The 144,179-nt window shown below is 39.5% G+C and overlaps 2 protein-coding genes across 4 annotated transcripts; both read right to left on the bottom strand.

Annotated features, from left to right (window-relative positions):
- Nucleotides 1–27,212: 27,212 nt before the first annotated feature.
- On the bottom strand, nucleotides 27,213–28,613 carry GPR88 (G protein-coupled receptor 88). The gene has a single exon (XM_067538237.1). It carries the CDS (start codon nucleotides 28,611–28,613, stop codon nucleotides 27,507–27,509), a length of 1,107 nt encoding a protein of 368 aa, XP_067394338.1. The 3' UTR covers nucleotides 27,213–27,506.
- An 11,646-nt stretch (nucleotides 28,614–40,259) lies between these two features.
- CDC14A (cell division cycle 14A) lies at nucleotides 40,260–142,359 on the bottom strand. 3 transcript variants are annotated; one of them, XM_067538368.1, is made up of 16 exons: nucleotides 141,826–142,354; nucleotides 141,230–141,320; nucleotides 127,479–127,554; nucleotides 115,105–115,197; nucleotides 101,709–101,788; nucleotides 84,870–84,936; nucleotides 82,731–82,793; nucleotides 80,178–80,265; nucleotides 72,701–72,931; nucleotides 69,748–69,886; nucleotides 61,397–61,556; nucleotides 58,236–58,351; nucleotides 55,934–55,981; nucleotides 54,521–54,649; nucleotides 53,518–53,845; nucleotides 40,260–42,009 (listed from the first exon to the last, which is right to left on the bottom strand). In XM_067538368.1, exons 1-16 carry the CDS (start codon nucleotides 141,929–141,931, stop codon nucleotides 41,980–41,982), a joined length of 1,845 nt encoding a protein of 614 aa, XP_067394469.1. In that variant the 5' UTR covers nucleotides 141,932–142,354; the 3' UTR covers nucleotides 40,260–41,979. The 3 variants fall into 3 exon arrangements, with proteins under 3 accessions (XP_067394469.1, XP_067394468.1, XP_067394470.1); XM_067538367.1 differs by lacking the exon at nucleotides 40,260–42,009 and having other exon boundaries at nucleotides 53,315–53,845; nucleotides 141,826–142,356; XM_067538369.1 differs by lacking the exons at nucleotides 40,260–42,009; nucleotides 53,518–53,845; nucleotides 54,521–54,649 and adding an exon at nucleotides 54,854–55,216 and having other exon boundaries at nucleotides 141,826–142,359.
- Nucleotides 142,360–144,179: the final 1,820 nt, after the last annotated feature.

Below are 144,179 nucleotides of genomic sequence, written 5' to 3'. Positions count from 1 at the left end.
TTACAGCCTTCCTGGAGAGAGTGCCCCTGCAGGACATCTGCAAAACTGCCACCTGGTCATCAGTGCATACCTTCACATCCCACTACGCCATCGTTCAGCAGGCAAAAGAGGATGCGGGATTCAGCAGAGCGATGCTGAGGGCAACTCACCGGTAACTCCTACCCACCTCCAAGGTATTGCTTGTTAGTCACCTATAGTGGAATGGACATAAGCAAGCACTCGAAGAAGAAAACAAGGTTACTTACCAGTAACTGATGTTCTTCGAGTTGTGTTGCTCATGTCCATTCCACAACCCACCCCGCGTCCCCGATGCCAGAGTTGGCAGAAAGAAGGGACTGAGGGGGCATAGGGCGCCTCATATACCGCGGCATGTGTGCGGGGCTCCAGGGGGCACCGGAGCTGGTCCTACAAGATGTGCTAAAGGGAAAAAAGTTCTGGGAACTGTGCACGGAGGTGTGCACACACCTATAGTGGAATGGACATGAGCAACACATCTCGAAGAACATCAGTTGGTCGTCATTAGGTCTTAAGTACCGGACTCCACCTCCCCCATTGTTCTCAATGCACCTGGATACCTATAAGATACCTCTGTGTTACCTATTTTCTGTATTATTGCATCTGAAGAAGAGAGTTAAGTCTCTCAAAAGCTTATGTCTACAAATATTAAATTTGTTAGTCTTTAAAGTGCCACAGAACTCTCGTTGCAGTTACTGGTAAGTAATTGTTTTTCCCAAATGGAAATAGCAGCACCAAGGCAAGAAGAAGTGCTGCTCCCTTTTCTGTGCCTGTCTCTCTGTGGGGGAACATGAAAAGATCAAAGGAGGAGGTGGACACAGCAGATTTAGATTTTCTTTGTGTAAATCCTGCAAATCCCACTCTTTGTCAGGAATTGCTACAGAGACTTTTTTTCTGAAGTAACCATTGAATTTGGATTCCTTTTGGTCAAGGATCATACAGATGAATTAAAAGAGGATGGAGCCTTGCCTTCCTGTGTAGACGGAAATCAAAATCTCAAATGACTGCCAACAGAAATAGCCTTTGTCAGAAGAATTAGTGGTAAAACAATGTATTAGTCACTGGAATTTTCCCTGCAAAAAATTTCATACAGGGACTTTTCTATGTTTGTGCCTTCTACTTGAATAGTGAAAAAAATCAATTAAGGCACTTCTCTGTTGCTGGCTTAAGTGAAACATCTAACGTCAAAAGCATATTTTATAAATTGGTAAATCAATGCTATGCAGCACTGGGCTGGTAAATTGCTGGCATCCTGACACACAAACCATATTACTTTGGGCAACAATAGTGAGCAGGTGGCTCAATAATGCCAATTCTAATGACAATCCCTTTCAAAGACAATTGGCAATTTGCACAAGTTGAGAAATGCTTCTGATTGTGGGAACTTTCAAGAAGGCTGCACAGAGAAAAATGGCAGCTGCTCTCTTTCAAATAATCTTTTAGCTTGACCGTGGAGGCCTTTGTCAACAAGTTCAATGTAACCAGAAAATAAAAGCCCACATTTGTTGTTTCAAGAAGCCACTTTTTCAGATACAATTTTACCATTTCAAAACAGATCAGAATGGGCTGAAGACATACATCAGTCTCAGTCTAGAGGGTTTTACCTACTAACATGTGTGAAGAATGTAACGTTTTCATAAATCCATTGGCTGTCATCAACTATATACACTTCAGTCTGAACAAGTTCTGAAAAAGGGTTGATGTAGCAACCTCCAAATAATAGTCCTAAAATAATGTAGAAATGTCAGATCATGAAAGGCAAATGAACATTAATCTAAGACAGCATTCCCCATTTCTGTGGTCCATGGACCTCAGTGATGGTTCACAGAGACATGCCATGTCCCAAGATGGCAGCAGCTCCTTTAGATGTTCTTCTGTGTTGATATTTTGACTTGACAATGTCAGTGTTGCGACGTGCAACAGTGCAACTCTACTGATTTCAATTCACAATGTTCAGCCAACTCAATCTAGATGGCTTGGGGCTGGCTCAGATTTTGGCCAGAATTGTTTAGGAATAATCTAGAATTCAGTGCAGTGTGCTAGATGCTCAACCACATGTGCAAGCCAGTGGAATCTCTCACCAGCCAGGGAAGGATCAGTGCCATGCCAGCAGCTGGTTCAGGCCCTTTTATCAGGGCACAATTTACTGGTTAACCACAAACTTAGGTAAAATATCAAAATAAAGTTGTTCCTCTGCCCAGCAGGGCTACAGCTCCCAGAGGCTTTCCCCTCACTTTTCCTGGCTCCTCTGTGTCATTGCCCTAACCCAAGAACTCCTGCTGGAGCTTTCCTGCTCCCTGCAGTTCTCACTCACTAGGCCAGCTAATACCTGGGTTCATCCTGTGCTCCTACCCCAGCGCTTACCTGTTCTTTGCAGTTCAGCCCGTCAACTGAGTTCTTGGTAGCCCTTCAGGCTACTCCGTGACCCCTAGTCCCATAGCCTCAGATTAGTCACAGGCAAAGTGCAGCCCATCTCCCCATAAAGGTGACATGTCACCCTGTGACAACACATAAAAAAAACAGAATGAAAAAAAGAAAGAGGAAAGCACTGTTTTCTTGGCATTACTAGTTATCATGAAAGGAAATAGCTCTCCATTAAACAAAAAATAATACAAAAGCTGAAGGGGCAATCAAGTCATCCTCCTAATGATAATTGGAGGACAAACACATTGCACTCTGTTCTAGAACTACTGTCTTTTTGGCTTCAATACTACTTTTAAGATTAAAGGTTATTTTCCTGATTTCCTATCTTAAATTAATCTTCCCCTGTACTGATTGTTGACGGAGTCTACTTTGTAAAGGGAACATGATGGATTTTATCCATGTGTTATATCCGCATTGTTTTCAAATGCTCTACCAAACCTAATGTCTGGGTTTCAATTTATTTAGTGTGAAATGGTCCATTTGGGAGAAGGCACTAGGCAATGACTTGCTGACATCAGGAGAAGCGTGAAAGTATTGAAAAAATGAAAAAGAGAAAAAAATCCAAAAATGACTGTTGAAATTTACACCATCAATGTGGGTTTTTCAAAAGAGTCTAAGGGAGTTAAGTCAATGGGAGTTAGGAGCCTAACTCCCTGAGGCAGCTTAGAAAATCCCACCCTTAAACAATATCCTGATTTTTAAAGTTTTGCAACACATTTTGGAGATAAAATTTGCATGAAATGCAGGCCATCTTATTGGAACCCTTGTGCCACTCCGTAACCCCTGGCCATGCTCTTGCAATGAATTCTGTGCAGGCATATAATTGCATTCAAGCACAGTAAGGCTAGGTGGGTCATTCCTGCAGAGCTCAGTTCAGTATCAGGAAATTAGATTGTAAAGTGCCAGAGATTTATATAGTGGTGTTATATTTCCTGTCTTATTAGCTATCCTTTTCCTAATAGTTCCTAACGTTCTTTTAGCCTTTTTACCACTGCTGCGTACTGAACTGAACTTTTCAGCGTGCTATGCACAATGAGTCCAAGATCTCTTTCTTGAGCTGTAACAGCTAATTTAGTACCCATCATTATATCTGTGTACTTGGGATTATTTTTTCCATTGGGCATTACTTTGCACTTACCAATGTTGAATTTTATCTGCCATTTTGTTGCCCAGTCACCCACTGCAATGAAAATAAGTAATGGAAGTTTTTGTTTGTTTATTTTGGGTTTTTGGTGGGGTGGAGGATTTGGTTTTTTAATATTTGTTCAAACTGATAAAATCACGTCTTTTCCCTGTAAACCTTTTGCTGAGCTCCAAAATGCTGATATTACAAATAACAGTTTTAATAGAAATAAAACTCAGGCTTTTATTTTCTTTTAATTTCATCCTGATTCTTGATAATCATTTTGCATTTAGTCCTTCTGATCTCTCTTATTTTCTAATCTTTTGTGAATCTAATTCGATGAAGTTACAGTACAAAATATGTTTTCCCACCGTCTCATTCAAAGGTCACATTCCATTATAATGCAGGTCTCTTCCTAGTATTGAGATTACAGGGTCATAACAAAATATGTGTCAAAGTCCTGCTTTGGGGCTTGAGCCTAGACATCTTTGAAAAATGTTCCCTGTTTACAAAGTCACAATTGACAAAATTACTGACTCTCTTGACTGATCTGAGGTCATTGGTTTTGAATCGATCAGTCAATGACTATCCTCATACTTTCTCAAGGTTGTTTTTTAATCACCTTAGAAACATTGCCAGGTTGGCTGAGAACATTGCTTAACAGGAAGCCTCCAAGTACTGGTCAATCTCTGACATCTTGGCCTTGTCACTATATTTTATTATTTTCTAGTAATTCAGATTACAGCATGAAGCAGCATGAATTCTCATGAGGTCTAACCTTTTTTAGAATGCCCTTCTGATTCTCAGACCTCAACACAATTTTCCAAAGAAAAAGAAAAGTGTCAGTTTTAAGATTAATATGGACCTGAGAAACTTTGAACAACATGGGAGAGATTCCCAGTCTCCACCTTCTCCAGGATATTCTTTTATAGTAGATGAGGAAATGTAGGTTTTTGGAAATAACCGTACTTCCAAATTAAACCCGTTAGTTCTTAGAATTTATGACCCAATTTTCACAGCATCTGCAGCTCTCATTAACTTCAGTGGGATTTCCGCAGTTCTGAAAAATCTTAGTTACAGCAATACGCTTTATATTTGTGGGATCACTGCCCAAGAGAGATTCACAAATTCAGGTTTGATATTTTATAGTAAAGTTTATATCTGTAACGCACTTTGGCATGATATAAATGAGATTAGATGTACATGGATATGAATATCTCTGTGTGTATATTTGCATTCATACACATACATATAGAAGAAAACACTATTTTGTGTTCTTCCCCTAATATATCTTATATCTGATTTATGTACAATATATACAAGGATTTTATACTGCCTTCTGTCACCATAATGTCTGAGTGACTTCCATGTAAAATATATTCACAATAGGAAAGCCCCCAGTGCACTTCATGATGTATCTGACTCTTAGATAAAAAGTTCTTTTGACATGGCTTTTTTGTATATAATACATACACCCATATTAATACCAACAATTACCAAAGTCGCCTGACACTTCCCATTATAAATCCCTGATTTCTTGCTTACAGCTTTGCGAAACTTTTAACATGATAGCAGTCTTCAAATACTTGAAAGGCTGCCATAAAAAAGATGGAGACAAATTGTTTTCTCTTGCCACAGAAGGCAGGACAAGAGTCAATGGCTTCAAACTACAGTGTAGCAGATTTAGATTAAATCTCAGGAAAAACTTTCTAACTGTAAGAACAGTAGGACAATGGAACAGACTGCCTTGGGAGGTTGTAGAAGCTCCTTCACTGGAGGTTTTCAAAAGGAGGCTGAATAGCCATCTGTCTTGGATGGTTTAGACACATCAAATCCTGCATCTTTGCACGGGGTTAGACTAGATGACCCTTGCAGTCCCTTCTAACCCTATGATTCTACATTCATTTTGGCTGAAATTTTTTATGTTGGGTATCTACCAACTGGAGACCCAAGGGTCTGATTTACAGAAGTGCTGAGCATTTATAGCTGCAGTTGGAGTGTTGCTGGAATATAGAAAGTGCTATATAATGCTAAATACTCTGAAAAAATCAAGTCCTAGGCATCTCAAACTGGGCACTCAAAATTAGTGGATACTTTTGACCTTAATCTCTCTTGGGCTTCAACTTCCTATCTGTAAAATGGGGAGAATACCTCCTAACCTCACAGTGGTGTTGTGAAGATTAATTAATGTTTGTGAAGCATTCAGATACTAAAGGGATGAGCAACACAGAAAAGCCCAGGAGGAAATTAATAAATCTATCTGCAGTGCAGGGTTTGAATAGTGTGCAATAAATAAGGCATGGGGCCACATATTGAACAATAAGGAGACAACAAAATACTGAATAGCTGCTCTCAAACTTTCCATAGATGTGCTAAGGGGTTCATGCCCATGGGGCTGCCCCAGAGATTTGTAGCACTGAACCAGCTCTGGGAACTTTCCTACATGATGCCTGGTGCAACACCATCAACTGTAGACACTTTAGCTGGTGCAACAGTACTTGGTAGACTATATGTGTTTGTTGATGTTTCATCCCCAGAGTAGGGCACTTTACTTCTTTAGGGCCTTTTGAAAACCACACCCGTAAGAAATAAATTGCCCGCAAACATATTGATCATATAAGAGCGTTTCAAAGATAGTTAAAACCTTTGTATTGACCAGACCCTAAAGGTTACAGTAAGAAAGCTTGGATTTAGATTATTTCACATAATTAATAATAACCTTCACTAACATTATTTATAACCTATATATCCCTTTCAATCTCTAGGTCTCAAAAGCTTCACAAAGTCATCATCATCAAAAGATACATATTTTCAACAGTGAGAGTAATTAACCATTGGAACAATTTACCAAGTGTTGTGGTGAATTCGCCATCACTGGCAATTTTAAAATCAAGACCGGATGTTTTTCTAAAAGAAATGCTCTGTGAATTATGGTGGGAATGTTCTCTTGTCTGTGTTATAAAGGAAGTCAGATTAGATGATCACCATGATCATCTTGGTCTTGGAATCTATGAATCCCTATATTCAGATGGTGAAAATGGGGCACAGAGAAGTTATTTGTCCAGCGTCACATAGCGAGGCGAGATGTAGAACCCAGACCTGATTCCCAGCTTGATGTCCCGTTCACCCCATCCCATCTTACATTCTATAAAAAATAATTATTTTCCTTTTAACACATTCTCGCACATTTTACTAGCTGCTTTCACTAGGCCTTTCTGCCTGGGGACATTACTACTATGTGGAAGTTGGACAAGAAGTCGAACACTGCCTCTTTTAACGTGTCAGTCTTGTAATTGTCTTGTGTTTGAGGATTGCTTTTTGAATCCCTCGTCTCCTAATACCAAAAGCAAGCCTGGGATATTTTTATTGCTAAAGTATTAAATAATTGCCTCAGCCTTGGGTTTTGGGGGGTGTGTGTGTGTGTGTTTTCTTTTGGTATCTTTTTTTAATAACTGAAATGCTACAGCCTCAATCAAAATAATTAGAATAACCCATAATATCAAGCTTTCACATGACTTGTCAGTAGACTGATTTATGTTAATACAGGTCCTTTCCTACAGAAATCTTAACCACCAGCACTAGAAGGTTCCAAACTCTAATGATTTCTTTGCAGTCACATGTGTTTTTTAACAGGCTTTCTTGCTTAGTCACAGAAAGCAATAGTTTGCCTTTGCCAGGTTTTTGCTAGAAAACAAAGTTTTTGCCCACAGGGTTAGAAGCTGATTTCCTCTTTTCACTTTTGGTCAGCAAGTAGGCAGTTACAGCTGGTGAAAAGTGCTTTGAGGTTTGCCAGTGATTCAATGCAGTGTGAGAGCTGGCAATCAGCAACAAGTATAAACATCTAAAGAAGGTAACTGTCTTATGAAAAGGTAGCTGCAAGGTAGATTTATAGGCAGTTGGAAAGAAAGGTCACCTCCCCGCAAATCTGGCATATACTTTGGTAATGATACACATGGTAAAAGCCCCAGAGCTGCGTCTGGGAGTTCCAAATTGGGCAAGGTTCATCATGCAAGTCTGGAACATTTAAAACAGTACCATACTTTCCCATTTTCCTTGTCATGAGTTCAGTACCAAGTCTGACTGCATGAGAGCTCGGATGGAAATTGAGGTCAGCATATTCATATACTTAAAGACTTGGAAGCAGATTACATAAGACTTGAAAAAAAGTCATTTGGCATTCGCATTGACAGTCAATGGCCTGGTCTATACTGCCGGCAAAATTTGGTGGTAATTGACGGAAGTTACACCAGCTACGCAGAGTAGCTTGCATAACCCCGTCAACTTCGTAACTTCTCTTTAGTGTGCCATCTCCACTGTGCTGTGCCGACGGGAAATGCGTACCCGTTGATGCAGTGCTACACTTTTTGGGGAGGTGGTTTTATTAAATCGACTTCCGGACCGATTGAGCGGGTCTTCACTTTCGCTCAATCAATCTGGATAAATCGATCTGACGGTGGCGAATTTGCCACCAACAGTGTAGACATACCCAATTTAAAAAAAAGCCCAACAAAAAACTGCATGACTCGTGTGTGATGCAGCCTGTGCATCTCCAAGTCAGACTTGAGAATGAGAGGTGAGCTGAACTGCTTTTATATGTACCAACGTCTGAGTTCAGGGACTGAACTGAATTCACAGGACTTTCTTCTGAAAGCTTAGATGGCACAAAATAAAACAGGTCAAAGAACTGCTATACTAGGGACACCAAAGAGCAAACTGACCCAACTGTATATGCCTCACAAGCTCTCCATATGAACTCCCATTAGCTCAGGCCCATTCAGTCAGAAATTTTATCATTTGGATCCTACTAAGAGCATTTTTTCACATGTTGTACTCAATACTAATCCAGGGGAGTCTGCAGTAGGTTTCTTCATATGGGCACCCTTCAAAGGCAGCATTTTGCCTCCAACTTCTGTTTGCCTTCTCTTTTGCATTATGAGAGCAATCGCTTCATATGGTTCACAGTTTACTTTTCCCCTTATATGTCCATAATTTGGATCACTATAGCAGCCTCAACAGACAAATCATCCTACATGTGTGTGGGGCTAAAAACTATATATTTTTTGCAGGAGGAAGGTGTTGTTAAATTCTAAAAATAAACTGTTAGCTTTCCCAGATTTCTTTAGCATGGCTCAGCATTTCACTCATGGAATTTTCTTCTCCATTCACCAGGCAGATAACAGATCCTGAACCCATGTGTTCAGTCTGCTAATAAAAAGTACCTGGAAGTTTAACTTCTCACAGTTCTCCAGATCTGCAAAACTATTCACAGAAATCAAAGAAACTCAAATTATTTTCCTGTTTAATATCATAATGCTAAACACTTTTCTCAAAACAAGCACCAATAGCCTAAAATACGCTGGAAATCTGTTGACAAGAAGTCTGTTCCAACAATATGATCTCATTCAGATCTATTAGAACTAAACCTCTACCATCCAGTTCCTTAGAATGATTCTTAAAACTGGCAAGCATCAGCATTCACATCAGTTACATTGAACTTTTCCAGTCTCACTTAGCTATCAAATCTCTTTACTGACCATTTCAAGATTTCCAGCAATCTATCCACATTAATTGGGTAACAAAATCACACTCGCTATCAACCCAATCTCGCTTTCTAGTACCTTCAGATGGAATCCATGCTAATCTGTTTTTTTGTGTAACATTCCTTCTTGGTTCCTACAGAAGTGTCTGCCCAACTCTCCACTCTAATTTCCCTTTCATCCATCAATCAGACAAAGATTCTTGTAACCTTTTCCTCCTACTAATTAATTCCTCATCTCACCTTCCTATTCTTTCAATTCATAGACCCATAGATTCTAAGGTCAGAAAGGACCATCGTGATCATCTAGTCTGACCTCCTGCAAATTGAAGGCCACAGGACTTTGCCCACCCACTCCAGTAATAAACCCATAACTGCTGCTGAGTTTGAAGTCCTCAGACTTCAAGTTACAGAGAATCTGCCATTATACTCCTGCAAGTGACCTGTGTCCCATTCTGCAAAGGAAGATGAAAAATGCCCAGGGTCTCTGCCAATCGGACCTGAGGGAAAATTCCTTCCCAACCCCAAATATGGTGATCAGTTAGACCTTGAGCATGTGGGCAAGACCTGCCAGCCAAACACCAAGGAATGAATTTTATGTAGTAACTCAGAGCCCTCCCCATCTAGTGTCCCGACACCAGCCATTGGAGATATGCTGCTAGCAGTCTCAGACTGTCTACATGCCATCATAGGCAGTCTCATCATACCATCCCCTCCATAAACTTATCAAGCTTAGTCTTGAAGCCAGTTAGATTTTTTCCCCCATTGCTCCCCTTGAAAGGCTATTCCAGAACTTCACTCTTCTGATGGTTAGAAACTTTCATCTAATTTCAAGCCTAAACTTGTTAAAGCCAGTTTATTTCCATTTGTTCTTGTGCCTACATTGTTGCTTATCTTAAATAACTCCTCTCCCTCACTGGTATTTATTTCCCTGATGTATTTATAGAGAGCAATCATATCTCCCCTCAGCCTTCTTTTGGTTAGGCTAAACAAACCAATCTCTTTGGGTCTCATCTCATAAGGTAGGTTTTCCATTTATTGGATCATCTTAGCAGCCCTTCTCTGCACCTGTTCCAGTTTGAATTCATCTTTCTTAAACATGGGAGACTAGCTAGATCACCGCTCCCCTTTATTACCAAATCTTTACCTACAGCATTTACATATTTCATTCTCCCTTTCCAATTCTGCATACATCAGCTTCAAAGACTCTTTATTCTTCCCTCACAAAATTTCATTCTGTTGCAATAACCGGTCACATTCTCTTCCACCACAGCACTCTACCCTAGTTCCTTTCCCTCCACCACCCCAGGTTTATAGGCTGAGCTCTCTTTTTCCCTTTTCAATACATCTATTAGAAAATCCCAGTTTCTGTTCTTAGAATTGCAACTAAACCTTTATTTGCCTTTTTCAATGCATCTCTCTCTCCTTCTTTTGCACACATTCCCTTATTTCTACCTGTAAGGAGGCAACAAGACTGTGCAACTGACTGCATACCTCAAATGGACCATCCAGTCCTGAAAACAGCCTGCAATTTTCTCTGATAGTTTAAACCAAGAAAACAACTGTTAGCTGCCACAGATCCCAAACATGCACCAGATGCTTTGCCTTGTTACATTTCTGATACCTTTCCAAACTAGCATAATTCTGCGTTATCAAATCCCCCAGTTCCAAGTTCTCCTTATGTCTAGCTCAGCATCACTTGGAAGGTTCTTATGAAACCATGCTATTGTTCTTTGAATAACAAATTAATCCTAATCCTTTAAGTCAGTTGTTTCAATTAGTACAGCAAGAGTAGAATTAAAAATGAGTTAGCACCCTCTCTTGCACCGTGATGTTACAGTAGAGATGTTGCATGCCCTTGAGCCCTCTTCTTGCTACTTTTTCTTTTGTACCACGTTGGTAGAAGTGCCCCCCAATAACTACAGAAAATGCGGAAAAATGTTTTAAAATGACCAAAACTGCAAATCTCAAAAGAAAAGAAGAGAAAAAAGAAGAAAGTAAGACGAGAAGAGAAAAGAAGACACAAAAAGTAATTGCTAAAAAATAAAAATGCCCATCGCACCTGAAATAAAACAAGAAATAAAATCTTCTCAGATCACTAATTTTTTTCGGAATCCTTTTTAACAGTTCAACATATTCAAGGTTCCCAAAATGAGAAAACAATTCTTAAAGCAGATCGCAGTTCCTTCAAAATATTGCCACACTTCGAAATATTTTCTCTTTTGAGCATTCCCAGACTGTTGAGCTTCCTAGGAAGAGGCCTGGTAGCTAGCAGAGCCCCTGCCCTTGTGGGAAAGTAACATACAACCCCTGGACTAAAAGGGGGAAAAGAGACTGTATCCTATAACTTGTGCTGGAGACCCAGTGAATCTGGGAGTGGACTGTGGCCCAAAGAGAGGCCAAATATCTTGGCTAGAGCTGCCAACAAGTTTTATTTTTTCCTTTTCTGTTTTGTTTAATCTCTTTTGCTCAGCTTGGATTGTTTGTTTCACTTGGAACTCTGAAAATGGGAGAAAGTCAGAAGGCCTTGGCTGGAGGGCTGAGAACATGCCATTACGAGACAGACATTGAGTGCGTCTGCTGACGGGAGTGGACTTGTGTGAGAGCACTTTCTGTGTAATGTCCAAAGGGGGTGCTCTGATGGAGACAGATCCTTGGCATGCATGTATAATGTTAAGCATGAGTAGTTCCAATTACTTATGTACCTATAGTTATGCAGCTGCTTATGTGCTTTGCTGAAAGAGGCCTTAATATTGTGATGATGAGGTGATGTTTTTAAGGTGCTAGCAGAATCTTCCCTATGCCGTTACAACATTAAAAAATTCATTACAGTTTTGTGTAAAAGAAACCTGGTCCACTTTTAACATAGCAGTCACAACATAATAACTCATCTGACCACTTGCAAAAAAACCATACAGAACATGTGTGGGCCTCTGAAGATGTGGAAATTGCCTAGCAAAAGGAGGAAGTAGGCAAAATAACCACAATTGTAACACAATGGAAGTTAAAATTCTGGGTATTCAGAAGTGAAATAAGTACGCATATAGGGAAAGTTTCTCTTATCAATTTTATATTTAATAAAGCCCTTCAGAGGCGACAATGTCATTTTAAAAGTTTCCTGCTGGTACCAAGGTTTTTTCCTGTGGAAAAGGATGAGACAATCCACTCTTGGATTTTGGCTTGGTATTGATTTTTGTTGGGATCATTTCTGTTGTTTAACGAGAAAGGGCATAGTGTCTCAGTGGTGCCTGCCTCACTTCCATGATGCAGACAGACCAGTCACAAATAGGTTTGCTTTCATACGTGGGTTCCAGCTTGCTTCTTGGGGATGCCCTCTGGCTGGCATGCTCTGGGCTTCTCCCACTAGTCCTCTTCCATGCTGGGGCACAAGCTGCTCATGCTGTCTTTAGCCTGCCATGCCAGCGAGGGGGATATCATGTAGTTAAATTTAATTCCAAGGCTGCCCACGCTTAGACTGAAGCAGAAGACAAAAATGAAAATAGAAGAGAGAGAAAAGAGTGGATACAAAGTGACACACAAGGAAGGATAAAGCAGGGATCTTAAACCTCACACCCTAGATGTGCCTTTTAATCTTCCCGCTGATCCTGACAAGGCTACATGGTGCTGTGTCTGAGGAACATACATTGTGTCACTCAGGCTGCCATGGACGCCACAGGAGCAAAGAGAAGCAGTGCATAGGCAGGCCTGTGTACGTGAGCTGCTCCCACAGCCAAAATATTAAGAGCTTCAACAGGTGCAGAAAGGAAAGATGGGTCACTCTCAATGTGCTGTCTTTCCACAATGCAGCAGGAGGTTTATAGTGTGTGAGTTGGAACAGGGAGATGGAACTAGAGTCTTGCTTCATACACTCTGATCCTCCTCTCATTTGTCCTGTTTCCTACCTAATATAGATTGGGAAACACTGCATTATCTGAGCCGCTCCACCTACGTTCTGGTATCTCCGAGACCAGTGGCAGTTAAGCTCTGTCAGGTGATTTGGGATCCATGCCACCCACAAACAAACTACTTTTATGTTTTTGGTTGCTCTGCTGTTTTGTCCTTGAAAGAAACACTCAGAGACAACACCACGGCACTACAGGACCAGATTTTTAATGGACGGCATAATGGGTGCACCTGCAATATTTGTATCTCCCATGATGGCTGTGTGGCTGCAATGGGTTCATGTATATTTTGTGGATGGACCCTTCTGGCCCTAAATGTACAGGATGAATTTAAACAAAGGAACTGGGCAGGCTGCAGAAGAAACACTGCTGACCTTCCAGGGCTTTTTATCAATTCCCATGGTCGTGGTTGTTATTTCTAGGAAAAGAAAGGAGAAAGATCCAGTGTTATGGGCTTAATTCAGACAAGGGCAACAAGATACCCTTGCACTGATAGAGCCGATCAGTGTCTGCACTATGATTACAGAGTCTTCTTAAGACTTCCAAGCATGATGGAACTTAGTTAGGGTCCATGTCCACTTCAAGTCTAACTTGGCTACCCAGCACATTGGGGGTGTCTGTTTTCTATCACTGTTTGTCTTTGTAGTGTGGGTGGGACAACACTTTGGATGACAAAAAAGCCCACAAAATGAGCAAACTCTACCAGAGCCCCAGTGTGATTTTTGGATTCACTAGTTGATGCTAATTGGAAAGAGCAGAAATAGGTAAATGCTGCATACATTATATAGAGCTAGGTGAACACTGCAAGAAATTGCTGTGAATATTCACTTACGTTTTAAACATATTCACTTAGCAGGTGTGGAGAGCATGCGCCTTTACTCACTTTCCACGAACATTCAAGTGAGCGAATTTACTGGCAAAACCTAACCAAAACAGTGACTATTAAGTGACTACTGCAGCATAGTTGAGTATAATAATGAGTATTCACACCAGAAACTTGACTGTGAGAGTTGTTCTCATCCAGTCAATGAAGAGAAGCAGACCCTGTGGCTTAGGTCTATTCACGGCAGCATACATCACAAATTTCTAATATCCAGCACTAGCAAAAGATGGCACACAAACCAGTTTCAGAACAATAATTTTAGAAAGAAGTTATTCTTCATTAATTCAGCATAACGAACACATTCAAGAAAAATCACAGTATGTTTGTGGACACTTTGTCCCAGACTCACAACAGTACTTAGGCACATTGCTCCCATAGATTCCAAACGGGGGTGAGGTGCTTAAGTATCTTTATGAATTTGGGTCTTTGGGTCTGAGCCAACTCCCCTGAGTATTTCCAATGAGTTCAGCAGGCTTTGTTCAGACTCTTTGTGAAAATCCATGAGCCTAAAATGTAACACACATTACACATGACTACCAATTTTGTATTGAACAAATATGCTGCAAAATGCACTTAAAATTACTTGTGTTGGTGAACAGTCTTCATGATAAATCCACTAACTAGAATGTTCATGGAAAATGAACACAAGAGAACCTCTAACACATGGTAAGTGAATATGTTTTAACAAACTTAATACATTTTAACAAATTGAGATGAATATTCACAGGGCTTTTTTTTCAGAATTCATCCAGATCTAAAGTGCACTGAATTTATCAGGTTCTGCTCTCGTCAGGAAATATCACCTACAACAGTAAATCCCCCAAAAAATTACACTGGGATTCTTGCTGAGTTTGCTCATTTTGGGGGGTTGCTGTGATCCAAACTAGTAGTATTTTATTTGGCATCAGCACTTCCTAGAAAAACAGAGTGTTATTTTTGAAAAAAACATCTAAATCATGTACTTTAAGGATACCAGTAGTTGAGGCAGATATGAAGGGAACATGCTGTCCAATTATCATTACAGGAAACAGAGATCAGATATAACAAGAAAACCCTCACATCCCTAACAATTGAGAAATTGGCACCAGCCATTGTTTGTGTAAGTCATAGTATCTCCTGCCACTATACATCTACCTTGCTCCATATACAACATGACCTTAGATTTCTGATGTCCATAAGCAGTAGTTCTGGCTTTCGTTCAGTTGAGCCACTAATAGCCAGGCTCTGGAAGCAGTTCAGCCAACATTCAAGCTATTTAAGAATGACTTGCTACCTAGTCTGAAACAGGAAAATTTGAGCTTCCTCAATTTTTTTTTTTAAAAAGTGCTTGTCTAACAAATCTAAGAATATAAAGAAGTCTGTTCTAAATCCTTTAAGCGCTCTCTTTATTGTAAGTGTATCTTCTTTCTACTGAGATTGCACTAAATGCAGAAGTTATATAACTGTAACTCCAATATCACTGCTATTCCATTGGTAGCATGACTGAGCCTAAAGCAAAGGGTGAATCCTGTAGTCATTACCCAGGAATCAGTGGGAATTTTGTCGGAGTAAAGACTGCAGAGTTGGGCCCCAGAGGAAGAAATAGGTTGACAAGTTTCCCTATAGTCTTATGTTGTTAAAATTTGTTAAAATCAGTGGTTACTAAAGTGTCAACAGTCCATGAGTTAATTAAGGACGAGACTCCAGATCCGGCATGTATTATCTGATTGGGTGATACTACTAGTTGGATTACAATCCGTACCAGGTGGATGTTTGATATACATGAGCTTAGGGTAGATAAGCAAGGAGGTTGTGTTTCCAGAAGGCCTTGAAGGAAGCTACAGTTCTTGAAACAGGCCATTCTATTGAGGGTATAGGAGGATTTTGTAATAGTCTTTTATAATTTACTCAGCAGGAAAGTTTCTTCTTAATCTTCATTTTAGTGGCTTGCTCATGTCCAGAAGCGTGAAGGTTCATAGCCCTTAGAAAGCATGAATTACCCTTTATATCTGAAATACATACTCTGAACATATCGATACCAAGCGCAATATTAGGCCTTTGATTTCATTGTGTTGATCATTCACCCAGCTTTGTTAGGTCCCTCTGAATTTCCTCATACTCTTCTCCAGGGGTCACTAACTTCAATAATTTTTATTACCTGCAAAGTTTGCCAATTCACTGCTCACCCTCTTTTCCAGAACACTCAATACATTAATTCCTCTTGTGTGGACAATTGCTCATTTGCTAGCGGCTGCTTGGTTATTGCTATCCTCTCATTGGAAAAAAAACAGCCTAACCATTGAGGAATGGTTCACAAAATATGAGAGGTTGTATATGGAAAAATTAACACACCAGTTATGTCCCCAGCAAAATAGTCAGAGGACAGATAGTTACTTAGATATTGGGTTACCTTTTATTCACCAGTCAAAGTAAATTCATCGGCAAACAAAACAAAAACCCAGCATACCTGTCTAATTGTATTTGAATATTAACATTTGATAGACATACCTGGTCCGTTATATGTGTATAGAGAGATTTCACTCAATTTAATAAAAGTCAATAGAAACAACACAGGTGTTGTAATGATGCTCAATCCATAATATGGTAACACTTTGTTAAATAGAAAGATCTGATTACTATATTCCTGGATAATTGCTCTTTAAAACAAAAACTAACTTTTGTAATGATTGTTTTGTTTCTGATATTTTCATGGCAAAGATTTGTAAACATGTTAAAACTTCTTAAATACAGGGTTTTTTAAAAAAAGAAAAGAAAAAAATGGAATAAATACATTAAGCACTGGTTCTAGTGGAACTTTTTTGCCATGATGAAAAACTAATCACTTAGTCCTACTTTTTGGTTTCTGTCTCTTAGCCAATTTCTTGAATAATTTAGCTTTACTTTACAGATTTTAAAACAAAAGAAGCTAATGTGTAGTTACAGCTAAACACCTATACTTTCCAATTCACGGTTGATCATTCTGTTCAGATTTTTGCTGAAATCTATTAAAGGCCACAGGCTTCTGAGTCCAGATAACACTGTTAGCACTGCTTGAGACTTACCTGAAGTATGTGATCTCCCTGTAGCACAGCGCCATCTAGCTTTTCTCTTTATGGCTGTGCAGCAAAATTGTACAGTTGCATGTCTTAAGAAATATTTCCCTGTGGCCAGTCTTAAATGTATTGTGGTCACACAGGTCTGACAGATTTGCCCACATATGAAGAGCTAGATGCTTCTTTCACATCAAGAATAAACTACAGAAGGGGGCCTAAGGACAATGAAACTCCACAGTGATCCCATCATGGAGTTCTTCCTTTGACATTCCCTTCAGGGCGGAGATATGGAGAAAAAGGTTTATTCCCCTCAGGAACAGGCCACAGGAGCTGTCCTCCACAACGTGAAAAACTGGCGATCCACATGGATCCCCTAGCACATCCTCAGAGAGATGCTGTGCCTCTGCTATAGCTCTGGCCCCCCAGTATTGCCCAACCCTCGCTTATCTGCAACATGGCTCCACTGAGGCAGTACCTACCAGGTAGTTCTTGCCCCAGAAGCTCCCCTTTAAAAAGTGCTTCCTGTCACAAAGGGGAATCACTGAAGAGATTATGAAAATCTTCCTACAGAGCAAGAAAGAGAGTGAGGACCAGCATGAGCTAACAGGACATTACAAGACCTCTCACTGTAGTGCCCTACTGGGTTTTTGTGGAATCTGTCTCTACCCCTGGTCACCCAAATACCCGTAAGATGGGTGCTGAACAAATTGTCACCAAGTGAACCTACAATATCTCCCTGGAATAAGCCTGCCAAGATGGGAACCCTTTGTGTGTAATGACTTTCTACGTTCAGCAAGAGTCTAAAATACATTCAAAAACTGTGCTGCTGGGGAACAGAAACTGTCTTTGCCTCTCTTTAGTCTTTGGAACATGTCCGGAGCCTACCTATTCTCACCCGCACAGCAACAAATCCAGCCCTTTTGATGAAGCCCGCTCCCGATTTCAAAGAATGATAGTACAACAGTAAATAAATTCTAGATAAGTCTGGGCCTAACTTACCGCTCCTCACCCAAGGTGCTCCCTTGGGCCAAGAATAAACATCATCTATTTTACTGTCGTTATTCAATGGGGTGCTCTTTCTGACGTGGAGGAAAGATTCCTGCTGTGTCTCATCACAGAACAGAATCCATTTCCTACACAGTGGCACCACCATGTGAATATAATTAGCCTCTCTCTGCTACTGTCCAGCCAGGCCTCAGCTGATGACACACTTAATTTGGAACTGCCAGATTTCCCTTGGATTTCTACCAGTTACTTAGTATCTTAATGGAGACTGCAAAGCTTTAGTGGGGGCAGGGAAGTGTTCAAAATCCTATATCAACCAAGAAACTATGAGCCAGATTCCACCACCCTTATTCATGTTGAGAAGATCTTACTCTTCGCTTAATCTCCTTGAAATCAGTGATGGAACTACTAGAGGAGTAAGGTACCACTCAATGAAAATAAGGATAGCAGAATGCAGAATGTGCAGCTTTTAAAATAACAGGCCAGATTATGGCATTTGGCCATTGGCCTGCAGGTGGATGGTTCAGTCTGCTTTCGTTTCTGTGCCTGGCTAGAAGGTCAGAGTGAGGATGTGGGCGGCAGCCAGCCTCCTCCCTGTCCCTACAAAGCTGGCAAAGAGAACGATCCCTATGCAGGGAATGGGACACTGCTGAAAACTGTTTGCACTGTTCACATTGTTATGCACTTATCCTACTGCTAAGGACAACCTGGCCCTATGATTAAATGAAAATTTTGTAATAGAAAAATATGTGCTGATGGCTCATCCAAGGCCTGTGTGAAATGAAGACTCAGTGCTGATCCTAGTGGACTGGTGTCTTTGTCACAAAACCATGATCACAACTGGGAATAACTGGGTTAGGGTTATGCTTTCTATGCTTATGTTTGAAACCAAATGTTGATGGTCAAAATATTATTAGCAACCCTATTAGAATGATAACTAGCCAACTTTTTGACCTTCTGCAGGGTAAAAAGTGTTTGCAAAAAATCTATTAGTACAGAGTAGTGTTCAAATCTGTGATGTATTCCACAGGTGATAAGAGCAAGAAGCAGAACTATTATCCCAGCATGGCTGCTACTGTCACATTGTAACACAAAAATCTGAATGTGCTATTCTACTTTTATGGTACTAATCTGAAATGTATTGAAGTTAAAGATCTCATAGTAAAATTAATTTCCTCGCATTGCACATAGGCTACTAATGCAATAGCTGACTGTATACACTAAAAAGTAATCTAAAATATTATATGTGCACTAAGTGGGAAAATTGTTATTCTGAAAACCATAACTTTTACTTTCACTAGCTTTCTGTATTTAAATGCTGCCCTCAGTGTTGCATTCACATAAGTTTTTGCATTTAATTTCCTTATAGTTTCTTGGTTTGCTGGTTGGCTGGTTTATAATTGCTCTGTCAGGAGTCCATAGTCTAATACAAGCATGACTCACGGAACTATTGGCTGAACTTTATTTCCTGGCACCAGTCAACTGCTCTGGATCACGGGAACAAAGGCCGCTATCCTCTGCCACAACAGGAATTTCAGTATCTACTGATTTCAGGGGTTATTGTTACATCTGTGCATTTGTGCACAAAAGGGCAGGGCTTCATCCAGTTAACCTACACTTTAGCGCATGCTGTTGAGCATGCTCAGAAGTTGCTTTTTTCAATCTCTTTCTTTTTTATTCTTCAATTCCAAAATGCAGCAGAGGGCTGGGAGTCCTCAGAAGAGACTATTCATGTGTACAGTGTGGCGGGTTGGTGTTCATTTCAGTTGTTCAGAGACGGAAAGCAGTCTCAAAAGGCTGACATTTCTAGTTTTCCTTGAACCTCCAATAACCCAGAAACAGCTGAGAGAATTTTTTCCTCAAACTTTTCCATAATTATTCACCTCTGGATTGAGATGAAGCATGGAACGTTTTGTGCATTTTCTAGCATATGAGCACATGACAACAGAAGATTATAATGGGAGTTCTGATATTACCGTAACTGTGGTGGTTGCTACCAGGTGGCAGGTATAACAGGAGAAAATTAGAGTGGACAGTAGCATATATGATGACGACACAAGAAATGGAAGAAAATCATTTGTGCCTGTCTGGTTCAGCTCACACGAATCCTGCAGTGTCGTGTTTTAGTGTTACTTGCCTGTTTCTATTAATAACACATGAAAGTTGTGACGTACAGCAAAGAGCCAAAAAAAGATCTTCTGCTGCAGAATCCTTCAGGGAAAACTTACATTTCCTCTTCACTTGATACTGTATTTCTTTTACTGTTCAGACCATGTTACTATTATGTCAGCTCTGTTACCCTCAGTGTGTCACAGAAATTACTACACTATCTGGCCTTAAATCTGTGCAAAACATCTGGGTGTTGCAGCTCGCTGTCGACAGTCCTTTAATCTTCTGCAAGAGTCAACACAAAGAAATAAGGCCCCATTACGCAGTGCTGAGCCTGTACCATTACATGTCAGTATTACTGCCTACCCACTGTCAGATTTTACCAACCTCCACTGTGTGGGGGGAAGCGCAATAACACAGACTGGAAAATACCAATTCAGGGGAAGAGAAGGTGGCTGAGCGGAGGAAAAATAGGGCTGTTTTGTTCACGGGTGGAGTCAGAAGATGTACATTGCTCTGCCTGGTATCATACATAGCACAGTCCAGTCCATAAACAGAAGCTGCTTACTGGCTATGTCAAGGTATAATAATTATCTCCAGCTACAATTGATTGACTATGAGAATCCCTTCCACAGTATAAGAGGAGAAGCTTGTTCAAAAAGCAGAGTTACCTGAGACATGCCTGGTAAAGAATGAAAATATACAAACCTTGAGAGAGTTCCAGTGGGACCTGACCAGTATTTCAATTCCTGCAAGACCTTCCCCTTCCCCTTTTATTTTATTTAATAAATAAAAGTATTTATTATTATTTATGTAGCACAAAACTGAAGTAGGCATTTTGCAGAAGCCAAGGCACTGGCTCGGAAAGGCTTCTAATCTGACCAGACAAAGAGATCTGAGATGCAACAGAAATCAAAGTAGTTGAATGGGGATGTCAACTCTTCTTTGAATGGAGAGTAAGGTTTATAGGATCGTGGAAGAGGTGTTTCAAGGAAAGACATGAAGGAGAGGAAAGAGACATGCTGGGCAAGGAGAGGAAGGGGAGTTCCAGTAATAGGGAGCAGCAGAGAAGACGGCACAGATTCAAGAGTGGGAGAAGAAAGCAGAAGGGACTATTAGTTGTGTGACCAAGGTGGAGCACAAGCGGCGCATGGTGTAAACTATCAGTCTGCCACTTAATGAATTCTGGCTGCCGCATGCCCTCAGCAACATTATTTCTCATTAATACATTATTAAATTCACAATTCTGCTACTCTAAGCATGGCATTATAGCTCCACCTCATACTTGCCTTCAGAAAAGATCAGGATTATTATGGTTCTTGCCTTGGCCATGTTTGTATTTACCCCTCTGTAATACTGTTGACCTGCTCTCTAATGAGTGGGTCCCATGGCAGGGAGCGCTCCTAGGTTTTTCACAAGTCAAGTGAGCGCAGGCACATTTCCCAAGCTTCACAAACACAGTTCTGGAGTTTAGCTTCACTGACAATAAAATAATAAAGATCAGATCTTTCTTCCAGCTCTGGCTGCTCCTAGAGCTCTTCCTCCAGAGAACCACTCCCACCTCCTCTATATTCAGATGGGGTACTAAGTCACCTCCCTCACTGAATCACCAGAACCCACTTAACCATTTCCTAGGATAATCAACACCTTCTAACAATGTGAAGTGTTTCAAGCAAACATTGCCAGCCTGCTACACTGACTGTTCATAAAACAGAGGTCTCAGTACCTCCATTTGAGAAGATTCGAAGGTTGTACTTTCCTACTATATCTATTCATCCCTGTAATCCAGGGAGTGTCCCCTTTTACAGGGTTGCTCCTTGGTACCATTAGCATGCCTGTTTTGGTAACTCCTGTCTAAACCTTTCACAGTGACAGTAACTCCATTCCATCAGGCAGTTAAAATAAGCCCAATAAAATAATTTTGTTCTATCAGGTTCTCTTGCTTTGCCTGAGCTCCCCTGGAATAGATCATCCCCTCCTCTCAGCTAGGCCCCTCTCCCTCGGGAACACAGTTGTCAAAGGCAAATCATCATATTTTTAGTGTTTTTTTCATGGAGCTGCAGGTTGTAATCATAGTATGTTGTACTCTGGAGGGGCTTTCACTGTGCTGAACCTAAAGGGCAAAGCCAGGGATTATTACAGGGTCATCCCTGAGGCCCCCTTTTTTAAAAACCCCCCCAACATTTTATTAAAAAGTGTTTCTCCATTTCCATACCTCCTCACCCCATGCCTGGCCTGAATACCTGGCCAGGCTGGGCATCTCCATCAGTAGTGCAATGTCTGGATGAGAATGCTCCCCTGAGGCATGGAGCTGCCCCACAGCCAAAATAGCAGCCCCAATACTGCAGTAGTCTCATGGCCCTACTGCATCCTTTTGTCAGGAGCAGAGGAGAATCCATGTATTATCACATCCTCTCACCCCACCCCTATACTGCTCCACACCTTTGTCTACCACACATTGTGCATGGATGTGCATGGAAACCCAATGAGATGAACTGTGGGCTATACAAGGGGTACATAAACCCTGTTCCTCCCAAATTCTTGCCTACCCTTGCATAGCAGAACTATACTTCTTCCATTGCTAGGGGCAGTCCACGCCCACAATGCAGGACTTTTAAAATAGATTTTAAGGCTAGAAGGAAGCATTAGATCATCTAATCTAACCTCTTGTATAACACAGGCCGTAGAATATCACCAAGTTGCCCCCGTACTGAGCCCGAGCGACTTGTGTTCAACTACAGCATATCTTCCAGAAATGCCTCTAGTCCTGACCTGAACACATCAACAGATCATGAATCCACCATTGCCCTTGGTGGTCTGTTCCAATGGTTAATCACACTGTTAAAAATGGTGCCTTATTTTTAATTTGAATTTGTCTGGTTTCAGCTTCCAGCCATTGATGCTTCCATTGGTTTAAGGAGTCCTTTAGTACCCTGTATTTTTTCCCTGTGAAGGCACTTATACACAGTAATCAAGTTATCTCTCAGTTTTCTTTTTGGTGAGCTAAACAGATTGCGCTGTTTAAGTTTCTCATTGTAAGGAATTTTCTTCAGCTCTTGAATAATTTGTGTGGCTCTTTTCTGCACCTGTCAATATCCTTTTTAAAATGTGGGCACCAGAAGGGGATGCAGTATTTAAGTACTGATCTCACAAGTGCTGCATACAGAGGTAAAATCACCTTCCAAATCCCCTGTTTATACATCTAGGATTTAGGATTTGTCCTTTAGTTTCTTATTTATCATATGCATGTCGCTCTTCCAACATTCAGTCAGTACAAACAGCCTCATCTAAGTCCCCTGAGCATACACTAACAAATGCTTTTTCTAAGTGTAGAAACTTGCAGTAAAGACTTTAATGATCTGGAAAAGAAATAAAGAGGTGGCGTGGGAGAGGATGGTAGAATAACCATAAAACATAATGCATGGGAAAGAATGGAGTCAAAGAGCAAAAATAGAACAGGTTTTTATAAATTAGACTAGCGTGACGAGAAAAGCCATTTGTTTCTGTCACTTGGAGATAGGACTTTTGACTTTAACTGAAGCTGCAATAATCTACTTGCACAGTTTAGGATGAAAGGGAAAGGGAAAGGGAAATTATATGTTGTCATTTTTATTTGCAATTTTTCCTTAACAAGATGCTGCACTTAAACGGCTTCATTTGAAATTAATCTGTACGGGAATGTTTTAAAAATAGCAACAGTTTGGCAGCTTGAGAGCAACGCTCAAGTTGTGCTGGCAGCGACCTGAGTCAAGGGGTGAATTGGGCCCTCTCACTAGCTCCTTATGAAAGTAGAGTTGTGGCACTTAGTCTCCATGGAGTTGGGGATGGCTGTTCACATGAACATCCCCTTCCAGGTGATGCACAGAGCAGCCAGGGCTCTAGCCTCTGGCATCACACTGTCCCGTCACAATTATAGCCATCTCCAAGGAGCAGGGCCCCTAGGAGAAAGGGTATACTCCTGAATGGCCAAACAAAAATGGTGCTTCTGAATCAGTGGCAGGATTCTTTCGGCCAAGTTCTAAACCCACTTTTGGGTCATGATATGTCACAATGCAGGAGAACTTTGCCTGGTTACCTGCAGGGATTCCCCACCACATTAAATGACACATCTTGGAGGACTGGATGGCTCAGACATTTGGAATAGTAATCAGCTCTGAAAGCCTTTCACCTGTGAGTAGTTTGAATGTGACACAGGCAGGTCACTAGTGAACAAAAGTCATCACCACCTAACAGCTGATTGGTGGAGTCCATGAAGTTGTATACAGCTATAAACAGAGATGCCAAGGAGTGAATGGGAGTTTGATATACTTTCTCATCCCAGAGGTGGTGACTCGAGTGCTAGAGTACACTGGTATGCTAGCAGGACTGGCCTTAGGTGTTTCACCATTTTCTGCTGCCCAGAACAGAAAACATTTTCAATACTTCGCCCATCGCTGACCAGCTAAGCAAAAAACCTAACGCAGCCAGGGGGCAGAACAACAATGTGGTTTCCCCAGAAGTTGGCAACCAAAGCAACCGACCTGCTCACCTGACCATAATACTGGCCCTGTGTTGGGAAGCTCACACTGTCCCTGACCATGGGTTATTTATTCTGTAGAAAGACAAAGAGCTCAGCTCTAGGTCAAGGAATATATGATCTTCCTGAGCAGTAATTTCACAGGAGGAAGACAGATATGAAATTAAGACAATTGTTCTATGGTAAGTTTTTTGTACAGAACAAAATTGTCATCTATTGTTTTTTTCTGGTCACCTGAGTGTCTAAAGACTCACCCTTGAAGATTAGCAATCAAATGTAATTGCCTCAGAAGTTTTCAAAGGCTTTCCAACTGTGCTGTATAATTTAATATATAGCACATATACCTGGAAAAATCCTAAAACGAGCACTTAGGAGATACGAGTTCTGTGCATGATAACATTCATTTAAAACGTAAATTAAATAAACTTGGGTTTCAAATATGAAAATAAACAAGCATTTTAGATTTAATCTGCAGCATTGTTCCAGAAGAGAGAAAAGCCAGCTGCTTCCAATTTTTTCTTGTGCTTGGATGTTTGAGCCCAAATATGGTGCTGCTTTAAATGTAAGGGAGCTATCTCTTCCTCTGTTAATACAGTATTTGGATTCGGTTGGTGGATCTGTTTATTAGTTTAAGATTTGCTTTTCTACTTATGGGCCCAGTACTACAAGGTGCTGAGTGCCTTCAGGTCCCATGGATTCAGTGGGAATTGAAGCTACTCAGCTCTTGTGAGTTTGGGCTCTAGGTTTGTTTTACAGTGGGAATGAATCTAGACAGAGTACTCAGTCCTGGGTGGCAGAGAACATGGCAATGCTCAAGAGTAACCTTTGGGATGGGCACAGAATGGATATTGACCAGCTCTAAAGAAAGATTCCTCCCAGCCCTCCCTAGCAAGAAGGATGGTGACCGATTTGGCACAGAGGGTGCAGCAGAGGCACAGTGGATCTCCTGCTTCCCCAGAGATAGCGCTGAAAAGATGGGATAGTGATGGTGAAATGCAGACATTCTACACTCATGTTACCTTGCTGTCCTCCTATTCCCACTGAGTCTGTCAGAGGAGTACTCTGGCCTTGCCCAAAATCGCCCTTTCTAGCAATGTTAATAGTCACATACAGATCAGTTGTCAGCTAAAACAAAGTCTCCTTTGATCTCCCATTTCACACAGTTCTCACTCTTCCTTTCCCCATAGAAACCAAGTGACACAGTTTGAGTGGGAGGAACAGCCTCAAGATCTCCTTCCCTGCTCCCTCCCTGAAAGGCTCAGGACTGGCCCCATATCTGTCTGTTTCGCCTTTCAGCTGAGGACAGGATACACCCCATGGGACTTGCTGTAGCAGAGGGCACCATTCAAGGGTGATGCAAAGCAAACCTTCTGAGGTGAGGGGAGCAAAGTGCGCGGAGCTTTGTAAATGGCCAATTTTTAGGGTTGCTGTAGCCACCGCCACTGGAAAGGAGGATGTCTCCGTCCCTTCCCCAATGTCTTACCCTTTTGCTGCTGTCTTCCTCAGCGTAGCCGCACGACTCACGAGTTCTTTACATTTTGTAAAAACTTTTGCAAAGCTGATCCCCCCGAGAGGTCTTTGGATGGGTGTTTTATTTCAGTGGAAAGCGTTGGGTTTTTTTCTTTTGTTTTTTAAGAAAAGAATAATAAGCCCAAGCCTATTTATCAATTATCCCAATTTGGCCAGGGCTGTTCTGTTTCTAAACCCAGTCCTGCAGGCTCTGACTTCTGGCCATTGTACCAGACAGGCAATTTAAAAAAAATGGTAGCAGTGTTCCTGCCACTAGATAGTGCTGTGCAGAGAAGGCAGGCTGCAGCCTGTGGCTGAGGGCTTGTCTGCCTCTGTGCACTGACGGCACCAGCAGGAGAGGCTGAGGCAGGGGTGAGAAGCTCCAGGCTATGCAGCAGGTGTGAAGAACACCAAATCCCCATTTCTTTCCTCCAATACCCTGGCTGTGCTGGCCAGGGACTCTCAGTCTCCGCACTGTTGCAGTAAAAAAAGAGGGGGCAGGAAAGGAGCAAAACGGGGGAGAAAGGGCAAATTGGAGGCACAAAAAGGAATTAAAATGAGGGGTCAGAGAAGGAGTGAAAGAAAACATTTAATTCACAAAAGAAAGGGGATTAAAAAAGAGGAGAGAAGCAGGATTTCAATAGCAAGGGAGAGAGAAGCTCTCAAAGGGATGGGTGCGGAGAGAAAGATGGAGAAGCCTCACAGACCTTCAGGGATGGTCACAGGGAAACGGGAGAAACTGGAGGAGAGGTAGCAGGCCTCGCATCCTCTCCTTCAGATACAAGTGGAGGAGTGACTCTGATTCCCTTCTCCAAACAGATTTCAGGGGGTGTCTGCCCAAGCAGCCGTGCCCAGGTGAGAAAGCCTGTTGTGTGGGAGATGGTTTGTGGGGATGGTCATGGGGGCCATCCCAAATTTGCATCAGTATCCCAAGTTCTGGGTGTCTGTCTAGAACCCCGAGGCCCTCATTTAAATACACCCACGATGCACCAGCATTCAAGCACCATGCTCTGGTGAGGGGGTTTGAGCAGCCCCATACCTTGTAGAAGAGACTCCCCGGCAACGTTTTTACAAGACTGTGTTTGTAACCCCAACATGGAAGCATCCTGCTAAAGTAAAAGACCCAGAGAATGAAGCGAAATCGACTGTAAACAAGTTTAGTGGCACTGTCCAAGCTCAGAGAAATGCAAAAGAGAAACAACAGCATGAGACAGGGGCTTTAGAGGTATAAAATGCTTCCATTTTGTGTAATCCCAGATTATGTCAATTACACAGGGAAGGAAATTGGTTTGATGTACATTTTAACCTGGCTGTGTCTGAAAGGCAGCATTCAATGTCTTTCCCATGGGGAGTGGAGAATTCTGCTCTGCAGTTTAGTGAGTCATCGACTCCCATACTCATCCCAAATGTGTCAGATGCTACCACTGGAAGCGTATGCGTTCCCTCAGCAGATCACTGCAGCACTAGGCTACCCAGGCTCTCAACATTGGTACCCAGCTGTGGCTGCTCCTGGCAAGGCAGTGACACCGTGGGGAGGGCGGCAGCGGCTGCTGCTGCAACCACAGTTACAGCTGGGGTCTCTCCTCTGGGCAGCACTGAGCGCACCGAGCGCCTGAATTCCTCATTCTTCCAGGTGTAGAGCAATGGGTTGAATGCAGACAGTGAGCAGAAGAGCAGCCAGCTGGTCACCTGCAGTGCCCGGGGCACGGGCTGCAGGAAAAATCCCAGCAAGCTCACCCACACCAGGGGCTGGGTGTCCAGGAGGAAGACGCAGCACAGCAGCAGCACAGAGATGCTGTTGAGGCGCCGATGAACCCGGCGGACAGGCTGCGGGGCAGCAGGGAAGGGCAGCTGGTGCAGGAGGTGAAAGTTGAGGACGCTGACCCGCTTGACGCTGACCCGCACCCGTCTCACGATGCCCAGGTAGCAATGGAGCAGCAACGCTGTCTGGCTGAGGATGGCCAGTGCTACCAGCAGGGCAACGTAGTGTGACACGCTGCTGACACTGCTGATCTTCTGCTGGGACGACTGCTGGGAGAGCCACCGTGTCCAGAGTCCAGGCAGCAGTAGCGACAAGAGCAGGGCAAGTCCCCAGGAAAGTCCGATCATCCAGCCAGTGCGCCTCTGCTGGTAGAGTGCCTGGTAGGTGCTGGGTGCCTTGGTAATCAGCACATACCGGTTGAGGGCCACCAGCAGGTGGGAGAGCAGGGACACAGTGAGGCCAAGGCCCAGGAGCCCATCCCGTAGCAGCCGGTACCCTGCTGAATGAGCAGAAGAGGATCCCGGGGGCAAGAGTCCCAGCACCACTTCCTGCGGCATCCAGAGGGCACAGACACTCAGGTCAGCCACGCAGCCGTTCACGATGAAGGCGTTGCTGGTGGTCTGCAGCTTCTTGAAGGAGAAGACCACGAAGATGACCATCACGTTGGATAAGCTCCCCAGGATGGCCAACAGCGAGTAGATGAGAGACAAAGTGATTTTGGTCCCCGAGGATTCTTCACACAGCAGCAGCAGAGAAGAGCCCGCACTCCAGAGAGAAGAGGATGAAAAGTTGGGCATCTTGTTGAATGCAACTCAGTTTTGACTCCTCTGGGCAAATCCCATCCTTACCTGGTCGGGAGACCGTGAAGCAGAGACACAGACCATGCAGCAGAGAGAAGCCAGAGCATTCAGCTAGGAGGATCCACAGCAGGTAGTAGGCATGTTTCAGAGCCGGCAGCTAGCAGCGTCCAAAGCAGGCAGCCCACAAGGGGTGGTCCAGAGTAGGCAATCAGCAAGTCCGGGCAGCAGCTAGCAGGGATGGCTCAGAGCATGCACTGAGCAGGGATGGTTCAGGGCAGGCAGCAGCAGCAAGGGTGCTCCAGCTGTGAAAATACCAAGAAAAGCAGCACTCTGCAATCAATAGCGACAAGAGCGGCAGCAGCTGATATGAAGCCTTGCAGGTTTTTTCTGCACTACAGTACGTACACTGTACATCACTCCGGGAAAATTCAGCCCTTCCACTCTTCATGAATTATTCAGCAGATTTCCTACTTGCAAAAGCAAGAGGGAAAAAAAACCCGTCTTGCTCCGAAAATACTGCAGTTACACAGACTGATTTTTCTCCCCACCTCACCATCTCCATAGCTCTAATACCACTTTGTATTTACACAGCACCTTTCATCCTCAATAAGCTTTACAGGCTTTGATAGACTTCATTCACCTGCCTCTGAAATGCAGTCCATCTGGGGTAGAAACTCCCATGCTAACTATTCACTTTAACTGATTTCTTCTGATTCACATGATTAAGAAGCATTCTGTGCATCTTTTAAAAGTAAATGTTTGTAAAGTATAATTTTAGAGCCGGTTTCTAGTAGCAACATGCTCTTGGAATTAAAACCCTCCCATTTATTATGTATGGTGCCTTGTCAAAAGAGTACTTTTCCTTTGAGGGAGCTAACCTCCAAATGCACATAATTTTAGTTGTGAGGTGGGGGGAAGGAAATGAGAACTGTAGAGTACATGGAAATCTATTACACATCCTCTGCTCTGGATCTATCACGCCTCTTCACTGTGAACAATTTAATCTCAAAAACACAGCTCCTGACCTTGCAGCCCTAACTCCCATAATAATTCTACTGAAGGCACATGATGAGGTTTTCAGGAGCAGGAACTGGATATGAACAGGTGCGAGTTCCACACTCAACGTCACAAACTGGTTTTAGTTCCACACAAACCCTTTCCATGGTCCATCTGAGGGTTATCAGGAGTGGCATGGGCATGAAAAGGGGATAACTAGAGATTGAGTCTTTTACCCATAGTGGCACAAAGGGAATAAAGATTGGCTGCATCTCCAGAGCTGGGGGTATTGCAGGCATGGGGAATCCACAGAGCATGTAGAGACCATACAACTGATTTGTAATATGTCTTAAAGGGTGGAATGAGTTGGGGCGGGGGGCGGGGGAGGAGAACACCTTACAGTTTTGAGGTACCCAGCAACATCAGCATGCCTGCATCTCTGGAGTGCAGTACCTATCTCATCAGCAAGTACTGGTCATCCTAAAAGTCTCAACCAAAGATGTGTGAATCTGACCCATACTGTTACTTTCTTGTGAAAGTGAATCAAAAGTGACCAGTATCACTCGTGACCAAAATAGCCAATGTCTTAGTCAGGAAAGGAACCTTCCCTTTATCCATCAAACACTCAATAGTCTGAGCCAACAGAGAAGAACCCCACACTGGATAGATAGGTTCTAGCCAGCAACCACCCAGTATCAAAACCCTGTTCCCAAGCAATCTCCTAGAGAAACTAGCCAAAGGCTACTATAAGCCTGTCTAACTGCCTCAAATAATCTAGATGGGGCACAGTCTGGCTTCATGCCAAGATATGGGTCTTAAACCTCTTTAGTGACACTGATGAATGATTTCCTACTATCAATGGATGAAGAGCAGACATTCATTATCATACTCCTGGACCAATCTGCAACATTCATCACCATCAACCATGTGATACGGCTGTCCCACCTGAGAGAGGTGGCATGGGTCTAGGAGAATGTGTTTAAATGGTTTGAATCCTCCCTGGAGAGATGCACCCAATGAATAATGATCAGAAACAGCACTTCCATTGCTAATCAAATACAAAATACTCTTTTACTTGTGAAGCCACATAAGGATCAACTCTTTTGCCGATCCTATTCAATATCTACAAGCAGCCACTGGTCAGATGACATGGACTCAAGTGCCAGCTATATGCAAATGGCACTCACTTCTACTTATCCATTTGGGATGATGGTGGATAACCAGCTGCACTCGAGCTTCCATTGTGACGCTATGGCCAAAAGAGCTAATGCGATCCTGGGATGCATAAATAGGGCAATCATTAAGTAGGAATAGAGAGGTTTTTTAGTTCTATCTTTGGCACTGGTGCGACCGCTACTGTAATACTGTGTCCAGTTAAGGTGTCCAGAATGCAGGAAGTATGTTGATAAATTGAAGAGGGTTCAGAGAAGAGCCAGGAAAATAATTAAAGGATTAGAAAATATGCCTTATAGCATAGACTCAAGGAGCTCAATCCGTTTAACTTGAGTACAGTCTATAAGCATCTAAAAGAAGAACAAATATTTAATAAAGGGGTCTTCAATCTAGCAGAAAAGGGTGTAACAGGATCCAGGTGAAGCTACACAAATTTAGACTGGAAATAAGGTGTAAATTTTTAACAGAGATAGTAACTATTGGAACATTCTACAAAGCGTCGCAGTGCATCAATAGCAATTTTTAAGTCAAGACTGCATGTTTTTCTAAAAGATCTGCTCTAGGAATTATCTTGGGGAAGTTCTATGTCCTGTATTATACAGGAGGTCAGACTAGATGATCACAATGGTTCCTTCTGGCCTTGGAGTCTATGAATCCTTGTCCACATATAACCATGCCACCAAGATGGCCATATGCTTGAATGAGATCAGCTCATGGATGAAGAACAGCTGGTTGAAGCTGAACCAGACCAAGTGGGCAGTAGAAAGCATTTTGATGAGTTTGCGGCCACAGTACAATCTCCTTTGGTTGAAGGCACACACCTACAACTGGTCAATTCAATCCATAGTTTAGGACTGCTCCTCGATTCCTCACAGATGCTAAGCTCTCACATAGTAACATCCAAGGTTAATGTTTTTTACCATCTCCAGATGGCTAGGAGACGATTTGATTTCTGTTATTCACACCTTTGCCACTTCCTCTCTGAACTACAGCATTGAGACATACCTGGGCATGAAGCCTTCTGCATTTAGAAACTCCAACTGGTACGAAACACTGCAGCACATTTCCTCATCAACACGGGACACTGTGAGCACATCAGATATTTTGTCCTCTTCTCCCTGCACTGGCTTCCCATAGAATATCGAGTCAAGTTCAAGGCCTCAGTTCTTATTTTCAAAGTGCTCAATGGCCTGGCCCAGGGTATTTAAAAGATTGCCTAAAGCTCCAGGGCAACGGCTGTAGACAACATTTCATCATTGCAGGAGACAGACCTTTCTTGGAGGCTGGCCCAAGACTGTGGAACAAACTCCCATAGGAGCCAAAGACCATCTCAAACCTCATCACTTTCCAGCCCAAGAGCAAGGAGCGTTCTTCAAAAGTGCCTTCTCCAATATAAACACATAACAGCCCTTACTTACACAACCCCCCGCCTCTTCACACAAAACCCTATGAAAATAAAGCATTTCACTGCACACAGTTCTGCCCCTGGTGAGAGGATAAGAGACCAAAGCAGATGTGGCAGATATTAGACATATTGCTTAATACATTACTTGATGGTGTTCAGCTACTATGATGGTTAGTGCATTATAAGAACCTATGTAGACTGTAGAGAAGGAGCCCTCCTAAAGAGCACCCTGGCAGCACCCTTCCCTATAGCAAGGGTTTTCCAGCTCTAGCGCCTCCACTAATCACAGCGATGGTATTATGGAAAAAGGTGGCCCTGGACTGAATAACCATTGAGGACTTCAAAAGGACTTCAGAACCACCATTTTGGATTTCACCACAAAGCCTGTAGATAGCCAGTGCAGCTTGCAGAATCAGCAGTGGTATGTATCCCAAGCAAAAATTCCACTGACTTGAGCCTCCACATCCTTGAGGTGTAGCTCCAGACAGGTCACGTTAGCATAATCTAGCCTCAAGGTGACAAAAAATGCATGGAGTAAAGCTGGACACACTTTTCACCACCGCTGCAATCTGAATCATAATGGCCACTCACCACCTAATGATGAAGGGGCTGATACAACCTCCAGCGAGTTCTGGTTGCTTTCCCCAGTTTACTGTCAAAATTTTATTTTATGTCAATGTAAAATTAAAGAACATGTATTTTAAACACTCACAGTGCATAATTTAACTTCTCTATAGTGTTAATGATGGAGTAACACAATAGAAGGTGCATTTCCTTTCTGTCATAGTGTATAGCCAAATACTGTGTCACATTGCTTAGTGTTATGTGATTGTCTCTTATGTTAGTAAGACCCAACTATCATACATGTGCTGGGATGACTTTTCAGTACTTCTCTTCCAGCAGACTGCTGGTCTTTTGCACACATTTTATATGTTTCAAAGCAGAAAGAGCTCAGTTACACCGCAGTCTCATTTTCACTCTGGCAACTGATCTGTAGAGACTAGATAAACTTTGCCTGGAAAAGCTGGGCTCTCTGGACACAAGCCTTAGAGATGAACAAGGATATTAAACAAGTTTCTAATTTGAGACTACAGAAAATGTGATGCCAAAATTTTAATTGCTGGAAAACTGCTCATTGCAGCCTACGTGCTAATGACTCTACAATTCAAGATTTCTGATTTCACGGGTAAAAGTATTACATTAAGCAGGACTAGTGTAACAGCTATCACCACAAATTATAGCAAATTACAGTTAGGTTGATACATTCCTGAAAAGTATGCTAGTCTCTCTGATCAGAAACTAGTTACTACTAGGTGCAAAATATATTTAGTTTTGTCACAGTAGCTGCCACACAGATTTTGTTTAAAAAGAGCAAACAACATTTTTAGTCTATTTAGCATATTTCAATTTACAAATAAGCAGTTGAGTAGAAATACATTAATATTTCATTTTAGCTCAAACACACTTCAGCAAAGTAATTTTCTTTGTAGCCCCTCTGCTTGTCGGCAATTGTGATTTAAGCTCACAAAAGTCTGGACATTAATGTGTGGGTGTGTATACATGTACACATTGGTTTATTGCACTGAGGAAGAATAGATCTTCTCTGACAGAAACACTCTCCTTTGTGACAGATGATTTGACAATTAAGCATGTTTCAGGTCTGAACTCCATTTCGAGTGTGAACCACTGTTATATTTAGGCCCTGATCCAGCAAAGTAATTAAGCATATGATTAATTTTAATCACGTGGGCAGTCCCAGTAACTTCAGTGGGACTACTCATGTTCTTAAATTTAAGGACAGATTTAAGCAATTTACTGGATCAGCGCCTTAATTACTGCTTCTCTCTTAGCTTTCCTTCCCATTGCACCTATGATACAATCAAGGTGAAACCTCATTTAAGCGTTCTATAAATTTAGAGGTTGTAAGTGATCATAATTAAATTCTGCATCTGAAATTCATCCCTGGTCACCACAGACAGGAGAAAATCTTCGTTCCAGTCCTCTGTAACTGAAGGGTATTTTCTAAATGTAACAGGAAATATGTCCCCAGTGTGTATACTTTAATACCCACATTTTAGAAAGTCAGAAGATATTTAGTTTCATAGCAAGCTATCAATTAATGTGTTACTTCCATTTTAACAACCAACATTTACTTGTAACTCTAACAGGATATTGATGGAGTAATTGGCTGAGCTTGAGAGACCATACATTCAATTGGATGGCATTTCTCCATCTATCTGTAATACAATAACTTTTGAACTCTGCACCTGATCAATTCCAAAACTTCAGGGAATGCTCTAGACATCAATGGCCAGAATCCTGCTGAGTTTGAGGAAAAGCAGAAAACCAAAAGGGGCAAAATGAGGGACACATTCATAGATACCAAGGCCAGAAGAGCCCTTCATGATCATCTAGTTTGACCTCCTGTATAGCACAAGCCACAGAACTTCCCACAAAAAAGTTCCTAGACCATATTTTTTAGAAAAACTCCATCCTTTAAAAATTCCCAGCAATGGAGAATCCACCACAACCCTTGATAAATCGTTTCAGTGGTTAATTAGCCTAATTTCCAGTCTGGGTTAATGAGGGTTAATGTTAAAAAAAACAATCTGAATTTGTCTAGCTCCAATATTGGATCATGTAATACCTTTCTCTGCTAGACTGAAGACCTCATTATCTAATATTTTTCCCTTCATACTCCTACTTGAGAGTCCCCTATTTATGCACCATAGGATCCCATTAGCCCTTTTGGGCACAATGTCACACTGGCAGCTCGTCTTCATCTGATTAACCACCGCAGCCCCCAAATCTTTTTCCGAGTCACTGCTTCCCATGATAGAGGCCTCCATCCTGTAAGCATAGCCTATAGTCTGTTCCCAGATATATACATTTAACCTGTGTTAAAATACATATTTTGCTTGCACCCAGTTTATCAAGGTCACTCTACATCTGTGACTTGTCCCATTCATTATTTACCACTCCACCAATTGGTATACCCTCTGCAAACTTTATCAGTGAGATTGTGTGTTTTCTTCCAGATCATTGGTAAAAATGTTAAAAAGCATAGGGCCAAGAACCAAGCCCGGTGGTACCCCATTAGAAACACACCATCTGGATAATGAGCCTCTCTCTACATTGATTCCTATCAGTTAGCCAGTTTTAAATCCATTTAACATATACCATATTCATTTTACATTGTTCTACTTTCTTAATCAAAATGTCATGTAGTGTCAAGTCAAATGCCTTACAGAAATCCAAAAGGTTGATGTAATATACTTATCAACCAAACTTATAATCTAATAAAAAAACCCAATATCAAGTTAGTTTGACAGGATCTATTTAGCATAAACCCATGTTGATTGACATTAATTATATTACTCTCCTTTACTAATAAATTCCCCTATCAGCCGATCCATTATTTTGCCCAGGATCGACGTCAGGATCGATTGTCATGTCATCCTATTCACCCTCTTAAAATATTGGCACATTAGTTTTCAGCCTGTCTGCATTTCCCCAGACTTCCATTCCAAGACTTACTTAAAATCAACATTAATGGCTCAGTGAGCACCTTAGCCAGCTCTTTCAAAACTCAGATGCAAGTTACCCAGACTTGCTGATTTAAATATAATGCTAGAGGAATAGAAAGTGTCATCATATGATGTGATTACATCATGTTTTTTCCCAGATAGAGAACATGGAGCCTCTACCATCTGATTGAAGCTGTCGCTCTGCCAAGCACCTCTGCAATTGTCTGTATATCAAACAACTGACTAATGGCACCCATTAACACCTTCCAGCATAACAATACCCCAGGTCATCTCTGCTCATCCTCCCAATAGTGTTTAACATGCTGACACCCTGAACGATTCCCAGACAAATAAAGTAGGAGCGCGTGGGGAGGGGGAGGAAGAGCTGGAAGGAAATGGTGACACACACAGCCCCAGCATGGGAGGGTACAATGGGGGACCTTGGTACAGAGGGAAGAGAGAATGTGTGTGTGTGGGGGGGGTGTCTCACAGAACCCCTGGTAGAGGGGAAATTGGGAGATCCTTGTATGGGGGGAGGGGATTTCACAGAGCTCCTGTCATGGGGTGGGACAGGGAATGAGGGCACATAGAACCCTTCCCAGGTGGGATTGGAGGATAAGAATAGGAACATAGAGAGCCCCTGCTACGGGGGACGAAAGGGAGATTCACTGGGGACACAGAATCCCTGGTAGGGGAGTTTGGGATCACACAGAGTGCCCGGCCTGAGGAGGAAAGGGGGAATGGAGGATCATAGAGCTGTTGGTATGGGGTGGGGGAATGAGGGACCCTGGTATCACAATATCAGAGTAACTGCACCAGCATTCCCCCTCCTCAGCCCTTCTCAAATGTACCCACCTTAGTTTCCAACTCCTGGCTGTCATCTTTCTTGGGTGGAGACTGTCTCTCTCCCACTTCTGACCAAGAGTTTGAAGGCTGCCAGCTGCCTGCCTGTACTGCAACATCCCCAGCAAACCACTCTGCCTAACAGGCCAGCAGCGCCTGTGCTTGCTCTCTCCCTCTGAGGAGAATATTGCCAGCAGCTGCTGGCAATACACAGGTTACTACCCAGCTCTCTCTAAGCAAGCACCTTTATTCTTAAAGAAGAACCATGACAGAGAAAACATTAAAAAAAAAAATCCTATCTACATGCTAAAAACTTTCAAGAGGTCACCCATCAGTCGTAAAGGGCCCTGGCAGGCCAAAATCTTCTCAATCCTTTTGCAATGACAGAGGCCCCCTTGCATAGAAGGACCTGTGTGTTTGCTGGATTAGGAAGAAGGCCTGGATCATTTTCAACCCAGCCTTTTTTTTTTTTTTTTAAAATATCTAAAGGCCCTTTTGTCTGTGTGTCTCCGGGAAATCCACTTGGAACCAGTATACGCGAGCCTCACCAGGGGGTGGTGCCCCTCTGGAAATGTTTACAAGCTGAGGGATGCACCTTAAACACTCCCACCCTCAGTTCTTCGCTGCTGCCAGAGGTGCCGCAACCCTCCTCCCCTGGAGTTACATCCTGAAACCAACCACACACTTGGTCCCCAAAGATATGCAGTGGGAATACCTGTCACACCCTGTATGGGAGGAGGGGGCACACAGACTACTTAGCATAGGAGATGGGGCAATGGAAAGATGGCAGCACACAGTGTCCTGGGCATGAGGAAGGGGGTGGAGAGAGTTGCAGGGTGTTTCTGCCATAGAGGGGTATGGAAGGGTGGCACACAGGGAGCATGTGAAAGGAGGAAAGCAAGGGGCCACTGGTGTGCGCAATGAGCTTGGTGACAAACTACACAGCACATCTAACCTTCTAATTATTAGGCAACCAGAAAAGGTGAGGACTGTGTATAGTCAGGGGGAAGGGAGCAGTCCACCAGCTCGAGGACAAAACAGTCAGCCTTGCTCAACTCTGTTTTAGCTTTTTTACACAGGCTCCTGGTACTCGTCTGCCACACAGCCACCAAAAAATATGGAAAGGTAAGAGTCCCGTCTTGGAATGAAACTGCAGGATCCTCCCCCCCCTCGTAGCTCAAGGTGCTCTCTTAGCCTAAGGAGCCCTGCCCTGTTTCAGCCTTCTGCTGCTACTCAGGAAACTGTTTCTCTCTCCTGGCCCCCCTCCTCTGACAGAGCTGGGTGAGGGCACCCACTTATATCTGCCAGCTGGGAATCAAAGCCACTCATTAGCTGCTGCTTAGCTGGATCCACTGATTCTCAACACCTGCCTGCGGGGTTGCAGGCTACCTGGTTCTGCAGATGCTTAAGGGCAGACTACCCAGCTACACCATGAACCACAGAACTGATCTTGTTTTATATAATAGTGACAGGGCAGCCCAATCTGGGGCAGCAGCCTGCAGCACAAGAAGTCTGTCTACTTGTTTCCCCCTTTCTTCCACCCAGGAAAGGAACAGTCTCTCAGTGTCCAATACAAAGCCCCATCTCAGGACATAATTTATTTATATACGTCAGTGCAGCCATTCTCCAAAAACCTTGCAGTAAAGCCATTCTCCAGTTTCCACCTCAACATATATATGAGTTTTTCCATTCCACGCTGCAGAGACACCACTGCCACCTCACCACCTGAGAATTAACAGCAGCACTTTGATCCCAATTCCTTTTGCCCCAGTCCCCACTCTCAAGCTCTCCCTCGAGTGGAATCAGTCTTCCTGCAGCCCTGTACCCAGAGGCCTCTCTCTCTTGCCATGTTGCCCTCCTCGCCTGCATGTCCTGTCTGCACGGAGGGATCCACACTCCTCCAGCAACCCTTTTGCTCCCAAGCTCAACTTCTGCTAACCAGGCTGGCTCCTTATCTTTTTCCTTGGGCTACTGCCCCAGTATTCTGTGCACCAGTGGTCCCCAGCTTTGGTCAGTTCTTTCCTCCAGGCTCCTCATTGGCAGCTGAGTTACTGTCCTCACTTCAGCTCTCCTGCAGCTCTTTCCCTTGGACGACTCTTAATTCTTCCTCTCTCTCTGGCTCGGACTCCCCTACAGGGGCTAGTTGCCTAATGAGGGGTGGGGGCAGGTCATCTGAAGAGTCACATGTGTACTAGTCTTTTCCCTCTTAAAAGGTCAGCATCACCCTCCGACAAGACTTCAGAACATGTTCTGACAGGTTCTAGAGAATAGCAGCCTTACTGTGCTTTATACCAACTGGCTCCGGAGGACATCAGTCATGGCACCCATATCAAATGCAGCCTGTGTCTTCATCATCATCTGTTTTTGAATAAGACAGGGACTGCACCACTCAAACACTGTATAGAGTTTATTGCCTTCCATGTCATAGTGAATCAATCAACACATCAAAATGGCAGTGAATGACTGGCCCAAAGACAAGGCTGCAACTTCAGATCTTAGATCAGCATTTAACGTTTTTCAGTAATTGGCTTGAGCCTGTAGTAATTTGGTAGATGTCCAAAAAGAGGCATCCGTTATTTGGTTCAATTCAGGGAAATAGACCTCAAACCTCTTCATGGCACTCAGCTACCACAGTACTGAAAACAATATAAATATCTAGATGGTACTGGAGTCTTCTGAATTCCAGTTGTTGTTCCTGGCCCTGCCATTGCTTTGAAGTGTGGCTTCAGGCACCTAACATCCCCTCTGCAGCACTTCCCCATTTCTAAAATGGGGTAATAATACACCAAACACTATCTGTCACAGGAGCATTGTGCGGCTTAGTTCTATTTTTGTAGGGCTTTAAAAAACACAAGTGCTAAGCATCATTATCAAAGCATAACCGTATTTAGATCTGTCTGTGATCAGAAATCAGCTTTCATCAAAGGACATGTTTTTCCTTTTTGTAATTGAGGATCTAGTAAAAGCAATATTTTTGAGGCTCTGGTGGACATAGAGCCTGCAATTGGGAAGAATACTTACACGAGCTAAGTCCACTAGACTGTATGCATGAAGGAACTGGAGTAGTACTTTTAATAATTGTCCATGTATAGAGGCCATTTATTTAACCATGTGACAAATTTCATTATGTATTGTTCTTTTTATAATCACTGTATTATTACATTATTGACTGAACACAATGCAGCCTAAGCCACTCAAAATGAAGACATCTCTGGCTGTCACTTTTTCTAAAGAGAATGGCTTTCTGTACCTAGTTCTTTTTGTGAAATTCAAATTCTCTCTTAAAAATGCATTATATTCAACAGTAGAATTACAGTCTTTTGAAAAAAGCAATTTAATAATATGTAGTTAAGACTCAACTATATTCTTGTTCAATAATTGACAAAAGCCAGAGTAAAATCTGAGTAAGAAAGATGAAAGAACAAATGAGGCAGTTGACTTACATAAGCATTGCATTTTTTTTTATTGTTGATTAGCCATGTGTCTACACTTCCAAAATAGAACAAAATATGTATTTATGAGGGCAAACTAGTCATATCAAAATACAAACAACTTTTTATAGGAGGTAGAATTACCTTACAATTAACCTATCAATCATTCATATACAGTATATTGTGAGTGTGTATATATATGCACGCACAAACATATGCTACTTGGTGTGTGTATATGTCACATATACACAATGTTATTGCATATAAATTTTATTCAGTGATTTAAATAGCTGCATTCAACATGGTTTATGTAACTATTTGGATTTTCAGCATGACTATTTCCTTTCAAAATGTGATTTAAACTTATGATTTTTTTTCATAAAACACTAAATCATCATACCTTCATTTGCTACCCCCTCCTTTCTCCACACAGTGCCTCCCTGTACTCTTATTCAGGTTATTCTACTCAAGAGACTAACTATGAGGACTGAACATTTAGCCAAATATTTCCTCAGCTTTCTATAAATAGTGGAAAAACTTGTAGCTGACAATTTTACATATTTTATTTCTGCATTCCAATTTATGCTGACCATTCATTTCAGAATCAAATTAGTTCATTTTTCCCCCTGATCATTTTCTTTTTTGCAGATGTATATACATGATATCACCAAGACACTTTCTCCTTATATTTATAAGGAGAAATAATTGTTTTAGTAAAGTACTACAAACGTCACCTGATAATACAGTTTGAAATGCTTTCAGTAAATTTTATTCCTAATTAATTGAGTAGATATACAAGTCCAAGGTACTTTACCACTGGTGAAGTTAGTTTGTGGTGTAACAATAATTAATAGCCTGACTGGATGTTTGGTTAACTAACAATAGAGTACAATTGAGAGAAAATGTCTATAAAAGATATCAATTCACCATCCAAGTTGAACATTGTTAGAAGTGGGTGTGCAACTCCACCCAATTCAGTGGAATTGCACTGCTTACGTCACCTCTGAATGTGGGCTTTCTTTTCATGCAGTTTAAAAGCACAGCAGAAGTTTATTTCTGATTTATGTTTGATTTTAAAACTGCTACCACACAAATGTAACTATAAAGTAGACCAAGTGGTCTACACATTTAGCAGTGCTGAAAGTAAAAAGCTAAGAGTCAAACATCCCTTTAAAATAAATTCTCAGAGGAAAAAATGTTAGTAATATAGCAGAATTATTAGCTATATTACTTTTTCTTTCAGAGGGAGGACATACAACTAGGAATGTTCGGTTTCCCTTAATCCACAAGTAGCTATTTTAAGTTCCTTTTAGGATGACGATATGGGACGTTAGCAGCTGACAGCTTAAAGGGAAAAGTTGATGCTATACCAAGCTCTATCAGATGATACAACTAACTAGCTTCCCATTACTCAGACTCCAATAAGTGACTTAAAAATTAGTTGCCAAAAATAATTAAACTGAGCTTGAAGCAGTAACAGTGGACCCATAAAATAAAACCAAAAATGGTTTTGTTCATAAAATGTTTTCATATACTGTAGATAAACCCTAAAGCATATTTAAAAATACATTTTTGGTAGCAAAGTGAAGAAATCTAAATCAAAATATATTCTTATATATTTATAGTTTACCAAAATATTCTTTTTCTTAATACATACATATTGTAACACTGTATACACAAATGTGATTATAAATGTATTAATTGAAATCCATTAGAAATATCCTCAAGTCAGTTTCAACATAAAATCTTCCATCTGTATACAAAATTGTTGCATTTTTCATAAATTTAACTTCAGTGCATTTGCAGTAGTCATTAACCAGAAATCTCTGGTTGTTCAAAGTCTCTCCTTGATGTCTTAGTTTAATGTTTTAATTTATCTAGGAATGAAGAGTTCTCCTCTCAGTGATCATTTGTTTCCCTCAACATTACTCCTCCATGAAGAAAAGGGATTTTAAGAGTTGAACAGCTTTCATCGAAGCAGCAAGGCTTTAGTACTGAACATATTCAGACTGAAGGGACTGCGCAGAGGAGAAACAGAAACTGGTATTAAAATTCAGTTTAAGAGAAGTCACTTTAAACAACACACACAACCTATACCTTCAAATCAAGACATTTTATGTTTATGAGAAAAAGTAGATTAAGCCAGAGAGGAAAACAGGAAAATTCCACGGTCTGCTGTACATAGGAAAAAAATTGGATGTATTTTGGACTATAATATTGCATTTGCCCATTTTTGATGCATTTGCTATATAAAATAGATGCATCTTTTCTATATGTAGATTTATATTTGCTAGCTTTCCTTGTTCAGTTTATGCTGAACTGTTACGTAACAGAATTACTTTTAAATGTTTTTAGGTATCAAGTATTTTTTTAGAGTAACTAAGATACAAAATTCTTTAAAGAACAAGAACAGTTCCAATTACTTTATATAATTCATTACATTGTAATTCAATTACTTCTAATCCAAAGAATTTTAGAAGCTTTTTCCTTTTTAACAAAAACCTTATGAAATCCAAATCCAAAATACACACAGACAATACCATACCCTAAAACATAATCTCAACATAAAAAATGTGATTGCAGTTATTGTAATTAATTGCTTTCATCCACTCTCAAAACAATAAGAATGAAAATGCTATTAAAATACACAATGCGCTCTACAGATTTTGATTCAGATAACACAGGAAACATGTAAGATATGGGTAATTAATGTGAAAGGAAGCAAGAAAGCAGCACATATAGTTAGCAAAAGGAAGAAAAAGAAATGAATGTGAATAATTATTGCAAGCAGTTAACTTGGATCAGCAGACAGAAAATTAGTAAAGCTAAGAGGAAGGCATGATGACTTAACTGGTTTGCTTATGTGCGCATCTGGTTCTCCATAATATTTAACAACTATTCAATCTTATATTAACTGCATCAGTTAAAAACTAATCTGACTTTTTAATATTAAAAGGATTGTAAAATTCAGATTGACAATGTCTAACTGTATTTCTCTCTGTATTTCTTCCAACACAGATGTGATCTGTATCATAGTTCTGTTAGAGCAGCAGCTTTGTAATTAAGAAAGATCTGTAAATGTTTACCAATTCTAATTAAATTGTTTTGATGAATTATTTTACTTTGAAGATCCAGCAGAGTTGTCTTACATATATTTTAAAAATAATTAAACAAACTAGAATCAAAATATATTTAAAAAGTAGCAGTGCAATAGAATTACAGAGAATCGTTGGGAAAAGACCCCAGCTTTCCCCAGTGAGAACTCCAAGGAAGCTAGGAACCTCAGAGACTTATCCAAAGGCTGACTCAAGATGGCTTTTTAAAAAAGGCTAAACAGCATTAATTCATCCATAGGCTAGATTACCATCCACAACAGAGCTTTTATTATGGCGTTCGATATTCACAGATGTAACTCCAAGATATTTGGCACATCTTGGATGTTTCTGACAACATCTGACTGCTTTCTTTCCTATGTAAAAACACATTTTCTATATAATTTTTTTAACAACTTTCACTGGAGTGGCAAGGCTTTAATACTAAACATACTCATATTCAAAGGACTGTGTCTTTATATCTGAGAGTAAATATATAAAAACAGATCATTGTAAAAGAAAGAAGAGACAGAAAGAGATCTTTAAAATTGCAAATTACGTTACTACAGGCTTTAGGACCTCAATGGAATGGAAAACCTGTTTTTCCTGATCTACCCCACTGCCAATAGTGTCAGATTATTAGCACTGTTAAGAAAGCGTGCGAGGCTGTCCATGAGTGTATGTAATTGATGTTGAAGGGTGTATATTTCTTTTTATAAGTGAACACTTAAGATTTCTATTTGTCATATCCCAATCAAAGCTATTTTAAGACCATTTTATTAAAAAAGAACTTTATTGACTGAAAGGTAGTCCCTGTGGAATGGTAAAGTTTTGCAGTGATCTCTTAAAACTAAACGCAAAATAGAACTGACTAACGAGTTCCATCACAATAAACTTGAAAGCTTAACAATTAATTCTATATAGTCAGAAGTTTCCTAATAATGAATGATTCTTTAGTTTTTGATAGGTGCACGATGACCAGAAAGCACTACACACCAATGGCTTCACTTTCAGGTTCTTCAGACTAGGAATGGGTCATTCGTTGACTCCAAAACTAAGAATAGCACCTCATTCCTTAATAGTAAGATGTAACTCACGATTCTGGAATCACAATTTAAGTAATGTTTCAATTCTGGGATTCAAGCTGCAGTTCTTGATATTAGAAGCTCTGCGCTTTATCTCAGCATGGAACATCAGGATGTGAAAGATAAAAATCCATAGCAACATAGCAAAAAGAACAAAATACGTACATAGCACATGTACGGAGAGATTCAAACACCGATCACATGTTTGGTTTGTCTTTTAAATGTTTGTTACAGATGGGTAGGAGTTTCTGTTTTGTGATGTACACTGCTGTTTTCTGCGTGTCTATCTCCTCATCATCTTTACTTAAAAGTAATAAAGGATCCTCCTCCCACTGTTCTAAATCATTTTCTAAGTACAGTGAAGAACTAAACTGTATTTAAAAAATGGTAATTTCCTCTTGCATATGGTATCATTTGGCCATGATATTTCACAAGCTTTTTTAGTTCTTTGCAGATTAAAGGTTGTTGCCATTATCCCCAGTAAATTTCCAATTAATAACTTAGTTAAGTTACAATGGTAGCTAAAAATTACAACAATTGCTGTAAGACTCAATGGCCTGGTTTAGATTTATTTACTTAATATTTTATTTCTTTGTATTTATACAAAAATAAAGCTTTTTTTCCATCTGCAATTACAGCTGCAGCAAATGGTGTTTTTAAATCTTCTTTTCCTGCTGCCTTGAAAAATAATCTACCTAATGTTTTGGATCCCATAGTCTAATCCTTGTTTTACCACCTGTGGATTGTTTCTCTTTCCAGTATTTAAATTTACATTTGTACAAATGTACATGTGCACTATAAGTATGACCTGCCATATTGAACATACATTGGTGTATACTATTTATTTATTTTTTAAAGTCCGTAAATCACACACTTTGAGTTATCTGGCTTTGATAAAACTCAAAAGTCTATTTTGAAGACCTGTAGAATTTAAATTTAGAATATAAAGAATCAGTAATAGAACTGTTTTCCTAATGAGGCAGTAAAAGTAAATTGAATAAATAATAAGTAAACTGAGTAAAAAGGGAACATTTAAAAAAAGGATATCCAAAACATCTCACGGGAGCCTCTTATGGCATCCTGGTGTGGTCTGATGCAATATCCAACTTGATGTTTTATGCCTAAACAATATACTAAGGCTTGTCTACATATTGTCTACAGTGGCCTTCATGCACATCAGCAGAGGTGTACATTCCAATGCACACCAGTGTGTTGTACATTAACTGGCCCATGTGGACTCTGCTCATGAGCCCTAAAAGTTCCCTAGTATGCATTAAGTAGTTCTGTTTCAAATGGCACTACATTAGTGCACACTAGGGAACTTTTAGTGTGCACCAGCAGGGTCCACATGGGCCAACTAGGGCCTGACATGCTGGTGCACATTATAATTTACACCCCGCTGGTGTGTACTACGGCACTGTGTGGACAAGCTGCTAGTTCCTCACAAAAGGCCTGACCCAACAAGGCACCTAAGAAAGAACAACATTAAAGATGCAAACAGTCCAACTGACTTCAGTGGAATTACTATTGTGCTTCAAGTCAAGCACGTGCTTACGAGCCTTGCTGGATCAGTGCCATGCACAGCAGGAAAAATAAGACATGGAACTAATCCTGGAAGAAAGGACAAATCACAGATTAGTGTAGGTGCAGATAGTCCTCCTCCATGGATCGGACTACAGGATCAGGATTCTCGTAAGTAACTTTTAAGAGCCACATCCATTACTTAGTGTCCTTGTATTAGGGCGCAAACCTGCTCCTATTGAAGGCAATGGCTAAACTCCCACAGTAGTTTAGAATCAAGTCCTGATTTTTCAGGTTTGGAGTTATCCTAATTTTAGGTCAATTGCTGAGACCAACTCATGCCAAAGACGACCATGGAAGTTCCAAGACATACCGGGAACAGTGCTGGAATAGGGAGACATGGATAACTGGCAATACGTGTAAGTCACTAAAACCAAGAAAAATATGTTCTTCTAATATCAGAAAAACCTGCATCAAAATACCTGAGCGCTAACAAAATATTGTAACCGCAATTTTATTTTAGAGGTATTTATTATGTAAAAATTAATAATGGAGAAATTCTCAAAAAAAAAAAAAACAACCCTCAGATTAACAGCTACTACTCATATATTCAATTAAAAAAAAACAACACCCCAGTTTTTCAATGAAATTATTCTTTGATTCTAGCCAATTTTACCTATATATTTGCATCCATCATTTGCATATACATTTGCATCCATCATCTGGAAGCAACTATAAAATCACTGCTGATAAAATTTGCAGACGACACTAAAATTGCTGGAATGGCTGTGGATGATTAAAATAGGGTAGTGACACCAAGTAAGATGGATTGCTTGGTAAACTGTGTCCATTAAAAAAAAAAAAGTGTTTTAATACAGCCAAATGCAGAACTATACACATAGGAACAAAGAAGTGGGCAATGGATCATGGAAAGCAGTGACTCCGACAAGGATTTAGGGATCATAATGGACAAGCAACTGAACATTAGCTTCCAGTACAGTAGCTTCCATTAGCTTCCAGCAAAAAAGAGTTAATGCAATCCTTGGCTGTATAAAGAGGGGAGTACTGAGTAGAAGTAAGGAGATAATTTTACCTCTATATGACATTGGTGAGACTGATACTGGAATAATGCATACAGTTCTAGTAACCACATTTTATAAAGGATGTTAAAAAATTGGAGAAGGTCTAGAAAAGAACCATAAAAGGGATCTTAATGCTGGAGAAAATTCCTTACATTACAGAGAGAGCCTTAGCCAGCTCAATCTGTTTACAGCACATAAGAACTTGTTTCACAGGGCAAAAATACTGTGTATTAAAGGATACTTTAATTTAGTGGAGTAATAAAGCATAACAAAAAGCAGTGGCTGGAGGCTGAAGGCAGATAAATTCAAATTAGAAGTATGGACAAATTTTTAATAGTGGGGGTGATTAACCAATGGCACAAACTATCAAAGGAATTGGTGGATTCTCCATCTTTTGATATCTTTGAATCAAGACTTGATACCTTTGGAAGATATGCTTTTGTCAAACATAAGTTATTGGGCTCGATACAGGGGTTACAGGGATATACAGGTCAGATCAATTGATCTAATGGTCTCTTCTGGCCTCTTTCTGCAACTGGAACTCAGATAATTCATCTGATGATGTGTAAGCAAGAAGAGAATTCAGCACTCACCTTTGTGTTTGTGACTGCTGTGCAGGGCTAACAGGAATATGAGTAGTAAAAACACATTTTAGTCAGAAAAATGAGTCTATGTGACTTTGAATACAGGCAGCAAGCATATCTGTTGTGTAGGAAGGTGACATTTTCAAAATTGCTTTTTTGACTATAACTATATTTAAAGCTATTAGGCCATTGCACTGAAATCACACAAATTATTGCTATTTCACAGGCTAAAAATAATCATAAGCAATCAATGTTTTGTTACAATGCAAAAGCTATATATATGTTTCTACCTATATTAATTTAAATATTTCCCTTCATTGCTTCCTATTTACAGGAACTATGAAAAAACTCTATTCACAGCCAACTAGACATTATTTAGAAAATTACAGTTTTTGCATTTAAAAAGTAAACACCGTATTTGGCTGTGTACAACCTCTAGTCCTAAACATTGAATGACAAAACATGAATTATTGGAAGATTACATCATTCTAGGTGAGAGAACATTACCGAGGCATTTAGGTCTCTGATGGGGAGACAAAAAATTAAGAGTGTTTTAAAAATAGGACAATTATATATCTTAGACTACATCATCCCTTTTTCTGAAAGGCTTTGTGTCTCACTCAACTTCCTAGACTACCTAAATAAATTTAAACCAGTAATTAGTCATCTGGTTTTCATGATCACATGCAAATTAAAGTAACCAATTCTCCACTCTCTCCTCTGATCTCTCATTACCAGTATGTGGAAAAACAGCATGTCCTCCTTTATCTAAGCCAAGGCAACTCTGATCTCATTATGGCAGCTCACCCTTTTCTTTTGGGTTCTCGCACTCTCAGAATATTCAAAAAACCAGCTGACTGGCTGAGAGCACCTGCTACCATTCTTGAGTCAGTTATTCAATTCTCTGTCCTTTCTCAGCTATTTTATTCACCTGTGCCTAGATTTTTCTTCTGAGGTAAAAGTCTTCCGCTATTAAAACCATTTTTGAACCCCAGCATTAAGGACTAAAAGCTAGAAACTAACAGAAGTAAGACAATCAATCAAAATAGGCTAGGAAATTAAGTTATAGCTGATGCTGCTTTCTTATTTGTATCTAGGTAATGCACAAGATTCCAGAATAATACTAAGTATGATGTTACTTAGCTATATGTCAGATAAGATGTGCTGCAAAACAGTAGGATTAAAGATGGAACAATAGTTTAGCTTTTAATTTTCATTTTAATTTAAAACCGCTAATGCAGGTTTTTATTGTGTGTATTAAAATGTTTCCTGATGGAACAAAACCATCATTGCATTTTTGTGGAAGATGAATTGCTGTGTCATGTTTTTCACTGACTTTCTAAGCTTTTGGAGTTTTGAGGATTCCTGGTCGGACTTCTTCACACTGCATGTATTATTCCTCTACTGATTTATAGCACCACTTGGTTTTTAGGATTTTTGATGTTTTACCCCATCATGTTCTGAACAAACCCATGTGTGTTTGCTTATAGCACACACACAGGAATTATAAAGAAAAATACACAATAAAGTGGCCAAATAAGACCACAATTCACCTGTCATACAAAAATACCACCTTCGTATGATATATAAATGGAAAGGAAACAAAACTACACAGATTCTCACTTGGTGGCATACAACAGAAGTGCAGAAACATCCAACCAGGGGAGAGCATTTCAGGAATAGTGGACCCATGATAGGGAAGGCCCTGCATCTTTTCTTCTTCAACCACTCCAATACCAAGCAGACTAGTACTATAAATGCTAAGACCCTGATGATTACCATTCATTGGGTAACAGATTACAAAACAGGGCATCACCAACCTTCATGGTCAAGTTCTTGAACAGTCATGCTGCCATGCTCTACAGAAGCTGCAACCTACTCCACAATCTTGAGCAACAGCCAACAGAAAAGAGCTAGAACTGCAGAGATCTGCAGTGACAGTAATACTGTACAGATCAATGATACCACGATGCCTGGTCAATTCTCTAAATAGCTACATACATATGCTTGAACAACAATGGAGACAAAACCGACCAGTGGGACTTCATATAGAAAAGACCCTTGTAGATGTTGAGTAACTACCCCTATGACCGACTGAAACCTAGCAGAATTACTACTTTCAAATTTTTTTAAGTGGAAAAAGTGGAAACACCTCAGTTGCTTGTAAATTTTGTTTACAACAATAAGAATTGATGAATAAAAAAATAAATGGACTGTAGCCCGTAATTAAGCGGTTAAAAACAACAAAAAAGGTCCTGTCCACATGTACCTCAGAGAAAAACCAGAGTTACATTATTTTACACTGTAACTTGTGCTGTCAGATTGAAAAGGAAGAGTATGGCAAGCTCTCCACTGAAAATGCCATTGTTCCAACTCCAAGACTTCCAGAACTAGCAGATGTTGATTCGAGTGTGTGAGCTGATCTCAACAATTACAGCTGTGCATAGTTAGAGATCTGTTAGGACCCAAACGGCACAAAGCTAAGATCAATATCAATACCTTGAAATACAGCTGGAAACAAATCGGAAGCCTTTGGGGTCTTTGGCAGAGTAGTGAAATTGTTCAAAGCCCAATTTGACTAAAATAAATCACTGCATTCTGCATCAGCCATAGCTTTCAAATGCCCTTCAAGGTTAAACCCATGTACAGCATAATGCATTTCTAAGGTCATAAAAGGTGTGTGATTCAGGCAAGGCACACAAAAGAAAACCTGCCACAAACATATTAAGGGGCATTTCTAACCATCAAGATTGTAAAAGAAGAAAAAAAACATTTACAGCATCCAAATGATGAGACTACTTAACGTGAGAAATTTACAGGAAATAAAGTCTAACACTGTTAATTGTTCCATTGAATGAATATTGCTATTTTAAATATTTTTTAAAAATTTGTTTCCAATATACCAACCTGGAACGCTCAAATGCAGTCAGTCAGTGGAGCTTTCTGTCATATGAGTCTTGATTCTCTCTACCTACACTCCTATCTTCTTCCCTGAACTTTCCTTTCTGTGAATTCAGTTGTAGAACATACAGATATCTGGAAACAAGGATTCCCCCCCTCCAAAGAACCAACAGCATTCATGGCTGTCCTTCAATTGCAAGTTTCTTATCTTGCTGTGTGGTTTATTCTATGGTTTTAAATTTCAGTACCTGCAAGGATGAATCCAAGCAAGTGGTATGGTGATAATAGAATATCCTGTCCTAAAAGCTGTACTCTAGACCAGTGATCTTCACTATTTTTCAAGCAGGGGCCACTTTGGAAAAAACCTTCAATGAGAGCCACATCAACTACTAAATTAGTATGTTGGTTGCTATGGTAATATTATGGTTATTATACAACGGATATACTTAGATGTACTTATTGGCGCACTTCGTACCATGTGGTCAATGTGACATGTAAAGAAGGTGTACTTTGATAGGCTCGGTACATATTCTAATGTTAAAAATAAAATAAATTGGAATATAAACAATTAGTCAGGGGGCTAGCACTTAGGGTCGATGGGAGCCGCCACTGGCTCCCGGGCCCTGTAATGAAGAGCACTGCCCTAGACAATTATCATCGCTCATCATTAGACACCCTACATTTAGATTTAATCTAAAAACAAGATCTAGGTACAGCTTCCTTTAGGAGGATTTTATGTAAAAAGGTTAAACTCATGAATGCCATGGTACCCAAAATGTTTCTAGCAAATAATTGTTGTAACTGATGTAGTGGTTTAACTTGTAGGCCCCAAAATCATGGAGGATTGAGATATATTTCTAGGTATACTGTGGTGGATAGTAAGCCGGCTGAGTTTTCAAACAAGAACTTTCCTGCGAGCAAATGTCAAGTCTAATTCTGGGATGGAAACAGGGAGCATTCCAGGTCAAATGGAACCAACATGACAGCGTCGGTCATTTTCCACCATAACCCCTCCTTTAAGTCTGTTGAAACAAAGAGTATCCTACATGGGGTCACACTGGCCAAAATGCGTCCATTCCATCTCTTCAGCTAGGCTGCTGTCACACACACACAGACACTGTTAGAAATCAAGTCCATCAATAAGTCATTGAACTTGGTAGTTGTACTTCATCAACTTCATCATCAGTGATAATACCACTTGGGCTTCTAAGAGTTATGGTATAAGAGATGCCATACACTGTTCCTGAGGTGTCACATTTATTTTAAAACAATGATATATGTAACAAAGCAATGCCTTTTTTAGTTAGAGTCCCACTGGGAAGGAGTAGAAGCACTGTCTGTTTATAAGATAACTGCTTGCTCCCCAGAAAATGCTGCTATATGTGGTTTTACACACTAAACAATTTGAAAACAAAATAATTTATTTTAAAGTGGCTAGGGGGGAATGGCATAACTGATATTTTCAAATTAATTTATTTGAAAACTATTTTATTACAACTACAAGAAAAAACAAAAAAAACTTCACTATTCCTAAACAGACAAACAAAAAGAAAACTATACAGGCTGTTATTTGACTAAATCATCCCCAGACTATACATTTTATTTAAGATCACAACAATGATCTTATGAATTGTAAGAAATCAATTCCTGGGAACCCTAATACTACTTTGAAAAAAAGTGTCACGTAGCTATAACTTTAGAAAAAATAAAATTGATATTCTTTCGCATTTGATGTTATTCTAGATTACTTTTAACGCATTCTACTTAGAAATAGCAACTATTTTTTTTAAGGAGAAAGGAGCTCACAATATGATGGTCAAGACACAGCAAGGATGATTACAAAATTGCTAAAACAGAATAATACTGGGAAACGTTTTTGATATAAAAAGATGCGAATACACAGTTTTGTAGAGACCCATGCCGTGATTCAGGAAACCATCCCTGTACATACATGGAAGCACTTATGTGTTTGAGGCACAGGCATAAGATATTAAAACTGTACCTCTAATATTTATATGACTTCACATACTGAAAAGATTTATTCTGGAAGTTTTCCTAGATCTATTTTAAAGGGACACTTGTCAACTTAAAAATCATAGTTTTGATTTCTCTTTTTTTTTGTTATCTACTATTTTTGAAAATAGCATAAAAGATTATAACTGAAAGATGACAAATAATTTCTCTGTATTTTCTGGTTTCTTTACTCTGTATAGTTAACAGCATCTAGGGAGTTTCACCATTACAGTAGTATAGCAATGTATCTCTGTGTAGGTTTTTCACAAAGCAGCAAGGGAGAAAAAGCATTTACCTCTCCTCCGACATCTATCCCCTCCTCCCCCCCCAAAAGAAAACAGGATTATAAAATCATGAAAATTAGAATGTGGACTTCATGGGGCAGGCATACTACTTTGAAATATCTTTAACTCAGTGTTTGAAAATGAGATTTCAACAGTGCTCATTTACGAATTGAGTTGATTCATTTTAAGCATACTTAGGCCTGGTCTACGCTTACTGCGAAATTCAGCAGCAGTAGATGGGAGATACGCAAGCTACATAGAGTAGCTTGCGTATCTCCTGTTGACTTTCCAACTTCTACTTACCATGGCATCTTCGCTTTGCTGTGCCGACGGGAAATGCGCTCCTGTCGACGCAACGTTATTCTTTTTCCAGGAATGGATTTATTAAATTGACTCCCGGATCGATTGGGCGGGTCTCCACTTACGCTCAGTCGATCCTGAAGAATCGATCTGATGGCAGCGAATTTGCTGCCATCAGTGAAGACATACCCTTATTTTCAATTTAGTACACAACACAGTCCCTCTAAAATATTACTGTACAAAGACACCTATGATATCTAATAATCCAGGAAGATTCTATACTACCTATAACTTTTAGTTTGAGAATTTCAGTATATAAAGAATGATTTGAAATGGAAAACCTAAAGGAAAGAACTCCAAATCAGAAGCTATAATCATGAAGTTATTAGAATTAGTTATTTTTATAAGCTGTTTACTTTCATGACACCTTTCTCTGAGCCAGATTCTGGAGAGACAAAAAGGAAGCAGCTGAAATAATGTTTACTAAAAACATTAGAAACAGACAAAAGGTGCTATATGCATCCAGAAAATTGTAAAGATCAGAAGGAATCAAAAAGTTGCTCTGGGATTGTTAAGAGTTTTTTTGGGATAGTTTTGGCTGAAGAAGCCAGGTAGATAAGCTTCTGTCAGGTCCCTGAGAGGGCTGTTGAGGCTGGGAACTTACAGGAATTGAACGACTCAGGTATCGTGCTGGAGAAGCAGTAAACCCTGTAAAGGAGGGTTGGTAGATGCTGTAGTCATCTGTCCCGGTGCTGCGAGAACTGGCATGGCTGTTGAGGTTGGTGCCATTATTGCTGCTTCTGTTGTATAGGTTGTTGTTCAGCTCATGGTGATTTCTGGTAGGCAGCTGCAAGCTGCCATTCAAATGACTGGAGATATGGTTTACAGAAAAACCTGTCCTAGAGGACGATGATGTCACTTTGCTCTCTGTATCATCTGAAGCAGCATACAGGTTCCCTAGAGAACTGGCTAGCCTGGAGTTTACAGAAACGCTGAGTGGAAAACATGTGGGAAAAAATACATGCAATGTATATATATGTGAAGATTTCACACACAAGACATTTAAAGACATTAGGGGAAAACGACAAGGACCATTCTGACATATGTAAACAGTGGTATAAGCACACAACTTCATTTTCTCTCTGAAATAATGAAAAACCAAGTTCTATACAACTTGCACCTCAAAAGTAGTAATATAAGACAAGATAAAGTAGCTAAAGAGCCATTTAATAAATAAATAGGATGCCTTTAGTTCGCTAAAGCACTTACTTGGGCTAACATAACATCTCATTTTATCTTAATGACTGAATACTCATTATATCCAGAAGTTATGTCAAAATACATCAACTACTGTGATTCATTTAACATTCTACATTATTCAGTGTAGTAGAAATATCAATGTTGTTATTTAATGGCCACAAATGAAAAGTTCATAATAAAGGGCATATGGTCTCCCACTCAGTATATTCTTGAGAAGAACACAATTTTATAGGGTATTAAAATTTTGGGAGTGTTCTCACTAATTTAAATACAATCTCACAGATAAGGGACAAATGTATGAAGCAAGCACAACGGCCTATTTCATAAATTGTCATGCAACTTTACAGAAAGTGACATAACCTTTCATTACTCCATCCAAAAAGCCACATAAAGACAAGAACATGTACCTTTTTAAATTAGATCCTAAGGATGTAGGGCTTTTGCTTATTCTCTTTGCAGATGGTGAAACAGCTACTGCCACTTTGGAGGACTTCAAAGGAGACATGGACCCTTGTGTACTACTTGAAGCATTCAATCTAAAAAAGGGCCAAAGCTTTAATGCAGAGCAAGTTTATATCACTCAAATGTGAACTTCAGAAATAATAAATTGTTTTAAAAAGAAGCGGCTGCAAAAACTGAGGATTCTTAATCCATATTTAGGCACTTTAAACAGATTTCAAAGGTGCTAAGCATTCACCAGCTCCCATTTACAACAGTTATGAAAAATCCCAATTAAAAAAAAAAAAAAAAAAAAATCTTGGCTCTGATTTACTCCTATTTATGCACTTTTGCTATTAACTTTAGCTGGGTATATTTAAAGAACCGGAATCAAGATAATATTAGATATTAAATAAGTAATATATGATTTAGTAAGAAATAACGAGAATTTAGGAGATTAAAAATATAGTGCAGTAGCTTTCTCAGAAATATTTTTGGGCAGTCCTCAAGTCTAGCGGCAATGATATCCTCTCATTCCCATAGCTGTCAGGTCAGCATGCTCAGCTGTTGGAGAAAGAAAGTGTCTTGTGTTCTTAAAAGGTTCCAGCTGAAATAGCATGGTAATAACAATCTTGGTTCCTTTAAGTCCATACACCAAGGAATCTCTGAGATAGACAAAAGTAAAGAAGGGGAAATGGAGATCCTAGAGATCAGTTCCCTCAAAAATCATGCCTCTTAAAATCACAGTGGTAATAATTGTGGCCAATGTTAACTAAATACTTGTCCCTAGATAGTACTATCTATCTATCTTACCACAGTGACAGGCACAATGGAAATAATCAAGTGTTGGTGATAATTATTTAAATTTATCTTTTTTTTTTTTTTTTTAAATTTAGTACCATTTCTAAAATGGTTCTTAATATTAATATCACTTTTCATGCTAAATTGAATTATCTTTAAGGGATAATGTGGCACAAGGTTTGCAGAAATGGTTTTACTTTGATCCAAATCACAAGTGAAGTAGCCTCCTAGTGGCTAAAGGACAGTTATCAGTTTCATAAAGTTACTATACATTTTACCACAACAGGCAGTCTTTGTTTAGGAAAGGTCCAGTTCTAAGACTAAAAGTTTTATTTCACTATTACTAGAAGGTAATTACTCTGCTAATTAACCAATTTTTGTCTGTCCCTTGAATCGATGCTTCAAACGGGTTTCAAGATCATTAACAGAAGTCTGACAAATTGCTATTCATCAAACTGATGATGATGATGATAACAACACAAAGCACTAAAAATGTTAAAGACTAGAACAGCAGCCTTTCAAAAAATGTAATTTAAATGAACTAAAAATTTTCTCACAAGTTTAACTAAGTAAATAAATACCTGAAAGGTTGCGATATTGATCTGGTATGCAATTTCATATCTTCCAGCCTAAAGTAATTAAAGCAGTTTGTCACACAAATAAAATTATGAAAGCACAGTTTCAATCTTTTAGTAAATATATGGACAAAGACTATGACACAGACAATGTTATTAGGTAGAAAATGCTTCATATAAATGATGAGACACATCAAAAAATATACAATTTTTAAAATTATACTCCTGAAACATTTTTCAACTACAACCATCAAACATACAATCGACTGCCATCTCCTGTCATACAGTACCAGCTTCACACGTGCATAAGAAAATTCTGTTATAAAAAGCAGACTATCTAGATTCTTATGTGGTCCTTCTCCCTATAGCATATGAACTAAAGGAGAGAAGTAAAACCTCTATTCCTTCATCACCTGGAAGGGTAGCTTGAAAATAGGTTAGAACATTTTGTGTGTGTAAGTCTATGGTGAGCTTACTGTGGAAAAGTTATGTGAAAGATGAGGTTTGCATTTATCTCTGAATATTGGGAGTGCTAGTCATAAGGTCTTCAGTTTAAGTGCTTTCTAAGTTAAACTGCACAATACGTTAAAATAAAGACTTCAGCATCAAACTTCTTGCATAGGCAATGTTTTACAATTATATCTAAAAATAAGAATTTTTTTTTGAGTAGAAGGTGGAAAACATAAAAGGAAATTGAAAGTATGAGAAGGACCCAAATATTAAACATTCTTTTTATGTGCAGTTACTAAGCAATAGCAAAGCATTCTGGCTTGAGTTGTTTTTAATTAACATTACTTTTGAAATGGTATTTTGTTTAGTTGTTTCCTTAAAAGCTTTCACTTAGTTATTGCTTTACAAGATGGAACTCAAAATTCATTAGGAGAAATAGAGGTAAATAATTTAAAATTGGAACCAAATGTATTCTGAATTATTTTCATAGGAATGTAAACTTTTAAATGGTGGATATATGGACATTTATAATATGACAACAATTAATACTTTAGGTTCTGAGGTGTATTTTTCAAATTTTCATTTGGTGCCTGATAGTACAGGATTATTTTGGTAAACAGCAGCAATGAAAAGAATACAGGCATGGAAAGAAATAGAACAAAATATAAAATTGTCCATATTATAGTCAGGTCTGTCTTAGACTATTTCTAGCATAACTAATAAAGATTCATGTACAGTAAAAATCTCTTTACTGCTGCAGTGGCAGAGAATAATTCTCTCCTTTGGCATGCAAATTTTAAATTAAATATCCTTGTTTAATACTACTACCCTCTCTAGAGTTTCTCTAGTCCTGCATCTCTCTGAGCCTTTAGGACTCCCACCATCTTTATCTGCTTTAACTGTCCACATGTCAGGAAGCAACCCTGCCCACATGCTGAGGAACAATACATGCACTTAGGTTGGTACTTGCTACAACTCCTGAGGGGTCACTGTTGAGAAATGCAAAACATTACTTTTCCAGATTGAAAGGGTAGTACTACCAGTTCATGATAGGAGACAGGGAATTGAAATCCATTTTCTCCTATATGTCTGTGCAGAGAACTTCCACTAGATTACTCCCCTTTACCTAAAGTGAGTTCTGGGCACTAGCCTTTTACTTGGCTTAATTACAATCCTGTATTAACTGGTTAAATTGCATCAGTAAGTTTTTAGTTACGAGAGCTTTTACACCACATAGCAGAATCTGGGTACCACAAATGCAGTCCAGACAATCAACAACTAACATTAACCAATCTTGAAGCATGGTTTTGTTTGATATTAGTACATGTTGCCTCTTCAGATCTTGAAGGGCAGTGTAAACAAACTTGACAAATACCTAAATCTGAAAAACCTTTGAAAAAGAAAGCTTATGATTGTGCAAACTATTTCTGGTAGAAAGCAGTAAACTTTAAGGCTAATTAAAAAACAGTATAAATTTAACATTTATAGCAGGTAGAAAGTAACGTAGTGGTGGACTAAGCACAGGAGTAGGAGCTAGGAACTTGAGTTCTAATTATCAATATTTATTGTTTGTATTACCATAGCACCTAAGGATCCCTAACCCTAGCTCGAAGACTAACCACTTCTGTAGTCTTAGACAAATCATTTACCCTCTCAGTTTCATATTCCCCATTTGAGTGCCTACCTAACTCACTGGAAAGTTAGCAGTATCAATGTTTGTAAACTGATCTGAAAATGAAAAGGTCCACATATCATAACTTGTATCAGAATTATAAAACAAAGATACAGAAGAGCATGAGCTTGTCAAAGAATTAGTACACATTGAATTTAATAATACAAAAAGCTGGAAAAAGATTACCTAAGAGCTCCCGTTGTAGCAGATCGTGGCTGTCTCTGACTTTTTAATGCACGAAGTTTGTCTCCCTGTGTCATGCCGTTCTTAGATTCCAACTCTGCATTATCTTCAAAGTCATTCTAAAAACAAAGGAAGAGTGCAAAATCCTTAGAACAATAATCTAATTTCAGTGTTTCAAAGATTACTTTTGCTTTGCAGATTACAATTTAAGGGTCAGATCCTGCAATTCACTGAAGATAGGCACACAGCTGTGTCCGTGCAGTGCCCCACTGAAGTAAATGGAGCACTACGTACCTATACATCCACAAGGATGCATTTATAGGATCTAGTCTTAATTATGTACTGAGTCGGAGACCAGTGATTTAAAATAGTGGAAATAAAATAGCAAATATTTTGTAACAGATATTTCAATTGTTATAGAAACCACGAATCCAAATTCAGACCTCTACTATCAGGATAATAACAGCTTCTCCTTATTCTTACTATGTATCTTATCCTAAGATCGAGGCTAGAGCTTTTAGATTAACACCAAGTAAAATAAATGGATAAATTCTTGTGCTGTGGATTATGAGGCAAGTGACTAAAAAGATTAATTCCTCTTGTAAAGAAGAGGTGAGAGATAAGGAAAGAAACATACAAAATCTTTAGAGCAATGTCGTTTTGAAAAAATTCAGCTCTGCTTTTAAAAACAGTATCAGATGAAACAAGAATAAAAAGGGAATATAGTATTCTAAGTTAGGAATGCATCCCACTGTTTATAAGCAGTATTAAAAAAGCATTTTGAACTCCAAAGCCCTTTAAAACATTCACTGCCTCAGAAAAATTCAACTAAGACAAGTGTTTTAAGAGCCTGCTCCAGATCATAAGACAAAACAAACATTCAAGTGTATGCCAAGACGTGTTACGCTTCAAAATAGAGCACATTTTTGTATTGGGTCATTTACCAATAAAAAGTGTTAAGAAAATACTTAACAGCTGTGTACAATAGTAAACGTCATAGCATATATAGGGCTTGATCCTGCTCCAATGAATCAAAGGAGTTTTGCAATTGACTTCAATGGGAGCAGGATCAGATTCATACTGAGGAACCTAAGAAGCTACCGATTTACCTTCCATTGAAATTTGAATTTAAATAAAAAAGTAGTACAAGTTAGGGCATTTCAGACTCACGATCCTCTGTGTGGCTCAGGTTATGTATTTCCCATGAAATAAAAAGTATAATACCAAAAAAAGCCTTTGTTAAATAGCACAATAGGAAGACCAAAAGAAGTAAAGATTCAACTGCCATAAGCTTCTATTTTAATAGGAGAAAAATATGAAAATTGCACACAATAGTAATAAGGTGACATTACACTAAACAAGAGAAGAAAATGTGTGGATGGTCCCAAGATCCCGGAGAGTTTGCTCTTTTCTAAAGTTGTGGCAGATACAATTTATTATGACTTTCAAAAGAACTTGGTAACAGCAGCCATCCAAACAGCACGTTCAGCTTCCCCACAATCTAACATCTTCTCACTGTTCTCTTATACAAGCTCTGAATACAGCTGTCATGAATACCAGACCTACCATGGGATCTTCGAGTTAAACTGGACTGACTACATTAGGCTGAATGGCTACTCTGCACGTAACCACACTCCAGTGTGTGTGTCACTGCTTCTAGGTCTGCATCCATTAAGCTGAGCTAGTAAAGAAATTGGCAAAGACTTTTTCTGAAAACTTGTAAGCAATGTGTGTTAAAACTGAATGTCTATAACATCTGCAAATAAAATTTGAGACAATTTAAGTCCTTTCTTTTTCTAGGTCTGTTTTCTTTAACCAGTTGAAGTCACAATGGTCAGAAACAGACAAAAAGAAGACAAGTGCCAGAAGACAAAAAGATGTTCAGGAGAGCTGGCAGTCTCTGAAAGAGACAATATTAAAAGGGGCAAAAGAAAACTATCCCAATACAAAGGAAAGACAGAAAGGCTAGAAGTGATCAGGAGCTCTTTAATGACCTGAAAAAAATCAAAAAGGAAAACTGGACAAGGACAAATTGCTAAGGAAGAGTACAAAAGAATAGCACAAGAACATAGGGACAAAAATCAGAAAGGATAAGGCACAAAATGATTTACACCTAGTAAGGGACATAAAAGGCAAGCAGAAGAGATTCTATAAATACATTAGGAAAAAGAGAAATACAAGGGTAAGTGTAGGTCCTCTATTTAGCTGGGAAGGGGAGTGAATAACTGATGACATCAAGAAGGCTGAGGTGTTTAATGCCTATTTTGCTACACTAAAGGCAGCTGACCAATGAGGAAAGAACGTCACCATACCCTTCGTGTACTTTTTGAGATTCTCATCACAGAGCAGATTCACTTACACTCCTCGCTAAATACTTGAAAAATCAGCCAGTGGAAATGAGAACTGCAGCTACCCAAGTGACTGGAGGAGGCAATGAAATTCTACCTTACAGCAAAAACCACTACTGGGACAGCCTAGGTGATAGGATAATCCAGAATTGTACTGAATGCAGGACAAAAATCTAGGTTTCAATAGAACTGGTTGGAAAACCAGGATGACTGAATCAATGGAGTTGCTAACTTACACAAGGCACGTCATCTCCATTTTAGTGGGCAGTGGCAAGGTTTTGGTTTTTTTTGTTTAAATGCTTTCCTTTCTTCAAAATACTAAATATCACCACCACAGGTAGCTACCACATTCCTTCAGCCAACATACTTATCAATTTAGGTATTCTCATCCTGCCCTATCAAGATGCTAATCTTGAATTTGCTTCTTGAAATGGATGACAAATAAGCATTATGTTTCTTTTGTATTATTTATCATAAATATTCATACTGATCACACATTTTTTCCTTAGAATCTACATTCATTTTAAATTCTACTTTTTCCATCACGGATGGCTGGTTTATCATTTTAGCTGTTTTGTCCCCTTCCTTTCATCATCATTAATATACATACAAGACATTTTTTGTTCCTTTTAATTTTTATCATCTTCATTTAACATGTATAATTTTAAAGAATCTATTTTCTTGCATTCATATGTGATTTTTATAACAGGCACTATATTACGGAAAAAAGCTCTAAAATCTGGATATAGTCTGTTATTAAACTTATGAGTTCTCCCCTGTTGAGAATTCACTTTGATTCTTCCAGTGAATGCTTACCTCCCCAAATTGATCCAAGTTTTGTACTTTACTAAAAGTCCCACTGATTGAAAGGTCATCCAAGCCAGAAAGAATTTTATTCACAGTTCCATCATCAGCTGATTGTTGTTTCTGTTTGGATCGGAAGAAATCTCCTTGGATCCACAATGCTGCTTGCTTCCTGTTTAATATTAAACCAAAACCAGTTAGTAACAACAACAAATTTACATGTAGACAAAAACTGGTGAGAGAAACATGTTAAACCCCCATCTGAGAATATTTTGTATTTTATATAGCCTCAAACGCATTGTATAATAAATGGATACATCTCTTCTCTGGTGGTAAATAAAATAGACATAGATCAAATAGGAATCTCTGTATGATTATGTGCATAGAACACATAGCTCCTAGCTGTTCCTTGATCTAAAATACTTTAGGATTTTGTTTAAAAGAAGCTTATCTGAATCAGAAAAATGAACAAACAATCTACTACAGTCATTTTGGAACAGTATGTTAAAGTCACACACAAATATCTGACAACATGGCGTTGTATGTGGTATGACTGGCATGAGTTTGGGAGGGGTGGATTAATCATAAGTAGCAAAACCATGGTTGAGTTATGCAGGATATGGAAGAAGTATAGTAGTAAGGTAAAGAGGACCAAAACAAGGGTATCAGCTGTAGGAATGGAGAAAACGGGTAGATGATTTTTAGATGTGTGGGAGAAAAAAAACCAGTAGCATTTATCCACTGTGTCAGCATTTATAGGATGGGTGAGCTTGCAAACTGAGATAGAGTAAACTGTAAATTCTTTAGGACAGAAACTGCCAACCACATATCTAGCACAGTCTGCAGCCTACAGACACTTCTGCGTTTCACATTAGTAGTAGTAATGGGGAGTAGAGAGGAACAAGAGAATTTTCAGTTTCTGTTAGGAACTTCTCACCTCATTCATAACAAATGGGTAATGCCTCTCCCCTGTGGAATCTGTAGGTGGTCCAACATTGGCTACCTGAAGAGTTTTGTCAGAGCTACAGAAATGCTCCAGGATCTGACTATTAGCAGTAAGACAACAACTTGAAATTATATTAATGGGTAATTACATTTTTTAAGTCTTCCTTGAGGGAAAATATTCACTTTGTTACAAATTGTGTTTTAGTCATCTACCAGACTTCCAAGGCGGTTGAATGAAGATGGAAGCTGCTATCAAAGAAAACGATCAGGTAAGAAATTTCTCATACTGCCTGTATAGGTTCAATAAATGGGAAGTTGCTACAGCATGAAAATGAATAAAAATTACAGTTATGAAACAGAACTGAACTGTTAACTTGTTCTGCTGCCAAAGACAGAATTTTGGTAGCCTGAGTTGAAGGGCAGGGCTTAGTCCCAGAACATCCAGTAACAATACTGCATTGCTTCTAAATTGAAGGTGAGAGGGATTACCCATGAGTGATGAATGAGGCGACAAGCTGTGCAGCAGACATCTACTTTACATTTTTATTTACAAAATCTGGAAGTCAATTATAAAGCATACTTGTAAGCGGAAGGACTGATCTGCTAGCCAGGGAAGAAAATCATGCTTCAAACAGCTCAGACTCTGTTCTCTTCCCAGGTCTTTATTAATAAAATGCAAAACAAAAACAAAAAAGCAACCAGTCTCTAGCCCTTGTCTCTAGAGCTTCAAAGTCCTTATAGTCCTTCTTCACAGCCTTACTCAGCCAGCTCCTGCTCATTGCAGGTGTCCCCTGTCTCAAGCCTGCAGGTCTCGCAGATGTGGAGAGCCACCTTTCCAATCACCAGATCTCTCCTGTCTGCTTCCCTATCTAAGACGCAGGAAGCCTTGTATGCAAGCATCTGATCTAAAACTCCAGATCCCATTTTTGAAGGGCCCAGGGACTGTAACAAACACTTAGGGATGTGCCCTGTTACAATGATATTTACTCTTTTCATTCAAAGTATGCTCTAGGTAAAGCAGAGGTTGGAACACACTATTCCTTTTATATAAGCTTAAAAGAGGAATATAGTGAAACAATAAAGTCAGTGATAAAGGTAGGCCTATATCAATACAATTTAAAATAACTTCAAACAATATGCTTTTACATGATTGTGGCAGAACAGAAAGTTTGGTTGACTGGTTTAACTATGAGGAATTTGTACCTTCCTGACAGAAGCACTGAATACCTGCTTTATTGCCACACATACCAAATATTGGCATGTTTGCCAGCATGTGTGAACTAATTACCTGAGTTGATCTCTCTCTTTTAGTTCCAAATAAATAATCATAAAATTGGGAGCCTAACACAAATCTCACTATGAATAAACCTTCTTGTTTAATAAACCTCCGATCTAGTTTAATTTTTTTTAAAGGGAACCAAACAGTCTATTTCTTGAATTTTCTCCATTAGCTTGTGTTACAGGAAAATAAAAGTGACAACATCAGCAATAAACCAAAAGAGATTGGATTATCTGCATGCATTGCCTCAAAGAAAAAGCTCCCGCTGGGAGGTCAGCTAATTGGTAAATAGAGCAAGATTAGGTAGTTGAAAAAGTGTTCCTATACAGAGTGAAGGAAGTCAATGTCCAATATACTTAAAGAATGATCTGAGATTACACTGCGGTGGATGTCAGCTAAATTAACTCTGGGAAAAACACGGTGGGAATTCTTAAAACAAAAACAGCCAATATTGGAGATTGCGCTGTAGCGCAAACACTATTTTGGTCAAAGAGGAATCCTGCCATTCCGCCAATAACAAATAGAACAAAAAACTGAAATCATATTGCTCATGAAGTTTATCATTTAGAAGCAGATTCTCAGTTATTCTTCAAGATTTGCCATAGAATCCATTTAATATCAATATTATATAAATAAATAAAATTGTGTTTCTAGCTCTCACGTTAGGGAAGATAACTTTCCAGATGAGACCCACATGCAAATCAACACAGAATTGTTTTCTTCCTCTGCTTACAGCCTGAAGCAGTAACTCTAAGACAATTGAGAACTGCTCCATTTATTCCTATACTTGTTCACTCTGAATACTAATTATATTTAAAATATCAACATTGTTACCTATTTCACTGCTTCACATTTTAATAAAAGCACAAACGATCTTTCATGTTTTCCCAGGTTCAAAAACCCTTAACTGTACCCAGGTAGTAAAACCTTCAGCTCTGACCTAATAATTTCTGCAATTAGGTTTTGTGTTACCAATACAAAAAAAAAAAAATCTATAGCACAAAAACCTGAAAATATAAAGAAAGATTAAAACAATATAATAAATACAGTGAATGCTATATTCTTTGTGTTACTCACTTTTACAACTGCATTTTAAAACTTCCCTGTATTTTACCATAAAATTTGAAGTTTAGCTCACTGGAGTGCTGCAGAACCAGAGTCCTGTCACGGCATTTAGATCCAGTTGAGTGAATACTAACACTCTGAGCAACAGGCTAATTTGTATTTACAGTTGTTAAAATAAGCGTTAGTTTAGCACAACCTGGGGCACATATGCCAAGTCCTATTTCCAGGGAGATGGCCCATCCCCAGAGGGAGCTGATGAATACAGGCTAGGTTGTTGCTCCCTTTGGGGTGGAGGGAATGAGGGGAGCACCTTCAGCCCCTAACTAAATCAGGGCACGAGTGAGATGTACAGAGTGGAGGAGGGCAGAGAAAGTGGCTGGTGTGGGGAGCCCAGCACGTAGTGAATCCAACGCTTTCACTGATCTCCCCAGACAACCCTCTTTGTCCTATTGCCAGAAGAAAGCTGACAATCAGGGGGCATTAGCCTAGATAGTCAATGAGTCCTGTGGAGGTGCCAATCTGTGTTATATTATTTATATAACACATTTTACATAAAAAGATATTATAAATCAGACACTAAATATATGGTTTTGTGACCCAAATCCAGGCGTTGGTACCAAACTGAAGGCAAAGATAACACAGTAACATATTTCTTTTTCTCAAATCAAAATCTCAGTCTGCCACAGCTCTAGACTTTATTTGAACCTGAATATGTCAAAGATGCTTTGAGCATTGCTAAGCAATACCACACACAAGTGTTTCTTTTAAATAAAAAAAGAAGAATGACACTTTGGCCATCACTGTTCTATTATCCTTTAGAAGTTTCTGAAGCAAGACTCATAAGAACTTTAAGTTTTCATATTTACATTTTATAATCATTCTTGATTAAGTTAATTATTTCTCAAACTGTATTAAAGCTGTTTCATTTATAAACCCTTTCAGTATCATTTTCTTCATTTTCACAGTTCATTAGACAAAAGAGTGGCAAAATCAACAGTATTGGTCAGTGTCCTTTTCATTATGTACTAGAAAACTTAAGAGAAGGATGGACGTGAGTTAGGATAGCCATGAAGATTTTCCTACCCTTTCCCAAGTTGATAGTTGCAGCTGACTGATTTTATTTTACTGATACCTGTATTAAAAATAAATCTCTGTATATCAGACATTTTACCCTAATACTGGTGGCTGTTTTTCAAAAAGCTGCAATCTTGCTAGGTCACAGGGTTCATTCTATGAATACATAAAAAAATTTACTGTGCTGAGAACATCACCATAACACCACATTTTAAAATCTATGGTATTTGGTAAATACTTGACTAAAGTGTGCTTTGGTTTGTGTGTGGCCTCTAAAAACACTGGGCCTGATTCTTTACTCTGTTACAACAATTTTATGCAATTAACTTCATGGACTTCAGCATAGAAGAAGAAAATTAGGCCTATTATTTTCTAGCTACATGGCTAGCATCTTTCTGTGGTGATTATCGTAATTAAATTCAAATGCCAATGGTTGTATGTTGTGTGGCTGGTTTGTGTCTTAATTGACATCCAGAGCTTCAATAAATCATTAGTTCTCAAACTGTGCTCCATAATGACAAGAGCGGAGCAGTACCGTTGGAGCCGTCTTGTCTGCTAATGTCCTGGGACCAACGTGGGTGATGCTGCCTCACCCAACATGTCTCTCCAGTAGTGGAGCAGGCATCCGTCAGTCTGCAGGCAGTAATGGTTCCTGCTACAGTAACTATAGTCCAGTTCAGGACTAACTTAGGTGCTTCAGAGAGTTTTTTTTAAACATTAAAATGAGCAAGTATCTCATTCACAACTTGCAAGGTGCTTTAAGTCTCTCTTTATTAAGTGTTTCCTTGCTGTAAATTCAATCACAATCAAGGGTGGAAAAGCCACCCACACTGGAGAGGTAGCAAAACCAGAAAATGGCAAAAACAAACGGATCAGAACAGAATTGGTTACAGACAAAGGGATACTAGTAGTAATGGCAGTCTTTTGTTAAAAATATTATAGAAATGAATTTAATTCTTGTGAAAGGTGGTTGATAATTTTAGAGAGTGAATTCCTTTATGCAAGAATAGGTATGCTACAGTATGAACTAAGGCAATGCAAAGTTTCTCCTGGGCTCTACCAGTAAGTCTCAATGAACCCTAAAATGGAGGTACTACCTTTAGAGAAGGCAGTCCTTCCCCCACAATCTTTAACTTCTCTTAAGAGAACTAGTGTAAAAAAAAAAAAAAAAAAAAAAAAAAAAAAAAATCAATTGACCTAATATTAATGGTTTATATATAGTTTTTACATTTTCATGCTGACATCACCATTTCCTATAAAACCTGTTAAAATCTTGGCTACTGTCTGTTAATACTCGGAAGTTAGTGAAAAGAATGAACTAAACCATGTAAATCCAAGTGTTGGAACATCTGCTTTGTTAGAACAGCTATTACTTGGCACTGGCATTTAAACTTGTGACCTTTTACTAAAGAGGTCAAACAGCCTGGGCCTAGCCTAGTCAGCAGATTTGCCAATCTGCTCATGTTATCATCCCAAGAAATTACAAAAGCACACTTTGTTTTACTAAAAATCAATATAATCTAGGCTCTCTCAACTGTTCACATTTTATTTATCAGTTATTACACAAAGTGAACCTTAAACTACTAAGAAAACAGGAATATATAATATACGCCTCCTCACACCATCTACTATTGCCCAATTTTTCAGTTTTTTAAATTTTATTTTGTGGTAAATGCAGTTACTGTTTCTCACTTATTGACTACGTTGTTATAATAGCCAGCCCACTGAGCGATCAAATGGTCAATCCAACTCAGAAGACAAAAACATTATGAGCCAGGTCAAAGTGAATTGCAATGTCAGACTGTTTATGATCCAATTAGGTTCACAGGTCTTTTAGGATATAAGCAGCTGGCTCTGAAGTTATTACAAAGACCAGACTAATATATGCTCTTTAAGTCTCCCAAGGAAATATTCAGGATGTAATAATACAGTCATTGTTACCTAGAAAACTCATCTCAAACCATCAGTATCTGAAAGTAGCTATTCTTATAATCACTAGCAAAACGGCAACTCATTCTGCTATAATCATGGCAACCTATGCAAGTAGAACACAGAACAGAGGCTCCTAGTACATTTGGATCCATGCACGTGCCACAGATGAATACCTATCCCTCCACATGAAGCTTATTAAAAAGTAAAGGATACCCACCTAGCTTGGTTACACTGGAGGATAAAGCAATGGCTGCAGCAACAGATATTAAAAGGTATGAATTCCCAATTCAGTTTTGGCTCAGGCTTCTCTTGTGTGACCTTGGAGTAGTCATTTTTTAATCTCCATGCCTCAGTTTCCCATTTGGGAAATGGAATCGTACTAGCTTCCTTCCTCCCAACCTAAGTCTATTGTCTGTAAGCACTATAGCTTGGGACTGTCTCTTACTTCATATTTATACAATTCCTAGCAAGACAGTAAATGTATTTCTTAAGAACACTATATCCTCTGGTAGATTTCCCCTCCCCCCATAATGATGCATATTTACAGTTGTCATCTTAAAATTTGGGTTGGATAAGAAGTTCCCTGTAATTTGTAGAATAATTTTATGCAAGGCCAGTAGGCACCACCTATTAAGGTTGCCTGACACTTTCTATTGTAAGACCCTTCAACTGCTTATAACTTTGCCAAATTTTAACCATTTGGGCTGAAATTTTCCATGCCAGGTGTCTGCCTCAGGCTAATACATTTTTTTTGAAGGGCTCAGAGAGCAGATTGGGACAAGGAGCCTAGGAGACAGAGACTGGGACTGGCTGGACAAGAAGACTAGGATCAGGAACCAGTGAGGTAGGGAGAGAGGGGAAGGGAGCAAGATCTGACAAGGAGGTGGAGAAAACTGGGACTGGCTGGACAAAGACAGGCAACAAGTTCAGGTAAGCAAAGCTACTGAGATTGGATAAGAAGCCTGGGAATAGGAGCCAGCAGGGACAGCAAATGTGAGTGGTGGGGAAGAAAAAGAGATTGGGGGAGGGAAATGAGATTGGCTGGGCAGAGACCCTGGGAAGGGGGAGGAGGTTGAAGTTGACACAGGGAACCTGGAGGGGTAAGACTAGGATTCACTGGGCAAGGAGACTGGGATCAGAAGCCTGTGGAGAGGAAACTGGGACAGATTAGGTAAGGAACATATAGAGGCAAGGAGCCAGTTGTGGAGTAGAGACAGGACTGGAACAGAGACAAGTTAGAAGGATGGGGCAGAAGAAATTAAGCATGGGGGGTAATGGGCAGACAAGTCTGTGCTCATTAGACATCACTCCCCTTCAGAGTCTGGAAAGGAACTGAAGATACCTGAGTTGTACCACTCCACAAGTATTTGCTGACAGCAGAGAAATCCAATGGCAAGTGTCCCATTCCCACCTCCAGTGCTAGCTTACAGAGCGGATGACAACCTATTACTGCTATCAGTTACTTCATTAGTTCAAGTAGCAGAGGGCTGTGATGTGGAGCTAAAGATTCCAACCCTTCTCATGTGTCTCAATATAATGTCACATTACGAATTTCTGGGTTTTTTTTTTTTTTTTTTTTTTTAAAGCCTAGGATATTATATACAAAATCATTAAAAGACATTCAGGGTGCAAAGTCAAGCACTCAAAAATCAGGGAATGACAGAATTAAGGATGCTTGTGTATATGCACTAAGATACCATCTTTAATTACATTATCACATACTATTTTTTCCACATTCATCCTCCTTAGATAATCACAGACTCAGCACCCAACAGTGACATCTCTTTCTATCCCTAGACACCCCCCCCCCCCCCCCCCAAAAAAAAATTCAAACCCAAAACCCAAAACAGAATTTTGACTCCAATATGGGAAAGTGCCAAGATTCCACAGAGATGCCACAATTGCTATTGATTTGATGTGGAAGATACTCAAATACTAAAGTGATGGGTGGTAACACAAAATCCTACCTGATTAGATAGGTAAGATTTGGAAGATTATACAAATTGGTAAAAATAGAGATAGTTACAAGCCGTGGACTCCCTACAATAACAAAAGGTGTTATACTTACTCTTCCAAAAAGTGCTGCTGGGGTCCTATAATAGAGCCCGGTCGACATATTCTAATCCAAGCAATGACTTCAGCATGTGTGAACCTATAGTGTTTCATTATGTAACAGCCTATCAATGTTCCTGTTCTTCCCAGACCAGCTACAAGAGACAAAATATCAAAATAAATATTCATATACAAACACACACACTTAAGTATTTTGAAACCAAAGTGTCCCCTCCCAATATCACATCTCTATTCACTGCAATTTCATCCATGCCTCTGACATTTGATTTGTGATTTTTAATTTCTTATTGAATTTGCTGTGTTGTAGTACTAAAGCTAGCAAGACACCTAAACAAGTTTCAAATTGTTATAAGTTTGTTTTTTTAGAAGTGTTTAAGAAAACATGAAAGGTGAAATTGTGCATTTCATTGTAATTTGCATCTTTTCACCACTGAAATGCTTTAGATTGTAACTTTATTTTTTTCTGCAATTTATTTCAATGAAGAATTTTTTAAAAGGATGTCTTTAATTTTTATAACTGATTATAAAATATGAAAATTTATCTAACATCGTACAATAAATGTTAAAAAAGCAAAATGTGTTTCTTGATACAAGCAGAATGAAAGTTTTAAGATTTGCATGATCGCTTACAAGCTATGGCCCAAATCCTGCAAACAGGCATGTGCGCAAAGTTATCCATATTTACATGTTTCAGGATTGGGACCCAAATTAACATGATATAGTGATTCCAGAAAGTTATTAAATGAACACTCATTCAATTAATTTTTTTAAAAGTTATTTTTACAGGTTGACCAAACTGTTTAAAAAAAAATAAATAAATACTAGTTAGTATTTCTATAACTGTTTTCATCTGAACAGATTAAAGCAGTGTATAAGGTGTGCAAGTATAAACTTATCCTCATTCTACACAAGAGGAAATGAAGAAACAGAAGCTAAGGGACTTGTCCAAGTTAGCAGCAAGTTAGCAACAGAACAGGGATTTGCTCAACTCCAGTCCTGTGCTCTGTACACTGCCCAATAAAATATTTACAGTTTACAGTATGGTTACCTGCACATTGACCATAATTACCTGCACATTGACCATTAGTTCCTTTACCATTGTTTCTGCATTAACAGTAACTGTTGAGATGCAAAGGTTTTTACGTTTCTATTTAAGAACTTTTCATTTAATATAGAAGAATGACTCTACATTTAATCAAGGAATAGTAATCTTGCTGTCTGACTTCTTGGAAAACTAAAATAATCCAAGCCATCGGATGAATGGAGTCATAAGAACAAAAAACGAGCAGATTCTATTTACTACAGCACCAGCTCTGTAGAATGATTTAAAGTGGAAGACAATAGTGTTACACTAGAGACAACACGCAGTTTGTGTTGGGAAGGCAATCTGTAAATAGACTACTGAAACTGTAACGACGCAGACATATTTGTCCCAAAAAAAAAAAACAAACCTCTGATCTATTAAAAAGTATTTTTTTATTAAATCATACGTGTTAATGAAAGTTTCAGCAGCAAATCTATATGAAAAAATTAAGGGTACGTAAACACCTGCAATAGCAAACTTTCAGATTTAAATTATTTCATTAACAGCTCCTATGACAAGTGATTTGTAATATGGAAGCTGCAGAAACATCCCTGGCAAAGCAAGACAGCAACATAGCTGCTATGCAGTATATTAAGTTTGAATTAACATTGAATTTCTGTCATGTATTTAGTAGAGTCCAAGGAATGTACAAAGGCCAAGTAGTTGATCTCCAGACAGTAAGGTACTAAACTACAAATACTTTAGCTCAACAATATAAATGTACAACCTTGAATTCAGAGCATTTAAAGACACATTTCTTGTAACACAATTGTTAAGTGTATCAGGTCCCTCTAGTAATTAATCCACATAAAGGATAACAATCTACTATTGTTATAAAAATTTAAGTTACTACTTTAGTTCAAGCTGTACAGGCTTTTGTTATTGACACCAAAAGTCTGCTGACAATTTCTGGTAGGAGAATGATACACACCTGAACTTAGGTTTTTCTAAACTTTTTGTAGGAAAATGTAGTGCTCATAGAAGTTACAAATGAATAGCATTGTTTTGAGTCAGGCATAGTGCAAACTAATATTTTGCTAACCTCTCTATATAGAACTTTGTTAATGCACTTCAATCTTGAGCTTCATTGCCTCCGATATTCCTTTCTGGATAATCTTGAAAAAGCTACCACAAACTGTGCTTGATGCATCAATATATACAGCTTTGTGACACCAGTATCACAAATGGGAGTTAATTTGCAACCACTTATTGTCATATGTGATGAGAGGTGAAGTTCTAGTGAACCAATCTATTGTGCAACCTCTCTCTCTTCTGTCTGAAATTTTAATTGGACACAATCCATATTTGATTACTAAAAAAGATACATTATGTCCATCAGTGCTACAGCAAACAAAAGCATCATGCCAGGTAGAGTATAAAGATTTTATTACATGCTGCCCAATATTAAGTTATGGAGCAACATACTTGATGTTTTAATTTTCCTCAGGTTACAATAGCAACTGCAAAATTGTTTTTTACAATTAAAAAAAAAAGTTCTTTAGACAAAATTCACAGCAACAGTTCAGAAGTATGAAGAGGACAAAGTGCCTCAACGTCTAGTAGTCCATTTTCCATAAATACTGAAGAGATCTTCACACACACACAGACACAAACACAAAAAATAGCATTATTACATGGAATAAAAAAGAAATCCTGCATAGTACTGAGTGGCAAATAACGTAATGTGTAGTTCTTATGCTGGAGTAGAAGAATTTAATGCAAACTCTTTAAAAAACAAAGATAACCTGCACAGGATCAGAAACTCTTGAGCAAAATTATTTTCAGAACTGGCAAATGCTTCCTCATTATTAGTCAGGATGATTCTCAATTTTACACCAGTATACTGTGTAATGTTTTTACATACCTTTACAGTGTACAGCTACAGCACCTTCAGCATTTTCGCAGATATTCAAGAACCGTCGCACTATACTGTCACTTGGTGTGCTTCCGTCTATGAAGAACAGGTCATAATGCTCAAAGCCAGCATCTGTAAAACGTTTTGCCTCATAGATCTTTTTGTTTAGTCTTATGATCGATGTGACATTATGCTTTCTGAAATAGGGAAAGTAGGCTTCAGGTGCATGTAGAGGATAACCTAAAAGAAGCAAAGAAAGAATACTTACACATTAGTAAGTCACTGTAAACAACACTACCACCACCACCACCACCACATACCCCACCCCTCCAAGCCTCCATAAAAAAAACAAAACAAATTAACACAATTTTGAATGAAAAAATTTTACTAATGCTGTAAACAATCACATTTGACATTTTACTAAAGGTAAATATTTCTATATGCAAAAATATGCTAAGATGCATCAAAAATTAATAAAAGGTTTTAACCTGAGGTTAAAGCTATTACTCTTACAAACAAACGTATCAGAAAACACTAAAGCATAATGTCTCTTAGGTACTGTACCCAGTCCTGCATGTTATAAGTTAAGCATAAATTAATACAGTGGACCTCCCACGTCTAAAGCTAGTCTTATAATGAAGGATTTTATGGGTTAAAGGGAGGTATGAATGTAGGATTCCGTAATGGTGTAGATGTTTATCGGTTGTGGAGCCATAGGCCAAGAGCCTTAGAAAAAGTGGATACCTTCTGCAACTAAAGCCACATTCTTAACTGTATTTATTTAAGTGAATATCTCAGTTTTATATCAACACAATTAAGAACTATGTCGTTTTAGTATGCAGAGGTTATAGTTTTGATTTAAGTTCATTCAGCTTTATGAGCCAAACATCCAGTGAATATTATGCTAACAGAAACTCATCCCTAAGAAGCTACAATACAACATGTACAGAATATGCTGCCAATGCTACTATTATGCTAGCGCATTAGGTTTATTATAAGAAGTGTTAAAATACTTCTTAATTTTTCACCTTTATTTCTGTGGGAAGTAGATCTGGTCAAACTGAACTTACCCTCTCTTAACCAATAAACAATGGGAACTCATATGAAGAAAATAGCAGCTTTTGTTAAGAAAAGGCCAGATCTTTTTTTCTTGACTTGGGTTATTTACCTGAATTTCATCCAAGCAATATGTTTGGCTGTGCCAAGTGGAGACAGTTCTGACTAATCCTATAAAAAGTTTTATTCATGATTAGATGGGCATATAGAGGGTGAGGCCTGGAGAAAATAAACTTATAAAAACATTTAAAACTAAATACTCCTAAAAACAACCAAGTGAAATCCTGGTCCCATTGAAGTCAAAGCTCAAACTTCACTGACTTCAAACGGGACCAATATTTCACCTTTTTGTAATAAGTCACCACTGCCTAACTGCTAATTTTATAGCAGTAATTACCTTAAAATTAATGTTAGGATTGTTAGGAAAAGCAGTTAAGTTTAAATATTGCAAATTTATGTTACAAGAAGCTTTTCTTTGAACACAAGAGTGTTCAATGAATGTCTCCATTCTGAAGTGACAGAGAAGTTGATGATGGACCGATCCAGAATCGAAAGTTGACCTCCAGACCTCTATACCTCAGAAAAAAATGGAGCAGAAACCAGGATTAGATGGGGCCATGATTATTGCTCCAAGAGAAAGCTGGGGGGGGAGGGACGCGGGGGAAATGTATCAATATACATTTTATTAATACACAAACCAGAAACTTGTCTTTTCATGGGGTCTTCAGGGAGGCTCTTACAAGCCTCAGACGGCCCTTTTTGAAAATCTTTATAAATCCTCATAAATCAGAAGTGGTATTGGCCCAGCTTGAGAAGAAATTTTTCAGCTTTCCTCCAGAGGAAGATGGGCCTGAGCCATCAAAGCTTCATTGTCTTAAGACAATGTTCTCTGGCATTGGAAAAAAGTTCACTAGGTCCAAGTAATTCAATTGACAAAAAGATTGGTGGTTTTCAGAGGACTGGAAGTCATGGTTTCAGCAAAGTGTCCTGATGCTCCCTCAAGAAGCTCACAGAGATAGATAGGGGGACATTTTATTGAGGTCTGAGGAGTCCTAAAGGGCTTTTTATAGGAACTAAAGAGTTTTGCCATATCAAAGAGTGACTGAACCACCAAAGAGTGACTGAACCAGGATGCCTCTAGAAGGGATACCTGTATCTAATGCCCAGAGGCGTATACTACTTTGACCTAATTGTTGCAGAGAAGAGATCCAAGAGAGAAACTGGCGATGTCACAAGAGGTGTCATTGAGGTGTCATTGACATCTTGACAAAAATCCAGCTTTTTTAGTCTCCTTTATTTCTATGGGACCTCTTTTTCTTGAGTGAAATAGGCAGTGGATGATGGACAAAGCCATTCATGCAGATACTTTTCATATTGCTATAGCATGCACAGTAACAGAAGATGATTAAAATTACCTTTATGGAAATTTTTGATTTTCCACAGCCCATATAATCCTTTGGAGAATCCACCTCATCAAATGGGCTTAAAATCTATTTTAATCAAATCAGGTCCTATTAAGATTAAGAAAGGATGAACCAATCTTTGGAACAGAAAAGAATCTGGTGTTCTTATCCAATTAGACACGGTATGTCAGAGAGATCTTATTAATGGACCACCTGGAATCAACAATCGTCTCAAGACATTATAGAATGAGGAAAACTGATCTGCTTTTCCTAAATCTCATTTTGAGAGGGTCCTGGAGAGGTTGGGTTATTAACTGGCTATCTTGAAAGGCAAATGGCTCAAATCAAGCATTCCTCCACGTATTCATTAGAGAATAAGCAACTTGGATCATCTGCATTAAAATGTTCAGAATGGGAGGAAATTTTCCCTTTCATCAGCTAAGGCCTGAGAAAAATATTATGCCTAGGAGTAGCCTTAAAAGAAGAGACAGGTTTGCTGTTTTATGTTTGCTTATTTTGGAAAAAAGTGTTAATTGCCCTAGAATTGAGAACCCAGAAAATTAGAAGAAAAAGAGACGTGCTCAGTGCTCAAGTGTTGCTTTGGCAGTGGGGTGGAAGATGAGCTGATCCTCCTCAAATTCAAACAAGCAATGTAAAGTGGTTGACTATCTGAAGCTTGAGAGTTGGAGGGGCACTGAATCAGTGAGGAGGGAATCTTTAGATGACAGAGGTTGAACAGTGTGGGGACCAATGCAGACAAAGGTCATTGATGGAAGGCATTCCATGGAACATAGTGGGCAACAAAAGCTAATGACTGTGGCATTTTGGAGGGACCTCACACAGTCCACATTTATTCCCCTACTGCCATTTATGCCACCTAGTGGAGCTAAACCAGTTGTAGCACTGGTGGTAAATTTTTGGCAAAAAAAACCAAGTCTAGTGTACCACTGCAAGTTCAATTATGCAAATTACTTTTTAAAAAGTCAGTGGTGTCTGAGTATAGTTGGTAACTGGCAAATCTGGAGTCTCAGATAATGTTCATCTGGAGAAGATTCAGTCTCCAGTTCTGGTTCTAATTGCGAATATTCCATTTGAGCTGCAGGCTCTTTGTCTTTCTCCAATAAATAAAATGTCAGCAACTATAGTGGAAGAATGCTCCTTAAAGGTAGGCAAAGTCACCAGATCCCGAAGTGTAATTTTTTTTCCAGACCAGTAGGTGGAGAGGGGGTTCTTACAATGGTAAGGCTGTGGAACATCTCCACAGTGCATAGGCGATGGGCCAAAGGGGCTACCAAGCACAGGGTGGGACCTGTTACTCATGCCAGTAACCAAATTGTGGCAACATATTGTATTTTGCAGGATGAAATAATCTGTGTGGATGCATATCTGTAATCTTGATGTGATCAGATTCCCCTTTAGAATTTCCACATTGGACTTTGGATCCAACCTCGGATCCAACAAAGATGCTACTGGTGAATCTACAGGACTTGGCATATGAAGAATGGAAAAAGGCAAAACAAGTTTATTAGGGGAGCCTGAAGATGTCAGAGAGAGGAAGAAATATGTCCAGGGAAAAACAGAAATCTTCTGCAAAGTAAGATGTAGATTTCTATCTAGATCAGTGGTTCTCAGCCCATGGGCCGTTTATGGCCAAATCAACACACAGCTGCAGCCCATGTGACATCCTTGGGGCCATATAAGTAGTATATCTATTATGCGGATGCAGCCCACAACACAGAGAGCTACATATGCAGTCCACAATGGCGAATAGGTTGAGAACCACTGATCTAGATACTGAACTTGCATGGCTCACATCTCCGTTGTAACAGAGTGCTTAGAGATTCCACAATATCCCTTTGCCAAGTGAGACATACAGTGGGTAAAAAAAAGGAGCCATATGCCCCATCCATCATTGAATAGCTAAAGGGACGAGAATGGAAAATAAGGAAGAATTCTAAGGATGATAGTCAAGGTCATAAATATCTGCAATCTCCTTCCAGTCTAAGTAATATGACAAAGAGCACCGATATTGAGTATAATTTAAAAATCCTCTCCTCCCTTTTTCCCCCAAGTTTCAATCCCCTGCCTCCATCATTCTATTCTTATTCACACCCACCTCAGTGGTTCTCTCTCTTCATCCCATTTCTTGTCTTCTTACTCACATACTCCTAAAATTGAGTATACAGCAGACAATATCTACTGGCCTGTTATTGTTTTTAATCTGGAGGAGTTCAGGGACAAATTCCACTATTTTAACAAAACACCCACTTTCCTAAAAGTAAATTATTAAAATAGTAAAAAAATGAATTTAATACATACTTCAGGAGGATATTTTTGCTAGACAGATTAACTATAGCTTAGCTTCTTATTCATTTCAGGATACAGTTATGAATTGCTCTTCTTGTTTCTAAAATCTTTGGTGAACTTGCTTCAACTCCCAGTTCTAATATGGCTGTACTCCACTGCATCTCCACTAGCACTGTTTCGGTCTCCTACACCAGTCTCACCTTTATTCGTGTGACAGCAGTCTTAGCAACCTTCCTCTATCTCTGCCTCACCAACTATTTCCAAATCGCAAATGAAGTCATTTTCTGCCTGGCCTACGCTGAATTACAATGCTCCTCCTATTTTCACTTTCTATTTTAATTTGGTATATGTTTAACACTGTAAACTTCTGGAATACAATTTATGTGAAAAAAGGTATCCAAAATAAAGTTCTAAATTGATTTTAATTTAAAAGTAAAATCTTTGACCATTGTTTTTTCTGGCATATCCTTCTACAGTGAAATGTCATTTAATATTCTCATGTCCATTCCAACGTTGGTGTGCGTTCACCTTATGCACAGCTCTTGGGGGACTTTTTCCCTCAACGGTACCCATGGGGGCAGCTCGAGCGCTCTCTGTCATCACACATCACTGTGTGCAAGTATAGGAGGACGGAGCTACTATCGCCTAACCCTCCTCAGTTTCTTCTTACTGGACAGACTCTGATAGAGAAGGGAAGGAGGGAGGGAGGGTCATGGAATGGACATGTGCCACACAGCTCGAAAAACAACAGTTACAGAATGGTAGGTAACAGTTTTTTCTTTGAGTGATTTCACGTGTCCTTCCTACTGTAGGTGACTCAAGGTGACACTGAGCCTGCCTCTGTGTTAATCTGAACAGTATTGTAGACCCACCCCCCGCATACAAAATTGGGACCATTCCTGGACTGATGGGAAATGGTATAAATGAGCAGAAAAAGTGTGAACTGATGACAATTGCCGCTTTGCAAATGCGCCAGGAAAGCTTGTGCTCCAGTTGAATGGGCACAACACTCTAGAAGGTGGCGTGACATTAGCTAACTCGTAACACAAACAAATGCAAGAAGAAATCCAGGAGGAAATTCTTTGAGTGGAAACTGATTGGCCTTTCACCTGGTCCACAGCCACAACAAATAACTGCATCGAGGATCGAGAAGACCTGGTACATTTGAAGTAGAAAGTCAAAGCTCTTCTCCAGAGAATGAAGTTTCTCATCTCTATGCACCTGAAGCTTCAGGAAGAAAGTTGGCAAATAAATGCCTGATTAATTGGGAAATTGGAAACCACTTTTGTCAGGAATTTTGGGTGAGGGCAGAATTACACTTTTTCTTTATAGTAAACTGTATAAGGCGGCTCAGAGACCAAGGCTCTCAACTCACCCACTCTCCTTACAGAGGTTATTGCAAACAGAAATTCTGCTTTCATCAAGAGATGGAGCAGGAAGCAAAAAGCGAGAGGTTCAAAGAGCAGGCTAATTAATTTTGCTAGCACCATGCTGAGATCCCATAGGGGAACAGGTTCTTGCACTCGTGAGTATAACCTGTCTAAATCCTTTTAGAAATCTGATAGTTATGAGGTTGGAAAAAAGCGATCTATTACCACCAAGCTGAAAATAAAATAAAGAAAGCTGAAATAGCTGCTAAATGTACTTTTAACAGAACTACCTGCCCTAGTTTGATACTTTAGGTAACAGTCCAAAACATGGTAGATGGAAGCTTGCACTGGAGAGGCATTTCTGTTGAGACCAGGTAGAAAAGTGTTTCCAGCTGGTCAGGTAAATGCCTAGCTGAAGGCTTTCTGCTATTCAGAAGTACTTTTTGAGCAAGCTCTTTCCAATGGTGTTAGCCATTAAGCATCCACGCTTGCCAAATGCAGGGCTTGTATGCCACAGAGCAAACAGCTGTGATCCTGACAAATGATGTCTGGATCCAACGGGAGAGGTAGAGGAGGTCTCATTAACAATGCTAGTAGGGTCAAGAACCAATGTTGCCAAGGCCATGCTGATGCCACTGGTATGAGATAAGCATGGTCCTGTTTGGTCACAAACAGCATCAGAGGAAAGGTAACAGGAAAGCTCTATCAATGAACCTGGGCTGTGGAATCCCTGGGAGCAGTACTGAGGGCATTTTCTGTTGTATTTTGTTGCAAATATGTCCATTTTAAAGGAACAACTTAAAAGTCGCATCTGATAAAGTGTTTTGTCTACTTCAGGTAATGATTGTAACTGAAAAGTTGGGGAAAAAATGTGTGTGTGTGTGTGTGTGTGTGTGTGTGTGTGTGTGAGAGAGAGAGAGAGAGAAAAAACAAGGAAGAAACCATTAAAAACTTAGAAAGCGTGACTATAAAAACCACAAAGATTGGCAGGGAAACCGAGGAATAGGTGTAGCACCTAAAACTACCTGTGGCCAATTTAAAAAAAAACTAATTGGATTTCCTAGTTGACTCTTACCCTTTCAGTAGTATGAATAAAAATCGCTTTCCCTTTCAATCAGCTTTCACTTCCTTGCTCTCGCTAATATTATAAAACCTATTAGTTTCCCCATCATCTATAGAATCTTCAACAGGCAACACCTGAATAAAAAGCAAGCATTTTAGAACTCTTCAGGCCTTCTTTATACAAGATAAAGAAACTGGACTTGCACCCTTTTTTCTTCATAAGGTATAGTAGGGTCATTTAAAAAGTAAATAAACTGTTTTGACATACCATTGACAAGAAAAACATACCATTTTCAATTTTGGTTTTTGGATGTGGTCCACTAAATGCTAAAAATTTTCTTGGAACAATCCAGTTGAAGTCACCATTTTCTACCCGCTAATGAGCATTTTAGGAGAGAAGGAAAAACATTTTAAAATTCACACACAAATGGTTAAAAATCCATTTCTGAATAGTACTTTTTTGTTTTAAACTGTATTCTCTCGATAGCAATCGTATGAGCAAAGCATTTCAGATGTAATTATCTGGCTCAGAAATATGGGAAAAACTAGACATGTCTGAAGCTACTTGCCAGAAATGTATATAATAGTTAAGGTAATCTTAGAAAAGCCTGCTTTGGAGAGATCTTCAAATAGATGAACCTTTCTGCATCTGACCTAAGACATTTCTGCTTAAAGGCTCAGGCTTTCCAATGCATCTCTACTTATGAAATGGTGTTTGCCAGCACCTGTTGTAATTTTATTTTATGCATTATCAAAGGCTATGGAAATCTGCCACATCATTAACATTGGCAAAAAAGGAATTACTAGGAAATAAATTAAACAAATTAGCTCTCAAAATAATAATTTACTTTTTTCCTTGTGAAAGTAGTAATCCACATACTGGCAGAACTCTGATGGGTCAGTAAACACAAAAGTATAAATCAGTAAGAAGCTTCACACCTAGTCTGTAAATCTGGAGTTCTTCTTTCTCTCATTCAGCCTGCCAAATCTGAAAGCATCTCTGAGATACATAACCCAAGCTCAAAATGTCCAAGGTCTCTTTAAAAAAATTACAAGTGGGTTCATTCCCAATTTGACAATGTAGTTGATCTACACATGACATTTTATGCAATGCCACTCTGTCTGCATTTATTATGAAGCTTTTTGCGTAATTTATAAGTAGATGCTAAATTCAGAAGCCCAGCTCTCCACTCCACAAAAAATCTTGCCAAGTATAAAGTTCTGATTACGCCCACCACTGCAGGCAATTTGTAAACTATTTGCCTGGCTACCCCATTACACGTGAGTCCATGGTCCTTCCACAAGCAAAACTCATGCTGAAGTAAATGGGAACATAAGGCCCGGTGGCCTGACTCCTTAATTGGCAACTAGTAAAAACAAATTTATACCAACATCTGTAACCTCATTAGACTCAACAGAATTTTATATAAGAATGTTTTTCACTTGAAAAGTTAAAATAAGCTCCTAATTTGGTGTTGTCAGCTATCTTCATGAATTACGAATTCTTTGTACTTAAAAAGGGACATTATTCACATCTCAATTTTTAACTTACCTGAACAAATATACAGCTGACAGATAACTGAAGATAGTTGATAAGAACCTAAGATACCACTATAAATTCAGTATTTTCTGTCTAGTTCAATGAAAAGGGAACAATCTATAAGTTTGGACCCGTGTAGGACAATGAAGGAGAATTGGTTTCTACATACATTATTCTTGCATGTTTGTCCGTTTAAAATGAGCCTTAAAAAAAAACTTCCACATCTACACTAGTCATCATCACATTTGTGACCGTGTCAAAAAAAAATTTGTAAGTGTTTACATTTTTAGCTTCACATACTGGGAGTATCTGAACTGAATAAATACACACAGCAGGTTTGTTTGTATGCATGCTCAGAGTTTAAACTGGAGAAGTGAAAATATAAACGTTAAGTGGTGCTTGGTTATGAGAGAGCTGGGGAGAACTGGAGAAAGGAGAACAGATACTTTTTAAACGGGCAAACCTGAAAGATGCAAGAAGAAGAAAGTGAAGAGGCTCCTAGATTCTCATTTATTTAAATAAGTCAACATTAATCCAAGGCACCAGTGTTCCTTTAAATATCATATTACACATCCTCATTCTTTCAGAGTGAATTATCTCAAATGTCAACATTTAACAAATAATAGAACACTCTGTACACAGTTTACTATTTTATACTATTATTTACACACCCTTCGAGAGAAACTTGACCGGGCATGTACATATTCCCAATAACCTTCTTTTTTCAAATCAACTATCTTATGTTTTTAGAGCAAGCAAGCATTTTACTATAGTATACAAAGAGTAAACAGAATAAAGCAACTCCATAGTGATTACTTGTTCAACAAAGTATAGTAACTATAACAAAAAATGTTAAGCAATGCAACAAAGGCTGCCGTTGTGGAGAACAACAGCTGTTTATCAGTCTGTACACCATGGCACACTACTGTACTTAGAGACATCTCTTTCAAAGAGATTTTTAAAATTGTGGGGACTACAGATAGACTGTAGTAGGGATGGGAGAACTCAATTTGGTGAATGCTGACTGTTCATTAGAAAGTTTAAGGTTTGTCTTCATTTCACTCCCTGCATACTAAAAACTTAGCTAACTTCTCAATGGCCATTCTTTTTGCCCATTTCCTCCAGTCTTTTGGACTTGAGAGGGATCTTAACTCATATATACTATATATGCCAATTCCAACACTACTGTTGATTTCTATTTATGCACACATTCTAATTCATGGTATATGCCATTTTACATGCTAGTCTAACTTATTTTGAGCAAAGATAGAATTTAGAGTTAATTATTAAGATATACAAACCTCATAGTGCTCATACTCATCCACATCAAATGTCTTAAAATCAAAAAATCCATGCTGAAAGGCCTAAAAACAACAAAGAATTTACTTTCTTAAATATGAGACTGATCATAATAGTGTATTATCAGATCTTTTCATAGAACCTCATTTTGTAGTATATTTGTGAATCAATAAAATACAACTGTCCGAGCTTAAAATTTTTAAAAATCCATAAGCGTATACTAAGAGAAACTGAAGTTTACACATTTGAGCAAATCAGAAAAGGCTGAACTTTAAGTAATATTAAGTTACCACGTGCCATCTTAATTCTACCCTCTTACACATATGATAGTCTTTTAAAAAAACTTTATTAAGGCACAGTTACAATAAAATGTTATCATATTACATCGTATATTACTTATTCAGGATCAGGTTACTAGCCAAAGAACCTGGCTATAGAGTCTGGTTTGTTGTCGAGGGAGTCAGTCCTCCTCTCTTGCGGTAGCCTTTAATTACAGGGACAGACACTACTTCTCAAATAATAAAATTGACAATTTTTAACGACTACTTATACTTATTTCACATAGTGTACCGTGTAAGCTGCACAATGAATGAGAACAGGTTTCCCACATTCACCATTCTTTGGGTTTAAGTGACTCATGGAGTCTGTCTGGCATACAGAGTAGAAAACGTAGTACAAAGTTATAGAAAAATGGATATTATATTGTGTTTGAGAAATAGTATAGGAGTACATAATTAAAGATCATAATGTTTATGCATACCACATACAAATGTTATGGCAGTGCAACCTGTATTTTGGTGTTCCCCAACTCCAACTGCTTATTTATACAACCATAAAGTTTTCCAACTTTTTTTTGGTGGTGTATATAGTTTGCAAAGCACTGTGAAATTCTTCCAACTTTGCATTAACTGTTTTGGGCTTTTTTCTGTTTGATACTACTTAAGTCTATAGTGTCTTGTGAATGAAGAAAGACATGGCATTGATTGCCTTTGGGGAATAAATGGAGTAGAGTTCTGCAGCATGTTATCATAAGTATTTATCCCAATGCACCAGATACATCCATCATTTTCTGAAAAAATTAGGTTATACAAAGTGCACTCTGGGATTAAGGAACATTTAAACTAGTTTCTGCACTAGGTGAAAAATCCATTCTGTAATTCCATTATACAGAGCATAATCTTTTAAAGGCAGAACAAAAAAGATTCTTCCAAATTAATAATGTAGGCCAAGAATTTTGCTTTAGACATTTCAGCTTGAAATGCCTTTGGCTTAGCAGGTCAACGGGTTAGAAATTCAGTGCTGACCCCTGTAATAGAGCAAAGAATAAATGTGATCCCTATAATTCTCGCTGATAAACACACTATTGTAATTTCCTACAACATCTGGTTTTAGTCATCTCCCAGAGCTCTCAGTGAGAGTTCCTAGTGTTAGTGCCTTGTTAACTGGCAGGACCTCTGAAATCAATGTGAAGAGTTCAAATAATATCCCGCTAAAGTTGCCTTTTGGTTTATTTAGAAGAAACAATTTTGCTTCAATACCCTTTGCAGAATAACTTAAGACCACTTTTGTGTTGGTCATCAATAAAAACATGCAAAGACAAATCCTGCTCTCCTCACTGAAGCGAGCAGTCCCACTTAAGTCAGCAATGAGACAGATGAGCAGAATTTGGTCCCAGCTTGTGGCATGAGGTGTCTGATTAATTTTCTCATGATCATTCACAATTATTGTATTAAAACTAGTATTTTTAAAATACCAGTTTGATTGAATTAAAATTATTTAATCTATTTTCTCAGTAAGTAGGGATACTGACCTAAATTATTCTTTTGTACCAATTTTTAATTTGAGCCAATAAATTGTTACAGAAACATTTCCACATAGCATAGGTTTGGTGTAGATACGAGTTCCAATATATCAGCTAGTCTTCAAAAGTCCGTAAAACTAAGGTGGTGGCCAGCTAGTAAATTAGTAGTTTAACACTTTCTTCTATTCTCAGCAGCTAAAGGAAGGCCTTACTCTTTCAAGTTTTGTGGTAGGGGATGACACTTTCCCAGCAAATTAAAAAGAATAAAATCCACCAGATTTCTAGATAATTTTTTTTAAAATCACTGCATTTAGTCTACAGTAAGGAGAAGTGCTATTACCTTTTTTATTCCCTGCAAGCAATCGAGGATTGTGAGATTGTATGTGCAGTTCCCAAATGAGGCATCCCTACAAATTTAATACAAATTACATGTTAACATGTATCGGACCAAAGTCAACCAAGAAAAGCAACATTACATCCATTTATTTCACAGTTATTCAATTCTTACATGAAAGCTTAATCTAGTTAACAGAAATCACCACCTACGAATATGAAAATGCAAAAACATTTCTCCCAGACTGAATAACTCAATTTCTAGTAACTAATGTTTAAATTATCTTTAATAAATAAATAAAAAATTCTTTCATCTCAGCAGTAATACATTTTCAGGAAGCAAACAGTGTTGCTTTCTGATAGATTCTCTTCTTACATATGCAGCTGTGTTTAGTGGCATCTAAAAAAAGTCTTTGCTATTGTTCTTGCACACACTGTCGTAATCTTGTCAAGAGAGACAGCAATAAACAAATGCATAACAGAAATCAGAAACAAGTCTTAATTTCTGTTATTAATTGACCCAGATACCTTAAGGAAGAGGGATGAAGATGACCACCAACTTGCATTTCTCCTGAAAACTATTTCACTTAACTGCATCACCGCAGATATGGCTAACAATTATCCTGACACACAACGTAACTGAAAATTACTCTGACATCTTTACAAATTTATCACTAGGGCAAAGATGTAGCTCCCCTGAGTAACATGAAATGATATTCAAACACCAAGCCAGATTTACAAAAACAGCATCATTCAAAAGTGACACCAAATACACTTGGAATAATTGCCAAGGACAAGTGAAAATATGATTTTTTTTAAACAGTTCAACTGTTTCATGCAACATATACTTCATATATGGTTTCCCATCTTAATATTTTGAGACAACTGACTTTTCATAATGAACTCAGAACCAAGAAGAAATAAAAGGCTTTTAAAAACATAGTAGCGTAATAAGCATTTTTTCCACAGACATACTGCCAAAACATTAATACAACATGTTCTAATTTGCAGTTTTCACCATAGTCATCATGTAGAACAGAGAGACCATTTTAAAAGTGCACATATGCAGATCATGATTTTTGCATTATGAGCACATAAATACATGTCTAATTTGCAAATGCAATGTCAATTGTACAAATGGCCGATCTGATGCATTAATTTTTACCTTAATTGATGGTAATATGTGAAGGCAGGGGTAAGGAGGGAATTTAGTCCACTGCTTAATTTTGAATTCATGTTTCTGTCTCGCTGTTAGTTATCTGCAATTTTGTAATGCTGCATAACTTAGAAAGCACGGTGGGCAATTTTACACTTAAAATATCTACTGTACTGTGCAGGTCTATTATATCTATAAAGTATCTATTATACAGTGCATCATTATTTCGTTTCCACATAATCCTCATCCAGGTCCAGCTACCCCATTGCAAGGCCCTGCCACCCTCCCTTTGTAAGAGAGTTAAGGGTGCTAGGAAAAAGGGGGGGCTGGCTCCCCCTGTACCAGGCACCTCAAACTCCTCTTCCTCAGCTCCCTTAAGGGACCCTTTCCTTTAATCCTTTCCCAATGTATTTTATCCAATTAGCATATCCCTTCCATAATGATATTACACTTTAATCCCCTTTCCCAAACCTGCTGTGGGGAAAGTGAAAAACCCATCCCTTCGCCAATCTGGCAATGGGGAAAAAAATTTTCTCCAGTCCCCAAGGAAAAAGGGGTGACTAGTATAATGCCCACTGTAGATCATGAAGGAACCCAGTCCTTTTTTAGATTTCATGGGTGAGCGCTATGGGTACTGACAGCCTGATCCAGGAAAAAGACAGCTTCTCTGGGATTGCCCAGGGTATAAATACCCCCACTTCTGGTGAGCTGGAAGAGCAATGACCCTCCCCACCCTGCCTCCACAACCTGGGTCAGCAGCTTCCTGCTCCCTCTGGGTAAACTTCCCTCTTCCTACCCCCACACCTTTTCTGCCAAATGAGGACTCTGCCACATACAGCTGCAGAAAGCACATTCACCTAGGATCATTCTCATAAGAGATTAAAAGGAAATAACCATTTGCCTCAGCCACACTTGCACTAGGTCAATGTAATTGAGACATTTCTATTGATTAATCAGAACATCCATAGTTAGGTAAAGCAAAAATTTAGAAGAGACAATCTGATGCTTCAGGACAGCATTATGTTCCGTATAGTCAGGTTGGTTCCTTAACTGTCTGCTGAAGAGGTCTTTTGCACCCTTTTCTGAATTATGTGATAAAAGTCCCTGAGACAGAATTACTGAGCAGAAAGATGTCTGGTCTGTCTTATCTGATAAGGAAATTCCTATGTTTCTAAATCTAACCTCATGCAACTAACTACAGTTAGAGCAACACACTCAATCTAAAGATTCAATTCCTAAACAAAGTCGTATGAAAGTGTTCTCGGAATAAAATGTTTAATTACTCTCAGCATTTCTTCATCCTGACAATGAAATTGTGAAAGAAAAAGAAAACAAGAGAAAGCTAGGATCAAAGATCAAAATGGAGAGAGCAAAATTAATAGCCACCATGTACCTCATACCAGTGCCAAGGGAGGAACACCATGCAATTCTGTCAGAAAATAGGAATTGGAGTGTTTCCTGTTTTTCAGACACAAGATAAGAGTAGATATAAATTATCTGCCTTCTTAACAAACCTGACAAGCAGAGGCAGCTGTGAAAAGTATGAACTAATTTCCAGACAGCTACCTGTTCTATGGAGAGATTTAAAAAAAAAAAAAAAATCATGAAGCTACCTCCCTCCCTATTAACTAATGACCACACATTGTCAATTATTTCTATTAACAGCTATTAGAAGATGAATTTTAATATACATACTGAGGAGCACAGCTCTGTACAGTGGATAACTGCTGTGCCTGTGTTTCAATTTTTATAGAATAAAAAAAATTATCCATTTGGAACTTTGAAACCTTTTAATTTTAAACCATCAATTCATTTAGACAAACTGACAAATGAAAGGAATGGCTTAATGGTCTAAATCACAGGATGAAAATAATCAGCTTCCCTGGAACATGAATTTCAAATCCCAGCAAGGTCAACCCACCCTTCTCCTTTTGAGATAACGTAGGCCAGTTGAGTACCAAGCAGCTCTGTGGGGACCTTCCAGATGTAATCTTAAAGACTGAGCTTCTGAATGTTCTTCCTGGGACTTTAAAGGTTCCATGGCAGTTTTCGTGAAAACTGTTTTTTCCCCAGATTCCTGAGGCTCTACCACCTCCCCTACTAAGGTCTATCCTGCATCCCAGATATGACTGCATTTCAGTGATGCTCTGTGTATTATATGTAAAGTACTATGGAATGCATAGGAATGAAAGGCCCAATAAAAATGTAAAAGGGAATAAGTGCAGCTTTGCTCTAAACCCCTAGACTGCAAGCATTTACAAACAAAACCTCTTTTTAGCAAAAATAAATGTAGGAAATTCCAGATTTAAGGTGCTGTTCTACTTTAAAAAAAAAAATGACTAGAAAGGAAACAGATTCAATATTTATGGCTCTCCATTGAACTCATGTTCAAATCTGCACAGCTTCCAGGTGAAAACATTTTTGTAGATGTGAGCCCTGCAAACTCATGCAGGTGTTGAAAACTCAAATTGCGTTGTCTGGTTTGCACCTTGTAACTGGAGTTAATGATTGTGAAAATGGAACTTATTTTAACAATTCTGTTGATAATGCATAAATCAGAAAAGAATCAAGCTCAAGAGTCACACAGGTGAGACTGTCAGGATTTATAAATAAATGGTAATATCTGCCTGAATGTGCATAGACAGCAGAAATGCCAAGTAAGACACTGTCTTGTACTTCCGACCACAACCACCTTTGTAAGATCCGTCCATGTATTTTGTTGTAATCTTCTCAGCTCAACTTAGATTCATCCTAATGATGCGCTAACACCACAGCCTATTTGTGACCATTAAGGTTCCAATTCTGATTTCAGGTAGGCTGATATTAAACCTAGCTAGTGTAGACTGACCTCATAAGAGGATCTTTAGAAAGACCATTCCTTGGTACACAAAGAGAAAAGAAAAAGGTCATTAATGGTTTTACAGGGTTTACTAAACAAACTGAATTGCTGTTTCAAACTTTAATTGATGTTTTTACAAAATGTGGGGAAAAAAATTTGTGGGAAAAAAGGTAATCTTTTATGTTCCCTTAGGGAAAAATGTGCTCTACCACTAAAATTAGAAACAAATAAATATAAAATTAGCTTCACAAACTCAAAAACCGTCTCAAACATACGTTCAAACCACCTTTTTGTCAAACTGTTAAAAACAGATGAAATCCATGTATACAGTCCTTTACTTGATTATACAAGAAAGAAGGCATCATGGACTTGAAGTTTTCTAGTATTTGAAATTCCTATCACTTTCAAAATGATTGAAACAAGAAGCCAGCAAGTTCTGGCAAGCCCAGGAGATTTAGAATAAGTGTCTTTGAGATTTACTATTAACCAGGCTACAACACCACTAGGTAACCCTTTCATAGCAACAATGTGCCAATAAAGCCACTCTTGAATGCCAAGGGAAGATAAGAGTCATGTAAATCGAAAAGACCCATAATATTATAGCAAACCTCTTACAATTTTCTGTAATCAAGTATCGGTGCAACAAAAAGGCTATAGATACAACTTAAATTCCACTAATTATTAGAATAAAATCTCACTTTCCCCCACTATCTTTTTTCATTAGTCAATAAAACCAATATGACTAATTTTAAAGTTCTCAGAAACCCCCTCCCTCCAAAAATTATTGGCTTTATTCACTTCATTTGCACTTCAGAAATGTATTGCCTACTGAGCTAAAACAAAAGGCTTCTTTATTTGTATAAATATAGCCCATCAACATTCAACTTTATGTTCATTTGTTTTGTTGTTAACTTAAAATAGAACACCCCAGCTACAAAATAAACTCATACTACTTATTTAGCATGCCCTGAAATTCAACAAATTTAGTTTTTTTCAGTATGCCAAATTGGAAGAGGTGGGGAAAAAGTGGGAATTCCAATATCAAAAGCCTTTTTCTGAGAGCTTACGGTCTCCAAATCCAGAAATTTAGATGAAAATTAATATTTGGAAACTGATTAGTTGCAAGTGCAAAGAAAATAATTAAGTTGGTATATGTTCCATGCCGAATAAATAAGTAGGCCTCTGCATTCTGCACTAGCTGAAGTTTGAGTGGTCTTCAACAGTAGTCTCAAGTAGCATATTTTGCAGTGGTTTAAATTTTACTGTCAGTGTGTAATATGGCTCTGTTCTTTCGGACTATTTTGGAAATGGAATGAATTTTTTTCCTTAGAAACCAGTATTCACATTCAGTGTTTTTAAGCACACTCGCACTTTACACACATGCAGAAAAAGCAGTGCAACAGTAGCTCACATCAGCTGAGCACCATATTAAGGTTCAATGAAATAAGAAACATATGTCAAGGATAAATTATACTCTTTCCTCAGATTAGGATTTGGTCGCTGTTACTCAGGTATTCGCTTTCAGGTATGACTCTTGTGAGTTACTGTATAAAGTTGGAGGCAATACAAAAAAAATCCAGCTTGAGCAGAAAGCAGAAGTCTGATTCTTCAGCAGGAAAAAGGTAGACTTGATATATCAGTTCTGTGCATCATCTAGTTCCTTTTTTGTGCCAAGTCAAAATCTTGTGCCTAATCACTAAGGCCTTTAACAGATAGGAGTTCCAGCTACAGCAGAGACCAGCCCTCCATTAACAACCCATCCACGACAATATAGTCTGAGCTCAGAAAGTAGCCCATGAGAGGTGGAGATAAGTCATCTGTAGAACTAACTATCAGAAGAGAAGAAACTGAGCCCAAGAGGTTTATAGAGCAAGCAGCAAAACCTCACAAGAAATATTACTGACACACCCTTTGACTTTAAGTAAGATCATCTCTCACAAAAAGACATTGTGTATGGAATCTTATTTGGTGGAAGAAAAACCGAATGAAGCTGTACTATAATGTGAAGAGCGAGTGGATATCTTGATCTAGTAGACCAAGACTACAAAGGCTTTTTATAGCTAACAACCAACACATGAATAGAACCAGCCTCATATAGAATAATAGAACATCTCAGCTAAACTATCCTACTTCTGGTTTTCGGTGCTAGCCTGTGATGTTTTAGTCTCTATTACACATCTTTCCTATCCTTAAAACAGAAAATGGAACAAAATATAATTGCAAAAGGAAAGCATTAGTGCTCTTCACCAAGTTAGCTATGCAGCACTTAGAAGATTACTGCTCACAGAGAGACGGGACTCTTGTTCTGCACCATGCTGGCTGTCACATCACATCTAGAAAGCCCTCAAATTCCTCCACAGACAAAGGTTAAAATGTCATTTCTATCTGATTTGATGAAAGTTTTGAATATAACAAAGGTCATCCAGGTAAGTGACCATAGCCAACATTACTTCCATCAAGAGAAAACAAAATACTTTGCAGAGAATAATTTGTCAAGTCAAAATAGCTATTCTTCACTTCATCTTTTACTGTCAATAAAAGGAGTATTCACACTTTCCTCCAGGATGGGATTATCATCCTGCTCACAGGACTCTCTCTCTATGCTTTTCCTGGCTCAGGAAACCACACCTTGATTTGAAGACCTCATGAGATGTGCACCGATTCCCTGGGTAGTTAATTCCAATGGTTGATCACCCACACTGTTAAAAATGTGTGCCTTATTTCTAATTTGAATTTGTCTCTCTTCAGTTTCCTACCACTGTTTTTTGTTATGCCTTTCTCCTCTACACCAAAGAGCCCTTTAGCTACTGGTATTTTCTCCCTGTAGGAGGTACTTCTAGGCTATTAAGTCAATCTTCTTTTGGTAAAATGAAGAGAATGTAAGACTCTCACTGCAAAGCATTTTCTCCAGCCCTTGAATAACTGTGAGACTCTTTTTCTGCATCGTATTGAATTTTTCAAAAATCCCTTTTAAAATGTCGACACCAAAACCGGATGCAGTATTTCTGTATTAATCTTACTAATGCCATATGAAGAATAAAATCACCTTCCTCCTCCTACTCACTACCTCCTCTGTATATATTCAAGAATCACATTAGCCTCTTTTGCACAAGGAACTTTGATTAAGTTGCTCATCCACTATGACCCCTAAATCCTTTTCAGGGTCATTCCTTTCCAGGATAATAGTCCCCCATTCTGTAGGCATGGCCTGCTTTGCTTGTTCTTAGCTGTAGAACTTGACTTTTGGCTGTATTAAAGTGCAATTTATTTAAATGAGCCCAGCTTAACAAGTGATCCAATAGCTCTGTATGACTGCCCTTTCCTCGTAATTTTTTACCACTCCACCAATCTTTGACATCCACAAATTTTATTAGCAGTGATTTAATATTTACTTCTAGATTGCCGATGAAAAACGTTGAATAGCAACGGGCTTTGTACGATCCTTGCAGAACCGCACTAGAAACACTGTCGAATCAATGATGATTCCTCATATATAACTACTTTGACATCTGTCAGACTGTTTCTAAACTATTTAATGTATTTTCTATTGATAATGAATCAGCATGAGCTCCCCCCCGGCCAGTGCAGGATTTAAATACTGTGCTGTAAATAGGACATGGGGCCACATACTGAATGATAAGGACAAAACAATATTGACTAGCTGCTCATTAAATAAGCACTGTTCATTCTGTGCAGTGAAAGAGGGAGGGGTCCTGTGGAAAAATAGTGTGCTGTTATTAAATACTACAATATAATGCATATGCACAAAAGGGACGGATTAAGGCACAGACTGCCTTAATTCCGGAATTTCCTAATGTGTGACTGCTTGAGTTGGCCTTAATAATGTACTTTTAATGTAATCTTTGAGAGAGTGTGTATGCAGTGGCGTACCGAGGAGGGGGTGGGGAGGGCCAGGCCCCTGGGCGCCGACCCAACCCTTAACACCACACAAGGGGTGCAAGAGGCTCTGAGGGGCAGCTGGACGGAGCCCAGCGGCAGAAGGGAGGGTGGGGAGCTGTGGCTGACCAGGAGGAGCTCATCCCAACCTTTGCTACCACCTGGCTGGGGTGCAAGGACACCCACCCAAGCCGGTGCCAGACTGTGGGGCTGGAGTGGGAGAGGCAGGTGCAGTGCGGCGCTTAAAGATGGGGTTGTGGGGGCTGTAGTGGAGTCTGGCCTGCAACAAGTGCCAGAGAGTCCCCTGCGCAGGAGGTAATCAGTGTGTCCCGTCCCCACCCTTGAAGGTACAGACCCTCTCTCCCTGGGGCAGCTGGGGGACAGTGCAGTCTGGTGGGAGCCAGGGACCCCTTCTGCCCTGTGCAAGGGGGGGAGGAGGAGGATGGGTTGAGGCCTGGGGGGAGAGTGAGGGTGAAAATGCAGGCTTGGCCCCTGGCCACCAGAGATCCATGGTACACCAGAGAGAGAGAAATGTGGGTAAAGCCAACTGAAGAAACAAATTCCATCATGCCACATCACACTGATACCCACATGGATCATCAGGAGGACTAGAACTTTCAGATCCACCAGACAGATCTCTGTGACTTGAGCTAACAAAGTAATTGATACCAGTACAAGGTTGTTATCCACTATGTGGAGCATTACAGTGGGATGGGACTATCTGTGAAATGCAGTGGCATCTGCTGACAGCAGAAGTATGGTGAAACCAAAGAATCTTGAATTCCATTCCAGGTGCTAGAGAGGAATGTTTTCTATTGAGCACAGAGTTTACCTTTTATTTTCTAAACTTGACCTCCCCAGCCCTGTCCCTGTCCTGCCTCTTCCCTACCCTGGCTTCTTATCCTACTCTCTCACTGTTTGAGTCCCCAATATCTCCCCCATACCTCCAGCCTCCTTGTCTAGTCTGATTCCCCCTCCCTCCGCATCCCCAGCTTCCAGTCCTAGTCTCCAGACTTCCCACTCAATTTCAGTTTTCTTCCTCTCCAGCACCTTGTCCCACCCTTCTCCCTCCCTGGCCCCTCATCCCAGTTTCTTTGCTCCATCAGTTTCAGTTCTCCCCCTGCAGCACAGCTCCTTGTCAGAGAGGTGTCCCCTCTCCCTATTACCCCATCCCGCTCCACTGGTTCCTGGTCCCAGTCTCCTTTCCCTCCCCTCAACCCCAGCACCCAGTCCCACCTCCCTGCCCAGCTCCCAGTCCCACTCTCACCAAAGTCCTTGTGCCAATCTACTCCTTCCCTCCTGCCATTGTAGATTTTGTCCTTCTGCATTCAAACCAGAGGGCTTCATCCTCCATGATATCTGGGTGCCAGCAAGGAGAGAGAAAAGGACACAGAGCACAGGAGAGAGCAGCTCCCTGTTCTCAGTTCCAGTCTTCACAATACCTTGGGAAGTCCAGCTTAGGCCCTGTCGGCCTGAGGTGCAGCATGTTCAGTTACTCTGAGGATGGTGCATGTGGCATCTGCTCAGCGCTAGACACACAGAGCTGTGAGCATGCTCAAAGAGGGTAAAATCATCAAACATTTTAGCTGCTAGAAGTCAAGTAAGTCTACTGAGCATGTGTGAACTGCAATTTTTGAAAGGCTTATAACTTGGCCAAATTTGGGCAGATTGTCATGGGCACAGCAAAAGGCACAACCCTGATACAAAGGTCATCCCTTGCCAAATTTCAAATGCTTGCTCCACACCATAGGGGGAGGTTGTGTTTTTTGAAGAAGAGGTTGCCAACATTTTTTTTAATACTGAAAAACAAGTTTTCCTCTAGCCTTGCTCTCAAAAACAGCTGTACCACTTCAGCTTAAGTTTTCCCAAAAAAATTCAGTCTGTGGCAGACTCCCAGCAAGGAAAATTTCTGACCAAAAAGTTATAAGCAACTGAAAAGAGAGTCTTATAAAGGGAAGTGTCGGGCAACCTTAATAATAAGCATGACTGGTAACACTGCCTATACATTGTATGAACAACTAGCACCACAAGTCCCCATCCTCACTGGGGCTTGTGGGTGCCACCAGAATAAAAATAAGGCCCTAAATACATTTATGTTAAGCATGAAATTAAGTGTTTGCAAGATCAGGTCCTTAAAAAACCCCCAAGAGAAATAAAAGATGCTTGAAAGCTTGCATTTTTTAAAAATTGACTAATTTTTGAAGAATTAAATTATATGACAAGACATCTTTAGATAGCATGCCCTGAAATTAAAAAAATATTTTAAAATATTTTAAATACATATTTTTCGACTTTCTTGCTGATATTTTTATATTGGTCTTTTGCGTGGGCCTAGGAATAATTCCACTACGCCTACTTGGGATATACCCTTATCCTTCTCATTTGTCCACTTGCCTACCAGCTCCTTTCCTATGCTTTCTATACATGTGCCTTCCTCTCTTTAGTTTTCATCTCTGCTGCTATGGTTACTGGCGAATGCCTTTTTGCAGAACATGAGGAAAAGCATATAAGTTAGCGCCCCCAGAACATACTGTAGCGGCAATGTCATTACATTCGTGCATGAGACAGGAAATGAAATAGGACATCAACAAAACAATAAAAGGCACTACAGAGAAATCAAACATGCACAGTCTAATAAGGACCGCTTCACCAGCCAGAGACCAGAGTTGAAGGTATTGCACCACGTCATGCAATGATGTTGATGTTCCCAGATCTGGCTCAAACATGTGAATCCACAAATCTCTGGGGTAACTTCATGGGCGAGGGTCACAGGACATCACTCCTTCATGTATCAATGGAGAGTTTCAGAGCACAGTGTGCAGGGGTGTTTTGTCCCTCTAAGCAACATGGCCAAAGAACATGCAGCACTTCTTGTGAATATAATGAGCGACTGAAATCTTTGCAAGATTGTGACACTTCACACAAAGTCAAAACACTTCATGCTCAGGATTTGATGCTAAGAGTTCATATGGAATGCCTTAAGTTGCTCCAAGTTTGCCTGTAAGATGGTCCAGGTTTCTGACCCTTATAGCAATACAGGTACACAAACACAGTCAAATATACAAGGTAAACTAACAAACAATAGAAAAAAAAAATTTCTGTAACCTTTCCTTTAGTCATCGTTACTTGTAACAATAGAACTTTAGATAGAAATACAATATCCAAAATACAATATTGTAGTTTCATTTCTCTAAACTACCCACTCTTAAAAAGCAAGTCCTCTGCTACCACAATGAGGCACCAGTCATACAAGTTTTATGCATGTGCTTAGTTTTAAGCAAGTGAGTAATCGCACTGGTCTATGTTCAATGGTCTATGTACTTAAAACCAAGAGCACATATTTATTTGCAGGCATGGAGCCCCTAGTGTTTGAAATGTACAGCAGCTGTTCGAATGTCCGTTCTTCTTGTCTTTTATATAGTCCATTAATTAAGTTCTGGTTAAAGGATGAAGAAAAATTAACTTCACTTAAAATCAGAACAATAAAAGAAGAAATGGTAACAGGCAGACATTTGCTGCTTAAGTCTATGAACTTATATTTCTGTTGCTTGTCAGGTAATTTATTGTTGGCATCCCAAAAGAACTCTTCCAATCTCAAGTGGCCAACTCACTGTATTATTGTGCATCCTTGCTTTTTTTTTTTTTTTTTTTTTTAAGTCATTACCAATTGCTATTTGATGTTAAACTGTACTAATAGTTTTTCAAAATATGAAAAATATTAATCAATATGTGAGGTATTACTGTGACAAACTACCTCTGGAATTTGCGTAGGACTCACAAACATTAATACAAACATTAGATCTCACATATTTATTCAGCATGCTCTGCTTTCATAGCACATTCAACTGAATACAAGTCATCCTCTCTAAAAAAACTGAACTTTTGCATAGTGTGTCTTATTTAATTGCTTTTGTAAAAACAGTTTAGTTTTGCTTTTTGCATTTCAATTTTCCTCCGTGTTTGTTAAAGAAAAATCACCAAGGTTTTCAGATGCAATTACTGTAACACAAACATATTTGGCTTTTTTCTTGAACAAAACACCACATGTTTCCAGAGAAAATAATTTTGCAAAAAGGATTTCCCTGCTGTTGTAAAGAAAATATTAAACTTCAAGATTACGCTAGGAAACAGGATGTCTGAATGATACAATGGGTGTTACTGTTTTTTCCCCCAAAAGGAAGAGTCTAGGCTCTTTCCTCAGTAACAGATCTTCAGAAATTAGAGGGTCTGGATATGATGCAAATGAGTCAGCCAAGAAGAAAACATATCTCAAATGCAGCAGTAATGACTATAAGCCCCTCTGAGCTTCTGCTTTGTCTGCAGGTTTGCAACTGTAAAAATGTTTTTATAGATCTAGTAGAGGGTACAGTGATACTTTTCCAAAATATTTTGCTGAAGCAGTCTTTAAATGAAATGATTGCTGAAGTTCTAAGCTGATTACAGCCTTTTTAGGTTATTGAGTTAAATGTTTCTCAGAAATCAGTCTGAGACACAGATTTAGCATCCCCTAAAATAAACTGTTGATCCTGCAACCTCCAAGCTATTTCAGGATGCAGTCTTTTGCGTGCAGAAGACATTTTAAAAAAGTCATAATACCAAACTTCCCCTAACTAAAGAAACTACATGCAGACATCATTCTTTACATCATTACATTGAGAAATTCTGACATTTTAAGTTACTTACACGGGGATATTCTCTATCATGAAAATATCATCATGTCAAACTATTTGGGCAGAATCTGATTCAACACGCAATGAACACCACTGAGATAATTCACAGAAAATTTCCTTTAAGGAGGGACTCCCCTCCCCATTGAAAGTGTCTCTTCCTGCAAATACCAAAATTCAATCTTGTCCATAAGACTAAATGTCTGAGTGAATGGGGAAAAACATGAGCCAAAAATCAAGGACTGGCAACCCTTCTAGGACTGACTTCTTTCCCAGCCCACCTGAGAGAAGTGAAGTGTTCTGGGTATCTATAGGATAGTCTCTTCAGAATCTATATATTTTATACGTACATATTACCCCCCCTCCACTCTACAATATATATTACAGTTCCAGTCTCTTCCACTATCTGCTGATAGCCCGATCTCCATGTCTGCCTCCTCCTCCCCCGGCTCCCAATTCATCCCCATCTCCAGCTGCCAGTCCATCTGTCCTAACCCCAACTTGCAGTTCCAACTTCCCTCTCCGCTGTTAGACTCCAAACAGCCCCTTTCCTCTTCCCCCACCGCTTCTCAGGAAGGTCTCTCTCGTCTCCTCTGCATTCGACCCAGCACTGCCGGTCCACACAGCTCAAAAAAGCAACTGAACGGAAAATCCTGTTCAGCAAGGACAAAATCTTCAGGAAAATATGTTGTGAAGCTCTAGCAAATCTCTAGAGAGAATGTGCCTGCAATTTTTCAAAGGCTTATAAAACTTTGCCAAATATGGGTGGCTTTTCAAAGTAACAATAGAAAGCACATCCCCAATATAAAGCTCACGTCCCTGCTACAAAGCAGGGAGGTGTTAGAGCTTCTCAAACAAAAGGTCACCAGAACTTTTTAACATAGGGAAAGCATTCCCCGAAGCGTTGTTCTTGGAAAACACCTAAATCATTCTGATCACCCCGCTGAGGCTGAGTATGGAAAAATTTCAGCCCATATGGCTAAACTTCAGCACAGTTTAAGTAACTGAAAACAGGGTCTTATGATTACCCAACACTTCACAAGCAATGCTACCAACCCACCTGTAACACAAACACACTACAGTTGAAATCATGTGCAGAGCAATTATATTTGATCTACTAACGAGGCCATCATATAGATACCCAGAGACATCTTGAATGGGGTGAAGTAGATGAAATGTTTGTCCCTTAAGGGAAGCTATGAAGTTACTATATTTTCCATTCTGGATCATATCTCTTCCACACTAAGACATCTGGGATGTATTAAGCCCAAGGAAACTTAGTAAGGCATAAGAAAGAAAGAATTAAAAAAAGGATTCCACATCCCTAAATTTAGTAATACTATTTTAAGATCACTGCTTGGAGAAACCTCATGGCAAAGATATTTCTGCAGAGGAGCGCAGGTCAAGCTTTATCAAAGTGCCAATTGATGACCAGGTGACAGATTAACAGATTTTATCTGGGGTAACTGACAGTCTGCCTGAGCAGAAGGCTACTAATGTATTGACTTGCCTCTGATTCTTTCTGGAAACAGTTTATGTATAATTGATATACTTCAGTGATAGCGGATGCACTTGATTTACCTATGTATGCTGGCAGTGGATGCTTTTGGGCCCAGGAGTGGGAGGGGGAAGAAATTGAAGTTCTCTTGAATTGATTGGTTCTACAACAGATTTTCACAGACTCTCAAAGGTGACACATGCTATGGTTTTTCCTTTGGGTGCTGCAATTTTGGAGAAGAAGAAAGAATGATTTCTTGTGAAGTTAATCTTGGTTATAAATGACTTTGTGATCAAAGAACTACTTTATCCTCATGGACGGTATCCTAAGGCTTATCTCTTCTACGAACAGAGATTTTTTGAGATTCTTCTTGCTAATACGATTGTGACCATGAAGCATGTCTTTTTGTAAAAGAAATAGATAATTAAATGCCATTAGTTCAAATGAAGGGGTTACAAGAACTCGTAGCACTGTGGACAGAGCTCAGTAGGAAAACATGCCTTTTGGTTTGGATAGGATGAGCTACCCTAAGGAATTTTGATACTATGATCTACCAGAGACGTGGTGTTTGGAAGAGATGTAGAAAAGCAGGATGCTCTAGGATAATAATTATGCCACAGTAGCTCCCAGACCCAATTGTGTGAAGTTGATTGGAACCAGATGCATTTCAGAATTGGGATAGCCTATTTCTGGACAGCGGCAAGCACTGCTGAATTCATTCTGATTACCTGGACTGGAAAAAAGTGTTGGTCCATTCCTGGATGTGGATTTCCCCTTAGTATTCTGCGTCAAGATCTTACCCATTGGATAACTGGATTTTTTTTCTGGTATTTTTTTTCCTGTAGTTAGGAATGAAATGAGCTTCTATCTTTATAACAGTGTCTTAATAGTTTCTTGTATTCCCTGAGTGAGCACTTTCATTTGTTTCTCAGCCACTACCTTATTTTTTTTCTCCTGGAACAGAATTCTGTGAACCTGGAATCAGAGGATTTGCTTTGGATAACTGATCTGCTGTCAGAGCTTAAGACAAAGTTGGCTTCTGGTTACTGAATTGCTGCCATGGTTCTTCCTGCCAGACTCACAGAGCCATTCACCAAAAACCCAGAAACTAGGGATCTTTAAGTAGTCATTTGAATTTGTCATGGATCTTGAAGGTCACCAGTTTTCAGAATGTTTGTCTGTGGAGTTTTTGGTTCAAATGGATGAGTCACAAGAGTTTGTTTCTGCAAAGATAACTGTATCTCTATCACTGCTGCACTAATCTTGGGGACTATGACGACAGTCTATGTTCTAGGATCCTCTAGAATTTCAGAGCCTGACAATTAAGCCTCTTTTCTTTGTCTGGAGTTTCCCACTACTCCCTAATGATTTCTTCAAAAAGGAGGAATGAAAGGGGATTGCAACTTATTTTATAGTTTTGGAAAGGAGATATTCATCTTTGGATTTAGCTTGCTCATCCTCTTAGGTTGGGTATCTGTGACCAAGCACTGGCATTTGAGTATAAAAGTATAAAAGTTTCTTTATGCGGTCAGCTGAGTGCCTCTTTATTAATTTTATAAACAGTAACAGCTTAGCAGCATTTTGATGCCAGCAGCTCAGCAAACTTTTTGTATTTTTGGCAGATGTCTAAATACAAGGTGTGTACAAAACAGCTCGCAAAAGCTCTGCTCACTGAATTGATGCCAAGTACTTTTAGTAATGAAGTCATCAAGATGTTTTTGTAGCCACAATGGTCCTCAGAAAACCCTATTTCATCCAACTATTCTAGTTTTTTCCCAACTGTTTGTCCAAGAGCCTGATTCAAGCAGACACCAGCAGAGAGATGGCAGTTTGACTCTCCTCCAGTGAGTGGCTGCAGGAGCTAGCACAACCCATCATGCACCCGAGGCTACACTGTGTACACAGCCCTAAATTCAGCCCCCCTTTCAACATGCTCTGTTGAGTTTTGCAGGCACATATTTGCCCTGCAAATGCCTCCTAAACTGCTACGGAAGAGGCAGAGAGGTCCCTTTGAATCAGAGGTATTCCCTAGGGGAGGAGATCTAAGGCTGCCTAGTGGCCTCTTGGAGCCAGCTGGCACGTAACAGCCTACCAGAGTTGTCATGGAGTTGTTGTGATCAGAAATGGGAGGGCAGGTGGTCCATACAATTCTTGTAAGGTGTGGTCCACACTATGAAAATTTTTGAGAATCCTTGCACTGTATTATGTACACACAAAGCAGGGGTTAACTCTCAATCTCTCACTGCAAATTTATCTACACTGCCTCATTTAATTTATCCATAAAAAAATGGAAAAGAAAACAAGTAATTAACTCTGAGCTGCAGTGTCCCCTTTAAAATGGGGATAATATGCACCTGTGTAAAATTAATTTAATTGATAAGTCTACTTATACAGTAGATGAAATGGATTAAATGGATTGAGATGGCTTCTGTTACTTGCAAAATTCGGTGCACAACATGGAAAATTTTAGCAACAAGTTATCTTTCCAATAAATTAATTGTGAATGACAGTGTTGTCAGAGTTAATTAGAGATGCATCAGCAGTGATTTTCTCAGACTGAAATGCATCTTAAACAAGGCTCTCAATCCAAATGGATTTATTGTTCTATCTTGGAGCAAATGTTCTCTCAAAAAGTCAAAGAAGAATTTCTTGGGAAGTAATCTTTTTGTAACCATATGATTTTTACATCATCACACATTCACCACTTTTAAAAAGCCTCAAGAAAATTTACTTTTGGCATGTTTCAAAGTAAAAATTTCAACAAAGTAATATTTCATTTGCAGACATACCTAAATGGAAGATATGGTGGATTAGATCCAGATAAGAGTGCTCTGTATGCTTCTTCTGGTGATTTCTTTAAGTAAATTACCTAGAAAAAATGCAACCAGCCATTAGAAAACAGCCACTGGACTCAACCTCAAAGTAATCCTTAAAAAAATAATAATCAAATGATCCTTTGTACGATATATTTCTTCTGATATTTTAACAATGATCTGTTTTTGTCATCTTGATTAGCTGTAAATTTATTCTTTCCCCCTTCTTACATAAAAATTACTAATTTCCTCACAACAGGAAGCATGCAATTCAGTCACTAAGCACAGACAACTCATTGATTAGGCTGTTCACTACCCATAACAGATCAACAGACTTTTTTGGGATCTCTTACAGCAGCCACCAGCACTCTAGCTATCTTCCTTCCTGCTTTGGTTTTCACAGGCCATGAGTAAATCAAGGAAACCCATGAAGTCAAATCTGGGAAAGATGACCTGTGTAGAGGGGCCACATGATTGATACTTGAGGATAAAGGAGCATTATAAAAGTTTCTCAACATCACTGATTGAGTGATTTAGGATACAGATGTCCATGTTCTTCCTCAGAGTCTAATGGAAATATTCAGGTTCTATTAATTTCCGAAGAGAGACCCTCAAAATAGATCTATTTCCTTGACAAGGGAGATGCTCCTCAACCTGAAATCAGAAGGAGCCAACAGTTTCGTCCATGGCATAGTTATAGTTTCCAAATTCCTCACCTTCAATTCCAAGCCAGACACTACCAAAAGAGTGTGTCCAGCTCAACAATATAAACCAGCCACCACTTGGGATCATCTTATAGTTATACAATCCTGAGCTGGATCACAAGACATGTTACCTATGTGTATGTGATGTCACTAAACACCATCAGCCTCAGCACCTCTATGCCACCGCAGTGAAGAATGCCAATAGCTCACCCAGGGATTCTGCAGTGCAACAGGGCAATTAGAGCACCAAAACCAGCCCTGAATTAATTCTCTCATGATGTCACATCAAAGATGAACACACTATCTGAGCCAGTTTTGGAGTGGGAGTTTCTCTACATTTCAGGCTGAATGTAAGCAACATGATCTCACAGCCTCCTGCCAATCACCCTTCAGTTTATGCTGCACTACATATCTAGCTGGCGACAGCTCTGTCAGAACAGGTCCAGCAGTATTTTCAAACTAGATCTCTAATAATTGCAAACTTGGAGGTCTTATGTTTTCATCAAATCAAAGATTTTAACTTTACTGCTCACTGACTTTGCATTACTCTTACCTCAGGGGTGTTGCTGGAACAACTGAGAAGAGCAACAATTTTTTCTTCTCCTCTTTTACAATGTAGCTTAGCTTTTATATTAAAACTAAAATATAAGTAAGCTGTATACACTACAGGAGTTTTTGCAGTATGTTTTTTTTGGTCTCTTCATTAAGCAATGTTGAAATATGGGTCTGTTTGGTAAAGTGATTGTGAAAATAGCATTGTAAAATTTCTTAATTGTCAGTGATTGAAAAACAAGGCAAATAGAAACTTTGGCCACATGATGATGTCAGAAAGTCCCTGGCTCTTTATCTGGAGGAATCTGGAGAAGCAAGGGTAAGTGGACCCAAGCACCATCATTCCTCCCCTTTTCCCTCACTGAAACCAATGGTCTAAATAGAAATCATAACTCACGATTAAGGTCCTGTATATGCCATGATTTCACAGATGCAGTGTCAGCCCTTGATGTGACATTGCTTCAGAATCTAAGTTTTTCTTTTTTTTAAAGTCTCTCTAGTCTTTACAGTTGCAAAGTTCATCTTGACAATAAGAATCAAGCATGCTGAGGCATCAATATCAGAGCTGGCATACAGCCTGAAACAACAGACAGTATGAACTACCCCACTCATCACAGAAGGTTGTGAACCTTGAATCTTAAAGATGGCAACATTGACACTGTTAACTATTTCACTGCTGATCATTATAGCAGAAATATCCAGCTGAGATGTTTATAACATCCCAAGCCTTCCCAGGTCCTCAAATTTCCCCTACCAGGCTTATTAAACTTCTTGAAACCCCGCAAAAACCACTCCTCATACAAAACCCTGACAATTATGAGAGAGTTATGGATTGCCAACAAAGTCAGCCATACTGAAAAGATGGGGGCAGTGCAAAATAATTGAATTCAGTATCAAAATAAATAGATGGAATATTGGACTGATGGCGTTATTTGTAGATTCATTTCAATAAAACTTTTGTTTTTAGAATATCTGAAACTATAGCAGAATTTTCCCCAAGAGTGCCAGAGAATCCAGAGATCCCACTTCTGAATTTAAATTCAGATTGTTGCAGAATACAAAAGGTCTTGCTTCTCACACACACACACACACACACACACACACACACACACACACACACACACACACACACAATCCAAGAAATGGAGGCAACATAACTCTTCCGCCCCCAGTCTTCCATCTCTCTATTCTCTCACACACCCTTGTCTACTGTATCAGCATTCACAGCAAAGAGATGTTTCGTCTTCTGCCCTCAAGGCCTTTTCCAAGGGCTCTCTTTTCCCCCCACTTCCCAGGAACTTTGTATTTACAATAGAGTGCAGGGTTTGAAGCAGAGTGTCTTAGCACCAAAGGTTTTCCTCCAGTGCAGCAGTTTAGCTATATCTTGCTTTGCTTTACATTGGAGTAGGGACATTCAAATGCAGTTTAAACACCTGCTACAATCCTGTCTAACATCACCATGGAAACATTAGCAGGGCAGGTTTTGGACCAATACTACTAGTGTGCACCTTATCAAACCTACATTAAGAAATCACCAGAGTGAAATTAGGGTACGGAATAGGAGAAAGAAAGAAGAAAGAAGGGTACTGGAAAATTTTGAGTTGGGAGGAGGAAGACAAAATATAGGAAAGAACAACAGAGGAAGACATACACCATCATCTGCAACAGGAAAGATGAGAGAAGTGAAGTAAAGCCACCAAGAAGGGGAAAGAAGGTACGGTAAAAGCACAGGAGCCAAGTCAGAATTCAGAAAATAAAAACTGTGATTGACAATCACAATTAGGTACAGTATACAATATACAATAGTTTTATTCCATTAAAATATAGGCACCAAAGCTCAAAAGAGGTGAGGCTTTGCAAGAACAGATATTTTCACCATAGCTAATGTGTTATGTACATTTTTCAAGTGCTGTTTGTCGTCTCTCAGGGAGTTGTGCGCATGAGGAAACCCTCCAAATCTAACCTGGAATCTGAAAGTGAAGGTAGGCTCCTTCTGGCTCATGCACCGTCAATAAAAAGATTCTGCAACTGGAATTTAGGGATAACTTGACCATGAACAGTCATTTACATAATCCACCTCACTCCCTCATAACTGTGTTGACTGTGCTGTACCCAGAGTAGTCAATGAGTATACAGACCGAACTCTGAAAAATGATTTCTTGGGGGAAAAAAGGCATTTAATAGTTCTGTTCTGAATTCAGAATACAAGGAAACATTACTCACGCTGTTCAGTAACTAATTCTTTGAGATGTGTCCCCCTGCGGGTGCTCCACTTCAGATGTGCATGTACCTCTTGATCTCTTGTTCAGAGATTTCTAGCTAACAGTGCCCGTGCCTCGTCATAGCATGTGCCCTATGCCTCGTTGTAGCAAATACTGAGGCTATACAGGGGTGCAAAGGTGAACTGCCCTCAGTTTTTTCTTTACTCAGTGGAACAACCATAGGGACATATCTCAAAACACTACAGTTACTGCACAGGGTAAATAACATTTCCAGAAAATGGACACACTTGGAGGGTCCATCACTCACTGGTATAGCCTCCCGGCAGTATTGTAGCCTAGCAAACCAGGCATGCCCTACCAGGAGAGAATAAATCTCCTGAGGGAAAACAATTCTCTCACCTAAAACTAATTATATAAACTCTAACGAACTAACTAAACCAACTAACTTGGGTAGAAAATGGGATCAAAGAAAAGTCAAGTACACTTTAGACAGACACACCTGTGTTCCGTCTTGGGCCACAGCATCAGAGAAGGAACTGAGGTCAGGGCGGTTCGCCCACACACCCCTACATAGCTTTGGTGTCTGCCTGGAAGAGGAATGGAGTGCCTGTTTGGGCCGAACATGCATTGCTAGCTAGAAATCTCTGATCAAAGATTAGAGAGAAGCATGTGCACCTGAAGTAGACGCTGCTTAAAGAAAAACACCACTTCAAGAGTTTTACAATATAGGATTTCTTTCCCCCTCCTCGGTCACAACAGAAATGAATGCTGCTGCTACTTCAGAAAAGTTTGAAGGTAATGATACTGAGTGAATGCTATGTTTAAGATTGCAAAACAGTTTGGATTTGACCTCTGTTTTCACTCCCCCAACTTCCTGAATAATATTTTATTTGATGGATAAATCTTTCCGGGTGTGGGACCTTGTACATGCTAGATAATGACATGGTGGCCACAAATCAATTGTAAAGGAAAAATTCACAGCTGCATGTTCTAGAAGATTTTCAGAGGAGAAAGGGTAATCAGTAAGGCAGGCTTGCAGAACTATTTGCCCAGGATATTTAAAATAGCGTCTCTTGTTTCCTCTTCTCCCTGTCCCCCATTATCTACTTTACTCATAGCTACTGAACACATCTTTGCATAGGCTGCTAACTTTTCCTGAGAATTTTAAAAAGCAGCTTTAATGCAGTTTGGGGAGATGTTTTGCTTGAAGCACAAAGAGTTCAGGCCTCCAGCTGTGAGTGGAGTGAAGGACTCACTGCTTGTTGACCCCCAATTCAGGAAGTAAACAGCATAACAGGCTGCTGCTCCGACTGCTAAGATTAATAGCAAGTAATCTCTCCAGGCTTCTAAGTAGTACTAAAGAAATCATTTATATTTTCAAGTGAGGGATGAAACCACTACAACTCAAAATTTTAGTGCCTTACTCATTGGCAGATGTATGAGCATACTTAGCACTTAGTTATTATCCAATCACTTCACCATTATGCAGTTCCTCCCCTGCACTGCCATTCACAGTGGTTCTTTTATTTAAATTATATATTTACACACACACACACACACACACACACACACACACACACACACACACGCACGGATCCAAAAATAATTATAATACAACAAAACCTAAACAGTATTAAAATAGTTTTTGTAAAAGAACTCTGCCGGTTTGCAATTTACAAAAAAGTTCCTTGGATCCCTCAGCACAGCATGCTACTCTCATTAAATTATCCTTATCTTTTGCTATATTATTGTTTTAAAATAGCTTAGGAAGAACAGAATTTGTAATGTATAACCCTAGCAATGAGCTACATAATAGAAAGAAAAAATTTGAATTAAATCTTGGGGAGGGGAAAAACCAGTACATTCGGGCATCTACCAAGGCGTTTAGTAAATCCTAATGCAATCCAGCCCAGTTTGTGATGTCACTGCACATATTCACTACACAGTCTGACTAGTTCAGATATTCTCAGGCTTTTATTGAGAATTTGTATGAAGGAATGGGAAATATCTAAGAAGCCCCTGCTTTTTAGAACAGGAGATTGACACAATAAAAGTTCTCTGTTTTATGTGAATTAAGTTCAAGATGTAAGTATTCAAAATAGCAGTATTTTTGCATATTAACACACATACGTTTGGTAATCCTTACAACAATTGCTATGGATAGGGCAGGCATATTACAGATAGGGAAACTGAGGCACAGAACTGAAGTGTTTTGCCAAAGGCATGCAGTGTCAGTTGTAAAACCGGGATTATTATGTTATAATATTACGTCAGAGGAGATATTCCCATATTAAACTATTTTAACATTTGAGATGCATTCTAAAGGAAAAGAGCATGAGATTGAAAGTCAAGAGGTCATGCTCTTTTCCTCTGGAATGCATCTCAAATGTTAAGATAGAGGAGATATTCCTATATTAAACTAACATAATATTTCTAATAACTATTAGGCTTTTTTAGGACAATACATGTACCAAGTCAGGACACAAAAATGATTACCACCGGAATCCCAATCCTAGAATTTCCATTATGTATGTATGTGACTATTGCTAGGCTGCATGGTATGCTTCTGGACTAGCAGTATTTATCCCCCAGTAAAACGTATCTGGCAATCTCAATTTATTTGCCAACAGATATCTTTCTCCAGCACACAAGTATAGCATAAAAGCTACTTAAAAAAAAAAAAAAAAAAAAGAGAGAGAGAGATCCACTTCTGGAAAAGAGGAGATAGATACTAAATGTCAAAAAAGTAGAGCATTTATGCTGCAAAGGAAAGCTAATGCTGTACATTCCCATAGTCGACTGTGCACCAAACATCACTATTTACATTCATTGTAGTGTACAATGCAAAACAATTACACAATGCTGTTAATAGAAAAATGAATATTTTTTCAATTCAAGGGAAGTTATGGAAACCAAATTTCTATGAAGTATCAATTAGAACTATTTATTCAGCTGCTAAAAAATATTACAGCTATCAGGATACCAACATAGAGTGGATCAAAACTCTGCTCATTTGATTAATCATTATGCCAAAAATTTATTCACCAGCACTTAGCTGGGAGTCAGAATAATTCAAAGTAGGAAAAAATGTGTGTTTCCATAACACATTTTCAAGTTTAATACACAGCTATAAAAATTCACTCTGGGATGAACTAGGCAGGTCATAGGATACTTTTGTACTCCTTAAAATTAAACTTGTTTTTCCAACATGAAAGTTGCTCAAATAATCTATAAGGAGAACCAACATTTCACTATTTTAGAAGCTATAAATTTTATTGCGTTTTTAATTAGAAGAGTAACTAGTGTGCATATGAAAAAAATCCCATTAAAAATGTAACAATTTTTTGGTCTAGTCTCACTGATGTAATAGACCAACCTGTTATCTGCACATCAGTGATCAAAGATTTACAACATCAACCAGCCAAAGGAATGATAAACCACCAAATTATTTTTCTAAGAGAATATCTGTATCATGTATACATACAAGCCCCGGCAGCGTGTGGTGACAATCAGAAAGGATTAGATAGGATGGTGAACAGAATAGCTTGGGACAGGTACTCATTTGAGCAGAGACTGCCAATTGTACCAGACTGCACAGTAATTTTCCGGGGTTCTTCCCATTGGTACATTTTAAAATGCTCCACTTGCTGCAACACTTACATGTAGATTTGAATTCAGCATAAATACTAGAACAGCAATTTTAGAAAGTCCAAGATCACAGAATCACAGTCTGGATCAGGGGCCAGCTGCATGCGTGCAGGGGCACACACTGACCTATGTAGGTCTTCAGTGCTCTGCCAGGGGCTCTGCAGAGGCGCTTGATATCCTCCCTACTCCAGATTCCTTAACATGAGTTTCTGTGGTAGGTACCAGACTTCTGGTAATAGGGGATTTTTAAGATTTGCAAGGAGTAAGTTCTCATTCCAAAAAGTATCCAGGCTGCTCTCTACATTGGGCCTCTACCATGTTGCTCTCTACCAGTACTGAGTATCTCTTTTTAATACGATTATGGCAACAGGGGAAGCTGCTCCATTGAAGCAGCTGAGCTAACATTTTTTTTAATATTTATTCCTGTATAGAATATTAAGCTTTCCATGTTATGAAACAGTATTTAAAAAAACTCTGCTGCTTTCTTCTCAAATTGTTTGCTAGGGCAGAAAACAATCCTGTAACAGGTACCAGGGGAAGGGAAGGGAAGAGAAGAAAATAAAACAGCTTGGTCCCTCCAGAACTTAAGGGCCCCCTCTGCTGGGACTGCAGAAACATGTGGGAAGGTTGGGGAGGGGACCAAAATGGGAGAAGAGAATGACGTTTAGGGTGTAATACAGAAGGGAAGGAATAAAGAACTTCACCTCACCTTACAAAAAAAAAAAAAAAAAATTGAAGCCCTGAGTACAGAAGGTTGCATAGTGCATAAAAGGGAAATTTACAAAGCTATTTGTAACCACTATAGGGTTACAATATACAGTTTAAACATAAAACTATATCTGAGGTAAAAAAAAAAAAGAAAGGGGTTTAAGTGCCTGAAATATAACAAAATATAACCTGGCAGGAATATGCCATGTCCAAAGCCTCCAGAGCAGACTAGACCTCTCAAAATCTAGGTCCTACTAAAAGTCATTGGGGAAAAAAATTAAGATTTTTTTCTATAAAAAGTGTTGATAAGTGTTGATCTAGCCAGTTGTTAAGTTATCTGGTAACTAAACTTAAACCAGCTCATTCTTAAGGTAAATATTTTAAGAGACTCTTAACTTATTTTGAAAAGTTCCAGAGGGGTAGCCGTGTTAGTCTGTACACAGCAAAAACAACGAGAGTTTTGTAGCACTTTAAAGACTAACAAATTCAATTTCTGCAGGCATAAGCTTTCATGGGCTGCAACCCACTTTGTCGGCATCTGACGAAGTGGGTTGCAGCCCACAAAAGCTTATGCCTGCAGAAATTAAATTTGTTAGTCTTTAAAGTGCTACAGAACTCTCGTTGTTTTAACTTATTTTGAAAGGTTTCTAAGGAGACCTAAGTTTTCCACAGATCTAATCTGTTTTACAGGCTCAACCATTACTAGGAATAACAACGTATAGCCTCAAGATGGCAGTAAATGGAAGCTACTGAAATAGTGACAGACTGAGCCGACATTTTTTTAAATATTTATTCCTGTTTAGAATATTTAGCTTTCCATGTTATGAAGTAGTATTTGAGAAGAAAGCTGCAAAAGTTTTTTTTTAAAGTTGAGATTTCTGGCTCAGATGTGAATTTCCATCTTTATAGAGTCATATCTGCTACCTTTTCCCAGTGCGATTTCTTTTCATTTTGTTGTTAGGTTAAGTAGTTTCATGCCCAGTAGTATTCACCACTCCTTACTCTAAAAAAACCACTTTCAGTAATATGGTTTATTGATTGGCTTGTTTTGCAAAGAAGTCCATTTATAAATAGATATTGACCAATGAAAGTTTTTATATTTTTAAAATTATTTTTATAACATCCAACTGTACGTCAGTATTTCACAAAACAAATGGCTGTTGCTTGGGAGAGTTCACAATCTCATTTTTAGGAATAACATTACTAGTAAAGGTATCAAATATGGGAAGGGATGACACGAGGCTGAACAAGGGCAAGAGCACTTCCTAGCTTTGTTTTTCTCAAAACACATTTACAGCAAGAAAAGTGACTGTCAGCTACACAAAACCATTTAGAGAATATCATGATAACAATTGTGACAATGAAATGAGAACATTTTCTTCCTTAGTACTTTAGTGAGTCCAGCAACAGGCTGAATGATCTAAATCAGTGTTTCTCAACCTTTTAAGTAGCAAGTACCCCCTAACTTCTGAAAATTTTAATAAGTACCCCAACACTCAATTTTCCAGTCTGAGAAATAAAATATTTTTCTCCTTTCTTCCTTCTCCCCTTCCTCCACATAGAAGCAAAAGTCAATGCCAGCCAATCACTATGGCCTGATAGTGGGGTCACGTGGGTTCTCCTCACACAGGCGGGAACTTGTGAGGCATGAGCAGGTACAAGTGGCCCGCCAGAGTGGATAGCAGCGCTCCCCATGGCCGTCCCCAGGGGGGTGCAGGCCTGGGGCAAATCACACTGCGTGGACTACTTGCCTCCCAGCTGGGACCTGGCCAGAAGCACTAGATTCATGCACTAGCATGAATCTATCATGAGTGGGAGGCATACTGTCTGCTGCAGTGTAGACATACCTTCCCCCTTTCCTCCCCCAATACCACCATCAGATGCTCTGATCTTGGGTTTCATCCCTTTGGACAGGTTTGGGGTGAAGAAGATTGGAATATGGTTTATGTTTCTAACATTTAAGGGAAGTGGATTGGGGCTAGAGTTAAGAGACCCTATATGTGGGAGCATGGATTTGCTCCCACTGTCTTGTCCCGTACAGGAAAATCTCATGATATCAGTAAGAAATTCAGATCAATATTTTCTTCACAACTTTGGGGGGTGTACCCCACTTTCCAATCTCAATGGGGATGCTGATGACTGAGGTGATGCCACCCTCTTATGTGCAAGGAAATACATTTGGAGATTAGAGGAGGGAAAAACAGAGTCAGTCACAAGAAAGTGGTTTGTTTTGTTATCCAACTCATTGCAAGACTCATGGGATTAGTGTGAAACTGGGTTTCTCCCATACTTGGGCCAGACTCAATTTTCAAATCAGTGACAGAAGTGCAACTGAGGTAGTGTGAAGTAGTGTGTCCCCTTATTGTTAAGAGTGGGATTCAAAATTGTGGTGGGGGAACAATTGCCTTTATTTGGGGCATGATACTGAGATGGAGCCTACACTGACAATGACTTGCACTGAATGCCTATACATGATAATCCAGCTGCAGACACTGCATATTCAGTGGCCATATTAGGGGACATAAATGACAGAACAATGCTACTGCATATGGATATCCAAAGGTTTGTGATCGGATTTGTATCCTGGATCTAGGTGACAGGGGAGAGAAGATTGTCTTTCAGGTGAGCCCCAGCCTGGAATGAAGATAGGACAGATGTCTGTGTACGGAGGGCAGCACCGCACTTCAGCACATCATGCAGGGATGTTAAAGTTCCTCACTGAGGTGGGTGCTGCAGACAGTGCAGCTGACAAGTCAGAGTGCTAACATCCATATTGCTGACAGTTCTCATGATACAGCTCAATAGTTCATGGCTAGAGCCCCCATGAAAATTTTTATAATTTGTTTTATATTTCAGGAATTTCTTATTTCATTTTATCCGTTAAAACGGTTGTTTCAGTTCTTTTTATTACATTTACATTAAATACCTCAAAATGACCATATATAAATAAGCACAGCAAATAATAAAATTACGTGACTATAGATAAACTAGGATTTAAGTGTTATTCTAGGCCAGGGGTCCCCAAATTTTCAGCTGCCAGGGCCATATCCCTCCCTCTTGCTCTCATGGTGGGCCAGAGTGCTGGGCCCACATCACGTAGGAAAGAGGTGGAGCTGGGAGGGGGCTGCGGGCCAGTCAAAATGTGTTGGCAAGCTGGATGCAGCCCACAGGCCGTAGTTTGGGACCGCTGTTCTAGGCCTTGAGAGACTCACCAACAGCTATCACAATTAGCCACACCAAAACACCCCAGACAACTCCTTAGGGACCCCTCCCCTTGAAGTTTACCTAGTACTGCAGCCCCTCAAATAACCCTCATTTCTTCATCCCCACTGAGAAGCACCACAGATCTTCCCAACTTCTACTGCTTCCTTCTTCAGCCCTGATGCAACCTCGGTTCCCACCTCCACAGCGCTAGGGAGCCCTCCTTCAGGGGCCTACCACCCTTCTCCTACGCAACTTCATCCTCCCCAAAACCCCACGAGCCCCATAAAACCCTCCCTTCCTTAAATATTCTTCCCATCCCTTGTCCCCTAGAAGGACAAGAGACCCCTTCCCTATTCCCCCTTCTATGCTTCCCTCTCCCCCACTGGTCCTGCCTTGGGGAGTTGGGTATGAGGGCATCATGATGACCAAGGGGCAGCTTGCCCAAATCGGAGTGAGTGGCACTGCAAGCCCGTGCTCCTTGTCATAACACCCAGACCAAGGAGCCTGAGCCAGGCCCAGCCCTATGGGACAGGAGCTGCCACGGCAGCAGTAAGTTTTTACTTTTGTGGAGTTTTTGTTAATATTTTTTTGTTTTATTTTGTGGTATTGTACAAATGCAAAATACATGAGGCTCTATTTCCAGCCACCATGTGGTCGATGGCTATCTTCATGTAGCTGGTCACTCCCCTAATCTGAACTAAAGTGTCTGCTTCTATGCATTCAGAGTAATATCTGGAGAGAACAGGAACCAAAGCCACACCTTCCAATTGAATTTAGACCAAGGGTATGAGAACTGCTGGGAATGCTTCATGCCGTGACCTGTGCTTTGGCCCCATGTCCTTCTCTGGTACTCAGCTCTGTCTTTGCTTAAGTTTGCATGTTAGTGAAGCAGATACAGCTTTAATTTATAGCATCTATTTCAGAAAGCCACATCCTACCTCTTTTGGAGAATAGTTTGTCCTCAGTTTAGTGTTCCCCTACTGAAAGAGATTATAATTACAAGTTTGTTGCTTTCTTGGAATTCGGTATCCAGTCTTGAGTATGGATGCAAGGAGAAATTACTTACCCTGTGCAGTAATTGGTGTTCTTTGAGATATTACTTCCTATGGGTGCTCCACTACAGGGGGCATAGGGCCTACGTGTACCTGAAGCAAAGCTGAGCACCTATAGGGACATTACTGTAAGAACATCACATTCTTTCCAACCCACAAATACCTTCAATGTGTCTAAAGAGTTTGATCGATTTTTCATGACAACCCCTTCTCGTGGTTTAACAGATCCACAAATCCACTTTGGGGGCAAACTTGGCAATAAGAAATCATAGGATACTCAGTTTTAAAACCAAGCTTTTAATGTTAAAAGTAGCATTTGATTAAGTGAATGACCTGGTAAATTTTACAAGAGTTCACACTTAACAGCCACTACCACAACTACACATGTAAACAAAAAACCCCTCATTCATAGGTCAGATCTTCTTGCTCACTCACATACTGAGATCATAATACTCAATGTGTGACAATTTCCTAGGTGAAAGAACAATTATTTGCAGATAAGGGAAGGTAGATTGTAAGGGGAAAGGCTCTAAATGAAACACTTTTGCACTAATGGTTGTTAAAGTTTAATTTTCCATTCTTAAGACTTCCTTCAGAATTCTGGGATAGTGCCATTTGATTACCTGTTCTGATTTCCCTCAAAATATATGCTCCCTGCCTGAGAAATGTACAAGTTTGATATTCATATTAAACTTTCCTGAAGTGGCAGCAGGAACAGATTAATGTAGATACCGCTACAGAAATAATTCACTTACAAAAGATAAGCAATCAAATACCCCATTGGAGCAAGAAATACCAATTGTTAGGAGAATCTATTACTTATCCTCTAAAAAAAGACTAAGATGTTTTCCCATGTATCTCATGTACTGTATAAATGGCATATTAATTCAATCAGGATCTGTACACGCTCAAGAGTAGTGGAAAGAAATTTACAGTGCACTTAGTTGTATTTGCATAATAAGTTAAAACCTGTAATCATTAGGTATTCATTTAATTCAGCTATAGCATGAACATTTTTGGATACCCATTTTAATTACTGATTACATAAACAATTCATCCTGAAGTTAAATTTTAAGAGAGCACCACAGGCTACTACAGAAAAAGCAACTCCATCAAAGTTATAACTACGCCTTGAAGAAACAGTACAAAAGAGCTAGATTACAGAAGACTGAATGACAGTCTCACTATTTCACTGAAGTCTATGTTTAGCCACAGTTTTACATGGCAGCAGAAGTGTCTGTTCAGGGAAGAATAGAGATGTATATAAACAAGCGATACTTACCGCATATGAACCTATTAAAAATGCTGCATTTGCTCGTTTCCGTTGATCAAAACTGGTATAATGGACTATTTTCTTTCTTGATAGACTGAAAGACTGTTTAAAGAGAAAAGAGAGGGATGGTGTCAGCTACATTAATTACAATAAGACACAGGGCTTACAAAAAGCAAGTGCTTTTAAAAAAGCCATTTTTAGTTTGATAAAAAAAAAATCTAAAATATTATGGAGGTGGGTGAGGGAATATCTTTTATTGGACCAACTTCTGTTGGTGAGAGAGAGTACAGGAGACCAGGCTCTAACACAAGCCTGTATGTCTAAACCACAGTTAAACAGCTCAATTGGCTCGCAGGGCTTGGGCTGAGTCAGCTGGCATGGGCCAACCAGGGGTTTTTAACTGCAGTGTAGACATACCTGTAGCATTAAGCCTAATCTTATTTCCAGCATTGATTTTACTAACCCTTCTAAAACTATCTAAAAAGCAACAGTTAAAAAAATAGCAGAGATGAGGAGCTAAAAGTCTCAGTGAATAAAAGTCATAGTGAATAAGTTTTTTCGTTTTGTTTTTTTTAAAAACCCAGCAATTTTGTTCACACCGATTCTCTTATTGAAAGGAAGACCAATGATTGTAAAGTTTCAACAAGAATGAAAATCTCAGAAATCTGTAAGACTTAAAACCAGAAGTGCTAGTTAAAGCATATATGAACCACAGCGATGCTGTTGTGATATTTAATTCACTCAGTGAAGTAGTGTTGAATCACTGAATGTATAATATTGATTTTTGTAAACTGCCATATTTCCAATAAATTGTGTAAGCTTCAGATCACAATGCACTTTTCAGGCAGGTACACATGAATTTTTACACTACTTCTGAAAACATTTTAAGCAGTGTTTGAGGAGACTGGATTTAGAGGGAGTGAGTTCCTTGACAGAAACCTCCCTTAGTTTCAGCACTGAAAAATTTTGAGGAGTATTGCACACTAGTAGAGACATTTTGCAACACTGTAAATTAAATTAATATTTTAGTTGCTGCTTGCCATATTCACTTTTCATACCTACTGAGCTGCAGAAGTGTCTACAAGGGTTCATATGAAAGCTTTAAATAACAAAAAAGAAATTTCTCTAAGAGAAACCAAAAATAGCCAGCAAATTTAAGAGAAACTTATTGTAATGCATACATCAGTTTCTTACTTCTATTCTTCATTGGAATAACCCCTCTAACAGTGGATCTGACTGTATGTCATGATAAGCTGGTCTTATTCCCCACTGCTTCCACAGAAGGATAAACAGTGTGATTTAAATTAATGTGACTGGAGTACATCTAAATGGGACTATAATCCCTCTAAAAGTGGGGGAGGGGCATCTTTGCTGATTACAGCAAGTCATGCTTGGAGACAAGCATGATCAGCTTTATAGTATATGCACAATGCACAACCCCATCTTCTATGGCATTCAATGGATATTAAAGTCTGACAAGTCACACCATTAGCTTAAGAATACAGGAACAAGCTTTTTCCTTATCACATTGGCATCCAGCATGCCATGACTATGATTAAGTCTACTATGGTCCAAATCAGACAAAATTACAGTAATACTGCCACACAAACTACTGCAATTGTATTTTATTATCTACATCTGTTATTTTAACTAGTTTATAGCAACAATTTATAGTTCTTTTGAACTACAGTTCTTTCTGTGCTGTACTTTTGAATTTGCTTGTTTTAAAGTAGTTTTAAATATTGTTTAAGTAAAGGAGGCTTTTACATAACTATTAAAAAGCCATTTCAGATTAATTTGTCCTCCTTTTACAGGGTGACAGTAATACTGCAGTAATACACTACTACTGGCAACGTTGTTGTACAAGGGAGATGTGTGGGTTTGTGTGTATGGGGGGCAACACACCTTCAAATTCTCAGAAGCATCTTTGACCTTTAAGATAAACTACTGGAATATAGAATTTTTATTGCTTCTATGCCATTTTAAAAAAATGAATGGAGAGCTACACTTTAATCTCTATGGACCCAGATTGATATATTGTACATTTAAATCAATTTTTGATAAAGCTTAAAGCTTTAAATAAGATTGAAAACTGGTATAGAACAACAGGCATGAAAAACTCATCATTTATAATAAAGAAAATGGTGAAGGAGATTTACAAGATAAGCATTTGAACTGCAGATTCCAGTAGATTCAGAAATCGGGAAATCACTGGGAAATCGGGAAATCATTAAATATCACAACCTTGCTATGTAAAATCCCATTCATTTAGGAACAATGACAACCAGTACTAGCTGAAATGACACTGTTGCAAGAGCACCAAACTATGTACTTGCACTTAAGAAGTTTCAATTGTGTAAATGTTATTGTTCAGCTCAATTCCAGTTTCACCCCTATTGCTAAAGTTAGAAAATAGATCTACTTCATTTAATGTATATTATATTTAACATATTAAGCTACTTAGGCCCCAGTTGGCAAGCTGATCCATGTGGGCAGAAACTTAAACACACGTGGAGACCTCTGAGGTCTGTGGATTTTCACACAGGTCTACTGCTTAGATCTGCTTACAGGGCTAGGTCTTTAGTTATGCTGAACACTTACAAATAATTTATAGTATTTGCCAACAGAATACCAATAGTTTTAAATTTACATATGTAAGCAAAATTATTCAGATTATTTTCAGTTAGTTTTTTGAAGTCTATTTAGAGCCACATACCAATTTTTTTAAATATGTAAAGAAAAATTTAATATGTATAATACAAGGAACTAAGAATGCTCTTCCTCTGGTTTCCTAGGATATCACAATCTGGATGTAATTGTAGTGAAACTCATGAATATCAAGATATATATCCAAAAAAACATTCTTAGTTAACTAACCTTTGCCCACATTATAAATAAAGAAGCACTTTTGTAGCAGCTGAAGAATCATAAGAATGAAGTTACTTATTTTAGTAATTTAACTATAGAGTTTTTACTGTACACAAACTACCAGGCTTATTTGACAAAAGTTTCTCTCAGTAAGGATACAGAAGTCCACTTAACACAACATGACAACAGTGAATTTCACTGTGAACTCTGGAATATGCTCAGACTATTTTGAAGTTAGAGATTTGTCTAACAGGAAGTCCTTTTGTAATATAAAAAACATAAAAAGTAACAAGCTAGTTCTAGTTTTAAGTGAAGAAAATCTAACCATTCATTTACACAACAGAAACCCAAAATCCAGATTCCCAAACATGTTCATACTGTTCAATTATGTAGAAATCCAAGACAGACCATAAGCATTACAAAAGAAAATGCTAGAAGTTCTAGAAATTCTCATTTGTGCTGTTACTGACTAGATTAGCATTTCATTAGGATTGTCACTGGATTATGTCACAATATACTATCCAACTGATCTGGTGTAGCACTTGCATTGTTCAGCATGAAGGTATTGCTATGAATTTAAACAGAAAATTGGATTACTATGAATTCAGATAAATCTAAGCAAAGTTTGCAAATGCTCATCTATAAATAGTTTAGAGTATGCAGCCTGTTCCTTGCTAAAAATAAAGTTTGCTATAACAAACATTACTTGCAATTTTATGAAGTCAGATTTATTTAGCAGAACAAACAGTAGTACAACATCGCATGGTTACTCTATTTGTTCTTCACTTATTTGAAAAGGAGCTTCCCTGAACAATCAAGCTCCACAATATTGCAATGTTAAAGTGGGTTAAGCATTTTACCCAAGCTCAATTTCAAAGAGCAAACAGGATATTATGATCAAGCATTCTTGTCTTGCTGTTGATTACTCAGAAGCACATCATCTCCATAGCAATCAGTGATCAAAACACTACAAATGAAACAAAGGTCAAACTCTGACCATCCAGCATAACCTCTCAGTGCTTTACCTCCTCCAATTTTCTCAAAAGAGATATCCTTGAATAAGTTCTCTGGCTGTACAAAACACGGTTCACTTTTTTAAAATTAACCACCAGAATATTACCATTGTTTGCTTTTAAAATGTTAATGTGCTTTGGACTCTTTTCAAGCCACACCTTAAAAGAGCAGAGACTTTTCTCCACACCTCATTTAAAGACTAAAAATAGTCAATTGTTTAAAAAACCACACACACTCACACCCCCATGCACATAGCTGAAGTACAACTTCTCAGGAAGCCATTTAACTTATTTAAAGTATGTTAGTTATAAACAGATATGCTCCCACATACTGTCCATTATACTGAATGGACATGACTGTATATCAAGGAATTTAAAAAAAAAACCCATAAGAATAAGGGAATATGTAAGTAAAGACCAGTATTTGCATTGATGGAATGTAGCTGTAACTTACTAAGTGTACTTAATTTGTATTTCATTTGGGGCGAACATTGTGTGTTTTCTGAAAGGGGGGATAGATATCACTTTTCAAATGTTGATAATTTGTTGCAGTAATTTCCAATCGGAAGAGTTTAACAATACTGACATTTCTATAAACTCCTCCATTTCCAGGTTGGATACAAGGACTAAGGCTTTGTCCCTATTGTACATGTAACAGGACCCTCAGTCCCACCAGCACTTGACGACAGATTCCCAGCCTAGAGACTTTGTAGGAACAAGAGTGTTTCCATGTCTCTGCTCCAAAGGCAGCTACCCCTCATGGGAGGGAGGTGTTACAGGTCCCCACTCCTCAAAGATTTTGCCTGTCTTAGGTGGAGAGAAAGCATGGTAATTTAGTGAAGAGATAGCACACCAAATTAAGACTTCAGGCTACAGATAATCCAAATAGTAGGAGGATTGCCGAGAGAGTAGTTCGTTCTTTCCATCAGAGCAGTTCCTAGCCTGTTGCCAGAAACAGCCTTCTTCTTTGGAATCAGCAGTTGTCTCTCAAATCTGTTCACCTGCCTCTTCCTTCAAGCCATTACAGTGAGTTATTCAGCATAACAAATGTCTCCTGTTTTGATAAAATATTCTGCTTTACAGTTTACCTCTGCTACATTTATTGTCCCTTTTAGGAGATTATAAACCCAGCCTTAACATTTTTAGCTCATTCTTCACCCTTCACTGGAGCCTTGAGGTGGGGCTCCTAGAAGGGAGACTAGGGCAGTGAGGTAGCCAGAGCCTGAAGCTAATAGCACTGCTAAAGATAGCTGGTTGATGCTGCCTCCTTTGCCATCTCTGGGAGGGGAAGATGACAAGAGGGATAAGAAACAGAATGCTGAGCAGGATAAACCACAGCTGCATGCACTGCAAACAGCAGAGTGATTACATCTGAGAAACCCATGGGGTTCTTACAGAACTGTCCTCTAAAAATCAAGTTGACTAGTGTGGAAAAGACATTTTATTGCTAAATAAAAGATTAGTGCACTTTAGATTATGTTGTACTGGAAGACATGAACAAACTGATTCTAACTTCTGATAAAAGATTGCACACTGTACCTTCTTGATTTCACCCATTTGACATACCATACATTTAACACACTAGCTCCTAACCCTCTTTTCTTCCAGAGCACATGTAACAAAGAGGAAGCCATGAAGTTTCCCTTATAATGCACATTACACCTGTATTAAGGTTTTTATATTGGCAACCATCCCCAAATAAAAAGATTGGGAATGGTGAGATCCCTAATGGAGGTTTTTTTTGTTTGTTTGTTTTTTTGTTTGTTTTTTTTTGAGGCAAAGGTTGTATGTGGAGTAGGATTTATTTAAACCAATATATTTTGTTGGAGATACTTATTCATAACCCATTATAGCCTTGTCTGTTACATGCAGAATGCCTAAAGTCAACTACAATGGTAAAAGTCAGTTGTGTGGGTTGTTTTTTTTTTTTTTTTTTTTTTTGCACAAACAGAATAATATTTGAGTAAGACGGACTAGTAGCTGAAGTGGATAAGACTTCTAACATTTTCCCTAATAGAAACCTAAAACAAATGTAAGAATCTGAAGGTTTTCCACTTCTCTTTGGTGCAATTTTGAGCAGGTGGGGGTAATAATCACATTTTCCACTTTCCCATTTGTTTTAAAAAGGCTACTTACTCTATGGCCATCTCTTCTTAGGAAGAAAGCGTGGGATACAAATATTTAACTGGACAAAGTATTTAAAAACAGAAGGCTCACAACAACAAATAGCCAATATATTAGCTACTTGTTTGTTACTCATGTAAGGAAGCCTCTGTTCCAAAGGCTGCTACTAAGGATTAGTTCACACACTGTAATCAAAGCACCACTGCTGCTTACTATAGATCAAAACCTAATCCCTAACAAGGAAATTTGGATTTGACTTTTAGATCTTGTCTTGACAGGCAAAAAGGGTGCATTTTTCAATTGTTAATGCAACTGAATTAAATAAGGAAAATAATTTATTCATATCTGAATATAGGTGAAACCACAGCAGGTTTTTCAGAAGGCTTCTCATTCCATTGCTAGCTCTGAGCACTCAGCAGCTAAACACCCAGAGATCTGTTGAACATATCTTCTACCCATCTCCTTGCTGGTCATCCTCTGCTATGATGACCCACTACCACTCCTTCCATAATGACTTTCTTGAGGTTACTTCCATTTCTATGCCTGACATGACCAAAGTACATAAGTTTGTGTCTTTTGACTTCCAACAGCAGATTCTGCTTCTCTCCAATAACATTTCTAACAAGCATTTGTCTTCTTTTCCATCCAGGAGATATGCAAGAGTCTTTACCAGCACCACACCTCAAAAGCTTCAATTTTCTTCTTGTCAGTAGCATGAATTTCCCATGATTCAAATCCATATGTCATGATGGAAAAAATTATGCCTTTTACCAGTCAAACTTTCATGTATTTTAAGATGCCATGGTTTTTCCAAATGTTCACTGACTCAGCCATTGCTAGTCTTCTTCCAATTTCTTCTTAACAGTCCTCTTGGTTGGATATGTATGATCCTAGATAATTGGATTCCATCTACTGCCTCTAAAATTTGACTATTAATCACTTTATCCACGCTTGCATCTTATTTTATACATCATGTGAATGTACATGCATTTAGTCTGCACCTCACTAAAGGAGGGTTCATATCCCTCACTGTTTTAACAGATTCCAAGATTCGTTGTATTATATCTGTGTTGTAGCAAAGAGCATTTTGTCATCAGTGTATCTATCTAAAGTAGGTTAATAAGTGTCCATTAATGGAAATCCCAATTCCATCCACTTTGTCAAAACCTCCCAGCTTGTCTCATAATAAATTCTGTGCACATGTTGAAAAGACTTATGAAAATTATATAAAAAGTGTGTGTGGAGCACCCTGCTCAGTGAAAAAAACATTCACTGTCTTTTGCTGCTGTTCACACTATAGCCTGTCGATGTCAGACTTGCAATGAGAGTTCAATGAGGTGCTTTAGAACCTCTGTGTCGGCAATATCCTCCAAAGGTGGTCATGTCAGATGGTACTGAATGTTTTAGAGTAGTCAACGAAATACACAATCAATTGGCGATTATAATCCCTGCATTTTTCAATGATGTGACAGCTGACTGTAATCTGATCACAAATGCCTTGACCCTCTCTGATCTTAACACAATTGAAAAGCTCCATCAAAGTGTAAGTTAAACATGTATGAAGGCTAAAAATTCAGCCAGCTAATATAGCTTCAGATGTATTAACCTGTGTCTTGATCAAGCTTTCACAGTGTGCTATGTTAACTCATAGTATTTAACATGATTTAAAAACAAAAAAACAAAAAAAACCAAAAAATCCACACATACACTTTTTGCCTATTAAGAAGGAAGACTTAAAGAGAGCTCCACTAAATAATCCTTATTTTATTTATGCAAGTTCTCAGAGCCAAAGATTGCTTCCCTGATCCCTCTAAGATTTAAGTAGTGTATTTTGAGGATCATACTAGACTGCTTTCTCCCTCCTGGAATTACTGTCAAGAACAGTTAGATAAGGTGAGGAAAAGAGATGTAACAAGTTTAAGACTCGGATACAATGTTGTTAATGGCTGAATTTCAAAAGAGGAAAAATTTAATACAGTACATGTAACATATAACAAAAAGGGGGACTACTTTTAAAAAAAAATAACCCCACCACCACATACACTGTATAAAAAATTAAGAGTTTTTTAAAACAAACAAACAAAAAAAAAAGCCTTAGTCCTACAGGAATTTCTTGTCATAGAACAACTAACTTCAGGTTCAGTTATTTCTTAAAATAAATCATAAAACCCTTCCATGAACTAATGCCAGCATCTTAAAGAAAATTTTTGTACAGCCAACCAAATGCTTAGACCTGTTAATTATGTTACGATTACCATAACAGTTCAGACTTAACACTCCCTTTCAAGGGCCTCACTTTCAGTCTCTACTCCTACAACCTTTTCCCCTCTGACTTCCACACTACCCTCTTCAGTCTGTATAAAATGCTGTGGTTAAAAATCTTTCAGACCTATCATTTTAACTATGCTCTTCCCCATATGAATCCCTCCACTGGCTCCCCCCTCTGCCACCATATCAAATTCAAGCTTGTCACAGCTGTCAAAACCCTACATAAACTCTCCGTCCCTGTTTATCTGCTATTGTCTTGCTTTGAATCAGACCACCAATTCTAGGATGACAGATCCATCCACCTATTTATCAATTGTTTAATTCCATTCTGCCTTCTGGCATACAATGTCTTTCCTGAATTTTAATTAAAAGACTGCTACCCTCTCCACGTTTAAGTCTCTTCCTAAGACCCATTTCTGCTGTGCTACATATGGAAAAGATTCACTGACTTATACCAACAAGACTAGAGAGTGAATGCTTCAACTTTATTTTGCCAGTAGCTGGCTTCGGGCCATCTTGGGCCCTCAGCTAACGTATTTTATCCCGCTTTAATCAGTTTGTTTTAGATTGAGTACGCCTCAAGACAGGGCTGGGCCTTCCCTTTTGGCTGGAAAGTTCCTAGCACGATCAGTGCACTAACAAAAATATTATGCCGATATTAGACATTTGATTTACATTATTGACACAGGAAAATCCAGGTTATGCATTCCAACACTAATTTGACACATAGAACATACTTAATTAAAAAACCTGCACTAATGATTGTTTCATATACATCATATAAGCAGGGTTTGTAATAGGACTGGTTGGAAGTTTCCCAACTAAACAGGTTTTTAAATAAGAAAATGCTGATTCATCCAAACCAAAATTGGTCCTGAAAACCCCAGGCTTCCAGCGTTTGGGCTTCAGGGGAGCCCTGCCATGCAGACTACCTTGGAGTTGGGAACCAAGGGTTTCCAGCGTCCTGGCTCTACAGCAAGAAGCCCTGAGCGCACTGGCTAGAGCTAGGGTTCTCAGGCTCCCTGCCATGAAGCTGGGTAATCCTGGGATGTGCTTCCAGGGTCTGGAGCAGGGCACCCGAGGAAAACAAAGTGGTATGCAATGATGTAATTAGAGACTGTATCAAAATGTATATGTGGGAGGCAGGGAGATTGGGGGGGAAGAGGGGGGGGAAGATGTGCAAATTTAGGTTGCATACCATTGTATTACTGAACATAATAAATGATCTTTTTCAATAGAGGTTCTTTTGCAAAAGGGTTATGAATAACATCTATTAATAAAAGTTTCTTGAAATCCCTGAAGGGAAGTTTTGCAAGTTTGTTTCGATCAATCACTTGTTTACATCTTTGTGTCAGGCATTTAAAGTTTTCTACTAAGCCGTGTCCCTATAATTAGCTCTCCTATGATGTTCTGCAGCAGTTCACTCTCTAAGGATTTCACAAGAGAAGCTCTCCTTCTGGACACCATGAAATGTGGGAAGTTGCATTATCTGCAGAACATTTAAGGTCACTGGGAACAGAGAACCTGCTTTTGTAGAGCTCCAACTGCCAAGCACCATCTGTCTCTAGAGAGCCCATGTTTTATAAACAGTTTTAAAATATATAATGCATGTATCTGCATTTGATTAATGTTTTTTCCAATGGTTCTTTTATATGGTGTAAACATTAATTGTTTTGATAAGTTTTCTTAAAAAGAACAATTTTTAGCAGTACTTAACTATTCACACGTGTCCTAAAACAAACATTTATAAAATCAGAGACTGAACATTAGATAGAAGCAACAAAATTGAGTCCTTTTTATCTGGACTCCTGAAGGGATATATTTCTCTCTGAAAATTCAATCTTTACTTGAGGAGTAGTGTATATTTGTTTATAACGAAAATCTGTTAGTTCCCAACAAGAGGAGAAATTCCACTAATTGTAAAATTTGAATGCAACTGTAACTGTGAAATTGTCCATCATTAGCATCTTGGAGGCTGATCACCTGGTAGGTCCTCTGGAAGTCTGCTTAAAAACTCTTTGGGAAATTTCCACAAAGTAAAAGAGTGGCTATGATTTAGCTCATGAATCAACCTTTGTATTAGGCAATTCAATCTGCCACAGATTTAACCTTAATATTTCTTCTACCAACCCAGTAAGTCAATGCACTTGGGCATCCTCTACATTGGGCTTCCAGCTCCAAACTTTTCTAGTAGCCAGCCTCTAGTTAACAAACCTACATGACAAAATACCAATACCACAACATTCTGCAGCACCTAACCACAACCTTCTCCATCACAAGCTGGCTTGTTACCAAGGAGACCATAAAAGGTGTGTCTATCCTATTTTATAGGAAATAGCTTGATTTCCTATGAATTTTTCCAACCATTCTAAATTGTTTTGGCAAAGAACTCAGAGTACCAGAATTATTTGTGTAGTAATATCTCGTTCTAGTAGTAAAATGTTCAGGTAATGAAACAAAATAATCTAACTCCATACATTTACTTGGGTGATGGTAAAGTATTTCATGTTGCATTAATAGGTTCTAGTATTCCATTAGCTTTAATCAATTTTTCACTATATAATATTGCATAGTCAATGAAGAATTTGGAGGGAACAGTACAAATTTGTTAAACTTTATAAAAATAATTTAGAGTATTTATGTACTTGGAAAAATGTTTTCTTAAAACCAGAACTGGTCAAAACTTGGAAAGTTCCAGTAGATGAGAAATTTTCCCATTTCAAAATCTGCTGTGAACCAAAAATTCTGTAACACTTGGTTTTGGAAGCAGTGACACATGGCATGTCCAAAACAAATGGTGGCCCCCGGGATAGGCAGCTGCTTACTGAAATGAACATAATTTTTGTCAGTTCCATGCCATCCATCTCTGAAAAACAGCAGTGAAACTGACAGGCAGGTCTGCACCAGAGCTCTGGACCCCAGAATGCCAAGATAGGATTTTCAGAGCTTCCAGGACTCAGCAGCAGGGAGTCTGCAAAGTCTGGGGTCCCCAGTGGAATCTGCATGGCAGGGATCCCCAGCCAGGAGAAGTCAGGCAGATTTCTCCATCAGAAGTTGGTTAAACCTGATATGTCTCTGAACATTTTTGGTTCGACCACTTAGCATTCTTTAACAAAAGCCTGTTTTTTCAGAAGTTTCCCAACAAACTAGTTTAGATGTTTGCTTTTTCTTATAAGGCAACCCAATTGGTTTGTCTTTGCACCATGTGCAGAAAGACCCCTTTATTTTCGTTGGGCATTTGGGGACAAGCCCGGACTGAAGGCTACATGACCGTGTTATTACTGTTCTTAGAGTAGGTCAATATGGTCACATTTTATATGCATTTTTGAAAGTTGTTTGGTGTCTTTTAATTCTGACTTGTACAGTATATTTTAATGTACTGCCTAGGATTCAGGACAGGCACTTGTACAATTTAAATAAAGTCATCATGGCATCCAAAGAAGACATATAGGTCCATGGTTCTTGTGTAAGGTAAGTCAAAGTCAAGTACCAAATGTAGAAAGCCCTAATGCAGGTGCAGAGAAAAAAAAACAGGTACATGGATGTTTGTCTAGGAACAGCAATTGTGCCACCACATTAGAAAAGTGTTTTTGTATATGAACTTAACTGACAGTTTCTGAATTACTGTTTCTGAATGTAACACTGTTTTCAAAGAAAAGATCTAAAGAAGTCCTAACTCTTCCACTGAAAAATATTTAAACATGCAATTTCATCCTCTTGCTATTCTATTATGATCCTTCAGTCTTCTAATGTTGTCGTACTAACATACCTATAAATTAATGGCAGGTATGCTACCAATGAGCTCGAGACATCAATTCAAAAGGATTATGGCTTTCATTCCTATGATTACTATTCCACTAACTTCCTTTGGCTTAATATTACATTGCACCTTAAAGAGAAAGAGGGGTACATGTTTTGTGGTTCAATTGCTGGACAACGCTCAGTTTTCATGAGTACATTATGGCAAAACAACACAACTTCAATGCCCAAAGCTTAAGGTTAACCACCTAAAGGACACTTGCACAGCAATGCTATGTACTGCAATTTGTTAAAAACAACAGAATTTGAATTTTAGTACAGAAGTCTAAACAGAAAGGGTTAAAACTTTACCTTTAACTTCTTATTTAGTTTGCAGCAGTATCTGTATAACATCGCCAAGTTTAAAGGTCCAAAATCTGCATAGAAACTGAGGGGTGGGGAGGGAGAGATGAAAAAAATACATTTAGAGAAGAATTAAGCTATTTCAATGAACATCTGCATCCAGCTGTTTAAACTGCAAGTCAGTAATTCTGCTATATTCCATTTGGAATCCAGTGTAATTATTGCATAAAAAATGTCACTATATATTTGTATGCAGTGTTGTTGTAGCTATGTCGGTCCCAGGATATTAGAGAAACAAGGTAAAAATGGACCAACTTCTGTGGTGAGAGGAACAAGCTTTCAAGCTTACACAGCATAAAAAGAAGAACTCTCTGTAAGCTTGTCTCTCTCACCAACAGAAATTGGTCCCATAACAGATATTACCTCACACACTTTGTCTCTTCAGTATATATTGTGCATCAATTAAAACATTTTCTATCCATTATAGGGGAAGCTAGATAATGGCCTTTATATTTCAATTGCCTAACACTTTCTATTATAAAATATTATCACAGCTTTATTTTGAGAGGTCCCAAGACCACCATTGTTTGCAGCACACAAGCTCTCAGAGAAATTCTCTCTTTACCCCATAAAATTCTGTCCAGTTTTTACTGAGACATGCACTGTTGGAAACAGCCACTTCCCTTCTCTCGCCTTCATTCCTCAGGAAATTACAGCAGCCTGCTAAAACAACAACTGAATACAAACAAACATTCTACAACTGGGTCCATGCTACCACTTAAGGAGCAACTGCTGATGTCACTGCACTGGGAACAGCCAAAATAGCAATGCAGGGGCAAAGAAGAGCTGGAAAGACTCTACCAGACCATTCTCCCAGACCCAGAACACAATCCAAAAGCCCTCCCTCACTATGGCAGTACACCACAGGAAAGAGGAGCTCCCCCAACTCCTGAACTGTGAAGAGAGCAAACATATCCAGGCCAGATGAACCTCCCCACACCCCACCACCACCTCCCAGTCCTAGCACATGGCCCCGGCAGCCCATTCCCACCTCTGGGAAAACATTCTTCCTACAGCCAGCTAATGTAGTTAGTCCTATAGTTCAAGTGGCAGTCACTGTACTGCACTGGATGCAAACACCACTCATGGCTGGAGGTTGTAACAGTTACAAGTATAATTTATCTTTTAGTTTTTAAAAAACCTAGGAAATTATAGCAATAAAAACCATACATTGTGTTACAAGAACATTATTTAGGTTGCAAAGTTATGTAAAAGTTAGGAAGCGTCAAATTTGCAGTTGCCTGGACAACTTTAATGTTGGCTCCCTTACTAATCTATCCTATGTACTGATGGGAGTGCTACAAAAAGGAAATAGTAAGTGATAATGTAATTAAAGACTATGCACAAGCAAAGAGTGCAGTGTTAAGGTTTCACTGGCAATCCTAAACCTGGCATTTCCTAAAACTTGAGTGCTTCATTTTGCTTGCAAAATAAATGTTCTTATAACAGTTTTCTTCAATGTAGATCATTATACACAAAAAGCTATGTTAAAAGAACATTAAGGCTGTAAACTCAAACACTGAAAATTTAGGAAATGCCAAAATTAAAGCATTTTCATGCCTCCCTGTGAATACACATTATGATAGTCTAATTACATGAATTAAATTGAGTTACAAAGCCTTGATTTAAAAGACTATAGAAGACAATCTGTTGGCTTGAGTGCAAACTACAAACTACCTTGTCTTCACTATGATTTTACTGTAAGTTAGCTAACTATAGTTAAGTACACATAAAAAAAAAGGAAAAAGATAGATGAAATTTTTGCTCACTTTAAAACAAAGCTCTCCACCACACATCTTCAAACATTTAAGCCTCAAACTGAGTGACTGAAAACAAGAGACTAAAATGGAAGTCACTGTGAAACTGTTAAAGATGTCACTGCTCCCAGTCTATTGTTTTGTCTTCTCTACCATCCAGCCCAGCCACTGCTCTCTCTACCCAGGCCAGCCCCCACCTCTTCTTAGTTTAGGGACTTCATGCCTTAGGATCATGGCTCCCAAACTGTGGTCTATATAATAGTCGTTGGTGGCCTAAAGAAAGCTGGCCAATCAGTGTGGTAGCTCTCTATTTCCAGCTACTTCTACAGGTGTCTGGTTTCTCTAGATGCCTTTTTGTAAAAGTATCTGGGAGCAAAAGAGGCATCAGAGGCAGGTAGGAAACTAAGAGCCAGAAAGGAAACAGGAGATAATCATGACAAAAGGCAACCATTCATCCGCAGGGGGGAGGGACAGAGCCAGGCATCCGAAAAGATATGGAGAGAGAAAAAGTGAAACAGGATAGAAGAACAGAAGTGACCAGTGTTAACACACTTATTATCTTACAGCAATTAATACACTAAATTAACTGTCTATTACCTTTTCATAGTTATAGTTGGAAAATAGGGATTTTCCGTCACATAGATTTTAACTCTTCAGTAAAAAACTGGCTGAATGTCAGAATATTTCTATTTGGAAAGGTTGCCAGGGTGCCTCAAAGAAGCTATAGCATGGGTGCTTAATATGTCGATTTTCTTCTACAGACAGATCTCCCATGATGCACCAGTCTTCCCTCTTAATGAGAGGAGGTGCTGTATCATGAGCAATGTAGTACAGCTGAGAAGCCTGGCCCATTGAGGAAACCAGTGACTTGAGGCAACTGAACTACAATACTCAAGCAGCACAGCAGTGGCATATCCAAATATGGATATTTAGGGTTTGGGGCATTTAGTTCTTCCGAAAAAAATTGATACACCAAAAACTCAATTTTCCAACTGAAAGTCAATTGAAAATATATGACCAGGCCTGCTTTGCTGTGTAAGCAGTTGCTATACTTTCTATAGGGATGTATGATTATAAGTGCAGGAGAGGCAGTCCAAAAGACAGTCTGTATTAAGAGAAGATTCATATTATGAATAAGAATTGGGGAACCCGTGACTGACGGGAAATGGTAATGAAATTAAGAGCCTCTCCATATCTAAATCAGTGGTTTGAGTCTGGTTTAGACTGAGAATAATAGAATATATATTATCTGGTATCCTGTGTAAAGTGAGCTTATGATCTCCACATCAAAAGACCATCAACAACCACCCCATCCCCATTTATGGCACCTTATGGAAGCTACCTCAACAGGCAGATCAAAAGGTTAAAACTTAGAAAATTCATTCTTTGGCTTCTTGACATGGTCCTTCCAAGACAGAACTGAGGCGCATTTTGGGATCAATAGAGGATAGGGTTTTGTTTTTAACACAGGCTGTAGTTATGTAGTATTTTAACAGAAGACTTGAGTTGTTAGTGCTATGAATCTGGCACCCTCTCGAACTCTAAAATCATCTTTTTAAAAGTTTAAAAATAGAATGATCAAGTTATAATGTACTGAACAAGCCCTTTCTAAATCAGTTGATGCCTTGGGATGCCAATTTTATTCCTTAGAAGTCCTCAGTTCAGCCTGGATGCAGACACATTAGCTTTCAGAAAGAAACATAGACTTTGTTTCACAATCTGGTATCTAACACAATCCTGCTCTGACAGAGGAATGGACTAGATCAGGGGTTCTCAAACTCTTTTTCCTGGAACTCCCTTTGAAAATATTTCAGACTGCCATGCCATGCCACTCCCCCCCATGCCATGCCACCCTTACTTCTGCACTGTCGCTGGGGTCGGTGCTGCCTTCAGAGCACCTGGCCAGCAGCTGCTGCTCTCTGGACACACAGCTCTGAAGGCAGCTCTGAAGGGCTCTGGCTGTCAACCATGCATGGTGCTTGCGCGCCCCCTCCCCTCCCCCCACAAAATAACCTCATGACCCCCTGAGGGGACCTGGCCCCCCCAGTTTGAGAATCCCAGACTAGATATTTATGTGAATATGAGTCTGTAAAATTATTGTGCCCTGCCATTCAGCTACTCAAATTCTCATGACTCCAATGACAATTATAGCTCATCTGAAGGAAGGAGGGCAAAAATCAGATTGTTTGGCAGTCTAGTCCAAGCATCTTCTCTACACGACAAGCTGATGGCAATGCAGTGGATACTGGAATATTACTAAGTCAGACTTGTGGAGACTGGATCCAAGCATCTCTCTCACAGACCCAGCCACCTTTGACCCAAGATTTCAAGATGGCCAAAAACAAAATAGATATGTCCCAGGTCAAATTCTAACACTGCTGTGATGTTCTAGAGGGGCTGAAGCTACTGGATCTCCTGATATCTTGATTCAAATGCTGTGCCCTAGCTCATTATAGTCCAGAGCAATCCACCTCTTTATTGTCCTCTGGAGTATATACACTAGAATCATGAAGTATCTTTATTACCTTTCATGAAAGCAGTGTTATGGATGATTAGTAGCAATACCCAAGTTAAGCCACAGAGCAGCAAATCCTTTGTGTCAGCAATTCTGATGTCCAGTTGTGTCAGGGCTCGACAAACCCTGGGCGCCAGGTCGCCATGGCGCCTAGAAATTTAATTCTGGCACCTAGTATTTCTCCGGGGGGAGTGGCTGCCGTGCTCTGTCCAGGGCACCACTGCGCCCAAGTGGCAGGGTCGAGGGGGAGCACTGCAGCTGCTGCGCTCCAGGCAGGGCACCCCGCCGCTGGGCCCATGTTGTGGGAGAGGGGTGGAGGGAAGGGGTGGGGCCAGGAGGGGAGAGCAGCCACCGTGCTCCGGCCAGTGCGCCCTGCTGCTGGGCCCACATTGTGGGAAGGGGCAGGGCGGGAGAGCGAGGGGGCGGGGGGGAAGCTGCAGCTGCCACACTCCAGCCAGGGTGCTCCACCACTGGGCCCACATTGTCGGAAAGGAGAAATGCTTCAGAGAATTAGCAGGGACTTTGTTCTCCTTTCCACTGAAAGCATCTCCTGTCCCACTTATCACAGTGGTTCAAAGTCAACGTGTCCTGCTCACTTCGTCACTAATTCTAAGTAACCAACTAGTATTTGTAAAAATACTATGACCCTTCCTCCCATAAAAGAATTTGGCCACAATAATTCCTGTTCGTTCCACCTCCATACAGTATTATTGTAGATCACTATGCTTAGGAGTGAATGTGAATGCAACTCAGGACTCCAGCCTATATAAATAGAACAGGCTGCCACAAGCACATCATCCCACACTTCAATCTCTCAACAAGTTTCCACTCCTCTTCAGAACCTCAGCTCAAATCTTTAAAACCATCAATGAATCAACTTCCATTCATCAATATCCCAGGCATTCCTAGGATAAGATAGCTCAGAAACCAAGACAAAGCACATTAATGGGATATAAAGTTCTCAGACAAGAGAGTTTAGTTATAGAACAAGCTTTCCTTTAAAATAAATAAATAAATAAATAAATAAATAAAAAACAACAACAACAATAAAGTCAAACTGAAGTCAGAGTATGACCACTTTCAGAGGATGCTGGAAACTCCTTCTCTTTACAAAAGCCACCTTGAGGAAGTCTAAGATCCTCAGTAAGTTTATCTAAGCATGGAGGCAACATGGTGCACAGTGGTGAAAGCAGGAACTTAGGAATCAAAAGACCAGAGTTCTATTTTTGACTGGTACTAACTTACAATGCAGTTTTTGGTGATTAGTTTTATCCTTTAGTGAGGGAAACAGAGATGCACGGTGCCCCTTTGAGATGTTGAGGAGAAGCACAGTAAAAGTGCAGAGAATTATTAATTAGTTCAAAGTTCAGCACAAGTGTTTTGAGGTAGGGGTTTTTGCATACCAAAGGTTTCCAAGAAAAAAAAAAAAAAAAAAAAGTCTGCTGACACTGATCTTTCTCACCGACCCCAGCAGAAATCTGGCTAGGGCATAAAAATTAGAAGTATGATTTTGAATTCGCAGCCACCTAGAACTTCCACATTTAATCCAAGGCTCCCCTTTAAGGGCTAATACTGCACTTTAAAGATTTTGCAGTTCACTTTTATAAGTGTGTGTGGGGAGGGGGAGGGGGGAAGATATGGGACTGATACTCCACTTTTTAAATACTGGAGTATTATTACTACGTGTTGATTAGATCAGTATTTGAAGAAACTGGAGTTTTGCCACCAAGTATTCTCATACACATGATTTATCATCTCCTGCTGCTATTCCTTTTGTGTCTTTTTTTTGGTTTAAAATTAATTTAAAAACTTGTACTCAATGTTAGCCTTCTAAAATGGCTTTTTTTGTATTCTACTGCCTGACAGGATTGGTTAACTGATGTTCAATTTATCATCATATGCCGCTGAAACAAACAAAGAACTCACTGTTTTATGTGTGAAGTGGTAGCTCTGTGTGGTGTGACAAGGCTAGTCCAAATTTTCATTTTTCATTATCAGTTCGACAGCCACTGAATCAAAGAACGTTGAGGGCTTTCTGCAAAGCTACAATTACTGGGTCACCATAGTTAAGTAGAGACATATTTCACTTTGTGAAATAAATGAAAATTTACCACTGCTCTTTCAAGAAAAAGAAACTGCTTTTTAGAAAGCATGAAGTCAATGAAGAAGACATTTCATAGCAATACAGCTCTAGACAGTACTAATTTAACTTTGTACAGAATAAGCATTCAAGATATTGGCTTACTACTTCCTAACCTCAAAAACAAGGGGTATATGTTCTCGGAATTAAGCTTGCTTATTCCGTTATAATATATCGTAGTTTGAGTAAATTAACCTAGATCCTGCTGCTGATATGAAGTTTATATGATATACAAAATGTTCCACTTCACATATAATTACTTCTGTGGCTGTTCACAAAGTGTCTCTGTTGGCACTGTATCTGTGATGCCTTGATAATATATATAATTTCCAACCAGAATAAATGGTTGATTAAAGGCTCTATAATTTAGAAGGACAGTGAAAGATCCTTATACCTCATTACTGCAGTGCTGGAATAAAAATTCTTGATAAACTACACAAAATTGAATCAAACTAGAGAGCTTGCTGGACAAGTGAAGAAAGCCTATTGTACGTTAATCAGTCAAGTGTAGAAAGCCCAACCAAGACCTGTTTGCTGAAAAAACAAAGAACAAGAGACACTATTCTTCTTGAAGAAAGCTATTTACCAGAGCCTAACACATTAAACTATGAGGTCTATCCAACAGAGGTCATTTGTGTGCGCCAAATGATCATCTTATGCAAGCTGGGTTATTTCTCATCAGCACCATTTTCTTGAAGGCACCAAAATGGTATACTTTTACAGATGAAAGCATGTACCTCGAAGAGAGACCCCAGCCATCTTAAGACCAGAAAGTTTCACTTATAACTACATTAGTACCAATAGGATTCTTTTGCTTTTACCTAATGTAATCACAGCTGGATAATTCCAATCAGCTTTTTCCTTTCATTTGATGATACAGTATATAAAAGGTTGGCAAGAGAAAGAAAATGGTTTTCATACAAGCTCTCACTTTTACACCAAGGCATGATAGGTTCTCAAGTTAAATCATAACAAATTTAACTGGAACAGTCATCATTACAGTAGTGAGATTCAAGATAGCTAGCATTTAAAAGGAGCTTAAACTGCCTTTAAAAGCATTTCATTTGATAAAATATTGAGACACGTTTGATTTGAATGTATGAGCAAGAATACACAATTCTCACTCAGTTTCATTCCCAACCTTATGTTTTATCATAATTCAGTCACACTGCGCATAATCTTTGGACTATAAAAAACAGTTACATTATGCAAAAGTTGTTATTTTTAATGACAGGAGTGACCAGAACTAGAGACTAAACACCTCCAAACCCATATAGGAATGTTAGGGTGGGAGCCCATTTCTACTTATAAATTGAATGTTTAACAGCAAATCACTTTTACACCACAAACTCTTCAACGGTACTGTTTGAAGAACAAAGAGCTGAGGTAGGGGACAGATCTTAAATACTGGAGCAATCAGAGGATATGTTTCTGATAGGCAGAGGATTGTCAGCCTAATGGTTAAGTGTCTGGAATTACTAGTTAGGAAATATATACTGTTTCAACGAATGCACATTGATGGACCTCAGAAAAAAAAAAAAAAAGAGTTCAGATATACTACAACCCTGTTGAACACACCTTGCAAGTTTTGGTTTCTTATATTGTTATCACCATAAAGGGAGGCTGTATTTTCTTCTGTATATTAGAATGTCTTATCAGTCACTAGAATGATACATTCATAATTTCATGAGTAGTATGATTATTCACATATCCCCCAGTTGTTTGGGGCATTTTTTTTATACCTATAAAGTTCCGTAAACAGTTTGGGTGCCTGGATGGATACCTCAAAGATCACCTCTCCCCTTCTGCAATAAGAGAATTTGAAATCAACTGAGGTGCTCTTGGGGATGGGGGGAAGGTCTTTGTAGCAAGGCATTCTGAATGATGCACATAATTCTGGAAGACACTACCCCCTATCATTGGTATACCATAAAGTGCATTTAGAAATCTTTACACAGCACCATTTAATGTATCCATTTTCCTGATCTTTTTCCATGAGAATTGTATTGTGGAAATTAGGTGGGAGAAGTTTTGAAGTGTTTTGGTACTGTAATATAAATAATCTTATAACTAACACCTAGTGGTTTCAACTGAGACTGAGGGTGTCATTGTGTTAGGCACTGTACAAATATAACAGACAGTTACTGTCACAGACAGCTTACAGTCTAAGCAGACAGAGGAAGCATTATTAGAAGGCAGATGATCAAGTTGATATGACACCCAACCGGTAATCAGAAGACTTACATTCTATTCCTGGCTTTGCCACCAACTTGCTTTGTTCAGACAATACATGAATAAAACATGTGGAGTGTACCGTTGCCAGGCCATCATAAACTTCTCTGCAGATGACCCAAGTTTCATAGGGAAAAAAGAACTGCTGAAGCCATCCAAATCCTATCTACACCATAAAAATTTATGCGAAGGGTAACAAATGTCAAAACAAGTTAAAGCCAGTTAAAGGGAGGTATATACTGATACACGAGGTTACTTAAAATCTGTATGTCTGTCACCCAGTTTCTAAATATCTACAATAATTTTTTTTTCCAGAGGAGGGGATTTTTTTTTTTTTTTTTTTAATTATTCTGTGTGTAAAAGAAACTAAAATAACTATTTTTTATTAATCTACGAAATATCATTTCTGGGCTCCCCCTAGTGACTCAAAGAACAATTAAAAAGCAGCATTGCTAGAGCTATGTTTAAACAGTCAATTGATGTTAGTGGACAAGAAAATACTCATCATTATTCCTGCAAAGTCATTTAAAACAATACAAAGTTCAGCTATTTTGGCCAGATAGATTATGGAGGTATTCTCAAAATCAAACAACACTAAATAGGATTTATTTCATAATTAGTCCATCATAGGAGTTAAATCTTCTGCTAACAGCCTGAATATCTCATTACAGGACAAAACCTGATAGAGAATTTAACTGCTGCCTTAGAATTTTAGTTCTGGGGAAAAAACCTCAAAGCAATGCATATAAAAAGTCTTTAGATACATGCCCTAAAATAAAAGGGGAGTTTTACAACCCTTCCTCACTTTGATGATTACCAGGACATTTCAGGCATGCAGCGATGGATATGAGCGAAGGGATGCACTATTTGAATTTTAGAGTTTTCCAATCAGGCCTCATCTACAAAGATAACCTAACTTAGGTCGACTTATAGACACTGCATTAATTACTGTGGTAGCTGATGTCCACACCACCCTCCTTAGGTCAGTGGTGCGCATCCTCACCAGGAGCGCTTTCACCAACCTAAGAGGTGCAGTGTGGGGAGCTGAGAGGCCCGTCTCAGCTCCCCTGGCAACTCCTTACAGGGAGCCTGGCTGCTCCACAGGCTCCTGGTGGGCTGTTCCCTCTCCCTATGGCTCCGGCTGGGAGGCAGGCTCCATACACTCTGCTCTCCAGGGAAGTGGGGGCAGCTAGAGTCCAGCTGCCTGGCTTTCTTGTTAATTTCACAGCTTTGCTGGAGCCCTGAAATTGACAAGAATGATAGCCAACAGCCCATGAAAAGAACACAGTGTCTACACTAACACTTTATCGCCCTAACTACAGGGACATAAGCCCTATGCCTCTTGTTGGCACAGCAGGAGAGTTACACTGCAGGGAGTAGCATTTCAAAGCTTACACCGCCACCGTTCGGTTGATAAAAACTAACTTTTATAGACAAAACATTGTAGTATAGACCAGGCACTAGTTTCCACCCCCACCCTTTTGAATTTCTGTATAGGTTTCCTGTATATTCTGGAAGTAAGACTGTCCCTCCAGTGAGCAAGTTAAATACAGATAAGTCCTCCTGATGGTAACATAATGAGTGAAGTGTTGTATTCAATTATTTTTAAGTAGCAAGTTCAAAATCTGTACAGACTGAAGCTTTAATTCTTAACACTCTTCTAAAGAATAAACTATAAAGATGTCCAATCCAAGTCATCTTGCATGTAAAGAAAGTCAATTTTTAAAACGTTGAGTCAAATTCTGCTCGCCATTAAACCAGCACAACAACATCACAGAAGCTAATATCTTGTCACCACCCCAAACATTTAGATTTGAAGCCTCTTAACCTTGGGAATCTCAAGTGTGGGGAACAACATGGGAAGAGAAGAAGTCTGAGGTAGTTAGGACCTAAAAAACTGTATAGGAGAAATAAACCCAGAACTTTTAATTGCATCCAAAAGTTAAACTGAAAGCAAACGAAGATCACGGAACAAGTATGTGCTCTCTCAAGAAATACTACCAAGGCCTAGTCTATGCTTTGCAAGGTTCGTTGGTATAACTATACTAGAAAACTGGATCTCTCAAGCCCTTATACCAGCAAAAGATTGTTTTTGCTAGTATACTTTAGACCGGTTCAGTGAGTGAAACGAAGTTATATTGGCATAAAATGCTTTATGCTAATATAACTTCATCTACATTATGACTTTTGCCGGGGAAAAAAAGTCACACCTAACCAATATTGCTGTATGAGCAAAAGTTTCTAACATAAATCTAGCGTAAATAACCTGGCCAGTGCATTGTGTACCAGGTGAAACTTCCAAGTGGGCTTCTGGTCTCCTCAATCAGACCATATTGCAGTGATTGAATATGGATAAAGACAACTGTAGCAAGGTCCACCTTCATAAGAGGTCACAGACTTTTCCAGCAAGGAAAATAAGTATAGCCAAGAGTGCTTTGGCTGCTTTAGCAAAGTAGCACTACTTTACCCTTAAATCCTCAGCTAATTTTAGTATCTCCTAGTTGCAAACCCTTCTGAAGAGAAGGTTTGCCCTTCTGTTAGAAGAGATAGATGCTAATCTCACTATTGCTGCCAGATGTTTCCCCTATCCTAAAAACATTACCTCTGTCTTGCCAGGTTGTCCCTGCCACTTTGCCCCAATCCAGATACATTCTGTCCCATCCAAATGCAATAAAAAAAAAAAACGTGCTTGATGTCACCTGAATATGATTAACACTGCAGCCCAAAACAGTCCAGCAGGCTTACATATGTTGAACTATAAGGAGGATGACAGCACCACAATGCTCATCATCATCTTTTGGATTCTCTAAGAACATTACCACTCATGTGCGATTTCATCCAGCCCAGTCATGAGCCGCACATACATCATAATTATCTTGTGATCAGCAATATCAAAAACACCTGACAGAAATAAGAAATAGCATGAATACTTGATCCAGGTTAATAACCATATGGAGAATAGATAATGAGACCAGTACAATTTCTGCATCACATCTAGGCCTAAATCAAGATTGAAGAACAAGAATCTAGAGTCTGAGCAATGCAGATTCTGAACAAGCAATTAATTCAAGTCATGGACAGCACAACAATTAACATGATTTTGTCAAGAGCAGACTGCTTGAATCATGGCTTAACAGTTTTTTGTTTAAGATATGACATCAGTAACAGACCCAGAAACCTGCTGCATAATTTAGCCAGCCATTCGCCTGTGTCTTAGGCCAGGTCTACATGATCATCTAACATCGGTATAACTATGTTGCACAGCGATGTGAAAAATCCACCCCCGAGCGACACAGCACCATCTACACCGGGGCTAGGTCAGTTAATGTCAACGGGAGATCTTCTCCTGTCAACACAGCTACCATCTCTCGCAGAAGTGGATTAATTACACTGACAGAAGAAGGTCTCCCATCAGTGTAGTAGCATCTTCACTGAAGCACTACAGCAATGCAGCTGCAGCAGTGCAGCGGTGCAGTGTTTTAAGTGTAGACCTGCACTAAGTCTCAGTCAGTCTGAAGTTCAAGAATCCTCAGCAAGGTTAAACCTGCCTGAATATGCGATTTGTCATCATGTTTGTCCCCTCCTGATATAAAAAAAAATAATCACACTCACAAAAGCAACCAATCTGCGAACAGGTGGAACCAGCAAGAATTTACCTGAGCAGAAAATACAGATTCATCAGGCTGACAGTAACGCAAAACAGTTTAGTTGAGGGTGAAATACCAAATGCTAATGAAAAATACTCCATCACAGCCATAACAGATAAACAACTCTCTCTCACGTCCCACAACAGAGAAATTTATACATTACATCTTTATAAGGCTGTACTGTATTAAATGAACCTTCGCATGTAAAAATGATAAAACGAAACTCCTTATAGTCAGACAGTTATAAAAGGTCAAGTACAAAATATTTAAGTTTTGCTAAATATATTTGTGCATTGAATGCCCCAAATAACTAGGTTAAGAGCAAATGAGCACAGGAAGTTGAAGTTCATTCTCCCTTAGTTTCAGGTTCCTATTCTTCATGCCTCTCCCCTTGGCCATCAGTATTATGCTGCCACAGTTGTATACTACTACAACAACTCTGAATGCCCCGTTCTACGGTAACTAAACTACGCATGGAGATGCCCATAGAGGATATAATCCGGTTCTCTTGAATTTTTAACACTATTTTATATCCTATAAGCTGAGGCACATCACTACTTTGTTGCATGAAGTCATAAGCATAATTCTCTTTGCTTTGAGTTCAGATCATACAAATAAAATAGGTAACAGGATAACAAAGCCACCTTGTTTTAATAATGTTACTGAGAAGGGTCACTTTAAGAAAACACAGAGCTAAAAGTGCTTTTATCTCCTAGAGGTAATAAGCAACACCTATAAATATTTTTCTTTAATCTCTATTTTTCAGTTTGTTTATTTTGTGTAGCTGACACCACTTTGTGTATAGCCAATTTCACTGCTGACCCTGCCTGAATTGCCAGTTTCCCTCGTGTGTGTTGATCTTCCACCCCACAGGACAGAAAAACATTTTAAAGATAAACATCCTTATTTTTAAGTTAAAAAAAAGTCAGTAAAAGCTACCTTTAATTTTTTTTCCTAACTGACTAGACTTCAAGTTTTAGGTGACCCTTTAAGAGCCAATCTAAGCTTCACTATCTCATAACTGTAAAAAAAAAAAAAAAAAAATCCAAATTATAATCACTTTGTACTTTTCTGCATACAGAAAACATAAGTAGTTAATCACATACAAAACAAAGAAACCACTGTTGTGTACAGGGAAGTTAGGTGAAACATCAGACTTCTATTTAAGATTTCATATAATAAGATTTAATTAGTCTGAGAGAGCCCAGCATATCCATCCCACCCACCCTGGGTCAACTATAACTCAAGTAAATTTCGTTGCAGTCTTGTTATTCTTTAGGCAGAGAAAGCAATGTAGTTCCTCATAAATTGTTCGCTACACAGGGCTGAAATGCTTCAATTAACAAGAAAGTTAAGCAGTTAAGCAAGAGCCTTGCAGGACAAAGGGAGCAAGAAACCAAGAAACTTACTTTTCATAGACCAACTCCTCATCCGTACAGAAATAGTGGGTATTTACTGTGCTTTTGGGTTTGTTCCGTAAAGTAGCAAAATATAATCGATCTGAAAGAGTTGAAGGCAAGAGAGTCAGGCTATAGAGATGCTGTGGTTGGCTCTCTCTACCTCCCGCAGCCCATCCCTACCTCCCCCCCGGCCGGCGGAGCAGAGCACCGGCGCTCTAGGCGAGGTGGTAAAAGAGCGATCTCCGCCCGCCCTCAGGCGCTAACCCTCGGCCTCCACCGGGGCGGGGCATCGCGACATGTATTTCTCCTGCGTAGAAGGCAGAGAATGGGTGAAAGTTGGACGCAGCAGCTTCACGCCGCTGTCTCCCCCCCCCCGGAGAGGGCTGGGTGGGGACTGGGTCGGGCACAGCCACGGGGGCGACTTTTACCCAGCCGTGGCGACAGGTGCCGGGGCGGCTCAGGCACCAGCAGCCCAGGGGGAGCCCCGGGGGCAGGGGTAGGACAGCGAGGAGCACGGACGGAGCGGCAGCGAGCGCAAGGAAGAGCCGTAGCCCGGCGGGACGGGACGGGTCGGGGCAACCGGGCTCCGCCTGGGTCCCCCTCACCTTTCAGGAACTCGGAGGCTCCCACCAGCAGTTCGGAGGCGGACGGAGCCGGCTCCATCTTAAAGAAGGCGCGGAGCGGCGAGGCGCGGGGCGGCTCTGAATTCATGGGAGCCCGGAGCGGCTCCGGCGGGACCTGGGCGGGCTCAGCAGGCAGGGCGCCCCCGCGACATACCGAGAGGCGTCGCCCGCCTGCGGCCGCGCTGCCCAGTGTGTCGCCGTCGTCGCCCGCATGGGAGTGAGAGCGGTGGGGAAGGGGGCGCTGCCAGCTCCGGCTCGGAGGGAGAGGGCGGGCTGGGCGCGCGCCGGAGCGGACTTCGGATTTTCCCCGCCCCTGGCAAGGCAACGCCCCGGCTGCTTAAAGGGGCAGCGCCTGGTTACCGAGCAGCGCGCTAGCAACCCGGTTACCAAGGCTTTGTTACACCGGCCCCAGCGCCGGGGGAGGGGGCAGAGGCCGGCGCCCCGCCCCCGCGCCAAGGGCTGCTCCGCCCGCTGCCGTAGAGAGCCTGCCCGCGGATCCCCTGCTCTGCACAGCGCCTCCAGTGCCCGCCCCTTCGGGGACGACTCCTTACACCCTGCCCTGCCCGCCCAGCCCTCCTCAACCCCGCGGCTTCCCCTCGCAGGGGGATGCCCGCAGCGCCGCAGTCTAGAGTCGCCTAGCCCCAGGGAGAGCCGAGCCGAGCCGAGCCGAGGACGGCTCGGGAAGCTGCGGGTCCCTCAGCTGCAACCAGCGAACGCCCCCGGGGCCGGGCAAAGCGCGAGCTCCTGGACGCTCCGCTGAGTCTACGGCGGGGCCTGTCTCTCCTCGGCGCCATCTAGTGGACGCCGCCGTTAGTCGGCTGGACAAGGCGGTCAAGCGGCTCAAAGCGCCCTCCAGTGTTCGTAGCCGGCGGCCGGGGACTGTGTGAGGCACCCGCCTCCAGGAAGGCAGGATGCTGGGGCGGCTGGGTTCGCTTGAGACCCCGGGTGGATGGGCAATTTGGTGTGCAAACAGCCGCGGGCATATTTGAAGTCCCCAGGTGAACATGCCAGGGCCCAGCCACCCGCCACTGCCAGCCCTCGGCCTTTTTCCAGTGCAGGGCCCCTTCCAGTCGGTTTCCTGGGCCCCCCTTACATTAGTTTTTCCCACTTCCCTCAGTCTTGTCTGTGACAGAGAATTGGGGGTAGCCTAGCAGCCTAGGGTGGACAGGAACGGAGGGATCTGGCCTTTGGCCCACTGCACTTCCATTACCACCCACCAGTTCCTCACCCCCTTGCCAAACCTCAGTGCTGCTGGGCTTCTCTGTGCCCCAGCCTCGCTGGGCTGTGCTCCCTCATATAAAAGTAGCAACTGGGCAGTGGTTACAGCCCCTCTCCTTTGGCGGAGGTATAATGGTTTTATGGGACCGGCTGTAGTGATGAACCCTGCCACGTCACTCCGACTAGAAAATTTGGGAAGCTAGAATCAGTCTCTGAGTAGAAGTGTGCATCACATCCTTATTACATCTCAACTGCTGTTCAGTACTGTAGTGCTAACTTCCTCCTACTGCATTATGAATAGGGCCATATCAAATTCATGGTCCATTTTGGTCAATTTCACAGCCAAAGGTTTTTAAAATTAGTCAATTTAACATGTAAACATCTTTCAGTGTTGTAACTGGGGGAGTGGTCGCAAAGCTATTGTAGATGGGTCATGGGATTGTCATCCTTACTTCTGCCCTGCTGCTGGCAGGGATGCTGCCTTCAGAGCTGGGCAGCCTGCTTGAGCTGCAGCCTTCCTGTGCAGGGGAGGGGTGACAGACAGCTGGAGCCATGGAACTTCCTGCAGCTGTGGGAGGTTTCTGGAGGTGGTTCTGATCCACTGGGAGCAGCCTCTACAGAGGAAGAGGAAGTCTGGTCCCTTCCCATCCCCTGTTGGGACTAGCAGCTGGAGCCCTGAGCAGTGTTGAAGCCACCCAATTGGGTGCTAGATTTCATGGTCCGTGACACATTTTTATGAAACTAATTCCTAATGCATTGGGCTAAGCTTCAGGTACTCTGTGCCTATTCTTCTGATGTCTCTAAGAAGTTATCCAGTGATGTAATATTTACTAGAGGTTGTTCCTAAGATTGTGAAAATAGCTGTACTCTGGGAAAAGCACTCATACTTTTGTTTATACCTGGTAAGAATGAGACTGACACTTGCTGATCAAATTGGAAAAGATGTCTCCTCATAAGTCTTTAGCAGTAGGCCAGCAGAGGTGAAACAGAGTTGAATCTCCTTATTTTGCTCTGTCTGGCAGAAGTAGTAGTAGCTGATGCCCGGAAAAATTGGTGGGACTGTAGTGAACAGTCTGCCCCCACACAGTGATCAGAGTTTCAAATATAGTTGTACCTTA

Source organism: Emydura macquarii, unplaced genomic scaffold, assembly GCF_026122565.2.
Source record: "Emydura macquarii macquarii isolate MOO-44397 ecotype Brisbane River unplaced genomic scaffold, CSIRO-AGI_Emac_v2 contig_480, whole genome shotgun sequence".
Classification (NCBI taxonomy): domain Eukaryota; kingdom Metazoa; phylum Chordata; order Testudines; family Chelidae; genus Emydura; species Emydura macquarii.
The sequence above is the reverse complement of the archived record's forward strand: the minus strand, read 5'-3'. Positions and strand labels throughout refer to the sequence as shown.

Excerpts from the sequence above, each read along its gene's own strand:
- CDC14A (XM_067538367.1), bottom strand. The coding sequence starts at position 141,931 with ATGAATTCAGAGCCGCCCCGCGCCTCGCCGCTCCGCGCCTTCTTTAAG. Across the intron at positions 61,557-69,747 it reads CAGCAGCACTTTTTGGAAGA|GAAGCAAGCAGCATTGTGGA; the intron begins GTAAGTATAACA and ends AATATTAAACAG. Across the intron at positions 58,352-61,396 it reads ACTTGGATCAATTTGGGGAG|AATGACTTTGAAGATAATGC; the intron begins GTAAGCATTCAC and ends CTTTGTTTTTAG.
- GPR88 (XM_067538237.1), bottom strand. The coding sequence starts at position 28,613 with ATGCCCAACTTTTCATCCTCTTCTCTCTGGAGTGCGGGCTCTTCTCTG.